Genomic DNA, 124,704 nt, shown 5'->3' on the forward strand with positions numbered 1-124,704 from the left:
GCTGGGAGAGCATGGGGAAAGCAGGTAGAGAGAATCAGAGGTAGCAGGGACAGATTGTAAATGGCCCCGAAGGCCATAATGGGGATTCAGGCTTTCACTCTCAGTGAGGTAAGGAAGCCAAAGGAGAATTTTGGCAGAGGAGCGACCTGATTTGACTTGCTTTTAAGGGATTGCGTCTTGCGGCAATGTTGAAAACAGATGACATGAGGCAAGGGTGGAGGCAGGGAGACCAGACAGAAGGCCATCAAAATATGTCGCTAGGAAATAATGGTGGTTTGGATTGGGCTGTCGGCAGTTTGAAAGGTAAGAAGTGGTTGGATATTTTAAAGGAAAAGCCTACAGAAATTGCTGATAGACAAAACATGGCCTGTGAGAAAAATTATATGTGCGTATACCGGGCACTATGTAAAATCTTTTCTAGGCAATATCACTAAAATTTCACAATAATCATATAAATGAGGTTCTATTATTATATGCCACTTTACAGATTAGGCAACTGACACTTAAAGAGGCTAAGTAACTTGAAAAATCTCATGGCTAGCAAGTGGTGAATCTGGTATTTAAACCCAATCTTCCACTGAAAGACCCTGAGCTCTTAGCAGCTACACTGTAAAAGTCTCATCCATTGCACAGCTACTCTGCATCAGACACTGGGCTAGATGTTAGGGATGCAAAAATGAGTGAGAGACAGTTCTTGACCTTGAAGAACATATAGTTTGGAGGAGGAGACGGATATGAATAGAAATAACAACTAGAGAGGTGTGCAGAATCCTAAGCCCTCAGAGGGTGGGTAACTGCCCTGGGGGAAGAGGTAAGAAAGACACCTCAGAGGAGGTGATGTGTAGGCTGCATCTGGAGACTGAGTAGGTCTCTGCCTGAAGAATAGGGAATGGAAAAACATTCCTGGCTGAGGAAACGGTGTGGAAGGGGGTCTGGTGCACTCAGAGGACTGTGTGTACAGTGCCTCGGTTTGGGAGGAGTGTAAGGAGGCCTGGAAGGACAGAAGTGAGTGGGATTAGTTAGCAGGGCAGTCATGCAGGGCTGGGAAAGAGCTTAGCCTGAGGACAAGGGGACATCACTGCAGGTTTCCAAGGGGGAGAGAAGCCATCAGATCTATTTTTCCAAAGATCTCTTCATGTGACTGATAGACCCCAGGGAGAAGAAGGCATAGTTTTCCTTGTTTCAGGATGACGCTACCTGGAAATTGGGTAAGACATGAGAACGGGCACATGTTTCCAGAAAACAAACAGTACTTTTCAGTGTGTGGTATCTCTGCGTATGTATCTATAAATATACTCATACACAATGCTTGGCTGGAGTCTTACCCAAGGCCGTGACAGCTCTTGCCACTTTTCTTGAGCTGCTGCCACTGCCTCCTCTCCTCCTGGTGAGGCTTAGCCCCATAAAGCACCTGATTTCACCACCTAGCAGGCAGGATCTGGCCTCTGTCTTATCATTATTCCCTTAGGACAGTAAAGCAAGTGTCTACAGTGCAACACAAAGGGTGTAAGTTTGGCCAAAGGAGGAAATATGGAAACTGTTAAATACGAGGTGAGCATGAACTGACTCCCTAGTGGGGTTAGAAGAGGGAGTTTATTTGAAAACCTCACCCACATCTTATGGTTCAAGGACCATCCTGGTCAGAGGCAGTGAATGAATGAGACCACCCTCGTCCCCATCCAGTTCTGTGATCCTTTAAGTCAAAGTAGTGGAGAGAGATGAGACAGAGAAAGACAGAATATATATTAGGTATATGTATATATACATGTATATGTATATTTATATATACATATACACACATGTATGTGTGTATGTGTGTCTATATATATATACATACATGTATGTGTGTCTATATATATATATATATATAGACAAAGATCAACAAGAAACAGAGACAGAGACAGACTAACAGACAGAGACAGACAGGGAAAGTGTGGGCTTTAACTATGATATTCTTCAAGGCCACAGCTGGGGCAGACCTGCTAAAAATAGCACACACAATTAAATGCTGATATGCATGGAGTCCAAACCAGTTTCCCTTCCACGTCCCAGCTCAGAAATTTGTACCAGTTTCTCCCCTTCTTGTCAGACCTGGAGAAAAACACAAAAATAGAGAGACAGTGAAATGGGGAAAACCAGACTCAAAGGGATGAGCACAGAGGGAAGTCCCCTCCCTGAGGCTTATTAACTCCTTCTGTGCCCCACGGAGAGTGAAAGAGGTTTCTGGCAGCTCTTCCAAAGGCCGAACCCTGTCCCAGCTGTCAGGGCCTGGGTGCGGAAGGGCACTGGGCACCCACCTGCCCTCTGTAGTATGAAGACGTGGCGTGTCTCACTGGGAGGTAAGCTGAGCCAGCATTCCAGGCAAGATACCCTCCTTAGCCATCCAGCTCAGCAAGGGCTGGCAGGGACTTCGCTGCCTTGGGAGAGAGCTGAATCCTGTTCTCCATGTGACTGTAGAGCGAGGGATATGGGATATGGTTCCTTCCCTCTTGGGCCCCAGTTTCCTTATCTGAGAAATGGGAATAAAAACATCTGCTACTATGTGATCTCACTTATATGTGGAATCTAAAAGAAAGAAAAAACCCCTAAAAATCAGTGTCGTAGATATAGGGAACGGATTGGCGATTGCCAGAGATTGGGGGCGGGGGTGGGCAAAATGGGTGAAGGTGGTCAAAAGGTACAAAATTCCAGTTATAAAATAAATCCAGAAATGTAATGTACAGCACAATGTCTATAGTATATAATACTGTACTGCATATTTAAAAGTTGTTAACAAAGTAAATCTTATAAGTCCTCATCATGAGAAAAAAAATTTTTGTTACTGTGATGATGGATTTATTGTGGTGCTCATTTTGCTATATGTACAAATATTAAATCATTATATTGTATACCTGAAACTAATATTATATGTAGTTATACCTCAATAAAAAATTAAAATTAAGAAGATCTACTCACTTATTTTATAGCTGATGGAGCTAAGACACAGAGAGCTGGATAATTGGCCCAAGTCACTGTCTCACCCAGGATTTGGACCCAGGCAGCCTGGCTCTGGAGCCTGTGCCTTTAACCACATTTCTTTGCTGCCTCTAAATCACCAGCATCAGTGAAGGGCTGCCACAGTGTGGTGGTGAAAGCTTTTGCTCAAAAATGTGAGACTCCAATACTGAATAGGATGATTCACTTTAATTCTAAGCTTAAATTCCAATTATTTCATTTCCATTGACTTTGAGTTGAAAGACAGTGTCCTCCATGCTAAACTTGGTGTAAATCTTTCCGTTACCCAAATGTTCAAGTTCAGGGTCTGTATCACGGTATAGACTCCCCTTCCCTAAGCATTGCACCCGTGAGAACAAATGCAGCAAAACTCACAGCAATTGAGATGGTTGAATAAAATCTAAATTTGGCAGATTTTTAATTAAATGTTCAAGATAGAAATCATTATACATTTAGTACTTTTCAGAAAAACCCTTTGACACTTGTGATTTAAAGTATTAATGCAAGTTTCTGAAATGCACTCCCCAACCCAAACAAAACAAAATAAAACAAAACACCAGTTGTGTTTACCCCCCAGAATTGCTATGAACAGGGATTAGGGTGATAGCTCTGAAAAGACTTTGTAAACTGTCGTGGGTACCTCAAGCACAGGGGGGCATCATTGTCCTGTCTGCTCTGGGCTGGTGCCTGCTTCCATGGCCCCCAGCAGATTCCATGGAAGGGAATCAGGCTTGAGTGTCTTTCTTGGAGCTTGTGTTTAAATTGGGTATCACTGAGAAGACCTGCTTCAGGCCTGCCTGGCTCTTTCAGAGATTTGTGTGGGGTGAGGAGTGTGGGGTGGGGGTAGAGGGAGCGGGCCATTGGGGAGAAGAAAGGCTCTTCAGAAAATCCTCAATTTCCTGCCCAACCAGGCTACTCACAGCCTTTTCTTCACCTACCACCCCTAAATCGCTCCACTTCTTGGGAGACCCTCAGGCTTTCAGGCTAGAAACACTCCGGGGGGTGTTGGAGAGCAGACCATGCTTCAGGCAGCCTTTTCACTCTCCCTTTTCCTCAGCCATCACACTCTGCCTGGAGTGGACACTTGAAAAGGGGGACCAGCAGAATCTCAGACACTGACCTGAGGGAGGGCACAGGAGGAGAGGGACACAAGAAGATCTGGTTCAAATTGTCCTCAGGAAACCTCCCCCGTCTCCATGTTGGTTAAGTTGATCTTCACCACTCATGGGCTCTAACAGAAATCCCTTGTTAAAGTCTTCTCATTAGTACATCCTAATTACATCACAGTTATACCGACAAGATCTCTAAATTTGAAGCTTATAAAACCTGCATCACCCTCACAATGACAAAACAGTTACCATTTATCAAGTCCTCCACATGCTGGGCAAGACATCAGACATCTTACAAATTTGAAGTCTAATCCTCCCAACAGCCCTAGGGATGGCTGTGCCCAACTGAGGAAACTGGGGTCCCATGAAGGGAACTCACACGGCCGAGATCACACACAGTGGGAAGGGCAGGGCCAGGCTGTCATTCAAGTCTTCAACTTGGAAGCCTACAGTTTTGGATAATGACCCCTCGGAGGAGAGCGTGTGCTTGAGGGAAGTGAGGTGCAGTGTCTTTGAATCTCTTTGAAAAACAGAGACTCTCTCCATCAAGTTGAGTGATGAGCATCCTCAGGAGAAGGATATCACCTAAAAAAGTTGTAGCCCAGTGACTTATTCAGACATCTGACTATGTGGAGAGACACTGTGTAAGAGAAAGGCTCAGAAGAATGGCAAGAATTTGTGATGGATCAAGCGCTGAGTAGGCAAGGAAGACCTGCTTCCAGTGGGCAGCTGCTGCAAATGTACCTCTGTAGGGACAGGGAAGCTGCTAGCCACCCCAAACAGCAAGAGCTATTTGATTTTATGTCATCGTACATGCATCGTCTCTTATGTTCCTCCCAGCATTTCTAGGTTGTTCTATGATTAGTTCCATGTAGCAGATGAAGAAGCTGAGGGGTAAGTACCTTGACCGGGACACACTGTCAAGTGCCAGTGGAGCTAAGATTCTAACGCCAGTCAGCCCAGAGCCCCCTTTCCCTGGTGCTTTCTGGCATGCCATGCATCTCTCATCCACTCTGACAGATGACCGGTCCTCCAAGCTGGGCTCGTTTCTTTCTCTCAGGCCTGCATTTGTGGGCACCCCCGGGAGAGAATGGATGGTTCCAGCAGATTCCCAACACTTTGTCATTAATGACAAAGTCACACTCCCTGTAAATGAACATATTGGCATTCTGTTTGCCCATCTGCCTCCTGTGCATTTAGTTGGTGTGAGCCAGGCCTCCAGATGTTAAACAACTCTAGTAATCTGAAAAATAAGAACAAAAACAAGTTCCGGACCTGTCAAACAAAGACAAGGCCTAAAGAACCAGTTCAGGCTTGGGACATGGGATCAGAGATTCTTGCTTTGTGTCCCTGGGTAAGTTACTTAACTTCTCTGAGCTTCATTGTCTGATTTACCTCACAGAGTAAAGGCATGTGAAAGAATCCTGTAAACTAAAATGCTTTGTGGTCTGCCCTGAGTTATCGCCACCACTATGGCTGCCAATGTGTGCCTGCCTGGCCCACTGGTCCTGAATTCCTTTGCCTAGACAATTTTTGTGCTTCCTTCGGTCTCTGGAAGGCAGGCCTCTGTAAGCCAGCGCTCCTGGCTCCTGTCCCCAGTTAGGAGACTTCTTCAGGACTTGTCACTCTGTGGTGACTGTCCAGCACCCTTCCTGCTCTGTAAGCTCCTTGTCTGACTCCCAGCTTGGGAAAGATGGTCACATGGGGCCTTCGGTAACCGTTTAAAAGGAGGCCTCTGGCCAGTCAGGAAGCAACAAGAGAGCCGCTGACTAGGCAGGCGAAAGGGCCCTGCACTTGGTCTACTTCACAGTTTGAGTTCATCTTCTCTGTCACGTCCGGCTGCAGGCCCCTCTCCAACCAGCCTGACTCATCCTCGGAGGAATAGCAACTCTGCTGTGGTTTCCAGAGGAGAAGACATAACCTCCCCCTCAGTCCAGGAGTTCGGGGACAGAGGCCATGCTTTCCCACCTACCCCCATCAGACTGGCTCCCACCTGGGCAAGGTCCATTTTTGGGACTCAGTAGGTGACAGAGCCCAGGCCGGCTGATATGACTCAGAGCAATTACTTGCCTTTGGGTAAGACAGTGACCCTGCTGAGCTTTTGTTTTGTTTTTTGTTTTGTTTTGTTTTGCCTTCTCCTCCAACAACCTAAGGGCTGTTCTGCAACCTCTTGGCCCCCTTCCTCTGGCCAGAGAGGGAAGGGAGACTTCCTTTCTCCTGGGCCCACACTGACCTGGGGAGCACAGAGAGGGGTTGCTGCAGGGGACACTGGGTGGGGCTGCCTCCAGCGGTGATACAGCTTCTTTTTGGGCTGAACACAGAGGTGAGTAGTTCTGGACCTTTCCACAGCACCAGCAACACCCTCTGCCAGCATAGAATATGTTCCGCCTGGTAGCTGGAGGAGAAGCCCCTCCCACCAGTGGGGACAAAGCCCAGAGGGAAACACAAGCATCTCCTGTACTTGGACATCACACGTGGCCTCGAGTACTTCCATCTACACACCCCCAGAGGAAGTCGGATAGTGAGAAATGGTTACTGTTTTAAATAAAGACAACCAGTAATTTAGGCCTCTAGAGACTGGGTATCTTTTCTGAGCTGCAAGAGACATCTTGCCTGGAGCAAATCTGTTGAGGCCAGACTTTCCCAATTCTCAATCCAGCTCTCTTGCAGCCAGGGCAGCTCAAGGACCAAGATGGAGGCCTGGCTCCCCCTGCTGGGAAGCCTGAGCACCCACACCAGGTTGAGTGATCTCAAACATGCCTGGGTAACACCTCTCTGTATTGGATCCTCTCTGGATACAGAGACCCACAAGAACAGTTCACTTCTCTCTCTCTCCCCTTTCTTCCAGGGAACCAGAGAGATTTACTTCAATTCATTCTCCCAAAGGCAGGATTCACCTCCTTGTAGTATGGAAGGAAAGATGACGCTGGAAGAGTTTAAGAGACTCTCCCAGGATCACACAGCAAGTTGGGGCCTCCTTTTCTGCGGAACCAATAGGATCATCTGCCCCACTAACTGTCACTAGGATCACTGGACCCCCACAGTGAGGGAAACTTCACTGTGTCTTCTCATTTCTATCGGCCAAGGCCTCCCCTTACCATGTTCTTCCATTCTTGTATTCCGGGCTAAAAGAATTGCTAATGTTTAACAGGTACACAGCTAGAGAGGCACAGTGGGGCAGGTGGGCTGGTACCTAGAGGGTGAGGCTCCTGGTGTAGGAACTGGGGCATCCAAGAGAAGAGGCCTGCAATGGCCCCCCACTGGGGAGTTCCCACTCATGGAGGAGACAAGCCCGATGAGACTACCAAGAAGTCACATTCTTGCTCCAGCAGGGAGCAGCACTGAATTCATAGATGGAGGTTAAGTGGCCCCAAGGGTGAAGGTTGGAGGACTCCTGAAGCTGAGGCCAGGCTGGGTATCTCTGACAGAGAGCAAGTGCCTCAGCCTAGATCATGGCTTCTTTGTCAGGAGCCTCCTATATCGCCCTTCCCTCCATGCTTAGCAACTACAGGATTATAAAAGGTGCTTGCTTGTCTTTCTAGTATGATTACTGTTGGAGTGATATGAAATCCGGCGTGGAGGGGGCCTTGGATTTTCTCCCTGATGCAGTAAAGAATGATAGGTCAGCAAGATTTAGAAAAAATAAGATTTATTGAAAATACATTTTTAGAAGGAGATGAAGCCCTGTGGAATTTGGGAGGTGAAAAGATAAAAGATAAAAGACAGAGAACACTTCAAGGGAGGAGAAGGTTTTCAGCGAAGAGAGCTGTAACCATGCAGAAGTGGGAAGGTCTGTTTATATTTGGGCTATGATGGGAAGGTACAAGGGCCTGGTACTAGATGATTGGCATGTGAGGTCACCTTTACCAACAGTTGGCTGCTATATATCCCTTTGCCTACTGTGCATGTGGTTACTCAGAATTCAGTCTGTTATAATTAGATTCATGAACTTCTGGGCATGATATTATAATGATGGTATAATGAGGCATGGGCAGGTCATGCATTTGTGGCTGGTTTAAGCCCGCAGCCTTTATGGCCTTTGTACCCTAGGATTTGGGATAATTTAGAACAATAAAAGGAGTGTTTTAAGGAAGTTTTAAGGAGGTCTTTAAGGAAGGTCTTCAAGGGAGGTTTCTACGTTACAGAGGTGGGCTTTCGCTCCTGTCACTCATGACTACCTAACTACCTCTCCCGGAGAATGTTGAAACAGTGTCCACGTCCTACTTTTCTTGGGATCTGACTACATTAGTCTCACTTCTCCTGGTCATCCCTGGACTTCAGGCTAAAATGAATCCCAATGACTAATTGTAGCTCACAAAGGAACTTTTTCTTTACAGAATTGTTGGCCAGGGGCCAGGGGGCTCTCCCCGCTCCTACTTGGTCCTGGCTCTCTGCTTTTGAGGCCAGGGTAAAATGAGAAGGAATAAGTGGATAAGTCCCAAGGTGGTCTTGGGCTATTAGTCATAGCACCTCTCTAGCCTCTAGGCATCTTGCTCGGTTGATTTGGTGGTAAGTACTGGAATCGGTGGCCCTCAGTCCCCAAAGTTCAGTCCCCTCATCTAGGAGAGGGTTTCCTCCATGGTATTGCCCTCCTCACTGATTCTTCTATGTGGCCAGGATCCCTTAGCAGCCGCTTCCATCACTAAGCAGTAGATAAATACCTCATAAAAAGAATCCTCTATTTGCTATAAAATAATGATTACAGGATAAGAATCTGGTGCCAGAAGGACCAGGATCTGAATCCCAGTTCAACCAGTCACTCTCTGCACTACCTTGGGCAATCTGTATAACCTCTCTGAACCTCAGTTTCCAAAACCGTCACTTAGAATAATAGTTTGTATAGCATGGAGTTATGCAGGAATAAAAGGAGATAATGCAGTGAATCTAAGTGGTTTAAACAAGAACAGGTGAAGCTAAAGGTAGCACGTGTGCTTTGCTGGAATATTAATATTACTAGAAAAATTTAGAAAAATATATTTTGAGGTGAACTACCAAAATGTGAATTTTAAATTTTAAAGAAGAAAGAAAAAAACTGAAAGGAATGTTTTTAATTATGGTCACTTCCCTTGGGTTATATTCTAAACCTGGGAGTCAGGGAGTGCCTGGTTAAAGGTCACTCTCTCTACTTTGGGGAGTATTTTGATAGAAGAATCTAAACCTGATGTATGTGGAGCTAGTTCCCGACTGGTGTACAGCAGGCCCTTTTCAGTAGAGTGTTTAGCTTTTTCACAGGCTTTTGTACATCTGAGTTATTTTCCTGACTCTCCTGGGCTTCGGTCACCAGCTCCACGACAAGAATCAGGCCTAGGGCTCCAGTGAGGGCCTGGGGCAGGTGTTCTCTCATGCAATTTACTAGCAGTATCAGAAAGATGGGCAGAAAATGTCTCTTTTCAGACTCCAGGGTGGTAAGCGTAGCGTAAGGCAAGGTACTGTGACTTATTCGAGTTCTCTGAAGCCTGGATCAGATGCTTGAGCAAATTTCAGGCTGACTCTGGGAGTTTAGTTGGGGACAGCACTCAGACACTGGCTGCAGGAGCTGAAGCCACATTTGAGAAGATAAGAGCTACCATTGCACATTCCAGAATCCTGGGAACTGAGAGGAGGTAAAAGGGAGATAGTGCATAGTATATTCCAGGATCTGGGCTAGATCATTTGCATATGAGGTTTTAGTTAATATAACGATTTGCATATGGTAAGATATCTCCATGCCTGGAGAGATCATGAGACTAGCCCCAAATCACACACCTAATGTGATAGAAGATTCTGGTTGTTCCCCAATAACTTTCTACTATTTTGTCACAGAAAAGTTTTAGGTGGAAAACATGGCTGCATAGAATGAAGACTACATTTCCCAGCTGCTTGTGTGGTCATGTGACTGAATTCTGGCCAGTAAGAAGTAAATGAAATGTCATGTGGCAGTTTTCAGGAAACTCTCTTTTAAGTCACAGCTTTTATTAGTACTCTCGATCTATTTTGCTATTTGGTAGTCAGATGCCACCTCGAGCCATAAGGATGAGGGCTACGCACTAAGAACAGCAGAACAGTCAACTAGAAGTAGACTGTGGCATCATACCAGCCCTGGACTCCTACGTGTAAGCTTTTATGAGAAAAATAAATTCTACCTTGTTAAAGTTACTGTTGTTGTGAGTTTTCTGTTATCCTCCCTTGTGCCTCATCCTGAGATGCCTAGTAAGTGATGGAGTAGGGGATGTGAACGCAAGTCAGTGAGATTTTAAACCCACCCCATTCCCACCATAGTGTGATGTTTCTAGGGCCCCTCTATAGTGCTCCTAATGCACCTCCATCAGCTCTTAGGTATGAGGTATTACTTAGAACTATGATGGGGCAGGAGATGGAAGGGGAGGAGATTGTCTAATGCAACTCTTCATACTCATTCATTCCAAGTATACTCAGGGGCCTTTCGTGCATCCTGAGGCACCTTGGAGGCCAAAGCCCAGGATCCTAAGAGGGTGATGGAAATGACACTTCCCCCAAGAGTCAGGGAACTGTAATCTTCTGCCACAGGACTTGCTACACTGCTGTCCCTGTGGCAGGTGTTGAGCAGAAAGGCAGCTGAATTTTCTTGGTTATCACTGGTTTTATGTTTCTGATGAGAAAATTTCAGTCATGACATATATCCACCAACAGAGGGATCCATTTTCATACAGATAAGTGCTTTTCCTCTGCTAATCTGACCCAGGTGTCCTCAAGGCAGCCCAGGTTGGTAGGGAAAAGCAGTTACATGGCAGAGCAGGACTAAGAAAGTGCATTAAATTCAGCACAGACAATAGGAGAGGAAAGAACAGAGAGAAACACTGAGTCAAGCTGGTGGGAAAGCTTCTTGAAAGGCGAGGCTTGAGCTGGGCACTCAGGAACCTATGGAGTGAAGGGTAATAGTGCTCCTGGAGGAAGCCACGACTCTAGGCTGGGTGATCAGGGCTTGGGCAGAGCAACACTTCGAGGGTGGTTAAAGGAAGGTATGAAGGACACCAAAGAGGGGAACAGGATTATGATTTCAGCCGAGGGGTCTTAGAAGAACACTCAGCCCGCTGACACAGGGGCAGAAGTCAGGAGGAACACTGACAGCACTTTCTCCAGTTGGTTTGACTGCCCTATTATGGCTTCATCTGCAGTGACGTCGCCCTACATAGTACCTTCCCAACGAGCCATAATTCTGCAGGATTCCTGCTCTGTGTAGATTCCAGTAACCAGTACAATATTCAGAGATGTTAACAGCATCAAGATTCCATTGAGTTTTTTTTCATTCTGAGTAGAGAAGTCAAGAAATGGTTTCTCTTGCCTCTGATCCAGGAGAGAGAAATCACACAGTGATCTGAACAGGGAAGGTTTGATATAAGAATTATTAACTATTATTAAGGAATTAACTACACAGTAGGAATAAAGAGGAATGTTAAAAATCTCCTAGGACTGATGGGCAGTACACAAAGAACATGCTTGAAAAGGGAAAGGGCACCCCAAGGCTGGGGTTCAGTCCTAGGAGGTGTGGTTGCAGCGCACTGGATGGCCGTGAACTTCCCTGGGTCCACAGTTAGAGAGCCAAGGCTGGTGGGTGGAGAATTGCAGGCCTGGGCAATGGGCTACAGAATGGAAGCTTCTTGCTGGGTGCCCACATAATTCCCCAGGAAGGTGCTTTTGAGGCATGCTGCTGAACTCATGGTGAAGCCACTTAGGACTTCCCCAGAACTCACTGAGAAACTGCCCTAGGAGAGTGCTGCATGCTGGGCATTTCAGGAAAGCAGCTGAGTCACACCCCCAGCCCCAACTCTATATCAGGAATCCACCTAAGAGCAGCCAGCTGAGCTTGCAAAACCAGGTAGGACACTCACAGAACTATCCATGAAGATGCCAGCAGGAGTGCTACTGAAACTTGCTGGGGGTGAGCTCCGCTAGAGTTCAAAGTCCTGGGACCAAGTAGGAGGGAAAGTGCAATGGAGCCAGGAAAAGGCTTCTCTTCTGCCTGTCCCTCCAGTGACTTCTACTGACCAAGCTTAGCATGTGCCATCTGGCAAGGGAGAGATTTTCCAGGGATCTAATAAAGGGTGGATTTCGAGCCGAAAGACAATAAAACGATACCAGTACAAGATATTGGTGCACTTCACTGGAGGTGGGTGGGTAAGAGGGCTCTTCCATAAAACATTTTTGAAAATACTACTTCAGGGATGTCAGCGCTGAGCTGACTGAGGTTTCGGTGGTGAGAAGCCCAGCCGAAAGAACACACGAGGGGCTGACGTGAGAATGAAACGGCAGACACCTACTTTATTGCGGGGAGCGCGCTTCTGTGCTAGGGGACCGCATGGGTTCCACATATATCGAGAACAATAGCGGCATTCTACCACACATGCGTGATACAATAAGCTGAATCATGCTTACATGAGCTGGGCGCAGGCGCCCTACTACATTAATGTAACATTCTAAATTCGGGGTCTTATTCCTAGCTGAGAGCCTGAGTCACAGCCAGACCCGGGACCAGCCAGGCCTGGGGCCTACAAGGAAGTATTTCTGCCAACTGAGAAATAAATCAAAATGACACAAAAAACTAATTATAAAAGAAAAGGCAAAAAAGAATTAAACCAATAGAACTAAATAAAACTATATAAACTAAATAATTATAATTAATATAATATGGAACTCAAGCAAAATAGAGAAAAATGATTCTTACAGTTACATAAATAAAGATTTTCATAATTATAAACTGGAGTTTTTATATCACAATTTGACAAAAACTGGGAAGTAGGAAGGTTAAAATTTTCATCTAACATAGGAGACATCAATAGCTATGGTTTTATTCTTGATGTTAATAAATTTAAGTTAAAATATTTAAAAAAAATTATCCATCCATTGGTAGAATGAAAGTTGAATGGAAATTTTTAAGTAACTAGAGAGGAAAATAAAACAAGGAAAAACACAGCAAAACCAAAAAAATAAAAAGGGACAAAAAATATAAATTATAAAAGGTTATAGTAGCAAATCGTACTAGCAATCATAGTAAATGTGAATGCTTTTATAAGATGTTATTAAAGCAAAATGTTCCTGGGTGGTTAAAAATATGGGGATAGGCAAAGATAATGAAGTAAGTGAAAAAAAAAAAAAGCCAGAGAAAGCAGTTTTTAGGGCAAAAAAAGCAATCACTGGGAAATAGAAGTCACAAAAATATTTATTATATGCATTTAACAGTCATAAACTTTAAGGCTTTAAGTAATATTACAGTCATGTGCAGCATAACTACATTTCCATCAATGACAGACTACATATAAGAAGGTGGTCCCATAAAATTATAATGGAGCTGAAAAATACCTATTGCCTAGCGATGACATAGCCATCATTACATCGAAGTGTAACTCAGTACTCACATGTCTGTATTGGTGCTGTTGCAAACGAACTTGTGGTGCCAGTCATATAATAGTATAGCACACACAATTATGTTCAGTACATAATACTTGACAATGACAATAAACAACTATGTTACTGATTTATGTATTTAATATACTTTTTAAATTATTTTAGAGTGTACTTTTATTTATAAAAAAAGTTTGTTATAAAACAGTATGCAGTGCTACCTACGCTGGCAGCAGCCTCATACATCTCATATTTACTGCATGTCTTGATTGAATCATTTTCTCTTGTGCTTGATTTATTCTCATGTTGTTTTGTTCATCATGCAAAATCCACTGCTACTATTGCCAGTAAGAGGTCATGTTGAATGATTAACCTGGAAACAAAATTAAAAATGTTTAAGGTCCACAAAGATGGAAAATCAACGATGGTTATTACTCATTAGTCAGACATGTTCCATTCCACCATAGCTATGATACTGAAGAACAAGAACCAAGTGACGGAAGCTGTTAAAGGATCTGCTTCATTGAAAGTAGTGAGACTAAAAAAAATTTGAGATGGGCCTATATCAGACATGGAGAAACATCTATTGACCTGGATTGAAGAACAGACACGTTAGAGATCCCTCTCAGCACTGAAACAATCAGAGCCAAAGCAAAAAGTTTCTTTGTGATGTGGAAAGAAAAGGCTGGGCCCAACTACAATGCTGGATCTACTGCTTTCAATGATTCAAGAATCGTTATTTATCACATAATGTAAACGTGAATGGTGAGTCTGTAAGTGCTGATGTGAAGGCAGCTGAAGAATTTTTGAAAACTCTAGATAAACTGATTGAGGAGGAAAATTATTTGGCAGAGAAAATATTTGATATGGATGAATGCTCTCCATGCTAGAAATGAATGTCTAAAGGTACTTCATCCAATAAGAAGACCAAGTCAATGTCAGGTTTCAAGGGTTTTAACCCATTTCTTATTAAAAAAAAATGCAGATTGCTGGCAGTATTAATTTAATTTTACATAAACACATTCTTTGAGGCTGAAGCAAATCTGACTTGTTTTCAATGTGAAAATAAAATATAAAAAATGTTCTTGGAGTTATTTCTAAACAAAACTGGCCTCTAATACTAATGTAACAGAAATGTATACATAAATCAAATTCATCGAATGTTCGAGCACAATGCTAACATCACACGTAGGGTTGTTATGTTTTCTAGGATTTGACATTTCAGCAATTGAGAATTACTAAACCTTGTAAATGGAAATACTACTACCCAAAACAGAATGCTATAGATAGAATGATGTTATTTATTTCCAAAGACTATCGATATACTAGAGTGGTGAGAAAATAATAATTAAAACGAGATATTCTGTGGCAGACTTTGGTGTAAGGTTAGAACTGTAGTCCGTGAGTTATTTCAGGGCAAATGGGAAATAGGTTAAGGACAGGATAAATAGTCTTGTGTAGGGGCAATGTTGCAGGCTACAGACTGAAATCCATTATGATCTGGCACAGTGAGGACCCCCGGAACTTCAAACTTATCAGTTATCACAAACTGCCAGTAGGCTATAGGAGCAATAAAAAGTCATGAATGATCCAAGATGCCCTCCTGAATTGCTATACCAGTGAAATGGAGAAACACTATTTGGACAATAACATGCCTTTCAAGATTTTGCTGTTGATATAAGTAGGCTACTAACGCCCCCTACTACTATTGTATTGCTGTCACTGTTTTTCTTTCATGTCCGTTATTGACCCCTTTATGATTATATAATGCCCTCTTTTGTCTCTTTTTACAGTGTTTGTTTTGAAGTCTACTTTGTCTGATATAAGTATTGCTACTCCAGCTTTCTTTTTGTTTTTACTTGCGTGGGATATCTTTTTCCATCCCTTTATATTTAGTTTCTCAGTGACTTTTGATCTGAAGTGAGTCTTGTAGGCAGTATGTAGGCAACATTTAGATGGATCTTTTTTTTTAATTCATGTAGTCACTCTATGTCTGTTGATAGGGCCATTTACTCCATTTACATTTAAAGTATAGTAATGGATATATACTAATTGCCATTTTGTTAATTGTTTTTGGTTGTGTTTTGTAGTTCTCTCTTTTTTCTTTTCTTGATCTCTTTCCTTTTCATTAGTTGGTGTTCTTTAATGTTTTTCTTTCTTTTACCCACTTTGAGTTTTGTTTATTTCTTTCTCTTTATTTATTCTTTTATGTCTATTTTTGTAGGTTTTTGGTTTTTGGTTACCATGAGATTCATATAGATCCATGTATATTTATAAAATTATATTTTAAGTCAATGGGCATTTAAGTTTCAAACATTCTAAAAGCACTACATTTTTACTCCCCCTTCCTGTTTTATTTTTTTGGGGGGGCAGAATTTTATGATTTAATGGTTTTATTGACACAAATACAATGTTCACACCAGCTGTCCACTCATTTTCTTCAATGAGCAGCCTGCTATTGGGATTTGTGACTCTGATGGCCAACTGGGCTGCTCTTTCCACAACGGCTTTGTGGTTCTGTGAGAAGATGTTGTGAACAATCTCAGCACAGTAAGATTTTTTGCACATCAGCAGCATTTCAAGCTCCTTGATGTTGTAAACCAGGAACTTCCAAAAGCCACTGGGCAGTATATGCTTTTTGCCTGGTTGCTCCCATAACTAATGTTGGACATCAAAATCTGGCCCTCAAATCTTCTGCACATCCTATTGTCAATGCCTCTGGGTTTCTGCCAGTTACACTTAATATTGACATATTGGTTTGACTGGTGGTAGACAAACTTCTTGGTCCTCTTTTTTTTGACAATCTCGGGCTCCAGGAGAAGCCCTTCATGGTCTGAGGGCAGCCATGATGCCAAGTAGGAGATGGCTGTCACCTCTGTAGGCAGTGCCAAACTGCTTTATGTTTTTCATGTCATATTTAATATTTTTTGTTTTGTGTATCCCCTCAGTATTTATTGCAATTATAGTTAATTTTGCTACTTTTGTTTTTTTAACCTTCATACTATGCAGCTTTTTATGCAGCTGATTTACTGTGTTAATTCTATATTTGCCTTCCCCTGTGATTTTTTCATGTATTTTCTTATATCTGATATGATCTTTTCTGCACAAAGAAGATCCTTAAACATTTCTTGTAATGTTGGTTTAGTGGTGACTAAACTCAGTTTTTGCTTGTCTGGGAAGTTCTTCATCTTTCATTTAATTCTGAATAATAACCTTGCTGGATAGTGTATTCTTGGTTATAGATTTTTTCCCTTTCATCACTTTCGATTGATTGTGCCATAACCTTCTGGCCTGCAAAATTTCTTCTGAGAAATAAGATGATAGCTTATGATGTTTTCCTTGTAGGTGACTTTTTGTTTTCTTCTTGGTTGCTTAAAAATTGTCTTTTTATCCTTAATTTTTCCATTTTAATTACAATATGTCTTGGCATGGGTCTCTTTGGGTTCATTTTATTTGGAACTCTCTGTGCTTTCTGGACCTGAATGTCTGTTTCCTGCTTCAGATTAGAAAAGTTTTCAGCCATATTTCTTTGAATACACTTTCTGCCCTTTTATCTCTCTCTCTCCACCTTCTGGGATCCCTATACTGCAAATGTTAGTACACTTGGTGTTGTCCTAGGAGTCCCTTATACTGTCTTCGATTTTTAAAATTCTTTTTTCTTTTTGCTATTCTGATTGGGTGATTTCCATTATTCTGTCTTCAAGGTCACTAATCTGCTTCTCTGTATTGACTAATTTGATGTTGATTCCTTATAGTGTACTTCTAAATTTTAAGTGACTGTATTCTTCAGCTCTGATTGGTTCTTTTTTTCTCCCTGCTTTATTGAAAAATAATAGACAATTAGTTGCTCATATTTACATTGTACAATACAATGAGTTTTTTTTTCAATTATATTTGGCATACAATAATATACCAGTTTCAGTTGTACAGCACAGTGATCAGAGATTCACATAACTCATGAAGCATACACCTCATTAAATCTAGTACCCATCTTTCCCCTGGCATATTTATTACGACACTAATTACCATCTTCCCTATGCTACACTCTACATGTCCATGTCTATTCTGCACCTATCCATTTGTACCTCTTAATCCCTTTGTCTTTTTTTTGCTGTCCCCCTCAACCCGCCTCCCATCTAGTATCCCTCAAAATATTCTCCGTATCTCTGAGTTGTTGTTGTTGTTGTTTATTTTGTTCTTTAGATTTCACATGTTCATGAAATCATGTGGTATTTGTCTTTCTCTATCCAACCATTTCATTCAGCGAAATACCCTCTAGGTCCATCAAGGCAATATCTTTTTCTATCCCCTTCCTTTTAGTCTCTGTGTGTCTTTTAATCTGAAGTGAGTCTCTTGTAGGCAGCATATGAGAGGTCTTGTTTTCTGATCCATTCAGACACTCTATCTTTTGGTTGGAGCACTTAATTCTTTTCCATTTGAGGTACTTGTTGATAGGAATGTAGTTATTAGCATTTTTTATTCCTGTTTTTGATACATAATTTTTCTTCTTAAAGAAGTCCCTCCAACATTTCCTGTAATACTGGCTTGGTGTTGATGAATTCTTTTCACTTATTTTTGTCTGATAAGTGCTTTATCTGTCCTTCAACTCTAAATGATAGCTTTGCTGGGTAAAGTATTCCTGGTTGTAGATCCTGCGTTTCATCATTTTGTATATTTTGTGCCAAACCCTTCTGTGCTGCGTAGTTTCTTTTGAGAAATCAGCTGCCAGTCTTATGGGTGCTCCCTTGTAGGTAACTAACTGCTTTTCTCTTGCTGCTTTTAAGATTTTCTCTTTGTATTTAACCTTTGGCGTTTTAATTGTGATGTGTCTTGGTGTGATCCTCTTTGGATTAATCTTTTTTGAAACTTTCAGAGCTTCCTAGGGTTGTATGTCTATTTCCTTTACGAAATGAGGGAAGTTTTCCAACATCATTTCTTCAAATAGCTCTTCAATGTCTTGTTTTCCTTTAGGTACCCCTATGACATGGATATTTTTACATTTAATGGTGTCTCATAGGCTTCTTAAATTATTATAGTCTTGGCTTCCCTTTTCTTGCCATTCTGATTGTGTCCTTAGCTTCCCCATCCTCTATATCTGTGGTTCGATCCTCTTCTTTATCCACTTTTTTTTCCCATCTAATATGCTCTTCATCTCAGATAATGTGTTCTTCATTTCTGACTGGTTCTCTTTTATAGTTTCCATTTTTATGTTTCTTATCTCTTTGTTAAAGTTCTCATTGAGTTCATCTACACTTCCTCTGAGTTATTTGAACATCTTTATAACCAATGTTTTGAACTCTGCATCTATTAGATTGCTTGACTCCATTATTCTTGGATTTCTGTTCTGTTCTCTCATATGATTTCTGCTTCTTCATCTTCCTATTTTGGCTGCCTTTTTGTATCTGTTTTTATTTACAAAGCAAAGCTCCCAAGTCTCCTGGTCTTATTAGTGTGGCTTTGTGTAGTAGGTGTCCAGTGGCATAGTCCTGAGAGAGGTTCAACTGCAGGCCAAGTTTAGCTCCAGACTGTGTCCCTCTGGGCCCACCTGTTAAGATTCAGCAAGCAATCCACAGATGCTGTGCTTATAGTTACCTCAAGAAACAACACCAGAAACCAAAGTCAGCTGCCACCAGCATGAGTCCTGGTGCTGCTCAGCAAGGAGCACCTGACTCTCTGAGGACACACCTGAATGTGGCTTGGGTGGGCCGTGAGTTGGGGGAGGCAGAGTTCCAGGGAATCCTCTGGGCAGAGCAACCTCTGTTATCCAGTTGGGTAACATCTCAGTTATGGTGTTGCTGCATCTGCACATTTGAGGAGGGAGATCTCAACGGAATAACAATGAATACTGCTGGCACTTCTGCCTGGGAGAGAGCCTTGCCCCAGCCCTCACTTTGACAACTCAGTGTCCCCCTGTAAGTCGCTGGTGCCCCGCACTCAGCTGACCCGGTCCTGGTGCTCAGAGCGAGCAGGTCCGTCACTGTGAAAGTCCGCTCGCCGACATGACCTCTGTAAGAGGCGTCTGCAGCTGCCGGTTGCCACAGCCGCAGCCTCAGCCTCCGTCCCACTCAGCTTCTTGGGACCAGGCAGCCTCGCATCCTCGTCCTGTCCTATCTCCTCCCATTACAGGGTAATTTCTTGTTTCTCTCCCTAATTGTAGGGCCTCTGTTCATATAGATCCCAGGTGACTTTCCCTGCTGTTTGCTCCTTGTTTCTGTCAAAACTTTGATTTGGTTGCCAGAGGGATGAACAGAGCCTCTATCATCTACACCATTCCCACCCTCACCCCCGTGATTGGTTCTTTATTACATTTTCTAACTCTTTATTGAAGTTGTCTCTGAGTTCCTCTATTCTAATTTAAAGTTTGGTGAGCATTATTATAACTGTCTCTTTGAATTCTTTATCAGGCAAATTACTTATCTCTGTTTCATTTTTTTTCCTGTTTTTTTTTTTCTTGTTCCTTCATTTGGAACATTTTCCTGTCTTCTAATTTTGTTTGACTTTCTGTGTTTGTTCCTACAAATGAGATGAAATATCTATCTCTCCAACCTTTAAAAAGTGGTCTTGTGTAGAAACAGCCTCTGTATAGTCTATATGCTGTGTGATTTTTGCAGGCGTGTTGGAGTTGGGGCAGGCACATATGGTGCCTGGGGTGCCACCTGGCTAGAAGGAGTTGGTTCCGGGCATGGTATCCTGGTGTGCACACACTACCAGTAGCTTCCTATTGTTCCAGATGTCCACAGCAAAACAGAGTTGGTGCAGGGCAGCTTTGTGTGCTCATACTTCAGTACCTTGGTGGTCTGGGTGGGGTGGCCCTGTGGGTTGCCTGATGTGCATGCAGAGTTCATTGTTGATCTGGTTGTCCATGACTAGAATGATGTCTGGCCAGGGCAGCCCAGCAGATGCATGTAGCAATGGCGTGGTGCACATGTGCCTCAGCACACTATTGTATCCACTAGATCAAGCCCCAGATTGTGAGGGGGGCTGTGCATGCACATTATAGCAACTTGTTGCTCTTGCTGGAGGTAGCTCCAGGATGGGTGACAAGAAGGTGTTATGGTGGTCTTAGAGGTTGACTACAGCACCTGGATAGAGCTCTCACTTGCACTATCTAAGTGGAGGAGGAAAGTAAACAATGGCCCTGGGTCATCTCTCAGGAGGAATTGCTCTAGAGGTGTACATTCAGTGTATTCATAGGAGGAGGTATCTCCTATGCAACTATCTTTGACTCGCCTCCTGTTCTCATTTTTAATTAAGAATTAATTTTTGTTCCCTGGCTTTAAACTAGTTCATTGCATTGGTTTTTATTCTGCCTAGTTTGGTAGTGTAGAAGAGCAAGAGCAAAAACTTTGGGTGGCCCTAGCTCTGGGGAGTCCTCGTCTTCACCATTATCTCCCTTTAACTCCCTGGTCTCTGGTCTCCCTCAACCTCCCCAGCACTCACCTTACTGTCTACCCATCTTTGAAGTGTAGACCTCAGATATTAAACTCTGTTCTCCTTCAGCCGCGCCTTTATCTCTTCCTGGCCTTTTATTGTTTGCATTTTTTCCAGACTGATTCAGTTCCAGGAATGTTCCTTTTGGAGTTGCTTCATCAGGGCTGTGCCAACCTCATATGGAGAATCTACTTTGGTGAAGGAGAAACAATTATCGGCCCCAGTGCATCCTGTACTCACTTTTTATTTCTTATATACCAGCTCATCTCTTAGTGTCCATTTACATCTTTGTCTCCCACTTGATTGTGAGCAACTAGAAGCATTGTGAGCACATTGTAGGTACATAATAGATGTTAGTTGAAAGGAAAGTGACTTTTCTAATTAGAGGAGATGACAGATACCAGCATTTATTTTAAAAGAATGTTCAGAGCAGTATTATTCGTGAGCCCCATATCAAAACAAAATCAAACAAAATTTAAAAAATTGACAAAAGGCAATCTTTTCCTCTATCTCGACTGTAAAATGGTTAACTTATTATGAGTAATATAATATATATAATATTAGGAATATATATATAGTGTACATATACACTATATATATAATATACACATACATATATGTATATTATATATATATTATGTATATATATTAGGAATTCAGGGCTGGCCTCTCCAAAATGTAGTACTTTGACATGTGAATTACTTTGAGCTGAAGGCAAGACCTGGCATGTGCTTTTCTTATCCTGCAGTGACCTTCCTCCTCTCTGAGGCCCCAAGGCACCTTACCACATCCTTAGCTCAGACTCATTTTCTCTTTCTGTCTTCGAATCTTCATGTATGTGGGGTCTCTAACTCTCATGTGTGTGGGGTCCCCATACGTATGTGTGTAATTAAACTTGGTCATTTTTTTTGTTAATCTGTCTCATGTCTATTTGACTAGCCAGAAGAATCTTGAGGGTAGAGGAAAGTTCTTTCCTCCTCCACAATATACATATACAACTATATATGCATGTATATATACATATACATATATACATATATACATATATTTTAAATGCTTAGAATGATGCTTGGCATACAGCCAATACTCAGTAAATATTAAACATTGTAGATTAATACTTTATGGTTGGTGAACTCTTCTCTCTTGCTAATGAACTACTTGACAGATTACAATAAAGGAAATTCTTATGATTATATCCAGATAAAATCCAATGAGGCTTTAAAATACTTTTTTATAAATATAAATCTTTTTGCAGTAATAACTAGAAAAAGAGGTAAGTTCTTTATTTAGTATTCTTTTTCTTTTTTAGATTAATTAATTTATTTTTATTTATGGTGACATTGGTTAACAAAATCCAGTAATTTTCAGCTGTACACTTTAACAGTAAGACATATATATGTGTATATGTATATTTATACTGTGTGTTTACTCTCATAGTTAGATTTCTTTCTGTCACCACGTATTTGACCCACGACACCCCATCTATCACCCTCCTCCCATCTCCCCCCTCCCCTCTGGTAACCACTAATCTATTGTCCATGTCTATTGTCTCTGATTGTTTGTCCTGCTCATTTGTTGCTTTTAGGTTTCTATCCCACATATAAGTGATATCATGTGATTTTCAACTTTTTCTGTCTGGCTTATTTCTCTTAGCATGATTATCTCGAGGTCCATCCACGTTGTCGCAAATGGCAGTAATTCATCTCTTGTTATGGCTCAGTAATATTCCATCATATATATGTATCACAGCTTCTTTATCCAATCATCTATCTTAGGATACTTTGGTTGCTTCCATGTTCTGGCCACCGTGAATAATGTTGCTATGAACATCGGTGTGCAAAAACTTTTCAGATATGAATTTTCAAGTCTTTGGGGTAAATGCCCAGTAGAGAGATTGCTGGATCGTGTGGTAGATCAATTCTTACGTTACTGTATTCAGTTTGTTAGTATCTTATTTAAGATGTTTGCATCTGTGTTCATAAGAGATATTGGTCTGTAGTTTTCTTTTTTTGTGTTATCTTTACCAGGTTTTGGTATTAGAGTAATATTGGCCTCATAAAATGAGTTAGGAAGTATTTCCCCTTCTTGGATTCTTTGGAAGAGTGTGAGGAGAATAGGTATTAAATTTTCTTTGAATGTTTGGTGGAATTCACTGGTGAAACCATCTGGTCCTGGACTTTCACTTTTTGGTAGGTTTTTGACGATTGTTTCAATTTCCATACTGGCGATCAGTCTATTTAGATTTTTCAGCTCTTCTTGATTCAGTCTAGGAAGGTTGTATTTTTCTAAGTACTGGTCCATTTCCTCTAGGTTATTAAATTTGGTGTTATACCCCTTTTCACAGTATTCTTGTACGATCCTTCGTATTTCTGCAGTGTCTGTTGTAATTTCCCCTCTTTCATTCCTGATTTTATTTATTTGTGTCCTTTCTCTTTTTTCTTTAGTGAGTCTAGCCAGAGCTTTGTCAATTTTATTAATTTTCTCAAAGAACCAGCTCTTTGTTGTATTTATTTTTTCTATTGTTTGTTGTTGTTGTTGTTGTTGTTTTAAATTTTATTTATTTTGCTCTAATTTTGATGATTTCTTTCCTTCTCCTGACTTTAGGCTTCATTTGTTATTCCTTTTCTAGGTTTCTTTTTTTTTTTTTAGATGAAACGTTAGGTTATTTATTTGGGCTCATTCTTGTTTTTGGAAATAGGTCTATAATGATACAAACTTTCCTCTTATGTCCAGTTTTGCCATGTCTCAAAAGTTTTGCTATGTTGTGTTATCATTATCATTCATTTCTGTGCATATCTTAATCTCTCTTTTTATTTCTTCTCTGACCCAGTTATTCTTCAGCATGTTGTTTTTTGCCATGTATTTGTGGTTCTTCTTGCTTTCTTTTTACAGTCGATCTCTAGTTTCAAAGCATTATGATCAGAGAATATGGTTGGTATGATTTCAACCCTCTTATATTTGTTGAGGCTATCTCTGTGTCCCAGTGTGTGGTCAATCCTTGAGAATATTCCATATGCACTAGAGAAGAATATATAAGCAGCTGTTTTGGGGTGGAAGGCTCTGTAAATGTCAATTGTGTCCAGTTGGACTAATATGTCATTTAAGGATGTTATTATTGATTTTCTGTCCATATCTGACAGTGGGATATTTAGGTCCCCGACTATGATAGTATTTTGGTCTACTTCTCTCTTTAGTTCTGTTAGTAATTGCTTTACATATTTTGGGGCTCTCTGATTGGGAGCATAGATATTAAGAAGTGTTATGTCTTCCTGGTGCATGATTCCCTTTATCATTATGAAGTGTCCCTCAGTATCTTTCTTTACATTTTTTATTTTGAAGTCTATTTCATCTGATATTAGTACTGCTGCTCCTGCTTTTCTCCTAATGCCATTTGCTCGAAATATCATTTTCTACCCTTTCACTTTGAGTCTATATTTGTCTTTGAAGCTGAGCTGTGTCTCCTGGGGGCAGCATATGGTTGGGTTTTGTTTTTTGATCCATTCTGCAACTCTGTGCCTTTTTATTGGTGAGTTCAGTTTATTTACATTTAGGGTGATTATTGAAATATGAGATCTTCTTATAGCCATTTTATCTTTTGCTTTCTGGTAGCTTGGTGTTTCCATTGCTTCTTTGTCCTTGTGTTTCTGTTTTCTTTATTTTGGTTGGTTTTTGTGGGTTTTCCCTCTGGTCCTTCTTATTTTATGTTATTTACTTTGGTTCTGAATCTTTGGCATGTGATTACCATTACAAATATGTAAAGAATAATTATATATATACAGTCGTCCCTTTTCTTCTGTGTGTGCCTTATCTCCATTCTCTTTTGCGAATTTGGATTTTTGAATCCTCCCCTTTTCAGTCATTGTAGTCTCGGTTTATCTCTATGTATGCTGAACATTCATTACTATCTTGCTATAGCAAATCTCTTCTTATTTTTAAGCTTATAATGCCATGTTCCTAGTAAAGGTAGCACTCTTCTGTTTCTATCAGCCTGCTAGTCAACTTACTCTCAATTATGTTTTTTTTTTTTTTTTTGTCATTTTGTTTTAGGCAAGCTGACCCCTTTCAGTATTTTCTGTAGTGCAGGTCTTGTAGTGGAGAATTCCCTCAATTTTTGTATGTCTGGAAAGGTCTTTATTTCTCCTTCTGATTTATTTCTAGATTTCTGTCTTCGATATCACTGATCGTTTCTTCCATTTGGTCGACTCTATTTCCCAAACTTGCTATTTCATTTTTCAACTCTTGCAGTGTTTTTGGTGTTGTTGTCATTGTTGTTTAATCTCCAGAAGATCTATTCTGTTCTTTCTGAGGGTTTCAATGTACTTGCTAAAGAATTCATTCTGCTCATCTGGTTGTTTTTTCAGTTCCTGAAATTGTTCATATTACTTGTTTCAGAACTCACTGAGTTTTTTCTGAAATACCATCCTGAATTCTCTGTCATTTAAGTTGCACATTTCTATGTCTGCAAGCTTATTTTCTGGAGATTTTCCTCCTTTTTTCTGAGATGCCTTGTTCATGGTGTTTAAAGAACTATTTTTCTGCCTGGGCATTATTGGAAGTGTATTCTGATTTTTTTTTTCCCAGAAAGAAGATTTATTATATAATGGTTCCTAGCCTATTGCAAACAGCATGTTTTTCTTTTGGTTTCCAGTAAGTTGCCAGTCTTATGGGTGCTCCCTTGTAGGTAACTAACTGCTTTTTCTCTTGCCGTTTTTAAGATTCCCTCTTTGTCTTTAACCTTTGGCATTTTAATTATGATTGTCTTGGTGTGAGCCTGTTAGGGTTCATCTTGTTTGGGACTCTCTACACTGTCTGGATTTGAATGTCTATTTCCCTCACCAGGTTAGGGAAGTTTCTTGTCATTATTTCCTCAAATAGGTTTTCAATTCATTGCTCTGTCTCTTCTCCTTCTGGTACCCCTATGATGCAAATGTTGTTACTCTTGATGTTATCTCAGAGGCCCCTTAAACTATCCTCATTTTTTGGATTAATTTTTCTTGTTGTTGTTTTGATTGGGTGTTTTCTGTTACCTTATCTTCTAAACCACTGGTTCAGTCCTGTGCTGCATCTAATCTATTTTTGATTCACTTTAAAGTAGTTTCCATTTCAGTTTTTATATTCTTCATTCTGACTGGTTCTTCTTTATATTTTTTATCTCCACTTTAATGGTTTTTATCTCTTTGTTAAAGTTCTCACTGACTTCATCTACTCTTCCTCTAAGTTCATTGAACATCCTCATAACCAATGTTTTGAACTCTATATCTAGTAGATTGCTTGTTTCCATTTTGTTTAGTTTTTTTTTGAGTTTCATTCTGGTTTTTCATAGGGGACATGTTTCTTTGTCTCTTCATTTTGGCTGCCTCTTTGAGTTTGTTCCTATATATTAGGTAGGGCTCCTAAGTCTCCCGGTTTTAGTAGAGTGGCTTTGCATAGTAGGTCTTGTGGGGCCTAGTGGCACTGTGTTTTTGGTCACCTGAGCTGGGTACCCAAGGTGTGTCCCTTGTCTGGGTGTGTGTGCCCTCCTGTTGTAGTTGTGCTTTGGTTGCTGTTTGCATGTCAGTGGAAGAGATTGATTTGAGGGCTGATTGGTTGTGAAGATTTCTGGTGAGGGACTGAGCCTATGGAGTGGGATTCACTTTAGCAGGGTTCTGGTGCCTGCCCAGTCTGCTCTTTGGGTATGTCCTTCTCAGATGCAGCCCTCAATTGTGCTCCAGCTCAACCGAATCTGGCCACCAGGCATGCCAGTCCAAGAGCCTCTTGAAAGGGGCTTAGCCACAGGCCAAGTCCAGCCACAGCCTGTTCCCTGCCTAGGTCCACCTGATGAGTCACCAGGCAATCTGCAGATGGCCACCACTTGCACTGGGCTTATAGGTGCCTTGAGAGGCCAAGCCATGAGATGAGGCTGGCTGCCGCTAGTGCTGGGCTTAGGGCTACTGAGCAGGAGGTACAAGACATGCTGAGGTTAGAGGCTGCTTGTTTGGGTTTTGTGAACCTTTGAGAGATTTTAGGAAAGTTCACAACATGAATCAAGACTGGCCATTTGTATGGAAAAACAAAAAACAAAACACTGGAGGCTTGGATGGGCCCACAAGTTGAGAAGGGCAAGTTCTCAGGGAATCACATGAGTGGGGCAACCAGCATTAGCCAGGTTGATGGAGACTCCAATATGGCAGCTTCCTGCATCCAATAGTCCAGGAGGGGAGGGCCTCTACCAGCAGTTCTGTCTGGGAGAACGCTACCCATCTAGCCTTTGCCCTGAAGCCAGATATTTCACTTCTTCCCCATCTGTCTCTGGTGACGTTCAAGCTGCTGCCCTAGCTCTGGAACTCAGAAAGATTGAGTCCATCAGGGAGTAAGTCTTTGTGCTGGCTCTTTAGGAGGAATGTCTGCAACTCCAACAGCCTCCATCTTACTCAGCCACAATCTCCACTAGTTTCCATATCCAGAGGTTGTGGAAACTTCTTTTCCTGGCACTGGAACCCTGGGCTGGGGAGCCTGATGTGGGGCTGGGAACCTTTGCTCCTCTGGGGGTACCTCTGCAGCCAAGATAACCCTCCCGATTCTCAACCACCATACATGGTTGTGAGACCAGCCTGTTTTCATGTCTCCGCCCCTTCTACTGGTCTCTTCTGTATGTCCCCAGTTGTAGGACTTCTGTTTAGCCAGACCTCAGGTGACTCCCAATGATGGTTGTTCTGTAATTTAGTTGTAATTTTTATGTGGTCATGAGAGGAGGCAAATAGTATCTACTTACTATGCCATCTTGACCAGAAGTCCAAAGCATCTTTAAAATTTGTCTACCAAAACATAAACAGAGATGGCTTGCAGTTGTTCTTTTCCTCTCCTATGGATTAAATAAGAGGAAAAGGGGTCATGCTCTACTGACAGGCTGTAGTCCCCACCAGGAGGTTCTAGCTCAAGGTGTCTTGTCTCCTTGGGTGCCAATTATCTCCAATTGTGTGATGAACATTGTTTATCAAAATTTTTTTTGTAGGAAAAATTGAGGCCTAAGAATGATATTTTCTTCTAAAGATGATCTTTGCTTTGGCTGGGTACTCATTGGCACTAGCAATCTTGGTGCTTAATCTAATTTCAATGGAGTAAACACCTTAATCTAGTTTTGGGGTTTGAGATTTTCTTATCTATACAGATGACATAAAGCTGGAGAAGGCTTGTTTGCCCTTTCTCCTCGGGTAAGCCTTTAGGGTCCAGGTCAATAGGATATGTGATTTATGCATTTCCTAATCTTGGTGGCCTTGGATACCAAGTTTGTCCCTCCAGTCCCAAGAAGCTGTCAAAAACAGTGGTTAGCTTTCCAGCCTCCTCTTTTAGATAAGCAAACATCTCCAAGACAGTATTGGAAACAGAAGTCCTCTTATCTCTGCTGTCTCTGATAACCAGCTTTCCTTTTCCAGTTCCATCCTACCACCTAAGTCTAACTTATCATCATCTCTCTCGGACCTCTCTCCTGTATAGCCTTCTAAGGAGTTTGACTGCTTCCAACCTTGACCCTCTAAATCAGTTTCTCATACTGCAACCAATGAAATTTTAGAAGCACAATTATTTCTGATCCAGCCACACTGATTTTAATTTTTTTAGGTTCTCTTACCATGCCTGGGGCCTTTGTACAGGCTCTGCCTTCTGATTAGGAGAAGGCTTTCACTCTCCTCCCTTCTTGTAAATAGCTTCTACTCCTCTTTAGATCTCAGCTCAGTTTCACTGCTTTGAATAAGCCTACCTGATCCTAGCAACCCCCTGCCTCCGTTATAGGTTATCATAGCACCATGCGTTTTTCTTTCATTGTAGTCATCACTGCTACAGTGTTATTTGAAGAATAATTTGATTGTTGGCCTCTAAAAAGAAAACTTTTTCTCTCTCTCTAGTATACCAACTAAAGGAAAACTGTTTCCTTTTTACTCACGACCAACAATTCTGATACCAAATGTGTGGGGTTTTTATTCCCCCACACCAACAAATTCTCCAGCCCAAGCTGGGTGTCCTACAATACGATTAAATTCTGACACCACTTACTTAGCATTAGTGTCAGATTCCACAGGTTAAGGGCTCAGTCCCACAATATGTTTCCAATTCAGAGTACAATCGCAAGTCTGGGCCTTCTGTACTTCTGACTGACCCACTATATATAAACCGAAGGTTCTCACAACCCCTCCTTGGGTTTGGTCATTTGCTAGAATGGCTCACATAACTCAGGAAAAACAGTTTACTTACTAGATAACTAATTTATTATAAAAGGATACATCTCAGAAACAGCCAAATGGAAGAGATGGACCAGGCAAAGTATGTACTTTCACTTTAATAAAACTTGCCCTTTCCTGCTTGCTGTTTGTTGTGCCCTTGAATTCTTTCTCATTGCATAAGACAAGAATCTGGTCACCAGAGTTCTAGGTCAGGGTCTCTCTTTGGACTCCTGCCCTATTGAGCATTCTGGTATCACTTTATTATGAAAGGTGACTTCCTGCCCAATCAAGCTGGTGGTTTTCTTTGCCTGCTGCTTGAGCTCATGAAGTGAAAGCTCCTTCTGCATCTGGTTGTGAGAAAGAACTTAAGTGTCCAGACTTCATTCTTATCCCTGGGCTCAATATTGTCACTGTCACTGGTTAAAAAAAAAAAAAAAAAAGTGGATGGGGGGAAGTAATTCCAATTATTTTACCATTTGAATTGTCTCAGAGGAGAGAGGGGGTAAGAGGATGAACAAAAGCATTCTGAAGCTCTCAGGCACCACTCTCTCCCCTCCCAATCTTCACCCACTCTGAAGCTTCCCCACCCTTAAGCTGCCCTCTCTGAAGGAAAGTAATCTTTTCCTCTGATCATGATGAGGGGTTTCCTCCCTCCTTCCCACCCCATTCTCACCCAGAGTAGGCACTTTCTATCCTTTTCCACTGCACCTCCAACATGCAGGTCTCAGACTTTCCCTTCAGCCCTTCGTGGTGGGTAGCACCTCTTTTTATCTCACTGAATGTTTATTTAAAACTTCCACTCCATTATGTAGTACATATTTTCTCATTAAAAAATGGTTGGAAAATGAAGACAAGTAGAAGAAAACCAAACCACCTAAGACTACACCCCCTCAAAAACCATCTCAAATTTTTACATATTTTCTTCTAAGTTTTTCCATGCATAGGTATTTTAAAAACACAGTTGTAATTATACAGCACATTACAATTTACCTTTTACTTTTTAAACTTGTGATGTTGTAAGGAAAGAAAAATAATCTTCCTTCGACCTTTCTATGTTCTGTGGCTGAGACCCTCCTGTAATAAAAATTAACAAGAGAAAACCCAACGGAAATTTAATAACATGTATACCTTGTTATACCTTGATGTTTCTTGTTGGCATAAGAAACATCAAGCCTGTAAAGAATTTTTTTTAAAGAATTTTTATAAGTTTTTATTTGAGCCAAACTGATGATGTATGCCAGGGAGCAGGATCTCAAATGCTTCTCAGAACAAGTTTGCAGTTTCTTTTATGCATTTGAAATTGAGGAAACATAATGAAGACTTACATGAAAGTGGGAGAAAGCAAGATGGAGATCAGATTACAGGATAGCTAAGGTTATGAGCTCTCTTGCATGCTTTAGAAGGAGGGGCCTGAAAAGGGGCTTTTCAAAGGTGTGGTAATCTAGATGCACAGAAACAATGGATAGGGCTTGATTAAGGCAAAGATAAACCTTTTAGTAAAGAAGTTATATACCTGGGGTGTGACCTGCCCAGTTAGGAATTTATGATCAGATCATTCTGTAAGGTTACTTCCCACAGAACATCTTTCTCATCCATAGCCTCTTGTACATGTGGAGATACCCAGTGTTGATGTAAGAATATTCAAATCTATAGAAAAAAATTATAAAAATTTATTTGAGCCAAATTTTTAAGGACATGCCTGGAAGCAAGGTCTCAAGGGATTGAGAAAAATGCTCTGGAGAATGGCAGTTTTGCAGTTTATTTTATATATTTACAATCAAAGGAGAAAATGTAAGGAAGATTACATGAAATCCGTAGGTGGTAGATTAAGCAGGCAGGAAAAAGCAAAGCAAGGAAATCTTTAGGATTGGATAAAAAGCAAAATCGAGAAAGATATGCCTCTTTTACATTGATGGGTACAGGACAGTTAACATTTAAAATTTCTAGTAAATAGACATGATATGTTTTAGGTTTGCCAAAAGGGGAACACACAAGGCCGAAGGGGTTAAGCAAGATTTATTGTAGCAGAGTGACAGCTGGGCTGAGCCGAAGATGCGAGAGCACCTGAAACTTATATGGGGCTTGAGGCCTGCTATTTAGGTGAAAATATTTCTGGCAGGTAAATTGGTAGGGAAGGGAAGAGAGTCTAGTGAAGTGTGAAGTGAGCATGTAGAGTTGCCAACTCAAATGCAAGGTCCTGTTTCCACACAAAGGTAAGTGAGGAGTCTGGTTTCCACACTATGGTGGGTAGGGATAGTGCCTCCTGGAGCTAACATTCCAGCTTTTTTCTTTTATGGAATAGGGACGGTGACTTGATCTTCTGTAGCTGCTCCCTGCTGAATATGGGTGGCAGGATCCGTTGAAAGGGGGCTTGGTAGTGGACAGTTGACTGGAATGTGGTGTTGACTGGTAGGTTCTGCTGGCAGGAGGGCTTGATAGTGTGGTACAAAGTGAAGTAGCATGACGTCTGCCATAGACTGGTTGGTAAATGCACAAAAAACAGTCCTGGAGGAGGGAAGAAATCTGACACGGTATGCAAAGCCCAAATGAAGGTTAGAGGCCCTATGAAGGGTAAGAGCCAGGTCACCCAGTAGCCAGGTGTCCCAAGAATTTGCTTGGTGCTCTCTTATCTTATTGATTTTGTCCTTTAGACTTTAACTGCATCTCTTACTAGTCCTGATTGGTTAACATAAAAGCAACATTCTTCTTCTAGAAAGAGGCAGAGATTTCCTTTTTCAGCTGTCAGTAAATCTAGCCTTTGTCTGTTCTGTAAAGTGATGGCTGCTAGGGAGTCAATGTGATCCTGTAATTGAACTATACTTTTTGCAATCTCATCTAGGCTTTCTTGGAGATCATTGGACAATGCTTCAAAATAGGATAGAGAGGTGGCAAGTCTCCCTATGCCTGTGCCTAGTCCAGTAGTGAGCCCCAGTGTAACTAACAATGGGATGCCCTGAATAACCCTTTTATGTTTTATATTGTGTGTGATGGGAATTGGTAAGGATTGGTTATTGAGGGCTATATCTATATTTGGAGAGAGATAGACTAGAGTACAAGTTCCAGTCCAGTTAGTGGGAAGGTAGAGATAAGTGCTAGTTCTTCATAGAAAGAAGACCCCTTTGTCAGGTATACAAGTGGAAACATGTATGGAGAATAAAAGAGTAAGAAGATAGATTGTTCCAGTGTGTCCTCTCTGAGGCTTGGAACGTCAGGCCATAAGAGTTATAGCTATAGCAGCTCCAATCAAGGGGGATAGATGAGAAGGGTGATTAGTAGGTGTTCAATGAAAGTGTTGGGGACCTTCAGAGATAGTCGTAATCCAAGAAAAGAAGGAGGGGGCGTTATGGAACAGCTGTAAGAAGTTGCAAGGACCGTAGGGTAACCTGTGAAGTGGATGGGTTGTAGAAAGAGGCCATTATCCTCTGGAGAGACTTGGTAGTCTATTCGTTGAGTCCAGTGTCCGTTGGGTAGTTGGAATGTGACTGATTAGGTAGACTGAAGGGTAGGTGTCCTACAAATATGTTGCTACCAGTTCTTGTGAAACAAAAGGGAGTCTTGGAAATCAAAGAGGTATGAAGGATAGTGGGTCCTATTACTGGTAGGCTACCTTTGCGAGGGATTGGGTATAGGTGTGGAAGAGATTAGAACCTTGATTAGCCTGTGCTGTGGAGTAACTTCTAAGGAAAGTATCTGCACTATCAAGGAAAATGGAGCCCTTTTCTTTTTGATATGAAAGAGTCGTTTGTATGTGGTTCTATTTGGCAAGGGAATGAGGAGTGCAGAGTATGCTGAGGAAGAGAGCGAAGGGCAGAGCCAGCAGTCCTTGGCTAATGTAGGGCTGGACTTGTTGAGGAGAGTGTTGGGTGAGGGAACTGACAAACAAAATGGATGCAGTCAGGCTCACTCCCAGCGAGCGGAGCAGTTTCCGGGCAGCCTTAGCTACAGCGTCCCAGGCGACCTTAGATATGGCGTCCTATACATTCTGTAGAATGCATGCGCACTGTGATTGATTATGATTGATTATAGTAGCTGGCCTTAAGCCACTATTGTGTACCTTGTTTTAAGAGCAGCCCCACCTGAGCTGGAGCTGTGCTGGTGCCCTGCTGTGTTTTGCTATGCCTGAATAAAGCTATGTCACATATTCTGCCAGAACCACGTGCTCCAAGCTTTGTTACCCCAAACCTGCAGTACAGAGAGAGCAGGTGAGATTGAGAGAATGTTCAAGATCAGTGGTAGTAAGAAAGCTCTATAGGGAAGCAAAAGAGGAAGTAGGTGACTGGTGGGAGATATAAGTAAGTAGAATTAATAGGGTAGAAATGGAAGTTGTTCTTGATCTACGTAATAAGGAACCTTGCCCCATGGGTCTACTTGGTGAGTGATACTGGTCCATGAGAAATCAAAGTGTCCCGGTAAAAGTGAGTGCTACAAAAAGAGTTAAAATCTTGAGATGGAGAAGAAGGGAAGACTGTGCTAAGCCTGAAAGAATTTGTTGGAGTACTGGTGGTGTCTGCTGTGGAAGAAGGGGAAAGTCTGAACCAGAACAGAAGAGACAGGGACAATAAAAGTTATTCATTTGTCCTCTTCTTCAAGAATGCAGATTAGCCGAAGCATTGTAGGTCTGATGGAATAGCTGTGGTATTTTGGGGGGTCCTGCCATATTTTGTCCCTTGTTGAACTATTGGAGACTTGTTTTAGCCTGGAAAGATGGAACCAGGTTGGGTGTCCAGTAATCTGAGCAACAGTTGGGGTGGTTAAAGTACCTGATAAGGGTCTTGCCATCTAGGTTTAAGATTATCTGAGTGGAGATTCTTAAGTAGGACCCAATCACCAGGAATTACAGCAGCAGGTGGAAGATCTCCTGTGAGTGGCTTTGGTAGGACTTGGTCTGCATGTTCTCTTAGTATTTGTCTAACTAGATTTAGTATGGGTATGTAATCTCCTAAGGCGGGTGTTGTGGTTGGGAAGTTCTGTAGAAGGGAAGGCCTTCGGTACATGAGTTCAAAGGGACTGAGGAAAGAGGGGGCCTGAGGGGAAGCCTTAATGCGCATGAGGGCAAGGGGTAAAGGTGAAGTCCAAGGTTCCTTAATCTCTAGACTAAGCTTAGTTAACTGGGTTTTTGTTAAAGAGTTAGCTTTCTCAACTTTTCCTGAGGACTGAGGTTGATAAGGAGTGTGTAGGTTCCATTGAATACCTGAGGTGGAGCTGACTTCTTGTGTTATTTGAGATATGAAGTCTAGACCAATATCTGACTAATGAGGCAAGTAATCCAAAACAAGGAATAATGTCTTTGAGCAGGGCCTGGGTAACTTCAGAAGACTTCTCAGAGGTAGTAGGGAAACTACAAGGTTTATTAAGTATTGGGTTTTCCTAATGGAGGGCATGTGTGTAAAGTCAATATGCCAATCCTGTCCAGGGATGCTGCCCCTAGACTGATGGGTGGGAAAGGAAGGAGGGCATATATACCCTTGGGGAGAGACTGTGAAGCAGGTAGAGCAATTTTTCATAATATTGCAAAAGAGAATATTAAAGTTATTGCAGGTAAAGAGGGGTTTAAGGAGTTGTAAAAGCAGTTTAAATCCAATGTGTAAGGAGTTATGAATATCTTTGCAGAATATTTTGAGCTTAGCCCTGTGGTAAGCTATACCTTCCTTGCATCTTTAGCCGAGGGTCTTCCTTATCTGCTCCAAGCCTGGGGAAACACGGATACTCTTTAGGAGAGTACTGTGGCATGAAATGAGGAATAGCTAAGAGTCAGGAGGCAGGGGGTGGTTGCTGCGCTGCCCTTTTGGCCTCTGCATCTGCCTTATTATTGCTCTGTATGATGAGGTCATTTCCTGCCTGGTGCCCCTTATAGTGAACTACTCCTGCTGCCTTGGGAAGATGAGCAGCCTGAAGAAGTTAAAGAGGACATTGGTAATAAGAGAGTCTTTTGTAGTGAGACATCCTCTTTCTCCCCAAGTTAAGGCATGTGAGTGGAGAATATAGAAGGCTTATTTGGAATCTGTATAGATGTTAACCTATTGTCCAGATGCTAAGGTTAACACTCTGGTGAGGGCAATTAATTCTGCCTTTTGAGAGATAGTTTCTACAGGAACAGGACTAGATTCTATGACGTCTGTGAGAGAGACTATTGCATAGCCTGCCAACCTTTTCTAGTCCTGGGAGAAAGAACTATCATCAATAAACCAAGTATGTGAGACATTGGATAAAGAGGAGTCTCTTATACTTGGGAAATATGGAGTCTTAAGGTTGAGGATTTCTATTCAGGAGTGTGAAGTATCTTTGCTGGGGATGGGTAAAAGAGTGGTGGAATTGAGTGGAGGGCATTTAGCTAGGGTAACATGGGGAGATTCAATAAAGATTATGTGAAAAGTTTGTATTCTGGAGGGAGGGATATTTTGGGTAGCTTTGTGTATTATGATGTCAGAGATATTATGTGAAGAATAAACCATGATGGGCTGTCTGAATGTGAATTTCTGACTTTCAAGAGTTAGAAGAGTGGCTGCTGCCAGGGCTCTTAGCAGTCCGGCCAACCCCTGACTGCAGTATCTAATTGTTTTGCTAGATAGGCCATTACCTGAGTGTCGAGTCCTTGGACTTGTCCTAAGAGTCCAAGCGCCATTCCTTCCTTTTCCGTAGTGTAAAGTGTAAATGGTTTGGAGATGTTGGGACTGGAAAGAGCTGGGGTGATATAAAGGCCTGCTGTAACTTCCAGGAGTAAGGGCTAATATTAATAGTGGGATCTAGCGGTTCAGTCAAAGGACATTTAGAGGCCAGGTATAAAGGATGGGCTAGAATGCTGAAGTTAGGGACCCAGAGAAACACTGCTAAACTGAGGAAAGATAGAAGCTCTTGTTTTGAGGTGAGAGGTGAGAGGAAGGTGATGAGGTCTTTTTGTCTAAAGTAATGGCACGATGTTGTGGGGTAATAGAGGGACTGAGATAAATAACGAGGGGAATAAAGCTGGGCCTTCTTGGGAGAGACTCACTATCCGTTTTTAGCCAAATGATTTAGGAGACTAGCTGTGTGTTCATGAGAGAGAATAAGATGGGCTACAAAGGAGGAGATCATCTACATATTGGAGACGAGTGCTGGGATGGAGATCTAGTTTTGCTAGATCTGATGCTAAGGCTTGTCCAAAGAAGTGGGGACTATCCCAGAAACCTTGGGGAAGGACAGGCCAGGTAAGTTGTTGGGACTAATGGGTGACAGGGTCTGTCCAGGTAAAAGCAAAGAGATTTTGGGAGTCTGCGTGTAGAGGAATGATAAAGAATGCATCTTTTGGGTCAATTACAATGAAATGGGAAGTGTCTGGGGTATTAAGGGGTAGGAAGGTCTAGGGGTTGGGTACTACCAGATGGGGTGGGAGAACTGCCTGGTTTATGATGCAGAGGTCCTGGACTAAGAGATATGAGCCATTTGGCTTCTTTACAGGCAGGATTGGGGTGTTCAATGGAGAGTGCATGGGTCTCAGGAAATTTTGGGATAGAAGGTGTTGTGTAATGGGTTGGAGGCCTTGTCTGCTTTCTGAAGATAAGGGATATTTGGGGTTGACAGGGGCATATTGAAAGATCTTTTCGTTTTATGTGGATAGGAGAATGGTGTTGCGCTATAGAAGGGGTAGAGAGATATCCCAAACCTTGGGCGTGACTAGAGAGGTTGAGTGGGAGAATTTATCTGGTTCAGGTTTAGTGAGAAGGAGAAGGAGGGATGTATCTGAATTAGAGATTGGAGAGAACAGCGTAAGAGAAGCTCTGAATTTTGGTAAAACATCTCCACCAAGGATTGGGATTGGGCATTTAGGAAGGACTAGGAACTGAGTGACTGAAAGGTGTTCCAAGTAAGAGACAATTTAAGGAGGGTGTGGCTGAAGGCTTGGAGATTAGACCATCAACCTCCACAATGGAGAATTGAGAGGGGCAGATAGGACCTGTAAATTCAGGTAAGGCAGAGTAAGTGGCCCCCGTATCAATAAGAAAGGTGATTGGTTTACCTGCTACTAGCAGAGTTACTGAAAGAGTGATAGGTGTGGGGCCTGTGGGGCCTGTGGGGCCTGTGGGGCCCGGGCACCCTCAGTCTTCAGTGGCAAGGCCTAGAAGGCTGGGCAGGCTGAGGTCCAGTTGTTCCAACTTTTTGGAGGGAAGAGATGTGACCTTCCTTTGAGGGGGTAGGTCACAGTCGACTTTCCAGTGACCTTTATTGCCACATTGTAGACAAGGGCCTGGATTAGGGCGACTTTTGGCCCAGTGTCCCTCCTTGGCACATTTAAAGCAGGGGCCCGGAGGAGCCTTGAGGGTTCTGCACTTTAGGGGTTTGCTTATTTCTGTGGGAGCCCTGGATAGCTGCTACTAGCATCTGGCATTTGGCCTGATCCCTTTTAAGTTGTTCATTTTTTTGTTTCCTCATCTCTATTATAGAAAATTTTAAAGGCAGCATTTAAATGGTCCCTTTGTGGGGTTTGAGGGCTGTCCTCCAGCCTTTGTAATTTACATCTAATGTCAGGGGCCAATTGAGAAATGAAATGAGTATGTAGGAAGAGGAGGCCTTCCTCGGAGGAAGGGTCTAGTTTAGTGTATTTTTGGAAAGCCTCTGTTAGGCGAGAGAAAAAAGGCAGGAGTTTTGTCTGGACGTTGGCTGATCTCTTTGAGTTTTTCATAGTTAATTGCCTTGTGTACTGCTTTTTGAAGCCCTGCTATGAGGCAAATTACTATATGGTTCTGGTGAATCTATCTGATAGTTCTAGTTGGGATTCGGATGGCTACTGCTCCCACTGGCTGTTGATTATCTTGCTGGTGGAGGATATCAGCCTGACCCTGAGTGGCTAGCCAGACTCTCTCTTTTTCTTCAGGGGAAAGTGTGGAGGAAAGGATTATGTAGAGGTCATGCCAGGTAAGATCATAGGATTGAGTCAGGTATTCAAATTCCTTGATATAAGTGGTGGGGTCAGTGGAGAAGGACCCCAACTTTTTCTCAGTTTGAGAGAGATCAGCCAGAGAGAAGGGGACATGAATGCGGACTATAGCGCCGACTCCTGAAACTTCCTTTAAAGGGAAAATAGTAGCAGGCTCCAGGGGACGTCTGAGAACAGTGTGTGAGAGGGCAAGAAAGAGGGTTCTGAGAGATCTGAGCTGAACTCATTGGGAGCTGAGGGGTTAAAGGAGGAAGGAGTAGGGGAGTTGTGAACTGAAGGGTTAAGAGGGGAGAGAGTGGGGGAGTTGTGAGCTGAAGAGGTTGAGGGGAGGAAGAGTGGGGGAGTCATCTAGGAGGGGCATATGGGGGTGAGGTCCTAGGGGGTGGTGGTCTGTGGTCAGTGGGATCAAAAGAGGAATTGTCAGTTTCAGAGTCAAGGGAAGTAGACTTTTTGGAGTAAAGAAATAAAATCTGATAAGTAGAGCAGGGTTTACAGAGAGAGGGTCTGGAGCATAAAGTAAAGAAGGTTTGGACATAGGGAACTTCAGACCACTTTCCATTGTGGTGACAGAAGTAGTCAAGGTCTGCTAATGTGTTATAATCAAAGGTGCCATTCTCAGGCCATTGAGATCCATTATCTAATTTATATTGCGGCCAAGCAGTGTTACAATAGAAAATGAGATGCTTAGGTCTGATATCACCCTTTAGGCTGAGATAGTCTAGGTTCATTAAAAGGCAGCCAAGGAGGGTGATTTTGAAGGGTGTAGAGGGTGTGTTCCCCATGATGAAGAGGGTGAGAACATCAGAGAAAGTGAGGAGGGTGAGTAGCAAACCACAAGGGAGAAAGTGGCTCTTCTGACCTAGTGCTAGGATTTGTCAGAGGATGAGAGAGACAGAAGACCCGAGGAGGTGGGTAACCTCTCATCCGAAAATTAAGTGACTGATGTGGACTGGCAGCTCAGCAATGAAAAGATGAAGCTCCCGCCCGGTACGGCTGCTTCCCTGGCTGGGTTTGGGAAGGATTTGGGAGGTTAGAGTTAATCCTCTTTAGAGCCTGAGGAAAAGGTAGGATCCTGAGGTTCCTACCTGGGCTAGCTGCAGGTTGCAAACCAACAACCTTGGGGCTCAGAGGAGTGGCCACTGAACCTGCACCAAACCCTCCCGGGTTTTCTGCACCAGATGTTATGTTGACTGAAGGAGGAACGCACAGGCCAAAGGGGTTAAGCAAGATTTATTGTAGCACAGTGACAGCTGGGCTGAGCCGAAGATGCGAGGACACCTGAAACTTATATGGGGCTTGAGGCCAGCTCTTTTGGTGGGAATATTTCTGGCAGGTAAATTGGCGGGGAAGGGAGGAGAGTCCAGTGAAGTGGGAGGTGAGTATGTAGCATTGCCTACCCAAATGCAAGGTCCAGTTCCCACACAAAGGTAAGCGAGGAGTCTGGTTTCCACACTACAGTGGGTAAGGCCCTCCTAGACATAGCAGTATGTGGGCAACAAGGTAACAATGAAGAGTTTCATGTTTTTGTGCTCTGGTGCCAGTGGTGGTGCCTTTAAGTGGTCTGAAAAAGAAAATTACTTTGACATTTCAAAGGTATGTTACCCTAGATGCATAAGAACAGAGGACAAAGTAATGTGGGGAGGGGGCAAGAGAACTCAAATATTAAATCAAGCTATAGTCAGAGACTGCAACAGGCTGATCAGCCCTACAGCCAGGCCTGAAGGAAATCTGCAAAACAAAGTAAGATTTCTACTGTTATCAGGGTGAAAAAAGGAGCCCATCTCCCTGAGGGCATCTAAGCCAAAGAAAATATACTGGCAAGTTTTGCAGCAGAGAAAGTTTTATTAGAGAGTTGCAAGATTTGGAGACACAGGCAAGCTATTGCTCAAAGGCCTGGCTCCCTGGGTGTCTCGGGAGTACAGATTATATAGGGAAAAATCAGTAGTCATGCAAACTAAGAGAGTTGGGATTGTGGGTGTTACTAATTGGTCAGGGCTAGGGTAAGAGACAGCTGATCATTATATCAGGTCCTGATGTCAGTCATGGCATTGTTCTGTCTGGTTTTGATGGAGGACAGGAAAAAATGTCCCCAAGTTAGTGGGGTGGAGGGAGACTAAGCCCTACATCAAGAGAAGAAGAAGGTCCTTTGGCAGAGAGTGTAGAAAGAGTTCAACACACACACCAAAGTTAAGAGAGTGAGAGGGACAGTGAGAGGGACAGTGAGAGGGATGTGGAAAGATAGTGAGTAGGGGGCTGAGTGTTCAGGGACTTCACTTTATGTGTCATTCATTAGTTCCTATGAGTTATAGTTTAGAAGACTTTGTTAATCCATTTCCTTTGATACAGACATACAATGAGGAAGGGGAAGAGTATGTAGCATGAAAAGGTAAGAATATGTAGAGTGAAAGACCTGCTGGCAGTTCCCAGCCTTTAACCCACAGGTTCCCCATGATTTTAGTCATGGGGAATGACTCTGTTGGTTGCTGTTTCCCCTTCACAGGTACAGAGAATAAGTTATTAGTAATCTCAGTAGAAATCTTCCTCTGTTCTGCAAGTGTGGTTCTGGCCTGGCTGCAGGGCTGATCAGCATATTGCAGTCTCTGATTATGTCTTGATTAACATTTTTAATTCTCTTGCCTCACCTTTACATTACTTCATGGGCGATATCTGTTCCTGTAACCAAGCAGCACACCTTGCTCTCATCTGTCTGAGAAGGCGGCTGCTCTCCCAATGAGATAACCCCTTTCTCTGCCTGTGGACATAAAACACTCTGCTTGTACTTGGTCAGCAGCAGTTTTTCTTCCTGCAGCTCTGACCTGCTGCTGTTAAAGCTTCCCTGCCTGATGAGTAATAAGTGGCATTTCTCACCCTGGTGGTTCTTCCAGAATATCCAAACCCAGGTGCAAGTTCCAGGCGGGGATCCTGCGTTACACCTTCTATATTAAATTCTTTTAGGCTTAATGGAGAGGTCAAAGCTTCTTCCTGAGCCTTCTGGGCCTCAAACATAAATAGCTTAAAATAATCAATATCCCAAAGAGTTATATTTTGGGGTGGCAAACTCTGCTCCTCTTCAGAAGTACATTTTTAATAAACTATCCCTTCCCTAAGCATCATGTACCATATATACATTACAGTTTTTAAAAATAAAAGTTATATACTATAAGTCTCAACTAGGCAATGTCAAAATTACATCTATTTCTTTGCTTTCTTTGTGATCATACCCTTTGGAGGTGTTACAGGTCTTGTGGCATTTGGCTTCTTTTGCTTTGCAGCCTTTAAAATCCGAAAAGAACACATTAGTGATTTGTCCACATTCATCATGTCAAACTCTCCACAATAATTGGGTACAGAAAACAGAGTGACCAATTGCCTACTCACAAAAAATTTATATCCATCTTCAACCTCCTGATGGCCTCTACTTTTAGATCCAAATCATGCTTATGGAGAAATTTTGCAACCACTATGCACCAAATGTGAAGGACACTTCTCTCTCATTTTCACCCCAGCCTAAGACATCTTTATCTGACAGACCACAAAAGATTGCAAAGAAGACCTTAACCAGTACATCAGTTGGTCATATAATTTGCTGAATCTGTTCCATAGATTGACGATCTGGTGATAAACCCCATGACAGCAAAATATTTTCTCATCTACAATGGCTGCTATAATTCAATGTTATATCTTCTTTTACATTTATCATATACTCCATAAATTCTATTGAAGCTTGCACATTTATGTTTTCCTCTGAGGAGAAAAAAATTCTCAGATATTTCATTTTCTATGACAGTAACAGTCAGATAATCTCCAATAACTGCTTCCCCTGTCCACATAGTCCCCAAGAAACAGGTAGTTGCTTTCAGGTGGTAAACCACTGTACTCAAAAAGTCGAAGCAAATCATAGTATTGTCCATGGATATCAGCACACATTTTGAGTGACGCTTCAAGTTCTAGTAGGATAGGCTGACTGAAAAAGCTTTGGGGACTTTAAGCACAATCCTCTGATTTCATTCTCCTGTAGTTGGACATTCTTACCAGGCTTGTACTCTCCCGCTTCCAGCAGATGTTGGATGATGCTTTTGATGATGAGTTTATTTATATTCACCATCACCTTCCCACCACCAGTCCTCCTGTAGAGGTGCCACTGGTGGCTCGTGCCCGGGCCTCACCCTCCTCTCCCAAGCCATGAGCACAGCAGCAGTGGTGGTGGTGGTGGTGGCAGTAGCCACGGTGGGTCTCCACCCAACCGCCTGGCTCCCTGCTTCCTCTTTCTCCCCGCACTGGAACCATGAGCTCTGCCCCTTACTTCTGAAAAAGATAATTGATATATCAGGACCTACAAAATGGAGGCCACCCTAGTGGCCCGACCCATGTCACAAATATAAACCTAAGTCAGCCTGCAGATACAGGAAATAACTGTTAAGGAAACCTCACACACACCAATCACAGTCCTCTAACTGGGCTCTAACTAGCTCACCTTGACCTAGAAAACTGGCCCTGCTGGCATTATGAAAAATCCCCAACCTCTTAGCCAATCCTGCCCTATTTCCTTGTTCCCTTTTTTAATGCTCTATAAAACTCACTCTTGCCCCAAATCACTCTGGTAGAGGGCTCTACTGCTTATGAGGCACTGTGTTCCCCCAGTCCATGGATTGTTTTTCCATGAATAGAGGACATCAAATTAAATTGTTTTCATTTTGTCATTTGACACTTCATGCCCCCAGACCTAGGACATCATATCTGTTTCTAATATTTCCATTCAAGATATGTGTCCAGGAACATACTGAAAGCAACTCTTTTCATCCTCAGGTTTTTAATTTCATTTTAAAAAGAAGGAAAAGTCCATGGGGACAGGAACGACATCTGAGTTATTTTCCAGACTGACCTAGCAGAGATTCTCAACAAATATTGGTTGAGTGTATTAAGTGACTTTAAAGGTTTGCAAGTGACCACACCCTGACTCCAATCTTTTGTCATAAATTTGAAATGTGTCTTCAGGCTCAGTTTCTCCATTGAGATGGACTCCTATACAGGCCCAAGGCCTGGGCTTCTCACTTGCAGCACAAGAGTGTAAATGAAACTGTGGCAGTGGTCCTTGTCTTTGGGTCAGGCACACTTCTCAGTTTCCATCCATCCAAATCCAATCTTTGACCTGGCTTCTCCATCCTTGTGTACTTTGAATCTCAAGTCCTGTAGATCCATGCCTGACTCCCTGAGTGTTAGGAATCTGTGGTCAGGCCTGCTGTGACTGCCTATGGAAGTAGTTCATAAGGGGCCAATTTCAAGGCATCAGAGCATGACTGACCAAACTCAGTGCAGGCCAGGCATGTAGTTAATGAGTATAAAGCCATTTCTGGCTGCTTTACCTGCTTCTGCTGGGAATACCTGCTGTTCCTACATTTTTGCCCTCTTGACAACTAGACCCTTCATATATTCCTGACTTCCAAGCCCTGGGATGGAACATCATTCATTTGTGTGACACTGCACTTACATTTCAACAGAGACACTTATAAGCCCCTTGCTTGGGGTTGGTCGATAAATTTACAGTCACATTTCCAGGATGACACAGTCACATATCCTGGGTTTGAGGAGATTTCTCAGCAGTGAGTAGCATTAGGAACTCATATCTGAAGGAGCATAAAAGATAGTTATTTTGGAAGGAAGTCGATGTTCTTCATTCTTCCTTGATATTTCTGGTCATGTCAGTGAATTCTTGAGACTATTTTCTTTGGGGTGAGACAGGAGGGAACACACTGCTGTTCAGATGGCATTCGCATACACAAATAGTCAAGGTGTGTGTCTGATGATGTGGGCAGTGGGTAGGGTGTTTCCACCTGTTGAGCAGACATAAGAACACAGAGCACTGAAGGTAGGCAGGGCTCTGGATCCCCCACAACTGACCCCTTAATCCCAGACACTCTTTATTGCCAAGGTTATTCAATCCAAGCCTCCTGCTGTGCTTGCTGCCACTGATTTAATCATTCTGACTTTAGGAAAACTATTCCTTAAGGTTAACCCACATTTATCATGTTGAATGTTTAATGAGCTGAGCTTTCCTTTCAATAACCCAACAGAATCAACCTTTCTTATTACTAGGCAAATTGCTTTACCAATCCTCATCTTTTCTGATTTGGTTGGGAGGGGAGACAGGAGGTTTCTGCCAAGTATGATCTGTGAAGGAATAAACTTTAAATCTTACAACCTTAGTAGTTAGTCTTGGGAAAGTGTGCAAATCAGATGTAACATAGCTAGACCACAGAAAAGAAAAGGAAATCTCGTTTACTGGTGGCTCAGAGCAAGCTGGAGTCTCCTTCACAACCATCCCTTCTCTCCAAGCACAGCCTCACCATGACCTTTTCTCTATTCATGGCCTCAGTTAGGATTCTGATGATTTTTCCTATCATCCCTACCTAGAGCCTCTTTCCTACTCTGTTCCCATTTGACTCCTAAGACACAATTCTCTTGTATTCTCTATATTCTTGTGTAATCCTAAGCAAAGGGAATGGAGACATCCTGAGGATCTTTTAATACCAGGCCGAGGAACATGAGATCCCTGGGGCCAAAGAAATTTTAAGATAAGCTTGAATTAGGAAAAGTAATGAGACAACTAAGGTGAAGCTCAGCTCTAATGCTTCTTACCTTTGGTGGGTATTTGTACCGTGGAATAAAGCATCTTTGCTGAATTTTCCTCTGGAATAGTTTTCTATTTAAAAAAAAAAAAATCATCATCCACCCGCTAGGTCACATAGACAAGGCCAAAGAGACACCTGGAATCCAGAGAAAAGAAAGTAGAGATGGGAGGAGTTGGCAAGGTAGGTAGAGGGTTCTGGAACAGAAATGGGTATTGGGAATTTTTCTTTCCATGGCTGTTATTATAATTATTAGTAACTTTTTTCAAGAAACAATTGGCACTATCTTAAAACTGTGTTGTGTTGAAATTAATTTAAAAAAATATATAAGATATATAAGTCCCATGAGCTATGAGCCTTCTAAATTAATTAAAGGATCATATTGCTAATGTTGCAAATAAACCTTTCCATCAGTCAAAAGGGCCCTTGGAGCAAACCAGTAAGGATGACTGATGGGATAGACAAAACAAAACAAAACAAAACGAAACAATAATAATAGCAATAACAAATCTTCTTGGCTGGAGAAAAATATCCTGGGTTGAAAAAGTTTTTTCTGAACATCCAGGACAGTCCTGTGGTCTCCTGGAATATATCTTGAGCAGAAAAAGAGGAAGCAGAAAGTGGTCAATTTGGACAGAAGCCAGGCTGAGTGGAGCACAGAGCAGTCTCTCTGCAGGAAGGAAAGAGCCCTCAGGACACTAACAGCTTTGAAGAGGAAACGTAATGTCTCCTCTTAGAAAAGTTATAGGTAAGAGTAGGAAGACACAATCCAATTGGGAGACCCAAAAGCTGGAGTAAAACTGGAATTTTGAGGCGCCATAGTGTTCTTATTTCTTCATTAAATGAGCCAATGCGGAAAAGCAGTATGATCTCTAAAGAGCTAGTCTAGCATGGGCTACAATGATTTCTCTGGGTGGACTTTTGAAGTTGTCTACATAGTTCATGTCTCCAAAGTATCTCTTGTCATTTGCATTTCTTTAAGCTTTATTTTTATACTTTTCTTTTCAAAGAGTTTCCTTTGCATTAACCTTGTATTCATTCACTTAAGTTTAGTGACCTACACTTGGGTAGCCTTGAGTATGGGCCCAGAGCCACCATGGGCCCTCTGAGTCCTCTCCTAATGACTTCTTGAGTTGCCTTAGAGAATTCTAGTGCTAGTCAACCGACACCATAACTCAAACATCATATCAAAGGCACATTTCTCTATCTGTTGTCCTGTGCAAAAAGAATCAGGCCTGTTCAATGGCTATTGTGAATTGTGGAGGGCAGGTGCATTGGGTTTCAAGAGCTATGTATCTTCATCTCTCATGTTGTCCAAATCCATGAGAAAATCTTAAGAAAAGAAGAAAGGCTTCAGAGAGGAGAATTAGCCCCAGGAGAGATGGGAATGGACTCACATTAAGGTTAGAAATTGTGTCATACTCTGAGGTCTCCCCAGAAGAGGGGTAGTAGTTAAGAACTTCCTGATGATTATCCATTCTCTTCTTTTCTCCAGTGGACTCTGCAACCAATTCAGAGAATCAGAGCTAGCCCCTCCTTCCACTCACCACCTGTTGGCCCAACACGTCATCTGACAACCTACTCAGGGTGACCAACCATTCTGGTTTCCCTGTAACTAAAGAGTTTTCTGGGACTTGGGATGTTCAGTGGAAAACCCAGGAAAGTTCTAGGATGAACTGGTTACCCTCATCACTCTACTTCCCAATTTCTGGACCAGGGCAGCCAAAAGAGAAAGCAGAGTAGGTCATAAATGCTTTCAAGAGGAAAGGGAATCTGCAGTTCATACCCAACCAAAGTTTAGATTTCTCCCCAGCACTCTATATGGACAGTAGCATTGGGAACACGAGAAGACAAATCAGCAGGGGTTAGGGACACAGCATGGGGTACAGCATAAAGAGAAATGGAGACAGAGACAGGCTTCTCCAGGAGGAATGTGTCTAGACAGGTGGGGAAGTAAAGAGAGGTCTCTGGAATTGATCCAATGAAGAGGACTGAGACTGATCTGGGGTCTCTGACAGGGATGGGGATTGGAAGGACTGAATAAAAGGCACTGGTCTACAGAATCTCAGGGTTGGAAGCCATTATTTCCCAGGCCAGGAGAGCAGAGTCAGCAGTGGTGGGACCTGTGCCAATAGGATGGCCTCATCAGTAAGTCCCTCTGGTAGAAGGAAAGAGGTGGGCGCTGGAGAAGGAACTGGAAGGACCTTGGCCTTAGGAGAGAAGTTAAGGACTCGAGCACTCTCTCTACCCCAGAACTAAGGAGAGGAGACAAATGATGCTTTCCTTGAGGACTAAGATTATGGCCTCTTCATTTCTGTATCCTTAGTGCCTAGCACCAAGCCTGGCACACAGTTAACATATGCTTGTTGGATAAATGAGGGAGAAGTATTCATGAATGAAGGTGAACACAAAAAATAGTACATACTCTACCTTTTTCTCTTTCTCTCCTCATAATCAAAGTAAATGCCACCAGTACAAGGACACTGAGCAGGAGGAACAGCAACAGGAAGTTCAGGACCATGATGGAATCTGGTTTACCAGCAGCACCTTTAAAGAAAGAATAGACGGAGGCACAGGGGAGGAAGAAGAGTCAGCTAGGGAAAATGACCCAACTTTTGAAGCAACTGCCACCTTCCTCCAGGTCTGGTGAGTTCCTGGGGGTCTCCAGTTTTCACACAGGGCTATTTACATGGTGACCAGGAGCTGAAAAAGGTATAGGTCCTGAGATCAGAGGCTCCTGGAGAAAGAAGAGAGAGAGTCACCTTCACAGAGCTTCCAGGCAAAGATGGGGTTTGAAGAGTTGCTGCTAATGGGGTTCCTGGCCATGCAGATGAAAATCATGTTCTTTTCCCCCAGCTTCCAGGATATTGGAAAAATGGAGCCATTATGGAACTCATTGGTTGCCTGCCCCAGGGACTTCCAGCTGTAAGTCACATCCTCTCCTCCTTGTTCCACAGAGCATGTCAGATTGGTCACACAGGTGCCATTCTTATTGTTCTGCAGACCCATGGTAACTTTGGGCTTTGATAGGTGCTCTGTAAAAGAGAAACAAACAACTGAAGCTAGAAACTATGCCCACAGCTTGCTCACGCTCTCTCTCTCTCTCTCTCTCTCTCATTCTTTTTCTGAATTATTCTTGTAAATCTTGGTCCTAATCTCTTCAAAGTGCAATAGAATGGAGAATAAGCAGCAATTCAGAGCAGAATTCTCATTCTTATTTGGAAAAGAGAATTATCTGGCTCTGCTTGCCTACAGCTTTATAACAATAATAATAAAAATAATAACAATCCAACAAGTATGCAGCTGCCATTTACTAAGCATACCCATATAGCAAGTGCTGTGTTAAATGCATTTTAGATATTGGCTAATTTTAGATATTGGCTAATTTTTTTTAGAGGTTCCCTATTCCCTTATCTTTAGGCTTCCTTTAAGAGACTTTCACTTTTCTTGAGAAATAACACTTCTAGTCCCCACCTCCTCTCTACCTTGTGAGCACTCATCTCTCTCAGAGGATGAGCAATTGGTTCATTGCTGGGATGGTGAGAGTCTGACATCTATCATCTACATTTTTCTACTTGTGGGTTTGATAAATGTGGTTTGCCCTTTTTACTCTCCCCTAGCTAGTTTGCTCACAGAATCATCTCGTTTGTTATATATATATATATATATATATATATATATATATATATATATATATATATATATATATATATATATAGGACACACCCTGGATCAAGGTGAATAGTCTACCTCCTTCAATCAAACCTAGAGACCCATGTCCTGGTGACCATGACATTGCAGCTCAGTGAGTAAGGCAACTATTCTTATAGCTGGTCGAATGTTTGTTTTATAAGGTCATCTTCCTTGAATGGGCTGTAATGTCTAGACTTGGGGAAAAAAATATTTCTGCTATCTAGCTTTACCAGAAAAAAATAACGCTATTTTTATCTTCCTTTTGATTCTCGTGTCTATTTCTCAATTGGTTGGAATCTATAAGGGAAGAGGTATGATTGATGTTTATATCCAATAATCTTTCTAAGATAGATATATCGCTTTCCTCCCCATTACAGCTATGGAAACTAAGTTTCAAAGAGATTAAGTAAGGTTGCTGCCAGAGAACTGGAGACAGTCTAGCTGTGGCTACAGCTCTTGCAGCCGCCTGACGATGTCGTCTCATGTAGCAGAGCAGCCGCTGCCCCTGCACAACAACTACAAGGAAGGGGAACAGCCTTTTCCACCACCAGCTGGATTCAACAGTTCCTCAGTGGAGCTACCCATGAATAGCACCAATGACAATGGTAATGGCAATGGGAAAAAGGGGGGGCTGGAACACGATCCTTCCTCATCCACCATCCACAATGGAGGCATGGAGAAGATCTTTTTGGATGCACAACATGAATTGAGACAAAGTAGTTCAAGAGGCAGTTCTAACTGTGCCGCCTTTCCCCACAGAAGATGGGCAACTTATGTTTGATGTGGAAATGCACACCAGCAGGAACCATGGCTCTCAGAATAAGTTGTAGAAGAAGAGAAAGAAGTTGATGCTTTGAAGAAAAGTATAGATTGGGTGTCTGCCTGGTTTGGGAGGCCTGAAAACATTCCACCTAAGGAGTTCTACTTCAGACACCTTGACTGTTCTGTTTCTTTAAGCATGAAGAAAAATGGAGCCATGAAGAAAGGCAGTATTTTCCCTGCCGAAATTCTTAAGGTATTCATTCCATCTCTCTTCCTTTCTCATGTTTTGGCTTTGGAGCTAGGCATCCATGTTGGAAAACAAATGAGCACACTTTCTGTCAGCACCTACTGAAGGAAAGAAAGCCCCTGGAAAAGCACGTGGCCTGTGAAGTGGTGTATTGTCACAGTAGTTTATTTGAACTTGAGACCATTGTAAATATGACCCAAGCCACAACCTTATCTTTACATATCCAAGCTCCAGTAACGCTCAAATTCAGTATTTTATTCAAACTATGTTGAGGCATTTTACTAACCTTATTCCCTTTTTTGCCTGTAAGTCATTTTAGAATTTCCTAACAGAGTTTACTGTTGTTTAGAAATTTGCAAGGGCTTCCTTTCCGCAAATGCTACCAGCAGATGATAATTTTGTCAACAATGCTATTATCTCCTTTTATTACCACCAGACTTAGACCAGCATCATTCATGGTATAAATTTTACTCTTACAGAATAACTACCATTTCTCTCTTAAAACAAGATCCATTTAGCAAATGGTATAAAAACTTCATTGTTTTGTTTTATTTTTCAAGACAAAGGTAAGCTTTCCTAAGTTTGAATTTATGATTATTAAAAAAGGAACCAAAAAAAAAAAAACCACATGCCACACACACACACACACAAATATCCTGAGCAATAAAAATTATTTAGAGAGAAAAGACAGAGAGAGAGAGAGAGCGAGCGAGAGAGATTAAGTAACTTGGTTAAGGCCATGAACTAGTAAATAGAGTAGCCAACATTTGACTTGTGTCATTTCCCCTTCCCATTTTGCCCATCTGCTGTTCCACACTGCCTCTTACGGAATCTCTGCATAGGACAGGACCTCGGGGGTCAGCTATATCTACTTCATCCATGCAGGAATTCCCTCTTCCACATTCTTGCCAAGTGTTTATCCTGCCTTTGCTTGAACATCTCCAATATTAGAGAGTTTACCACTTTACCAAGGCAGTCATCCACCTTTGGAACTGATTCTACTCACCGTAGACACGCAGCTCATATTCCTGGATGAAGGGACCCTGGGAGAGTGAGCTGTATATTTCCACACGATAGGCACCTGAGTCACTCTTATTCAGTTTGCTGAGCTTCAGAGAGTAGTTTCCATGTGAAAAGTCCACCCTTTTCTTGTTATGATTTTGAATCACTATGACATTATCTTGTTTGTCTGCCATTTTTGGCTGTATGGTGACAAGAGTAGTTGTATTAAACATCCAGACGATGCTGTCAATCTGATTTACTGAGTGTGTCAGAGGGAAGGTCACAGACCCACCAAGGATACCAGTTAGCTCCTTCAGAGCTCCAGAGGCTGCAGACAGAGAAAACCATAAAATAAATGTGAGTTCCTGCCCTTTCCACCAATTATTCACCTCCTGTGGGTTCTGGGAAGGTCCCCCCAAATCCTCTCATTCCAACCCTGGGAAGCCCTTTGGAAGCTCGCTCACATGAAAGCGTTGAGGTCAGAACTCTTTCCTGAAAGTGGTGACTGCAGGTGAACCCACCCCATTCCCAGAGACCTCTGACTTAAAAGACCAAGCTCTGAGGTAGACCACAGCTCCATCCTTGACAAATTCCTGCAGGGGGACAAGTGGGAAAGTTCCTGTCCAAACTCTTCTTAAGACACCCCTTACTCCCATTGCTTCTTGGGGAGCTAATTTTGATGCAGAGGACAGAGCAGCCTGCCTGACATATTACATATATTACATATATTACATATGATATAAAAGGGCAGTGGTTCTCGAGCACTGATCAGGACATTGGGAGGTATGATGTAAGTTTATAATGGTAGCTTAGAAGTTTGAAGATAATTTATCTTTCTATTTTATGATAGGGTGAATTCAAGTATTCTGATTTCCCCTTTATGTTCTTTAGTGATCTTTCCCTCAAGCATAAGCTGATCTCCCAGTGCTCCAGAGTAAGAAAATCTGATGCTACCAAATGTTGACCTAGTTCCTTGATTAGAGGTCTGGGATCCTGACCAACTTTTTTGCTAACTTTATCTCCAAAAGTACTGATTTCTCTCCACAGGCAAATGTCTTTTAGGAGCTGATTCATTTTAAAACATTTTTTCCCTATAATTTATCACTCAGTGCATGTATTCTTTGGATCCCTCAGACCTTTATCAAATCAACCTGTTAAGTAAGCTGAGTTTTCAAAAAACTGTACCCCCTGCTCTCCTAATACTAAGGCAGGATGGTTTTTTGGTTATTCTCTCTTTGATCATCTCAAGGAGTGTCAAAAGAGTTCCAGTAAATGTTACAGACAAAATCAGTTTTATTTAGAATTTTTGATGGTCAGTTAATGCATTTATTTGTTCACTTACAAAACAGAGAGGGGAGGAGTTAATATTTTGCAGTCAAATAAAGACTGAGTATCACTTTGCCTTCAAGTAGGTGTAATTTCAGGACTTAGGACATCTTTGAGTAATTTCGTCTTCACATGAGGTTTTGGAGAGATGTTTAAGTTGGGGAGGTGACAAAATTGCAAAAATGTGGCTTTGGTGCTTTAGCATGTGTGCACACATTTAAGCTACAATTATCCTTTTCACGTCACAATGCTTTGTTATATCCTTAAGGTAAATGTCAAAAGATGTAAATTGTGTGGTGATATAAGAAAATGCCTCCAAATTTATAGTTCTTGTTAGAATGAAATTGGAGGATAACACAGTACAAATTGCCAACATGAGCCTCGATGGAATATATCGTTCTATCTTAACTGTATTTTCAGAGTGGAAAAAGGAGTAATGAAAGAAGAAATTAGCTCCATGCCTCTCTAAATGTGAGTTCTCAGGATGGGAGCAGGGTTGGTGGGTCCCAACCAGTTTTGTTTCCTCTTCCCAATTGACTGAGAAGGGATCCAGAAACTAGAGACTTCTCAGCTGTCCAAAGATGAACTGAATCTCCCCTTTCTGTGATGGCTTCTCCACCTGCAGGTTTGACCCTATAGAGTTTTACCCTGTATAGATAAGTCACGCTTTTCCCATTCAGTCATTCCTTCCTTCAACAAGAATTTATTTAGTTCCATATTTGTGCCAGGCATTGTTCAGGAGCTATGTTAAAGATATTAACTGGGGAGCAAGACAGTCATGATCCTTGCACTCATGGGGTTGGGAAATTGTGATTAAATAAGTAACTACATGTGATACAAAAGGAGGAGTAACAGGTACTTGGGGAACATACAATGGGGAACTTAACATGATCTGTGGGATCAGATGACTAGAGAATGAGTGGATACTAACACTTATCTATAAGACCTGGGAGGATCTGGCTTCATGAGACTCAACTACCATCACATCAAGATCAGTGTGGTGAATGGTGTAACTTGCCTCCTCTGCATGCTTTTCACTCCTTCCTCATTTTGTAGTGGCCAGGTAGTTTTGGTAAGCATCCAGTTCAGGTGGTAACCTTCGTCTGGCATAGTAATTAGTTCAGGGGTATGGCATGACCTAGGTTGATTGTTTCTGAGAGAAGCCCAACACTTTTGCTCTAAGGCCAGGATGACCATACAATGCTGTGAAAATAGAAGAAGCCTGGAACTGCCACCCACTTACTGCCACCAGACAAGCAGCCAGTTCCCTTCCCTTGCTTGATCCCATTTACTTTCTACTTCATAAGCTTTTGTTTGTGCTTTATCCTTCACTCTGCTCATCTAAATTTTATTCAAAACCTATAAAGCCTAGTTCAAAGCCTTTCCCTGAAGAAGTCTCCAACTCTTTCTCATACACACACTCTGAATATCCACTGGTAATTTATTTTCCACTTTAAATGATTGAGAAGAAATTTTTCCCCTGGATGCTAATTGGACATACCATTTTGCTGTGAATTAGCCACTGTCTATAGGTGTTAGGTTCAAAATGACCTGGTGACAGGGTCTCGGTTTTCACCCAAGGAGGGGTAGAGAGGGTCTCTCCCCCTAGGCAGCATGGAGTGGTGTGAAAGATTTAGAGCTCTGGCCTAACTTGGAGTCAGGAGAGCTAGGTTTTCACTCTAGTTCCTCCATAATAATAACTCCAGCAACAAACACTGCTAATCACTCTGTAGTTCATAATCTAGTTCAATGGGCATTATCTTTCTTGCTCCTCAAAGCAACTCCATGAGATAGAGGTTAAGCTCCATACATAGGTGAGGACACGGGCTCCAAGATGCTGAGTGGCTTTTCCAAGGTCCCAAACTGGGAAGTAGCAGAGTGATATGAGAAGCTAGTTAGTTCCTCTGTGTCAGAGGTCTGTGTTTTTTCCACTACTGCCTTACTATTTACTACTTTGAGTTTTACTGTTCTCAATGCTCATAAGAGAAAAATAACAACCTTTATTTAGCAGGATTTGGGAGAGGATGAAGGGTGAATACAGATTTGAAAGCATTTTGAGAAGTACAGAGCAGCCTGCTACATGGTGGGAGGTGGGAGGGAGGGCTGGGAGCAGTGTTTTAGGAACAGATCTTGAGAAAGCTTACTATTTTTTTTAGTTTTCTTTTCACAAGGATGGCTAAAAGTGAGAAACAGAGATTTCCCAAAACTTTTTTGAATGGCTCTTTGGCAAGGTGAGCTTCTCAGAAGGTGGTCTGGAACCAAATGCCTATAGACCAGTCACTGGCTACTTCATAGCAAAATAGTAGGTCTGATCACCATGCAGGGAGATATCTCTTGCAGCAAACATTCCCCACCAACTTGCCTTTGGAGATTAAGGGAGCTGGGGCAGAAGACCCTTCTTCTCTGGCCAGGACAGAGATATGTTTGGTATCAGGAGAGTCAGCTTTAAGATGCCTTCTACAACAGGAAGGGACAACAGCACCTCCCATTTGCCACCTCCCTTTACTCTGGATTATCATCTCCACCCCTTAACCTGTTCACCCAAGGTTGAGGAGTTAATAGAGTCAAATAGGAGGAAGGAGAGTCATAAGTACACCTGATATCAACGGATGGTACCCAAGGAGAAAAACTTCAGGCTAGGGGAGGGTGTAAAGCCCTCCTCCTGCTTGCCAGCCCAGTCCCCAAGCACCTTTCCCAGTACTCGGTGCCTCCATCAGAATGCACCAGCATGTCATGGCACCCTTCTCATGGAAACCAAGGACCAGAATATCTCAGAGCTGGGAAGAATCTTAGGAATTAGTCCAATCTCACTTTGCAAATGAGGAGACCAATGCTTTGAGGTTTTCAGCGACATGTCCCAAGTCAGTGGAAGGCTAAGATTATGAATCAGGGCTCCTAAGGCAAGGTTTCCCAAGCTGTGCCTCCTGTCATCTTTAAGGTCTGTGGCAGTGCCTCAGTGTATTTCTGAGAAGCTTAGAGGAAGGACTAGGAGGTGGAGGGTAGAGCAAGTGGTGGTGGGCAGAATCTGTGGAACTCCCCTCCATCAGGGGACTTCAGCTCTATGCATTAGAGTCATTTACTTGTTCGTTTCTGTGTAAGATTTCATTTCATAAAAGGTAACCGCTGCTTTAAAAAGAAAAAAAAAAAGGTTTTGGAAACTACTGCTCTTTACCCAACTTCTTAACAAATGTACCCTGGAAAAAGCATTCTTTTTATCTATCTATCTATCTATCTATCTATCTATCTATCTATCTATCTATCTATCTATCTATCTTTACTTAATTTTTTTTAAAAGATTGGGGTAACATTGGTTAATACACTTACATAATTTTCAGGTGTACATTATAATTTGACATCTGTATATTCTATTGTGTGTTTACTACCCAAAGTCCAGTTTCCTTCAGCTACCATATATTTGATCCCCTTTACCCACTTCACCTTCCCCCTACTCTCCTATATTTGACCCCCTTTACCCTGTCTACCTCCCCCCTCCTTGGAAAAATCATTTTAAATCAGTGCCAAAACTTATGGTGGGTTTATCAGAACATAATCCTATCACACAAGTTGATGAGCATCTGTACATGGCACTGATTTAACTACTGAACATCAGTGCTTAGCCTTGCCTACCTCAAATGTGCTCAGAACACTTACATTAGCCTACAGTTGGGCAAATAGCTTGAGTTCCATCTCAAGATATTTCATCTCAATAATAATTGCCTTTCTCATCTTCTTCTCACCAGAAGCAGGACACAGGTGGGTGTTTTTTAGAATTGATGGGATACAAAAACACAAAATTCAATATCCAAAAAATGCTGGCAATACAGTAAGTACAATTGCTGGCAATACAGTAAGTACAGTATCTGTCCTTGACCCTCCGGATAGCATGGCTGACTGGTAGCTGCAGCTCGCTGCCACTGCCCAGCATCATGAGAGAGTATCATACTAAGTATCACTAGCCTGGGAAAGAACCAAAATTCAAAATTTGAAGTACAGTTTCTATTGATGCACACCATCGTAACTTCGAAAAACAACACGTTGAGCCATTGTAAGTAGAGGACCATCTGTATATGGAGCATATACAGATGCTACATATACATCTTTCAAATCTTCCAATTCACTTTATACCTTTGCCACCCCTCCAACTCTAACCTGCAATGTTCACATTCAAGCTCCCTACTTGCCCTTCACTCATCTCCTGCCCGCTTTTTCTTGTCTCTTCTGGTCACCCACTTTTTCTGTTTTCCTTTTGTTACTTGTCTCCTCAAGACTCCTGTATCATTTATTCATTACAAAATCTGCGAGGGGGACCGGTCATGGTGCCCATTTTCCAGCTGAGAATACTGAGGCTGCACAGCTGTGTCTTAGTCCCTCTGAACTTGGCCAGGTTGTATCCCTGTGGGTGCATTTACATTCTGGAAACGGATTTACCTGCTCTTCTTGGGCGTTTCCAGTCCCTACCTTGGCCTCGTATACCTGGAGGGGGAAGAAATCACAACTAGCTTTCCTAGGAAAAGTCAGCTCAAATATGCATTTACTGAGCACTTCTCTGGAGCCAGCTATAGTGTTACGCAGATTGGTGTGATGAAAACAGCACCAACTTTGGGAACTCAATCCCTGCTCTCCCTTTTATTAGCTGTATAGTCTTACCCAAGACACTTGACCTCTCTGAGCTTAAGTTTCATCATCTGTAAATCAGGGATATCTATCTTATAGATTTGTGAGGAGATCGTATGAAAAACGCCTTGGAAGTAAGAGGAGCTTAACAAATGGTGATTATTATTATAATTATTTTGCATTTGATATTTTATTTAAAGCACCACAATAATTCTGCAAGTTAGGTTTCATTTTCTGTTGTGTGAAGACCACAGTTCAGAGACTGCATAACTTACCCACAGAATATAGCTACTAAGTGAAACCCAGGAATCCTTGTCCAGGGCCTACACTGCTTCCATGGTCCTGCCCACTGGAGGCTCTAGAACAATCTCGGACTCCTTTCAGCCTTTGGGAGCATGGCACACACTTGTACCCTGCTGCCCACATGTTTTGGGTGAACATCTGCCATGTCCTCCCCCACCTCACCTTCCCCAAATTCCACTTCTAATTGTCATTTCCGTTTAGAGAAATGGTTTTCAAAGTGAGAGCCTATTTTAGGACCATATGCTTAAAACCAGTGCTTCCTAAAACTGAAAACTTCTAACGAACTCAACAAGGGTGAGAGTCTGCTGATGCTGAACACTTGGTGAGGCCAGGTGTTGGGAAAGAAAGGACTGGGAGTGCTGACTGACTGCATGGTCTTGGGCAGATCACTTTAGGCAGTCCTAGGACACATATAAATAAACAAGCTATGCCAAATCCTCAGAGGGAGACCTCATAGAAGTACCCCACAAGTTTGATGACCAGAGATATATCTTAACTTATGGAGCTCCTGATCCTTTCTGGGAGCCCTGAAGATAGTAAAAGTTTCAAAGACTACAATACCTGTGACAGGTGAAAAAATCCCCTAGTCACTCATGCCATTAAACATAAAGTGCCTACAATATGAGTTGGTTTTCTATGTAGAGACCGATTGGATTGCTTAGGTTAAGAGATGAAATTCAAATGTTTCCTTTCATCAATATAATTGTTATGCATAACCATTTAAAATATATTTCTAAATATAAATATATAAGTATGTTATAAATATATTTGAATGAAACATTTTGATATATATTTATGAAAAAATAAACATATACTTGTACCATCTCATTTTGCTTTTAAATTTACCCTCGAAGGGAGAGAGGGCTAAGGTTTAGGGAAAATAACATTCTTCATCTAATTTGTGGCAGAATCTGCATTAGAACACAGGTCTTCCTGATACCCAACACATCTTTCAGGCTTTCCTTTCTTAGGACAGTCAGAAGAACCATTAGTCCCCAGAGTCATTCCTCTCTTCTCTTTCCAATCTCTTTCTGCCCTCTGTGATTCAGAGACCACAGGATGTAAAAAGGCAGTATTAGACAAGAGAGCGGAGCCTCCAGAGTTGAGCCAGAGTCCCAGAGTGAATCCAGGACCTGGAGCTATACCTCATGGTGGGGAAGGCAGTCAGAAGAGCAGGACTGGACTCACCTGTGAGCTGGCAGAGGAGAAAGATGAGAATGAAGCAAGCTGGGGAACCAGGCATATTGTTCTCTGGATGTCAGTCACTAAATTGAACCCACTTCCTTCTTGTACTGCTCACGTTTCTTCCATAACTGGGTTTGAAGAAGTAGAAGGGGTCATGAGACTAACAAGTGAGAATGAGTCATGCGGTAAATTAATGTTCAGGGTTTTTTTTTTTTTTTTAAAAGAAACTGCCAAGTTATTATCTAGAATGTGATTCCTTATCTGTAACATGATGTTTCCATCATCTTTGGGATTCAATTCATTTTTCTCTCTCTTATTTACACTACTTAGATACTAGCCACTGATAAGGATAGAGGAAATTAGACATGATTATGGCTGTAACATTTTACATTCTCCTTAGCAATTTATGAGAGATCCAATTCCTTTGAATCCTCATTAGCATTTAATGTTGTCACTATTTTTAATTCTAGCTGTTTTAATAGATATGTAGTGATATCTTATTGTGGTCTTAATTTGCATTTTCCTAAAAGCTAATGATATTGAACATATTTTCATGTGCTAATTTGCCATCTACATATCTTCATGAAATGTCTGTTCATGTCTTCTGCCCATTTAATAACCAGATTCTTTATTTAGTTACTGCTGAGTTTTAAGAGTTTTTATATATTCTAGATACAGTCCATTGTCATATAAGTGGTTTGCAAAGGTTTCTTCTACTCTGTGGCTTGTCTTTATATCTTATTAATAGGTTTTCTGCAGAGCAAAAAATTTTAAATTTTGGTGAAGTCCAATTTATTAATTTTTTTCTTTTATAAATCATGTTTTGGTGTCATGTTTAAACACCTTTCACCTAGTCCTGAGTCCCACAGTTTTTTTCCTGAAAGTTTTATGGTTTTATGTTTTATGTTTAAATCTCCGATCTATTTTGAGTTAATTTCGATTTAAGGTGCGAAGTTTAGATTAAAGTTTATTTTTTAAAATTTATTTATTTAAATTACTTTCAAGTATACAGTACACTGGTTAGACACCAATATAGTTCATAAAATGATCCCCCCAATTACTCCCTCCCTCCATGACCCTTCACCTAGCCATTATATTAATGCTAATTGCATTCCTTATGCTGTGTTCCCCTTTTCCATGGCCTATCAACTACTAATTTGTACTTCTTTATCCCTTCGCATCATTCCCCGAAGCCCCCAATCCCCCCGCATCCATCACGAAATTGTCCACTATATTATGAGTCTGCTTTCAATTAGTTTGTTCTTTTTGTTCCTTAGGTGTCACAAATAAGTGGAATCATATGGTATTTATCTTTCTCTGCCTGACTTATTTCACTCAGCATAATAACCTCTAGGTCCATCCACGTCATTGCAAATAATAGGATTTCATTTTTTTTAATGGCTGAGTAATAGTCCATTGTATATATAAACCATAATTTCTTTATTCAATCATCTGTTGATGGGCATTTAGGTTGCTTCCATATCTTAGCTCTTGCAAATTGTGCTGCCTTAAATATTGTGGTGCATAGATCTTTATGAATTCTTGCTTTGGTTTTCTTTGGATAAATACCCAGAAGTGCAATTGCTGGGTCAAAAGACCTATCCATTTTTAATTTATCGAGACACCTCCATACAGTTTTCCATAGCGGCTGTACCAATTTGCAATTCCACCACAGTATATGAGGGTTCCCTTTCTCCAGATTCTCGCCAACACTTGTTTTTTGATTAATTGATGATAGCCATTCTGACGGGTGTGAGGTGATATCTCATTGTGGTTTTAATCTGCATTTCTCTGATGGTTAGCGACCCACGAGCTTCTTTTCATATGTCCGTTACCCACCTGTATTTCCTCTTTGGAGAAGTATCTATTCAGGTCTTCTGCCCATTTTTTAATTAGATTGTTTGTTTGTTTTTTGTTGTTGTTGTTGAGTTGTATAAGTTCTTTATATATTTTGTATGTTAACCCCTTATCAGATGTATCATTAGCAAATATCTTCTCCCAAAGAGTCGGTTGTCTTTTTGTTTTGTTGATGGTTTCCTTTGCTGTACAAAAACTTTTTACTTTGGTGAAGTCCCATTTATTTTTTCTTTAATTTCCCTGGCCCGAGGAGTAATATCAGAGAGGTTCCTGCCTATTTTTATTTCTAGAAGTTTTACGGTTTCAGGTCTTACATTTAAGTCTTTAATCCAATTTGAGTCTATTCTTGTATACGATGTAAGAAGGTAGTCCAGCTTCTTCTTCTTTTTTGCGTGTATCTGTACAATTTTTCCAACACCATTTATTGAAGAGACTGTCTTTACCCCATTGTACATTCTTGCCTCCTTTGTCATGTATTAAGTGAGCGTATATGCGTGGATTTATTTCTGGGCTCTCCATTCTGTTCCATTGATCAATGTATCTGTTTTTATGCCAGTGCCATGCTGTTTTGATCATTGTAGCTTTGTAGTATAGTTTGATATCAGGCAGTGTGATGCCTCCAACTTTGTTCTTCTTTCTCAAGATTGCCGTGGCTCCTCGGGGTTTTTTATGGCTCCATAAAAATTTAAGATTATTTGTTCTTAGCTCTCTGAAAAATGCCACTGGGTTTGTTTTTTTTTTTATAGGGGTTGCATTGAATCTATAGATTGCTTTGGGTACTATGGCCATTTTAACAATGTTGATTCTTCCTACCCATGAACAGCGTATATGCTTCCATCTATTTGTATCATCTTCAATTTCTTTTTTCAATGACTTATAATTTTCTGAAAACAGGTCTTTTACCTCCAGGTTTATTTGATTCTCAGGTATTTTATAGTTTTCGACGCAATTGTAAAAGAGATTGTTTTCTTAATTTCTCTTTCTGAAAGTTCATCATTGGTGTATAAAAATGCCACTGACTTCTGAATATTTATTTGGTAACCTGCTACTTTACTGAATTCATTGATCAGTTCTAACAGTTTTTTGGTGGAATCTTTAGGGTTCTCTATTTACAGTATCATGTCATCAGCAAATAACGAAAGTTTTACTTCTTCCTTTCAAATTCGGATGCCTTTTACTTCTTTTTCTTGTCTTATTGCTGTGGCCAAGACTTCCAACACAATGTTGAAGAGGAGTGGTGAAAGCGGGCATCTTTGTCTTGTTCCTGATCTTAAGGAAAATGCTTTTAGCTTTTCCCCCTTGAGTATGATGTTGTTAGCTGTAGGTTTGTCATATGTGGCCATTATTATGTCGAGGTATGTTCCCTCTATTCCCACTTTGCTGAGCATTTTTATCATAAATGGATTCTGGATTTTGTCGAATGCTTTTTCCGCATCTATTGATATGATCGTATGGTTTTTTCAATTTGTTAATGTAGTGTATCACATTAATTGATTTGCGGATATTGTACCAACCTGCATCCCAGGAATAAATCCAACTTGGTCACGGTGTATGATATTTTTAATGTATTGCTGAATTCGGTTTGCTAATATTTTATTGAGGATTTTGCATCAATGTTCATAAGAAGTATCAGCCTATAGTTTTCTATTTTTGTAATGTCTTTGTCTGGTTCTGGAATCAAGGCAATGGTGGCCTCATAAAAAGAGTTAGAGAGCCTTCCCTCTCTTTTAATTTTTTGGAATAGTTTGAGAAGAATAGGTGATAATTCTTCTTCGAATGTTTGGTAAAATTCACCTATGAAGTCATCTGGTCCAGGACTTTTGTTTATTGGGAGGTTTTTGATCACTGATTCTATTTCATTGGTGGTAATCAATTAATTCAGATTTTCTGTTTCTTTTTGACTTAGTCTTGGGAGATTGTATGTTTCTAGGAATGTGTCCATTTCTTCCAGATTGTCCAATTTGTTGGCATATAATTGCTTGTAGTATTTCCTTATGATCCAATGTATTTCTGTGGAGTCCGTAGTTATTTCTCCTCTTTCATTTCTGATTTTATTTATTTGAGTCCTCTCTCTCTTTCTGTTTTTGATGAGTCTGGCTAAGGGTCCATCAGTTTTCTTCATTATTGCAAAGAACTAGCTCTTGGTTTCATTAATCTTTTGTATTGTTTTTCCAGAAGCTATTTCATTTATTTCTACTCTCATCTTTATTATTTCCTTCCTTCTGTTCACTTTGGGCTTTGTTTGCTGTTCTTTTTCTCGTTGTTTTTTTTTTTTTATTTGTAATGTTAGATTTTTTTTTTTCAGCTTGTTCTTGTTTCTTGAGGTAGGCCTGTATTGCTATGAATTTCCCTCTTAGTACTGCTTTCTCTGTGTCTCATATATTTTGAGTCGTTGTGTTTTCATTTTCATTTGTCTCTAGGTATCTTTTGATTTCTTCCTCGATCTCATTAATAACCCATTCATTGTTTAGTAGCATGTCATTTAGCCTCCATGTATTTGTGTATTTTCCAGTGATTTTCTGTTGTCGCCAAGCTTTTATTGTTGTTGATTTCTATTTTCATACCATTATGATCAGAGAAGACAATTGATATGATTTCTATCTTCTTAAATTTATTGAGACTTGATTTGTGTCCTATCATGTGGTCTATCCTGATAAATGTTCCATGTGCACTTGAGGAGAATGTATACTTTGCTGCTTTGGGGTAAAATGCTCTGAAAATATCTATTAAATCCATCTGTTCTAGTGTGTCTTTTAGACCCATTGTTTCCTTGTTGATTCTTTGCCTAGAAGATCTGTCCATTGGTGTCAATGGGGTGTTAAAGTCTCCTACTATGAGTGTCTTATTGTTGATCTCTCCTTTTATGTCAGTCAATAATATCTTTAGGTATTTAGGTGCTCCTATGTTTGCTGTGTATGTGTTTACTAGTGTTATGTCCTCTTGATTTATCGATCCCTCTGTCATTATGTAATGCCCTTTTTTGTCTCTTATTATAGCTTTTGTTTTAAAGTTATTTTATCTGGTATAAGTATCACTACCCTGGCTTTTTTTTTTTTTCATTTCCATTTGCGTGAAATATCTTTTTTCCATCCCTTTACTTTCAGTCCGTGAGTGTCGTTCGATCTGAAGTGGGTCTCTTGTAGAGAGCACATGCATGGTCTTGTTTTCTTATCCATTTGGCTACCCTATATCTTTTGATTGGAGCATTTAATCCATTTACATTTAAAGTGATTACTGATAGGTACATTGTTACTGCCATTTTATTATTCATATTTGTTATTCCTATTTTCTTTTTTACCTCTTCTCTTTTTACAGAAGACCCTTAACATTTCTTGTAATGCTGACTTGTTGGTGATAAATTCCTTAAGCTTTTTCCTGTCTAGGAAGCTCCTATCTCACCTTCCATTTTAATCGAAAACCTTGCTGGGTAGAGTATTCACGGTTGTAGATTCTTATTTTACATAACTTTGACTATTTCTTGCCATTGCTTTCTGGCCTGCAAAGTTTCCATTGAAAAGTCAGCAGACATTCTTATGGGGGTACCCTTGTAAGTAACTAGCTGCCTCTCTCTGGCTGCTTTTAAGATTCTCTCGTTGTCTTTGACCTTTGGCATTTTCATTATGATGGGTCTTGGTGTGGATCTGTATGAATTCCTCTTGTTTGGGACTCTTTGTGCTTCCTGATCTTGTATGTCTAATTCCTTTGCCAGGTTAGGGAAGTTTTCTGTCATTATTTCTTCAAATGGATTCTCAATCCCTTGCTCTCTCTCTTCTCCTTCAGGTATGCCTATGATCCGGATATTGTTACGTTTCATGTTATCCCAGAGGTCTCTTAAACTATCCTCATTTTTTTCAAATTCTTTTTTTTCTTTGTTGTTATTCTTATTGGCTGTATTCTGCTACCTTGTCTTCCAGTTCACTGATTTAATCTTCTGCTTCATCCAATCTACTGTTGAATCCTTCTGGTGTATTTTTCATTTCAGTTAGTGTATTCTTAATTTTTGTCTGGTTCTTTTTTATGTTTCTATGTCCTTTTTTATGGTGTTGAGGTTCTCATTGTGCTCATCCATTCTCCCCATAAGTTCATTGAGCATCCTTATAACCATTATTTTGAACTCTGTCTCTGGTAGGTTGCTTGCCTCCATTTCATTTAGTTTATTTTCTAGAGTTTTCTCCTTTTGTTTAATCTGTGGCATATTTCTTTGTTTTCTCATTTTATTAGCCTCTCTGTGTACATTTGTTTGTGTCGGGAATATTTGTTTCGTCTCTCAGCCTTGTCCAGATGGCCTAATTTGGAAGGTGTCCTGTGTGGCCCAGTGGTGCACTATCTCTGATCCGCTCTGCCAGGAGCTCTGGACGTGATCTTCGTGTGGGTTGTGTGTGATCTTGTGTTGTCACCAAGCCTTTTGTTGTTAGGATATGAGTGGACAGAATTAATGCTCAGGCTGGTTAATTGTGGGAACTGGCTGCACCCGCAGAGTAAGAGTTGCTGTGGGGGCTCACCTCAGTCAGTCTAATTTGCCCTAGCAGGCTTGTGTACTTGTTGCAACTAATCTTTACGTGGGTCACTAATGGGACTAGTCAGGAGTTGCTTCGTTTTGGTCTGGTGCCAGCCTCCAGATGTGTTGGTTTTGTGACCCCTTGGGAGGGGATTCCCCATAGGTCAAGGTCAGCCATTGCTTTTAATTGCTCAGGGCTACACGGTGAAAACTATGAAGCGATCAGCAGATGGTTGTTGCCTATGCTGGATCTATAGGTAAGTGGTAGAGATAATGCCGTAGGCAGGATAAGTGTTGCTGCGAGGGCTGACCCTACTGAGTGGGATTTGCTCTAGCAGGGTTGTGTACTTGTTGCAACCACCGTTGTGTGTACTGCTAATTGGGCTAGTCTAGACTTGCTCCGTTGTGGTCTGGTGCCAGCCTCCAGATACTTTGGTTTTGTGGCCTCTCTGGGGAGGATCCCCAGTAGGCCTTGGTCAGCCACCGCTTTTGATTGCTCAGCGCAACCTGGAGGGAACTACAAAGCAATCTGCAGATGGTTGTTGCCTATACTGGATCTAGAGTTAAGTGGAAGAGACCACGTTGTAGGCTGCAGTCCAGTTATCCTCAGTCTCTAATCTAGGCAGTTTAGCAGAGGGCCCAGTGCTCCTCCAGGTCAGACACTGCCTGTCAATTGCTCATAAGTCTCTGAAATTGAACGAGTCTCTGGCGATACACATGTTGTGTGGTGCAGAGATCCCAGGAGCCTCCTGCATTTATTGAGTAAATTTCCCCTTGCCACTGCAGTGTCAGTTTACATGCCAAAGCTGTCTCTGTGGTTCCCTGTACAGTTTCCAATTGTAGCAAGGTCAGCTGCTGCCCACCTTAGGCCTGAATGTGCCACCGCAGGGCAGGGGCAGCTGCTTATCAAAGTATGGCGGGCACTTTGTGTATTGGATGGGGCAGGAGCTCAGGGAGATAAAGACCATCAGGCTAATACAGACCCCTGCAATCTCCTCAAGAGATATTGCAGTTCACACAGGCAGCAATGATCTGCTCACAGCTGTTTTCTCTGAAATGTGCTCAGTGCGCTAGCCCAGGTCTTTGCCTGTGCTGACTGAACAACCCTAGATCCAAGCAAGACAGGGGAGGCTGCCTGTCAATGGCCGGCAGGCACTCTGTGGCTTGGGTGAAGTGGGATCTCAGAGAGACAAGGTCTGTCAGGCCAATACAGCTTCAGTTTTGCTGCAACTTCTGTGCCTGGCCATTCCTGCTATAGTCACAGATCACAGTGAGACCAGCAGCCATTGGGTGGTCCCACAGACCCCTGCACTCCCCAGACACAGTATTGTAACTCTTGCAGTCAGCAGAGGTTTGCCTGCTGCTGATTTCCATGAAGTGCTCACCCTGTGCTAGCCAAAGTTTGTGGATTAGTGGGGGAGGGCAGGGCAGTGGCAGTCCACTGTGAATGGGCCACCTGGGGCAATTTTTGGGTAGGGTGGGGCGGGGTCTCAGGGAGACAATGGCAGTCAGATCAATATAGCCTCTGTCTTGCTTCAATAACCATTCACCTGTTCCCGCAGAAGTCCCAGATCACAGCAAGACCAGCTGTCTGGGACTTGTCCACAGATTCTTGATATCTGCCCAAGTTCATGTTGGCAGCAGTGATCTGCCTGAAACTATCTCAGAAATTCCCACTCACAGTGCTGGCTACCAGCTGCAAATACTTGGCCCTGAATCCATGCAGGGCATGACAGCCCTCCAGCAACAAATGCCCAGGGCAATCTGTAGGTTGGCTAGGTGGGGGTGGGGGGAGGGTAGCGCTGATCTGTTCAGGCCAGCAGCTTCCTAATGGTCCTGTGGGAGGAGTCTGCACAGGGAATCTGGCTGGTCTGTAGATTGCCCTGTAGGGGGCTGGACTAAAGTATAGTGGTGGCTGCCCTTCCAGCTGAGGTTTTTTTTTTTTTGACTGTGCATGACCAATTGTTCCAGCACCATTAATTGGAAAAGGTTGTCTTTCCTATATTGAATTACTTTTGCACCTTTGTCAAAAATCAATTGATCATACTTGTGTGAGTATATTCTAGGGTTATCTATTCCATTTCATTGATTTATATAATAAAATTATTGACATACTAAGGCTTAAGTCTGGTTTTGTTTTTGATGCTGTTGTTGTTCCTCTATTTTACTTTCCTACCTATTCTGAAGGTTACTTGAATAATTTTTATAATTCTATTTTGATTTATCTATAGTGTATCTTGAGTGTATCTCTTTGCATAGATTTGTTAAATGGCTGCTCTAGCCATTACATTATACATACATAACTTATGGTCTACTGGTTTTGGTATTTTACCAGTTCAACAAAAGTATGGAAACCATATCTGTACTAAATTCTTTTACAATTCCTCTTTAATAACTTGTCTTAAATGTATCCTCTACATACATTGAGGGTAATGTTATAGATAATCAGGTAATGTTATAATTTTTCCTTCAATTGTCAAAAATAATTTAGAATACTCAAGAGAAGAATAGTCTATTATATTTACCCATATTTTTATTCTTTCCATTGTTCTTTCTTCACTCCTAATTTTCCATGTTTCCTTCTTTTATCATTTCTTTCTGTTTTAAGGTATTCCTTTAGCCATAGGATAGGTCTGCCAGTGACAAATTCTGTTAGTTTTCCTTCACCTGATAAGGTTTTGATTTTATCTTCATTTCATGAGTATAGAATTCTAGGTTGAGAGTTCTCTTCTTTCAGCACTTAAAAAATGTTATGCAACTCTTGTCCTCAGTGGTATCTAATGAGAAATCAGCACTCATTCAAGTTGTTTTCCCCTCTAGTTAACATGTTGTTTCTCTCTAGCTGTTTTCAAGATTTTTTCTATATTGTTGTTTTCAGCTGGTTGATTATGTTTCTTGGTATATATTTATTTGAGTTTCTCTTATTTGGGATCCACTTAGTTTCTTAAATCTGTAGTTTTACGCCTTTTGCCAATCTGGGAAAATTTTAGTACTTTTTTGAATACTTTTCTTTTTATAGTCCTACATTCTTACTTTTTCTCCTCTCCTTCTGGAACTCTGATGACACAAATATTAGATCTCTTGTTATCGTCCCATAGAGCTCTAGTCTCTGTTAACTTTTTAAAGTTGATTTGCTCTCTGTTATTCAGATTGGGCATTTTGTATTGTCTATCTTCAAGTACATTGATTTTTTTCTTTACCATCTCCATTTGGCCATTAAACCTATTAAAGTGAATTTTAAATTTCAATTATTGCATTACCTAGTTCTAAATTCTCTTTGGTTCTTCTTTATATTTCCATGCTTTTGCTAAGACTTTCCAGTGTTTTTTGTGTTGTTGTTTCCAATGTGTTCATAATTACTTATTGAAGCATTTTCATGACGGCTGTTTTAAAATCCTCATCAGATTATTCTACCATCTCTCATCTTGGCTTTGGTGGCTATTGATTGCCTTTTTTCCATTCAAGACAGTCTTTTCCTGCTATTTCATATGACAAGTGATTTTGACACTTGATGTGGGGATGGATGACCTTATTTCCACTGGGTGGTTGTGAAAACCCAGACCTTCCACTTGACCTTCCCCAATTTCACCCCAAAAAAGAAGGGAAGTAGTGCCTCATTACTTTCTGGGGAAGGTGAGAGTTTAGTCTTCCCACTCAACCTCTTTTAATGTCACCACAGTGGGGAGGGGGAGGGAATCCTTCTTGCTGTTGAGAGAGAGTGAAGTCTAGGCTTTCCACCTGACCTCTGCTGATGAGGTGGGGCTCCACATTTTTCCAATGGGATTCGGTTGAAATAGGCTGGTTATTGTGTAAAGGCTTCTGTCATTCTAGGCTCCCTCTTTTTCAGTCTTTTGCCAAGACAGAGAAGGCTTTTGGGGGGGTAGTATTTCTGGGTTACAATCTGTCTAACATGCAGCCCAGGTTATATAAGTGATAAATAGGAAATGCAAGGAACTAATTTCCCTGTCATTTCTCAGATCTAGAGATCCATAGACAACCTTTCTTCTTTCCACCTTTTAGTGTCTTCTTATTTTTGTGTTTTATACATTATGTTCAGGATTTTTATCTGTACTTACTGAGAAAAATGTAGAAAAATATGCCTACTTATCTTCTCTGGAATTAGAAGTCTGATCATATGTTTTTATATCCTCTCTTCCTTCTGACTCCATTGAAATAATGGTGAAATCTTAAAAAAAGACTTCTTTTTAATTGGTAAAATGAATCCAACATGGATACTTCCTTTACTTGACTTGAAAAACACAGTAATGATAGATAAAACATTTTAAATGTATTAAATTATATAAACTTGCTCAAAAATAAAATGACAATTTCTGTGAACGAGAAAATGGTGCAGAAACCCAAAATACATGAATAGAAGAGAGTGTATATACATCTAAAGGAACCTGGATACCAAAATCATTCAAAAACAGGAAAAGAAAATTAAAGACCAGTATTACTTATGAACATAGTTGCAAAGATCCTAAATGAAACATTAACAAGTCAAATCCATCCATGTATTAAAAATCCATCATAACCAAATGTCATATCCCAGGATTATGAGAATGGGCCAGCATTATAAAAATTTAGCACATTGACTAAAGGCAAAATAACATATGATCATATCAGAAGTTATAATAAAAACTGATAAAATTCAATACTCACTCATCATTTCAAAAATTTGTAGGAAACTACAGCAAACTTCATACTTAAATGCTGAGACTTTAGAGGCAAAATTATCAAAGTCAGGACAAGTCAAAAATTTCTCCAGTCACTGCCACTATTCATTAAGTAATCAGGGTCCTGGCCAGAGCAATGAAGTGAAAGAATAACTAAGATGTATATGGATTAGAAAAGGAGAGACAAATTACTATTATTTTAATATCATATCACTGTTGACACAGGACATTTAAAGGAATCTGCAGACAACTTAGAAGAACTAATAAAAAAGTGATCAAAGACTCCAGCAAAAACCTGTAATCGTACACAGATATTTTTCTAACTTGGCTCACAGGTTGACATTTGTTTACTAATCCTAACCTAGTTCAATTAAGAACTAGAGGGCTATTTTCCCCAAGGTTACACATTTTGTAAAAACTGACCCAGAGGTGGTTTTGGAGCACATGTTTCATTCTAATTCAAACAATTTTACTTTTGTGCTTCATGCAATGGTTTTTTTTGTCCTAGAAATGACCATGCCATGATTTCTGGGAAGATAATGAAGAGAAGCTGTCTTGACATAGTAAGGGGCCTAGATGGGGTGGAATGAGATCAGCAAAAAGTCCTGAGGGCACCCACCCAGACATCTGAAAAGAGGAACTGAAAACAAAAAGCTTATTTTGAAACAAAAAGTAATTTACCTTTGAAAACTAAAACTTAGCAGCAGCATTTGCTAGTTATTTTCTCTTTCTGGAGATATTTTGGTCCATAGGACTCCATTACCTCTTGGTTCTTCCTACCCATGTCTTCTCATTCTCCTTTGCTCAGTGTTGGAAAATCTCTCCCATCTATAAATATTGAAAGGTCTCTGGGTTCAATTCTTAGACTTACTCATTTCTTTATCCCAATTCCTTAGTCTTTTGGTTTGAAATACCCAATTTTATTTCCAATTCTGACCTCTTTCCTAAATTCCAGTCTTATATATCTAACCACCTACTTAGCATCTTCCTTTGAATATTTAACAAGCATCTAAAACTTCACATGTGCCAAATCAAACTCTTGCTTTCCTATCTTCTACCTCCTCCACCTATTTCTTTATCTCAGTAAATTATAGCTCTAGTCATTAATTTTTTCATGCCAGAAAATTACAATTATCTTTGACTTCACTTTCTCATATCATATATCCATCCATAAGAAAATTCTATTGGCTCTTCTTTGGAAAATGCCCCAAAACTGATCGCTTCTTATCACCTTTACCAACCTTTGCATTACCATCCCTTGCCTGTGCTATTACAACAGCTACCTAACTAGTCTCCTTGCCCCAGTAATGTATATAATCTGTTCCTCACAGGCGACTAGAGTAATACTTTTAATACATAAATCAGATTATGTTATTCCTCTGCTTTCCAGTTGTTTCCCCTAGCACTTATGATAAAATGAAAAGTTCTTTACAGGGCCACCAAAACCCTACATGATAGCTCTTGGCTACCTTGTTGATACCATCTCCTAGTTCTTTCCTCCTAGCCTGTTCCACTTCTGTCATACTAACCTCCTCACTGTTCCTGAATAGTCCAAGCACACTCCCACCTGAAGGCCTTTGCACTAGAGAAAAGCTCTTCCCCCAGATATCCATATAGCTATCTCTTCCTTAAGATTTATTCGATGTTACCTGTTAGCGATGACTTCCTTGTCCCTTCAATAAAACCACTCTATGATCTTTTATTCTCTATCCTCTTACCCTGCTTTACTATTATTATTTTTTTCATGGGGTCTACCATAATAAAACCTAAGGATTATAGGAGAGGGACTTTGTCTGTTTGCTCACTACTCTATTCTGAGCAACTAGAACAGTGCCTGGTACATAGTAGATCCTCAATATGTGTGTTGAATGAATGAATGGATGAGTATCTTGAGCAATAAAACTTGAGTAATTATAAATGATACCCAGCATTTCTTTCTTTCTATTTGGAGAGGAAAGTTGGGAGCAGAAAAGGAGCGAGATTTCTCAGGACTTCAGGACTCCGTGTTCTGCAAGATTGGTACAGTGGCAGAGCAGAATGTGAGGGAAGATTCAGCAGCAATATGGGAGTGAGAGAAAATGAATAGAATGCTTGTATATTTCCAGGAGAAAATCTGTGTCATCTCAAAATGAGAAACAGTTGTTGCTTTAAAGCAGGACAGTACTGTTACAACTCATCTAATTTTAAAAATAGCTTTTTCAGTAGGTATTTTTTTCAAAAACCTATATTTAGAGTATATTATGCAAAAATGGGCATATAGCAAGCATAGCAGTCATGTTTTCTTATGTGATTTTACACTCAATTGTCATTTAAATTTTTCTTCGTAAAATAATGAAGCATGAGATTAAAGTATGAAATAGAGAACATTAAATTTCAAGCTAAAAAAAAACCTAGAAACATTTCGATGCTTTTCTTACTAATATATTTTAACCACAATTTGACCAAAGTTTTGGACATCTTCAATAAAATGCTTCTTTCAATTTACTCTGAAATGTTTATATTAGTGTTAAAATGTCCCTGGGAATGCACATGACTGGTTACCCTCTTGCCCATTCACGAGATTGGACTCTGCTGATTGTCATTTCCTGTTACATTATGTGGGTCTAGGGCTAGGCTTTCTCGAAACTGCCCAGTTTCTACAAGTCACTTCTAAGTGGGCACAGATGAGAGAATCACTATAAGACCGCACATTGCTATAGTACATTCCAGTTTCTATGATCTTTCACTCACATTCTTTCTCTGGGTCCTACCATTCACATAGCATGTCCTTTGGGGAAGGGGACTCTGAGAAGGCTATTTACCCCATTTTTGTGCCCAGGACAGTGCCTGGTGTGACTAGATCCCCACACGCTGACCCCAAGCATCCAAAGACCTACTTCAAGGACTGTGGTGGAGGGCCCAGAATCAAAACCCCTGTGCTCCTCATTTGTCATTAACACAATTTGTATCACCCACTATATTGTTGAAAATATAGTTAAAAGACATTTGTCTGCCTTTAGCTGAACCATGCTCTATTAGGGAAATATGCACACAAGGCAACAATTACAATGCAAAGAGCAAGGACTGCAATGGATAAAGTCTAAGAGGTTATTTGAGCACAGAGTAGTTCTAATGTAGGGTCTGCCACTACAAGTCATCTTGCTTCTATGATTCATAGTTTATTCACCTGTAAAATTAGAATAAAACTGCCTTCTCTTGCCTATAGCAAAGGTTGTTGTGAGAGAAAAACTACAGAATAGGTGTGAAAGCACTTTGTAACTCTGAAGGGCTATTCTAGAGTGACTATAGGAATATGGGGTGATAACTGAGGGGATGGTCCTGTGACAGCTGTCCTGTGTGATGCTCCTGCATGTTTCATTGGGTTTAGACATTTATCCAGATGTCTAGAACTCAGAGCTGATCCTGGCCCAGTTTCACAACTTCTGAAATGTAAAAAGCAGAATAGAAGAAAGGAGAGCAGAAGAGCCCTGGGTAGCCCAGGCCTTGTGACCACAGCAGTGAAACCTGCATCAATCCCAATGAACTGGAAAGTTGGGCCTTCGGCAAGGTGATTTTAATGTTTGATGCCTCAGTTTTCTAATCTGAGAAATAGAAATAACCACAGTTCTTAATCCATAAGACATAAGTATTAAATGTGATAATCCATATTAAAATAGCATAGGGATTACCTCCTAGTAAGTCCTCAGTAAACATTAGCTATTATTTTAATTAATTTCTTTAAAATGGCTTCTAATCACCTATAAGAGCCAGGCTTGGGCCTTAGGCATAAATAGATGGAGTCTCAGTTACAGTTCTCACATGAGAAAATTGGTGAGTCACGTGCCTGGGCTGTCTCTGCACTTGCCTTCTGTATTGATGTTCCAGCTCCCTCCCCACTAGAAAAAACACCTGCTTCCTCAGGCAGACCACAGCACTGATGCCTTGACTCAGATTCCCTGACTTTTTGCTGCCCTCTGCTGACCCAAGTGTGTCTCTGCCATGTGGCAAGGAGGGATGGGGGCTGGCTGGTGTGTGTGGGGTGACAGACATGGAGATGTCTGCTCTGTTTTCCTGAGGCTTGTATCATGTCAATCTTTCTCAAAAAAAAAAAAAAAAAAAAAAATAGGTGGGGGAACTTGGTAGAAGCTCGACATTTGTCAGTTGCTTAGCAGCTCTGCAAATTAGTATAATTGACCCCCCAGAGGGCCCAAGCTCTCAACCAGTTTCCTTGCTGGTCCTTTGGGGAGGAGGACTACTTCCATCACAAAGGGTTCGTAGATTGAGGAGAGCAGTGTTTTTATTGGTTACCTCCATGTTGAGGATCAGAAATGTCTCCAAGTCAGAAATAGTTACAAATATGCCGTTATCAGGGACCATGGCTTGCCACAGTGCCCTGGCTGCACAAATAATTAATTTAGATTCAAGAAGGATGGGTCTGAAATTTCTTAGACCACAAAGATGGAGAATGCATTCTTTTGGGCCAAGTAATTCTGGTTTTCTAGTACTGTTCAGTGGATAGGACAAGGTAAAGATTCAAGCGGTGATTTACCAAAAGAGAAAAAGAGCCTGGGGGTGGGGCTAAAAGAGTGGGAGGTGTAGCACTAAGGCTGTAAGTCTGATTTCTGGGACTTTCTGCTCTGAAAGAGACCTACCCACATGAGACTCACTGACTTGACTTAAAGTTGGCTCAGGCTAGAAATCCACTGAAGGCTTGAGTGGGTACCTGCTAATTTTAACCTCTGGATTAATCAGCATGATTTCTTCCTGGGCACTGATACTTCTGAGAATCTAACAGGAGCTATGAATTCTCTCCCTAGAAAACAGAACCAATGCATATTTAAAAAAAAAAAAAACGGTTTCTTCATTTCCGTGGTGCTCTCAGAAAAAAAAAAAATCTATAGGCCTTCCTGTTTCTGGTCTCCGGGCTCCACCCATGAACTTCTGTGTGGAGAGAAAAAGCTCAGTGGAAATTTTTCTCTAACCCAGGGCCACGAACTCAAGAGCACTAGAGCCCTCAGTCTCTTTCTAGCCTGCTTCTTGCCTGGTTCCAGCCTTCCTGGAAAGCTCTGAAGAGTAGCATGTACTCCAAAAGGGTGAAGTGGCAACAGGCTCTGGAAATTCTTCTGCTGCTTCATTTGTTCCTGGAGACCAGCATTCAAGGTATTTTCCATAAGTTGTCTATCTGTGACTATGCACTGAAGGCATGGTCACACGGAAAAGAGGATATAGGATGTGGCTCAACCCTGGAGGTATAGTCTCCAGACCACAGGTACTTCCATCCTGGTAACAGGGTGGTGGCAATTTGGGGAGCTTTCCTTAGCCTTGGAAAATTGAGCTCCATCTCTTGTCCCAGGGGGATATGACAAAAACAGGATCCTGGGGAGATGGAGAAGTAGGACCCTCATATTTAGTGTATGGTTTGTGCAAGTATTTTTTGCATTTCGAATAAGAGGAAGTTCCACACTAATAGCTGCCACATTTTTATGCTCAGGCATACTTTGCTACTCCCTGAGGTATTCTTTGAGATTTCTGTCTATGTAAGGAGGTGTATCTTGAGCCAAGGTAAATGTCATTGTCATTGTCCCAAAGAGAGATCAAAATTGTAGGAAAGAAAACTTGGAAAGGAGAAAAAAATGGCGTAGGTAATACATGTTCTATTCATCTCTCTGGCAACCAAATCAAAGTTATGACAGAAACAGGGAGCAAACAGCAAGGAAAATTGCCTGGGATCTAGATGAACAAGCCATGCAACTAGGGAGAGAACTAAGAAATCACCCTCCAATGGCAGAAGGTAGGACCGGGTGAGGACACAAGTGTGCCCAATCTTGAGTAGCTCAGTGGGATGGAGGCTGTGGCAGCTGCAGCTACAGACGCCTCTTCAAGGGGCTGTGTCCGCAAGCAGACTTTCGTGGTGACGAACCTGTTCTCTCTGAGCACCAGCTCTAGTTCGGTTGCACAGGGGGCACCAGGGACTTACAGGGGGACACTGAGTTGTTGGAGTGAGGGCTGGGGCGAGACTTGCTCTGTACAGAAGTGCCTGTGGTATCCATTGTTCCTCTGTTGAGAGTGCAAAATCCTAACCACTAAACCACCAGGGAACGTTAATTGTTCCTCTGTTGAGACCTCCCCACTCCCAGTGTGTGGATTCAGTGCCACCATAGCAGAGAGGTTATCAAACTGGATAACGGAGGTCACTCAACCCAGAGTTTGGGGTCATTCCCTCAAACTCCGCCTCCCCCAACTTGCAGCCCCACAAAACCACATCCAAGTGTGTTCTCTCTTAGTCAGATGCTCTTTGCTAAACAGCTACAAGACTCACACTCGTGACAACTGGCCTCGGTTTCTGATGTGGACTTTGAGGCAACTATAAGCACAGCATCTGTGGATTGCTTGCTGAATCTTAACAGGTAGCACCAGAGAGGCACAGGCTGAGGCTAAACTTGGCCCACAGCTGAACCCCTCTCAGGGCTGTACCACTGGACACATACCACACAAAGCCATGCTAATAAGATCGAGAGACTTAGGAGCTTTGCTTAATATATAGAAACAGACACAGAAAGGCAGCCAAATGGGAAGACAAAGAAGAAGTAACCGTACGAGAGAACAGAATAGAGATCCAGGAATAACAGAGTTGAGCAATCTAACAGATGCAGAGTTCAAAACACTGGTTATAAAGATTCTCAGTGAACTTAGGGAAAGTATAGATGAACTCAATGAGAATTTTAACAAAGAGATAAAAAACATAAAAATGGAAATAGAAATTATAAAAAAGAACCAGTCAGAAATGAAAAACACATTATCTGAGATGAAGAGTATATTAAATGGAATAAACAGAGTGAATAAAGAAGAGGAGCAAATGGCCTATATAGAAAATGGGAAAGCCAATGACACTCAATCAGAATGGCAAGAAAAAAGAAGCCAAGACTATAATAATAATTTAAGGAGCCTATGGGACACCATTAAATGAAAAAATATCCATGTCATAGAGCTACCGGAAGGAAAACAAGATGTTGAAGAGCTATTTGAAGAAATAATGATGGAAAACTTCCCTAACCTGATGAAAGAAATAGACATAAAACCCCAGGAAGCTCAGAGAGTCCCAAAAAATATGAATCCAAGGTGGCCCACAGCAAGACACATCATAATTAAAATGCCAAAGATTAAATACAATGAGAGAATCTTAAAAGCAGCAAGAGAAAAGCAGCTAGTTACCTACAAGGGAACACCCATAAGACTAGCAGCTGATTTCTCAAAAGAATTTTGCCGGACAGAAGGGTTTGGCACAAAATAGTCGATATGATGAAGAGCCAAGATGTATAACCAGGAGTTCTTTATCCAGCAAAGCTGTCATTTAGAGTTGAACAGATAAAGAGCTTCCCAGACAAAAATAAGCTAAAGGAATTCATCAACACCAAGCCAGTATTACAGGAAATATTGGAGGGACTTTTTTAAGATGAAAAAACATGATTCAAAAACATGAATAAAGAATGGTAATAACTACATTCCTATCAACAAGTACCTCAAATGGAAAAGAATTAAGTGCTCCAATCAAAAGATAGAGTGGCTGAATGGATCAGAAAACAAGATCCCTCATATGCTGCCTACAAGAGACTCACTTCAGATTAAAAGACACACAGAGACTAAAAGGAAGGGGATGGAAAAAGATATTGCCTTGATGGATCTAGAGGGCATTGAGCTCAATGAGTCAGATAGAGAAAGACAAATATTGCATGATTTCACGTATTTGTGGAATCTAAAGAACAAAATCAACAACAACAAAAGCGGAAATAAACTCATAGATACAGAGACTATTTAGAGGGATACTAGATGGGAGGCGGGTCAGGAGGCGGGAAAGGCAAAGAGATTAAGAGGTACAAATGGATAGATGCAGAATAGACATGGACATGTAGAATGTAGCATGGGATGATGGTTAATAATGTTGTAATAAATATGTAAAGGGTAGGAGGGGTACTAGATTTAGTGGGGTGATCACTTTGCGAGTTATGTGGATCTCTGATCACTCTACTGTACAACTGAAACTGGTATATTATTGTCTGCCAACTACAATTGAAAAACTCATTGATTTGTACAATGTAAATACAAACAACTAATTATTATATTTCAGTAAAGATGGGGGGAAAAAAAGAAAACTCAGAAAAGACTGCTCTTTCTACGTCTCTGAATGAGAGTCGAGCATAGGCCTGAAGTGCCTCAGTATAAAAGGCAGCCCAAACACCTTAAGCATTAAGGTTCATTCCCTAGGCACAGGCTTGTTCTGGCCACCTCATGTGCTCAGAGACTGAGCTAACTTTATTTTTCCTGCTATAGCTGCCCAACCCTCCAGTACCTGTCTTCCCAGGCCAGCTGAGAAGCGAGAGTTAAACTATTGCCTTTCTCACCATTCTCATAATAAAAGCTTTTTCATGTAAAGAGCTTTAATACATACCACTATAAGAAAAATGAGTAAAAGTGAACAAAAATGAGGAAATTACAACAGTATGTAACTTTTAGAGAGATGGGGTAGACATGCTCGGAGGAAACCCTACCAACCACTCAAGCAAGGCCTTTCAGAGTGATAATACTTTGGATCTGGTTCATGACTGTGTAAGGCTAGAGACATGATGTCATGGCTTTATGTACTCCACGGGACTGATTCAACTCATAGGACACTGATATGGCCTTGAGAGTTGGGGCCGATGTGAAATAGTAATCCAACTGTTGGGAAAGATAGAGCTGCCAAGAGAACTGGAATATTTCAGGACTTTTTCTAGAAAGTTCAAGGTTCCTAAACTTTTTCATGCATAGATTATGCCTACAGATGGTCATCTTCTCCCCAATTTGTGACTTCCATTAACCACATTCCACTAACCACATGCCATCTAAATTGAACTTTTTTTTTTGTCTTGAGGAGGTGCTTTCTCTCTTGCCACTAAGGCCTATGTAGTACGTGCCTTTCCTTCTGCCTAGGATTCTCAGTGCCTGCCTCTTTCCCCCTCCCTCCCTTACCTTCCATTTTCATATGACTGCCTCCTGGAAACTTCAGGCTTCAGATTATAGTTGGTGAACTTCTTGTTTGATTGTCTGTTTCCTTCAGCTCTGTAAAGACAAGGATCATGTACAGTGAACTTAGCACAGTGCCTGGAACATAGCCTGGCCTCAGTAAATAATAGTTGATTATATGAATAAATGACTTCAAAGAACTTCTTTTTGGCTATACATTCAGATTTCCTGGAAATACAGTAGTTGTCTCCTCCATGGTAAGAAATACTTTTGTGAAAAAATTTGAGAAACGCTTTTAAATTTTCTCCTTCATCTCTCCTCAGACTTGAGTTCTCAGATCACTGATTTCAGGGCACAGGCATGTTCCCCATCTCTCCACAGCACTTGGAAGAATGAAGTGGAATAAGTATGTACCAGGAATCAGAAGACCCATGTTTTCTCTGAGTTCCACACCATGGGATTTTCCATAAGTTACAAAAGCTTCCTGAGCCTTAGCTTTCTCAATTCTATAATGGGTAAAATATTATGTTCTCCATTTCTTCAAGGAGTTATTATTAAGATCAAATCAAATAAAGATCGTGAAATTGCCTTGCAATTGTGACACACACAATCTGAGACTGACAAGAGCCTGGGAAGAGCATAAGTGAACTCCGAAGCCCTGAGCCCCAGATATGAGTTTCTAACTGTTTTTTAAACATCTCCAAACTCTCCAAACACATATCCAAAATCTAACTCATCATCTCTGTTCTGGCTATCTGTTTTCTGTGTCGCAAGCCACCACAACCCGTGGTTTGAAATAATAACCATTTATTTTTATTCACAAATCTGGGGGTGGAATGTGCTCAGCACCTCGGGGTGTCGCATAAGCTTGCAACCAGATCATTGTGGGGTCTGGGTTCATCTCTAAGGCTTCATTATTCACATGGCTGGTGCCTAGGCTGAGTGAGACTAAACCCAAGAGAAACAGGCAAATGTGTCTGATCTTTTCCAATCTAGCTTTGTAAGTTACTCCTCTGCTGTATTCTATTTCATTGAGACAGTCATCGAGGGGAGAGGACATAGACCCCACTTTCTGATTAGAAGAGTGTCAAAAAATGTGCAGACTTAAAAAAATTATTATAACCTGCTTTCCTCCACTGTTTCCTATCTCAGTAAATAGCATCTCTATGTCCAGCTGCTCAAGCCAGGTTTTTAAGAGTCATCTCAATTCATTTCTTTCCCTTGACTCATGTCCAGTGAATAAATCCTTTTAATTCTACCTTCAAAAATATCTCTCAAATATATATAAATTCATTCACTCCACTGACAGATTAAACCACCTATCCCAGATCAATACACCATTTTCTCTTATCCAATTATTGCGACAGTCTTCTATCCTAGCTGCGCTTTTTACTCTGTTCTTCTATCTGTTCTCCATGCTGCTGTTAGTATAAATTTTCTAAAATAGTTATCTACTTATTTTACTTTTCTTTTAAAAACTCTTCAATAGCCACCATGGCAAAGGACAGAGAGTACAGCAGAAACCGTGCATAAAGCACTCAAAGGAAGCTGTAACTAGTCAGAGGAAGCAACTAGTAAAGACAGGATTTTGTTCATTGGCCTTATCACAGATTTGCCTGCATTTAGCTTTAAAACAACAACAACAACAAAAGAGCTAATTGTTAAGGCACCTCTCCCTTTACTGGAATTGTTCTTTCACTAATTGATTTTGTTTTGTTCATTTAAATAGAGTAAGTGCCAATCATGGCCCTGTCCCTTTTCATCTCCGATTCTCCTTCAATTTATTTTCTCTGCTCTCTGTCACCCTAAACTGAATCATTTTCTCCTTCAATCTCTGCTTCCTGTTTTCTCTGCCTACCCTCAACACTCTTCCTTTTCCATGTCTAAATTTCAGTGAGATTGATTTTATAATTTCCTGACATCTGTAGGTTTAACCCCAGTGATTTATAAAGTAAGCTCAGCAATTCTAGAATGAGATGACATTCATGCATTTTACATTATTTTTGATTGTGGAAGTGGGGAAGGCTAGATATGTCTCAAGTAGGACATTAATTTTGTTTTTTGTTTTTTAGTAGTTAATGGTTTTCATTTTAGCACTGCTATTATATGCTAAAAGACCTGTGTTTGATGTAGGGACCTACTATTAATGAGGCCCAAATTAGGAGTTTGATCTGTATATGAAACATCTGGGAAAGAGAGACTCTCAATTGCCATCGTTACTATCATCGTTTATTTTAATATGGGCCTTCTGTCAACACAGCTCATAGATTCAGCAAAGGGCAGTGGTGATCAAATCTGACTACTTAGACTCTAAGGGAGCTTAGAAAAATACTTGTGCTAGTCCCACTTGAGACCAATTAAATTCAAATCTCCAGAAATAGGGCCAGAATTTTGGCATTTTAAAAAGTACTCCAAAATATGCCATAATGGAAATATTGGATGTATTAGGAGAATCCCTGAATTAGCAATATTTGGATATGAGAAATCTGCTATTTTGGGACCAAGTGGATATTCTAATGAGCAATTTTACATATCTTTAAAATTCTGGAATCATATGATATGTAATCTTTCTTTAAATAAATGTTGTCAAACTGGATAAGATTAATGGTGAAGGGCTGTGCGGAGGGGCAGATAATTTTGTATCACTTGTTGCCAATGTTGAAAAATCAGCATAAAGAATACCACATACAGTAGAATTGTATTTAATTTAGTCATACATCGACAAATATTTACTGAGGGTCTGCTATGTATCAGGTACAAGGTTTAGAAAAGTGAACAAAATACTAATACATTCTGCCCCTATTAAGTTTAGATCCTTGAGGAAGATGCCACATAGCAGCCAACATACTCTCATACAGTTGGTCAAACACAGCTCCTATTCCCCCCACCCTTCTCCACCCCCTGCCTCAGTATTGGAACAGTAGAGGCTGAGATGAGTATCTTGCTTGGAGTTAAAAGTCCACTTCTATTAAGACACATATTTTATAACACTGGAATCCTTTTCTGCATATAAAGAAGTGGATACTGTGAGAGGCAGGAAGTGACAATATGAAGGGAATAGCAGGTTCATATTTGTCATCTCACATGCGTGTTCAATTAAATCTAAAAGCAGGCAAACTGCCGACATAATTCTAATTCACTCCCTTTTCTGGTTTTTGAACCTACACGGTTGATTTGATATAATTTAAATACTTATCTGATACGTCTTCACATCTTCATTATATATTATTATTGCTGTAAAACTGCAAGGTATTATAGACACAAAAGCTCTGAGTTCAAAAAGACCTGGTTCGTTTCTCAACTCTCTCTCCTATGGTGTATAAGTTGCCTGAAACTTTTTTAAGCTGTTATTTACTCAGCCATACAGCTGAAAATCATATTCACGTTATAGTTTTATTCAGGTTTGACATATGTGGAGCCCTTAGCCCAGTACTTGGTATATACAGAAGCTTAGTAAACAAAAATGTTGTATTATGGAAGGAGGAGCAATTTTTATTTAATACTTAAAATTGAGACATAGAAATTGTAAGAACTTCAATATGCCACAACTGAAGACATGTCAGACATAATTTATGTAAATCCTTTATTCTAAGATTTAATGTTTTTTTAAAAATTTATTTATTTAAATTAGTTTCAAGTATACAGTGCATTGGTTAGACATCTATATAGTTCATAAAATGATCCCCCCAGTTACTCCCTCCATCTCCTGGCCCTCCACCTAGCCATCATATTAATGCTAACTGCATTCCATCTGCTGTGCCCCCATCCCTATGACCAAATACCAACTACTAATTTGTACTTCTTTAACCCTTCACCCCATTCTTCCAACTCCTCAAACCCCCTCCCCTCTGTCACCAAATTGTCCACTATATTTGTGAGCCTGTTTTTGATTAGTTTGTTCTTTTTGTTCCTTAGATGTCACATATAAGTGGAATCATATGGTATTTATCTTTCTCTGCCTGACTTATTTCACTCAGCATAATAACCTCTAGGTCCATCCATGTCATTGCAAATAGTAGGATTTCATTTTTTTTAATGGCTGAGTAATAGTCCATTGTATATATAAACCATAATTTCTTTATTCAATCATCTGTTGATGGGCATTTAGGTTGCTTCCATATCTTAGCTCTTGCAAATTGTGCTGCCTTAAATATTGTGGTGCATAGATCTTTATGAATTCTTGCTTTGGTTTTCTTTGGATAAATACCCAGAAGTGCAATTGCTGGGTCAAAAGACCTATCCATTTTTAATTTATCGAGACACCTCCATACAGTTTTCCATAGCGGCTGTACCAATTTGCAATTCCACCACAGTATATGAGGGTTCCCTTTCTCCAGATTCTCGCCAACACTTGTTTTTTGATTAATTGATGATAGCCATTCTGACGGGTGTGAGGTGATATCTCATTGTGGTTTTAATTTGCATTTCTCTGATGGTTAGCGACCCACAAGCTTCTTTTCATATGTCCGTTACCTACCTGTATTTCCTCTTTGGAGAAGTATCTATTCAGGTCTTCTGCCCATTTTTTAATTAGATTGTTTGTTTGTTTTTTTGTTGTTGTTGAGTTGTATAAGTTCTTTATATATTTTGTATGTTAACCCCTTATCAGATGTATCATTAGCGAATATCTTCTCCCAAAGAGTCGGTTGTCTTTTTGTTTTGTTGATGGTTTCCTTTGCTGTACAAAAACTTTTTACTTTGGTGAAGTCCCATTTATTTTTTCTTTAATTTCCCTGGCCCGAGGAGTAATATCAGAGAGGTTCCTGCCTATTTTTATTTCTAGAAGTTTTACGGTTTCAGGTCTTACATTTAAGTCTTTAATCCAATTTGAGTCTATTCTTGTATACGATGTAAGAAGGTAGTCCAGCTTCTTCTTCTTTTTTGCGTGTATCTGTACAATTTTTCCAACACCATTTATTGAAGAGACTGTCTTTACCCCATTGTACATTCTTGCCTCCTTTGTCATGTATTAAGTGAGCGTATATGCGTGGATTTATTTCTGGGCTCTCCATTCTGTTCCATTGATCAATGTATCTGTTTTTATGCCAGTGCCATGCTGTTTTGATCATTGTAGCTTTGTAGTATAGTTTGATATCAGGCAGTGTGATGCCTCCAACTTTGTTCTTCTTTCTCAAGATTGCCGTGGCTCCTCGGGGTTTTTTATGGCTCCATAAAAATTTAAGATTATTTGTTCTTAGCTCTCTGAAAAATGCCACTGGGTTTGTTTTTTTTTTTATAGGGGTTGCATTGAATCTATAGATTGCTTTGGGTACTATGGCCATTTTAACAATGTTGATTCTTCCTACCCATGAACAGCGTATATGCTTCCATCTATTTGTATCATCTTCAATTTCTTTTTTCAATGACTTATAATTTTCTGAAAACAGGTCTTTTACCTCCAGGTTTATTTGATTCTCAGGTATTTTATAGTTTTCGACGCAATTGTAAAAGAGATTGTTTTCTTAATTTCTCTTTCTGAAAGTTCATCATTGGTGTATAAAAATGCCACTGACTTCTGAATATTTATTTGGTAACCTGCTACTTTACTGAATTCATTGATCAGTTCTAACAGTTTTTTGGTGGAATCTTTAGGGTTCTCTATTTACAGTATCATGTCATCAGCAAATAACGAAAGTTTTACTTCTTCCTTTCAAATTCGGATGCCTTTTACTTCTTTTTCTTGTCTTATTGCTGTGGCCAAGACTTCCAACACAATGTTGAAGAGGAGTGGTGAAAGCGGGCATCTTTGTCTTGTTCCTGATCTTAAGGAAAATGCTTTTAGCTTTTCCCCCTTGAGTATGATGTTGTTAGCTGTAGGTTTGTCATATGTGGCCATTATTATGTCGAGGTATGTTCCCTCTATTCCCACTTTGCTGAGCATTTTTATCATAAATGGATTCTGGATTTTGTCGAATGCTTTTTCCGCATCTATTGATATGATCGTATGGTTTTTTCAATTTGTTAATGTAGTGTATCACATTAATTGATTTGCGGATATTGTACCAACCTGCATCCCAGGAATAAATCCAACTTGGTCACGGTGTATGATATTTTTAATGTATTGCTGAATTCGGTTTGCTAATATTTTATTGAGGATTTTGCATCAATGTTCATAAGAAGTTCAGCCTCTAGTTTTCTTTTTATGTAATGTCTTTGTCTGGTTCTGGAATCAAGGTAATGGTGGCCTCATAAAAGGAGTTAGAGAGCCTTCCCTCTCTTAATTTTTTGGAATAGTTTGAGAAGAATAGGTGATAATTCTTCTTCGAATGTTTGGTAAAATTCACCTATGTAGTCATCTGGTCCAGGACTTTTGTTTATTGGGAGGTTTTTGATCACTGATTCTATTTCATTGGTGGTAATCAATTAATTCAGATTTTCTGTTTCTTTTTGACTTAGTCTTGGGAGATTGTATGTTTCTAGGAATGTGTCCATTTCTTCCAGATTGTCCAATTTGTTGGCATATAATTGCTTGTAGTATTTCCTTATGATCCAATGTATTTCTGTGGAGTCTGTAGTTATTTCTCCTCTTTCATTTCTGATTTTATTTATTTGAGTCCTCTCTCTCTTTCTGTTTTTGATGAGTCTGGCTAAGGGTCCATCAGTTTTCTTCATTATTGCAAAGAACTAGCTCTTGGTTTCATTAATCTTTTGTATTGTTTTTCCAGAAGCTATTTCATTTATTTCTACTCTCATCTTTATTATTTCCTTCCTTCTGTTCACTTTGGGCTTTGTTTGCTGTTCTTTTTCTCGTTGTTTTTTTTTTTTTATTTGTAATGTTAGATTTTTTTTTTTCAGCTTGTTCTTGTTTCTTGAGGTAGGCCTGTATTGCTATGAATTTCCCTCTTAGTACTGCTTTCTCTGTGTCTCATATATTTTGAGTCGTTGTGTTTTCATTTTCATTTGTCTCTAGGTATCTTTTGATTTCTTCCTCGATCTCATTAATAACCCATTCATTGTTTAGTAGCATGTCATTTAGCCTCCATGTATTTGTGTATTTTCCAGTGATTTTCTGTTGTCGCCAAGCTTTTATTGTTGTTGATTTCTATTTTCATACCATTATGATCAGAGAAGACAATTGATATGATTTCTATCTTCTTAAATTTATTGAGACTTGATTTGTGTCCTATCATGTGGTCTATCCTGATAAATGTTCCATGTGCACTTGAGGAGAATGTATACTTTGCTGCTTTGGGGTAAAATGCTCTGAAAATATCTATTAAATCCATCTGTTCTAGTGTGTCTTTTAGACCCATTGTTTCCTTGTTGATTCTTTGCCTAGAAGATCTGTCCATTGGTGTCAATGGGGTGTTAAAGTCTCCTACTATGAGTGTCTTATTGTTGATCTCTCCTTTTATGTCAGTCAATAATATCTTTAGGTATTTAGGTGCTCCTATGTTTGCTGTGTATGTGTTTACTAGTGTTATGTCCTCTTGATTTATCGATCCCTCTGTCATTATGTAATGCCCTTTTTTGTCTCTTATTATAGCTTTTGTTTTAAAGTTATTTTATCTGGTATAAGTATCACTACCCTGGCTTTTTTTTTTTTTCATTTCCATTTGCGTGAAATATCTTTTTTCCATCCCTTTACTTTCAGTCCGTGAGTGTCGTTCGATCTGAAGTGGGTCTCTTGTAGAGAGCACATGCATGGTCTTGTTTTCTTATCCATTTGGCTACCCTATATCTTTTGATTGGAGCATTTAATCCATTTACATTTAAAGTGATTACTGATAGGTACATTGTTACTGCCATTTTATTATTCATATTTGTTATTCCTATTTTCTTTTTTACCTCTTCTCTTTTTACAGAAGACCCTTAACATTTCTTGTAATGCTGACTTGTTGGTGATAAATTCCTTAAGCTTTTTCCTGTCTAGGAAGCTCTTATCTCACCTTCCATTTTAATCGAAAACCTTGCTGGGTAGAGTATTCACGGTTGTAGATTCTTATTTTACATAACTTTGACTATTTCTTGCCATTGCTTTCTGGCCTGCAAAGTTTCCATTGAAAAGTCAGCAGACATTCTTATGGGGGTACCCTTGTAAGTAACTAGCTGCCTCTCTCTGGCTGTTTTTAAGATTCTCTCGTTGTCTTTGACCTTTGGCATTTTCATTATGATGGGTCTTGGTGTGGGTCTGTATGAATTCCTCTTGTTTGGGACTCTTTGTGCTTCCTGATCTTGTATGTCTAATTCCTTTGCCAGGTTAGGGAAGTTTTCTGTCATCATTTCTTCAAATGGATTCTCAATCCCTTGCTCTCTCTCTTCTCCTTCAGGTATGCCTATGATCCGGATATTGTTACGTTTCATGTTATCCCAGAGGTCTCTTAAACTATCCTCATTTTTTTCAAATTCTTTTTTTTCTTTGTTGTTATTCTTATTGGCTGTATTCTGCTACCTTGTCTTCCAGTTCACTGATTTAATCTTCTGCTTCATCCAATCTACTGTTGAATCCTTCTGGTGTATTTTTCATTTCAGTTAGTGTATTCTTAATTTTTGTCTGGTTCTTTTTTATGTTTCTATGTCCTTTTTTATGGTGTTGAGGTTCTCATTGTGCTCATCCATTCTCCCCATAAGTTCATTGAGCATCCTTATAACCATTATTTTGAACTCTGTCTCTGGTAAGTTGCTTGCCTCCATTTCATTTAGTTTATTTTCTAGAGTTTTCTCCTTTTGTTTAATCTGTGGCATATTTCTTTGTTTTCTCATTTTATTAGCCTCTCTGTGTACATTTGTTTGTGTCGGGAATATTTGTTTCGTCTCTCAGCCTTGTCCAGATGGCCTAATTTGGAAGGTGTCCTGTGTGGCCCAGTGGTGCACTATCTCTGATCCGCTCTGCCAGGAGCTCTGGACGTGATCTTCGTGTGGGTTGTGTGTGATCTTGTGTTGTCACCAAGCCTTTTGTTGTTAGGATATGAGTGGACAGAATTAATGCTCAGGCTGGTTAATTGTGGGAACTGGCTGCACCCGCAGAGTAAGAGTTGCTGTGGGGGCTCACCTCAGTCAGTCTAATTTGCCCTAGCAGGCTTGTGTACTTGTTGCAACTAATCTTTACGTGGGTCACTAATGGGACTAGTCAGGAGTTGCTTCGTTTTGGTCTGGTGCCAGCCTCCAGATGTGTTGGTTTTGTGACCCCTTGGGAGGGGATTCCCCATAGGTCAAGGTCAGCCATTGCTTTTAATTGCTCAGGGCTACACGGTGAAAACTATGAAGCGATCAGCAGATGGTTGTTGCCTATGCTGGATCTATAGGTAAGTGGTAGAGATAATGCTGTAGGCAGTGGTTGGTTATCCCCCATCCCTGACCTATGGCAATTTCGCAGAGGGACCAGTTCTCCTCAAGGCCTACCTAACACTGCCTGTCAGTTGCTGTAAGTCTCTGAAACTAGATTAGCCTCTGGGTGATATACATGTTGGGTGGCGCGTGGACCCTGGGAGTCTCCTGGATCTATTGTATAAATTTCCCCCTGCCACTGCAGTGTCAGTTTACATGCCAATGCTGTGTCTGTGGTTTCCTGTACAAGTTTCCAGTCATAGCAAGGTCAACTGCTGCCCACCCTGGACCTAAATGTGCTACCCCTGGGCAGAGGCAACTGTCTATCAATGTGTAACAGGCACTTTGTGTATTAGATGGTGCAAGAGCTCAGGGAGTCAAGGGCCTTCAGGCCAATACAGACCCCTACATTCTCCTCAAGAGATATTGCAGCTCATACAGGCAGCAGTGGTCTGTCCACAACTGTTTTCCTTGAAACGTGCTTACTGCCCTAGCCAAGGTTTGTTTTGTGCGCTGACTGCACAACCTCAGAGCCAAGCAGGGCACAAGAGGCTGCTTGCCTATGTGCTGCAGGCACTTTGTGGCTCGGGTGAAGCGGGATCTCCGTTCGGCCAATACAGCCTCAGTCTTACTGCAACTTTGGTAACTGTTCGAAAGTTCCTGCAGAAGTCTCAGATCACAAGACCAGCTGCTGTCTGGGACTGGCCCACAGGAATCCAATATCCACCCAAGTTCATGTTGGCAGCAGTCATCTGCCTGACTCTATCTCGGAAAGCCAGCTCACAGAGCAGGTCGCCTGCTGGGAATGGAAATGTGGCTCACAGCGCTGCCTCCTGCTGGGAATGCTTGGCCCTGAAGCAAAGTAGAGCTTGGCAGCCATCCAGAAATAAATGTCCCAGGCAATCTGCAGGGCGGGGTGGGCTGATCCCCTCTGACCAGTGCTTCCTAATGGCTCTGTGGGAGAGGTCTGCACAGTCAAGCTGGTGCAGTCTATAGATTACCCTGTAGAGGAGCTGAACTAAGGCACAAAGATGGTGCAGACTCTCTCAGAATGAATCTCACGCAAGCCTCTGACCCACCAGCGGTGACCTGGTGAGCGTCCACAGGTCAGAAAACCTGTGTTCATGTCCTTCAAAGGGACATCTAGGGATTTAGTCTCTGTTCATCTCACTCAGACAGCCAGAATCCCTCTGGTTTTTACAATCAGAGTTATTGAACTCTCCTCTTCCCTGGGCTAAGACCTTGGGCTGGGGAGCCCCCAGATGAGAAAAGGACCACCCTCTCCTTCAGGAGAGCCTCTGCAGCCTCTCCCTCCCTCCCGGTGATCCTCCACAACCCACAGGTGTGGGTCCAGCCCAATTCGCGGCTTTGTCTCTCCTACCAGCTTCGATGTGGTTCCTTTATATTATCAGAGGTGTTATGATCAGCTGGACTTCAGGTGATTCTCCACGTTGATTATTTTATAATTTTGTTGTAATTTCAATGCAGACCTGAAAGGAGATGAACCTCGCTTTTACCTAGTCTGCTATCTTCCTCCTTCTCCCCAAGGTTTAACGTTTTAACTAAATCTGTTGTATAAGTGAAAAAGCTGGTCAGAGTGATAAATTACTTCCAGAAGCATGTAGGGTCCATTTCCTTTCTGTGCTTACCTTGGGCTTCTCTGTTTGACCCCTATACTAACAAGTTTTTTTAATGGTAAAAGTTAGTCCATCAGGTATACTCTGTGGAAAGGCTTATCTGTCTTTTACTCAAATAACTCATTTCTTGTGACTTATTTGGACATGGAGGATATCTCCTGGCTCAGTTCTTCCATGATGTTTGCAAAAAGATTCAAGGATTACTAGGAAAACACTCCTCTCAATGTCTTGAGATGTGAGTGACAGGTATTACAGTTCTAGCACTATTGATAGTTTGAGAGTTCTCAAGAATGGCACTTGCTTATTAAACTTGAGAAGGTTTAAAACCAATCTTATCAGGTTTTCTGTGTTCTTGATTTAACATAAACATTACAGAAGACCATTGTCTTGGAAAATACCCAATCCTGAAACTAGGAGAGGGAGCTGTTTTCCCTGTTCTAAAAGGTTAATATTAACAAGTTATATAACAAACTAATAAATACAGTCCCAACATGTCAAAACGCTATCAGCTGATGCTAGGCACACCATGGCTATTGCTTATGTTCAGTTGAGGTACTTGTAGCATGTGAAAGTAAAGGCTCTGTCAACCAAAATGATTTTAGGCTATAATAAAGAATAAATAGTATTTATCTGAGCAAAGGATTGCAATCTGAGAGATGCAAATACAGGTGGCAACCCAAACTGTTGTCCACTGAGACAAAAGAGAGGTGGTCTTTTATGGAGAAGGTTCCTCCCCGGGTTTCCATTCCGATTAGCTCACTTGTGTTGACCTGAAAATTTCGGACTGGTTGATTAAGACTGTGTTTCTGGGAGAGGCTGAAACAGCAATTAGGTCAGATGTAAAATCTAGGTTTGGTATCACAGTGACACCATTTGAGGCCTGTGGTTTTTCTCTTTAACACTACTCTCCTCTAGTCTTGCTCTAAGCAACTGAGCTGCTTTCACTTCCTCAAATGAATCTTGCTTCCCCTCCACCCCTTGTCCGGGGCACTTAATATTATTTTTTCTTTTCCTCTCTGGTTGGAACATTTATTGTTTTAATTTCATCTTTCTCTGGCTAATTTCTACTTATACTTATTCCTACTCACACTTTCCATAGAAGCCATTTCTGACCCCCAAATTCAAGTATGTGCTTGCTCTCTTTTGTGTTCTCCCTTAGTATTTCATATTTTCATTTTCCTAACACATCACTAATAGTAAAATTGTCTGATTAATTTTCTGGATCCACTGGAATAGAAGTTCCATAAGGGAAGGAGATCTATCTCATTGTATGCATGGTGCCTAGCACAGAGCCTAGTACATTGTGTTTACATTTATTAGATGAATAAATAAATTAATAAATTGATGTACATTTGTATATATGAATGGATCAATAGAGAGAGGGAGGAAATCATGAGTTATAGTTCAATCAAGCTGTAATCTTCGAGTAGCCTTACTAGCCCTGATAAATTCTCTCATTTCCCACAGTGGCTATTTCAAACTTTCACTCTTATCCTCAAGGCCTCTTACCTCAGTTCTCTGTCCTTTCAGCAAAGAACTTGCCTCCTACATCACTGAAAAAATGGGGCTAGAGATCGTTGGGCAGGAACCCCCTCAACTTCTTGCCCTCCACCTCCAAACTACTCTACATCATTGTCTTTTCCTCCTTTTTGCCCTCAGAACATGAGGTATCTCCTCTCCCAGCCAACATCTGTGCCTTCAACTCTGTTCTGAACGCTCTCTAGCCCAGTCCCATGAGGTACATTCTTTCTCTCCCATGTCTTCCCATCCACTGTTTCCCTCCCTTGATCTATCATAGTTTAATTATTTTGCCTCTTGAAAACTAAAAACCAACACCAAAAAACTTTCTTTACCTTTCATACCCTTTTGCATAATACCCTACTATTCTCCTTCCCATTCACATTAACATGTCTTAAAAGAATAGTTTACTTCTGTTTTCTCTTCTTCTTCATCTTCCTTTTAGTCCTTCATCCATTGCCCTTTGGTTTGTTAAACTCATTAGACTTCTAAGCTCAGGAAATGGTACTCTATTCATCTTGTCACCCATGACACAGATCTGGTGTCTTTATATCTACTCCCAAATTACTTCCTAAAAAAAAGATTTGTACAGGTTTGTTAAATAGGTGATCTCATCAGAATGCCCCCTGGAACTCCATATCAATATCTTAAAATGCACCTCTTTTCATCCTTAAGAGTTTTACTAGCAACAATATGACTTATTTTTAGAGTAATCAGAACTTTCTCTTTGGAACCTCTTTCTCTTTTCTGGGTAGACTCTTTGGTATAAAATTATGGCTTCTTTTAATCTGATTCCCCCCCCCCATTTTAATTTTGCTTTTCTACAGATAAGAACTATGAGTAAGGGCAGGAAATAGCTGCTTCATTTCTTATTATAAACTACAGGTAAACACAGTTACTTTATCCTAAGCATCCAGACACATATTCAACTACTTCTTCCTGTTAGAATTAAATCAAAATAGTGGCTTTCCTTAAGGTTACTTCCCCTACCTTCTAAAATACAGAATTGGTATGAAGTTAAATCAAGATTTTGTCAATTTACCTTAAAAGTTGAAAAATACACAAATATATTATACATTAAAAAAATCAATCTATCATCTGAATTTATCAGACCATCCTCTGTTAGCGAACTAAACTACACCTAAATACCCTCAAATCGTATGACAGTGTCTTTGCATTAATTTTGCAATCTCTATTAGTAAAATTAATCCATCTTTCTTCTTCAACTTGTGAATGGATTATAGAATTCTTTCAGATAAGTAGAGTACCTTTTTTCTTTCCTTTACGGCCAATCAAGCATTCTTTCTAGTGCTCTTCTCTATCTTCAGGGTTATGTTCCTTTTCCAGACCACTATTTCATTAAATATTTCATAACAAAGTTCACTCTTCCTTTGCTATTTTCAAGCATGTGTCTTAGTTCATCTGAGGATACTGGATTTATATTTCAATGTTTCCCTTAGCTTACTTGCATTGATTTACAGATATCTGAAAACTTGAGTACTATACTCAACACTCTTTTATGTTTTTTCTTTTGCTAATTCTTGGGTACCTCCTCCACTGCTGCTCTACTTTCCATGTCATATTGGTGACCTTTTATTCATTTATTTAGGATACAGCCATAAGACAGGGCTCCACTGGTCCAGGTTGGGTACATTATCATATTTAAAAAACAGTCATTGATTTTAAGTAATTAGACAGTAATTCAAATTTCTACTTGCAGCCTCTCAAAAAATGTTAAGGGGGATCTAATTTATAAACTATAGCAACACTTCCTACGAACACTTTTCCTGTCCTTTTCAGTCTTTTCAGAACATACCATCCATCTGCTGCTCAGAGATTCTTACTCTCTTGAGCCTTCATGCTGTAGCACCCTTATTTCCTAAACCAACCTGATTGGCCCTTATTTGTTTTCTCCTCTTTTTCTCCCTGCCAATTTAGTGCAAACTAATCTCAAGAAATAAGAAAGATGAAGAAACTAAGTGGGAAGTAAAAGCGTAAAATATTTTTTGACTAGTAGGAAGTCATGAAGAGGCAAAGATTGGGAACACATATGTATACATTTTTCCTGTCATTCATTTGTTTGTTCATCCATCCATTCTTCCATTCATTCTTTTATTCAATTTTAAGTCCCCACAGTACTTGGGGACACACTTTCAATTCACATTGTGTTTAGTGTAGAATGAAAATGTGTCCCCAAGTATTGTGGAGAATTAAAGTTGAGTAAGACATGGTCTTTGCCTTTGAGAAGCTCACCATCTTAGTGACTATGTGTTATAGTTTTTCCCTCCTACTCACATTTCAGTTTGAAGTTCTTTTGAGCATGTTGAGAACACCCTTGCCAAACAAGATCTCATTGTCCTTATAAAGTAGACTCCATTTTCACAAGGAGAAAAGATGCAAATTATAACTGGGTCTGGATTATGACTTCAGTCTATATGCTCTGTATTCTTCTTTTTTCATAGGACTCAACCTTATTCCTCTTTCTCCAAGGAATCTTCAGGAAAATTCTCTGGTCTTACAGTGGTGCTGGGCCTCTCTTTCTTATCATCACATGTACTAGGCCAGTTTTGTGTCTTGTGCATACTGATGTCTTTTACTTTTTGACCATTAGACTACAAGTGAAAGCTTCTTTAGAAGCTGCTATTATTTTTTAGATTTTAGACCCCTTCTATATTCTTCACTCTTTTATATTCACATATAGGCATTTATTTCTAAAAATTATATCATAAGCATAGTCCTTATTTTATTGCTGTTTTGACACAATACAAGAAGTTCAATAGGCAATTGCTAAACATTGCAATAATTTAGGCATAGTACTTGGCGTTATGGATACAAAAATAATACAGGTAATAATAAAACAACAATAATACATGACATTTATCAAATGCTTACTAATCTTCCAAGTATTATTCTAAGCACTTATTTGTATTAATTAAATTATATTCTAAGCATTTTTCTTGTGTAACTTTGTATTAGTTAGGGATCTTCAGAGAAACAGGACCAATAAGCTATATTTAAATATATAGAAAGATATTCATTATGCAAGATTGGCTCATGAAATTATGGCATAGTCATATTATGGTATATATGTATAACCTGTATTATGTACTTCTGTATGTAGAGAAGTCTCATGATCTGCCATCTGCAAGATGGTGGCCCAGGAAATCTGGTGGTGTAATTCCAGTACAAATCCATAGGCTTGAGATTTATGCGAGCCAATGATGTAAGACCCAATTCAAGTCTGAAGGCCTAAGAACTAGGAGTGCCGATATCCAAGGGTAGGAGAAGATGGATGTCCCAGTTCAAGCAGAGAGCAAATTCACCCTTCATTCACCTTTTTGTTCTATTTGGACCTTCAAAGGATTGGATAATGCTCACTCATATTGATCTTCTTTATTCAGTCTACCAATTCATGTGCTACTCTATTCCAGAAACATCCTCACAGATACATCCAGAAATAATGTTTACCAACTATCTAGGCAACCCTTAGCCCAGTCAAGTTGACACATAAAATTAGCTATCACAAACTCTGTGAGATAAGTACTAAAATAGAAACAGAGAGGATAGCTAACATGCTCATAGTTACAAAGCTGGCAAGTGACAGAACCAGGATTTTAACCAAGGCAGTCTGATTCCAGAGCCCATGCTATTAACCATCATACTATAATGGAAAATAAACTAGACTCATAGTACTCATTTTTAATTTTTTTTTTCGACCTTGGGACACTTATAGTTGGGTATAGAGGCAGGTAGTAGACATTAAACAGATCATTTCAATATAATGAATGCTAAGATATAGACATACACAGGATGTTGTATCTTTATTTCCTCCTTCCTTCACCACCTATGTGGTTGACTGTGACTTCGTTCTGAGAATAAAGAAGTGATTAATTATGGGTTGTGCCATTTTGCTGAGCATATGACAGACTTGTTGGAGAGTCTGCAAAGATGACCTAGGATAGTAGTTCTCAAACAGAATGCAGTAGGGGAGATTCCTCCTCGCCCTATCCCCAAAGGACATTTGACAGTGTCCGGAGACATTTTTGATTGTCATAACTGGAGAGATGCTAGTGGCATCTAGTGGGCAGCAGCCAGGGATGCTGCTGAACATCCTACAATGGACAAAGACAGCCCCCTACATCAAAGAATTATCTGGACCAAAATGTCAATAGTGCCAAGGTTGATAAACACTGATATAAGTTTTCTATTGTCACCACTTCTATCAATCCACATGGAAACAATTAACGGAAGGAGAACAGCTTTAGAATATATTTCTGATAGTTTTAAAATTCTGAAGAGAATGTCCTACTAGACTGTATTCTCCAAGAAGCCAGAGACTCTGTCTGCATTGCTGATGTCAGAACTAGCACAGTGCCAGGTACATAGTGGTTGTTCAAATACTGTTGCTTGGGCTGAATTGATTATGTCACAGAGGGTATAAAGTATGAAATGAACCAATCAAATCAGAAACACTGTGGAAACAAATGCCTAGGTGTGTCTGCATATGCCCCAAGCACAGGGTAAATGCTTAATAAATGTTTGTTGAATGAATAGATGAATAGTTGGAAGAATTAATGAATAGAAACTTGAAAGCCCTGGAACACAGGCATTTTTCTCTTTTAGCTATTGAGGAAAATGTCTGGAAATGATAGGTGCTTGAAAAGTGAACAGGTGGGTATATATACATGATGTTGAACAACATGACTCAGCTTTTGTGTAACAGTATATGAGACTGGAGTAACATAGGTAACATTCCCTCTTTCCTCTACTGTTAGCTTCTTTCTTGCTCTTTTTCAGCCTATACAGTCATATACCACTTAATGGTGGTGACACATGCTGAGAAATGTGCCATTAGGTAATTTCATCATTATACAAACATCATAGAGTGTACTTAAACATATCTAGATGGTTAGCCTACTACACACTTGGGTTATATGGTATCCTAGGCTACAAACCTGTTCAGCATGTTACTGTACTGAAGTATATCTAAACATAGAAAAAGTAGGTAAAAATATGGTATAAAAGGTAAAAAATTGGTAAATCTGTATAGGACACTTACGATGAATTGAGCTTGCAGAACTAGAAGTTGTTCTGAATGAGTCAGTGAGTGAATGGTGAGTGAATATGAAGACCTAGGACATTACTGTACACTACTGTAGACTTTATAGGCACTGTACACTTAGGCTATGCTAAATTTATAAAACAACATGAGATTAAATCAAGCATAAGAGATTATGATGCAATCAAGAGACACAGTAAAGCCTAAGAACAGGAAACAATAAAAGTATAGTATAATAAATATATAAACCAGTAACTTAGTTGTTTATTTTTTTCAATTTTATATTTAGATTCCTTATTCGTAATAGATAAATTAATATAAAGGAAAATGTTTTTTCTTTTTTTTTAATAATTTTTTATTTTTCAATTACAATCGACATACAAATTATATTAATTTCAGGCTTACAACATAGTGATTAGATATTTTTATAACTTACAAAGTGATTACTCCAATAAATCTTGTACCTATTTGATACACAGTTACATACACAGTTATTATAATATTACTGACTATGTTCCCCACAACTATTTTTTTCTAAGCTTTATTGAAGTATAATAGACAATTTAGTTGCTCATATTTACATTGGATGAGTTTTTTCAGTTATAGTCGGCATGCAATAATATATTAATTTCAGTTGTACAGCATAGTGATTAGAGATCTATATAACTCATGAAGTGGTCACCACACTAAATCCAGTACTCCTCTTCTCCCTTACATATTTTTTACATCATTGATTACTTTCCTTGTGCTACACTTTATATCTCCATGACTATTTAGTATTTATCCATTTGTACTTTTTATACCTTTGCCCTTTATCACTGTCCCCCCACCCGCTCCCATTTAGTAGCCCTCAAAATATTCTCTATATGTCCGAGTTTATTTCTGTTTTAGTTGTTGTTTATTTTGTTCTTAAGATTCCCCATGTACATGAAATTATGTGACATTTGTCTTTCTCTATCTGACTTATCTCATTCAGCACAATACTCTCTAAGTCCGTCAAGGCAATATCTTTCTCCACCTCCTTCCTTTTAGTCTGTGTGTCTTTTAATCTGAAGTGAGTCTCTCGTAGGCAGAGTATATAGGGGTCTTGTTTTCTGATCCATTCAGACACTCTATCTTTTAGCTGGAGCACTTAATTCTTTTCCATTTGAGGTACTTGTTGATAAGAATGTAGTTATTACCATACTTTATTCATGTTTTTGACACATGTTTTTCTTCTTAAAGAAATCCCTCCAACATTTTATGTAGTAGTGGCTTATTTTTGTCTGGGAAGCTCTTTATCTGTCCTTTGACTCTAAATGATAGCTTTGCTGGATAAAGTATTCTTAGTTGTAGATCCTTGGTTTTCTTCACATTGAAAATTTTGCGCCAAGCCCTTCTGTCCTGCAGTTTCTTTTGAGAAATCAGCTGCTAGTCTTGTAGGTGTTCTCTTGTAGGTTCCCTTGCTTTTCTCTTGCTGCTTTTAAGATTCTCTCTTTGTATTTAACTTTTGGCATTTTAACTATGATGTGTCTTGGTGTAGGCTTCCTTGGGTTCATATTTTTTGGAACTCTCTGGTCTTCCTGGGGTTTTATGTCTATTTCCTTCACCAGGTTAGGGAAGTTTTCCACTATTATTTCTTCAAATATATTTTCAACTTCTTGTTCTCCCTCTTCGGGTACCCTTATGACACAGATGTTACCCTTAATTTTGTCTCTTGAGCTTCTTAAATTATTATTATATTCTTGGTTACTTTTTTCTTGCCATTCTGATTGGGTGTCTTTGGCTTTCCCATCCTCATATATCAGTGGTTTGGTCCTCTTCTTTATCCACTCAGTTGATTCCCTCTAATATACTCTTCGTCTCAGATACTGTGTTCTTCATTTCTGACTGGTTCCTTTTTATAATTTCCATGTCAATTTCTATATTTTTTATCTCTTTGTTAAAATTCTCACTGAGTTCATCTACCTTCCCCTAATTTCATTGAGCATCTTTATAACCAGTGTTTTGAACTCTGCATCTGTGAGATTGCTTGACTCCAATATTCTTGGATCTCTGTTCTATTCTCTCATATGGTTTCTGCTTCTTTGTCTTCCCATTTTGGCTGCCTTTCTCTGTCTGTTTCTATGTACTAATCAAAGCTCTTAAGTGTCCTGGTCTTATTAGTGTGGTTTTATATAGTAGGTGTCCAGCAGCACAGTCCTGAGAGGGGTTCAGCTGCAGGCCAAATTAGCCCAGTCTGTGTCATCTGGGGCCACCTCTTAAGATTCAGTGAGCAATCCGTAGATGCTCTGCTTATAGGCGCCTTAAGATGCCACATCAGAAACTGCAGTCAGCTGCTACCAGTGTGAGTCTTGGCGCTGCTCAGCAGGTGGTGCAGGACTCACACCTAGATGTGGCTTGGGTGGGGCCAAGAATTGAGAGAGGCAAAGTTTCCAGGAATTCTCAATCTGTTATCTGGTTCAATGATGTCTCAGCTATGGGGGTACTGAGTCCACAACTGGGTCAGGGGAGGGCTCAACAGAGGAGCACTTTTGCCCGAGAGAAAGCCTTGCCTCTGGCCCTAACTCCAACAATTCGGTATCCCCCTGTAAGTCCCTCTGGTCCCCCAAGCAGCCAACCTGGCACTGGTGCTCAGAGCAAGCAAGTCTGTCACCGTGAAAGTCCAGTTGTGGGCATGGCCCCTTTAGGAGGAACGTCTACACCTGCCGGCTGCCATAGTTTCTGTCCCACTCAGCCCCTCAAGACAGGACTGGGTAGCTTAGTGTCTTTGCACCCTCCTACCTCCAACCCTTTCAGGGTGATTTCTTATTTCTCTCCCTAGTTGTAGGGCTTCTGTTCATCTAGACGCCAGGTGACTCTGCTTGCTGTTTACTCTGTTTCCGTCACAACTTTGATGTGGTTGCAAGAGGGGATGAACAAAGCTTCTATCATCTATGCCATTTTCCCCAGTCTTCCCCATAGTTGTTTATTATTATTGAGTATTATGTATTATACACAATTGTATATGTGCTATACTTTTATATGAGTGACAGTGCAGTCACATAAAAAGCTTTTTTACACCAGCATCACTACAAACATGTAAGTAACATGTAAGTACAACATTAAGATTGCTACAATGTCACTAGTTGATAGAAATTTTTCAGCTTCATTATAATCTTATGGGACTACTGTTGTATACACAGTCCATCATTGATGGAAGTACCGGTATGTGGCACATAAATGTGTGTATATATATAGTTAGTTCTTCCTATCCACAAAAAGGAGTCGACAAGCCTCCCCCTTCATCTCGCATCTTCTAACTATCATCTTTTTTTCTCTTTCCTTAACCAAACCTAGTTTTTTAGAGCTGAGGCTTATATAATTTGGGGTACCTTGATGAAAGAAATAAGAGAACTGTAAATACAAATAAAAACAAAAATGAATTTAGTTAGAATGAGAAAAGAAATCCCATGTGTCACAGTTTTAAAAAGATGACAAATACAAATATTACTAAAGCCAGAAAAATAACTTAATTTTTTTCTTAATTAAATGTCTTCAACTTCTATAATACTTTGCCACTAAATAACTCTGGCTCCCATTCACTTCAAACCTTGTTTCTCTTCTACTCCTCACCTACTGCTGGAAAACTAAATTGAACCAGTAGAAAACACAAGCCCAGAGAGGGGACATGATTTGTCATTATTTTATTTGAAAATCTACTGGGCCAGCCTCAGTGTCCTTTTTCTTTATCATCTGAGGTAGAACTAGATGAATTATAAGCAACATTCCCTGCCCCCATGACCACTTTTCAATCTCCAACTTTCACTGAATTACTGATTAGGAGGCCAGGCCCTCTGATAAAGACCATAGTCACTCCTCTCAAGCAGAAATCTCTTCCTTCTTCCCTGTTCCAGCAGCCTAGGCCAAAGCCTGGGCTACAGGGCATCTCTGCCTCCTTTAAGATAGGTATCACTCTGACTCTTGTTGGCAGGTTGTTCAGAACAGCTGGTTGTGGTCTCTGGGAGCAATGTGAGTCTTCAAATCTGCAATTTGCCTGATAAATACAAAAAACTCACCTGGTTTTACACTGACATCCAGAAGATTGTAGAATGGGAGTCCAACACGCCTAAGCCTCGCTACTTCAAGTCTAAATTTAAGGACAGAGTCACATTCGATCATCAAAATGGCACACTCCACATCTATAAGGTCCAAAAAGAAGACAGCAGCACCTACCTCCTGAAGATATTAAAGGAGGCTGGGACTGAAGAGGAACGAAAGATCTTCCTGAAAGTGTTTGGTGAGTTTGGGGAATCAAAAGGCAAGTTTCCACTCTATGGTCCTGGGTGGACTAGCAGGAAGCTGCTTGGGGATCATGGAGATCATGGGGGCTCTCTCTGGGAAGAGGAGAGAAAAATCCCAGGACTGCCTTTATTCAATTCTCCTTGAGCCAGTTTCACTTGGGAGTGAGCCTGGGCTAGCATAACCTGAATCGATAGCCTTGGGACATTTAAAAACTCTTCTGTTAATGAGTCTAAGATTTAAAGAGAAGGAAAACAAAAAAAGATGGTTTCCTCTCTATTCTCTTCATGCTCTGCTGTAATCAATCCAGATCAATTCTAAGCTCATCTTAATAATATATCTGAACAAAGACTTTATCACACTAAAGGAAAAAGATAGAAAAGATAAAGATGGAGCAGGAGCTATTAAGGAAGGTTTTTCACCTTTCAGAATGGGCGAAACAAAAACTTACCCTAATAGTTGCAGCCTAACCAGTATATATGGAATAAGGACTAGGACATTATACTTGGAATCAGACAGACTTGGATTAAAAACTCTGGTCATTCACTTGGCTATATGACCTTGGAGAACGATCTTAACATCTCTGTGCCCATATTAGGTAAGTTTCCTTACTATGGCAAGGAAACTTACCTATGTAGCTTTAGCAAAAAAAGGAGAATTTAAGAAACTAGGACTATTTAGAGCTATTCAAGGAGCTTAGAAGATTCAGGAAGGGCTAAAGGGGAAGAAGAGTGAGAACTAGGGCATTCCTAGAGTCCTCAGCCTCAGAAATCTGTAGACTGTGTCTATGGATCCTTGCCATTAACGTGACTTATCTCTCAAAGTCTAGACTTTAGTATCTCAGTTGAAATTCTCAAGAGAGAGAAACTGATTAACCCAACTTGGTTCAGGTATGTGTACCAGATCGAAACATTTATGGCCAAAGGGGTCAGGTTATAAAGCAGAAACGTGGTTCCTGGGGAGGTCTTTCTGGGTTGAAGAAAACAATTGTTAGAGAAAAGGGGCTGGACAAACATCCAATAGAGTCTCAGAGTCTTGTGTTCCTCATCGTATTATGAGGCTAATTATATCTATCTTATAGGATGTTATGAGAATCAAAGAAGATAATTTTTAAAATGCTAAAACAGTGCATATGAAAAGTGTTGCATATATTCAGGTCCAACCAGCCAAGTAGTCTCTGTTCTGAGAGGCCTGAGTCCCCTTCTTACTCACTTACCCAACGTCATATGGCCTGAAAATTCAGGAGGTCCTGGGAACAGGAAAGGATCAAAGTCTCTTACAGTGGTGTTTAAAAGAAAAAAAAAATCCCCAAATTTGTATTAGTTACCAATTTATGTGGTAAATACTCCCATCACAGCCAATTCTAAGCTACTAATGGTTTCACAATCAGCTTGCAAAATTTCTGATTCTTTTAAAATCCACAAACTGGTTTGGCTTCAGCACATCTGCTTGTAGGTAAGACTCTCAGGATGTGATTAGCAGAAAAATCATCCTTTAGTCCAGCCCAGAAATTTCTGATAGCTCAAAGAGGGCATCTTGAAATCCAGACTATACCCACTGCTTCAATAAATCCCACCCACAAAGTGCTCAGCGCTGTGCTGCTCACTGTGGGGAATGCGGAACCTATGTAAGACATGAGGCTAGATCACAGGAAATGGTGGGAAAAAAACAGTATAAAAATTACTCAGATAAAGTATGTAAGGGAAATTGAGCAATCTGAGAGGGTTTTACAGAGTAGATGAGTCTACATTTTAGGACACCAGCCCAGTAGAGCTCTTATTGCCCCTCCACACACACATGTAACCCGGAGGAAAGCTCTTATCTGGTTAATTCTCTGCCACATTTTAATCCTGTGATGTCTGAGCTGCACTGGTGCTGCAGATGGTTTACCCTTGACCAGAATGAAAAGACCCCAAGGGATTTCAGGTAAAGTGACCCTAGCAAAGAAAGGAGTAGACACTGGGATTACTTTTCCTCCCATCTGTCAGCAGGATTACAGCAGTGATGATGATGTGACCTCTAACACACTCTACCTAAAGCACTTCCTCATAGATAATGTCGTTTTGTATTACTGACATTGTGCTATAGGTACAGTCATTTTACAAATGAGAAGGAAATTCAAGGGGTTAATTATCTTACCTAATATAACTCCACCAGAACTAAATCCAAGATTTAGGCTGGTCTCAATTCAGCTAGTGTTTTGTCCTTTCTATCTCATAACTTCTCCATCCATTCATCTAACCATTCATCAGATATTTATGTGGCAGGCACTACTTTAGACACTGAGATACCAAAGTTAACAGATGCAGTGCTATTGGTAATTGCCAGGATGGGCTAGGGTTTACATGAGATTCTCTGTAGCTCTGCCAGAATCCAGGAGAGGGCTTTGCCATGTGCAGAGAGGTACCTCTTACCCCAGTACTCTTGCTGAATCTGATTCCAAGAGCCCTTGAAGGACAGAAGGGCCAAGGTGCCAACTACAAGCTATTGCTAGAGAAGGAGCCTTAAGCAGCTGAGACAGTTGAGATACTAAGTCTGACCCTAGCCTATCTCTTTGCCAACACATTCCTCTTCTTTCTGGCCTACAGATAGTCATAAACATATTCTGTTTCTGGGTACATGACTCTCCCTCTTGGATCCAGCTTACCTTCACCCCAAGGAGTAGCTCTTTCAGTTCTAAGCCTCAGGGAGGGCAAAACTACTCCCTCTCTCCCTCTGTAGGACTTTTTTCTCCATAACTCTGCTTCCAGAAACACTCAGCCCCTCCCTAGCTTCCTCTGTGCTTTGTAGGCTAAACCCTCATAGCATAAATGCCTCATAAATGCATAAATCCATTGTCTCATCTTTTATTATCCTCCTTATCTTCAGATCCTGTATCTAAACCTGTCATAAATATTACGAAGATAAAGGAAGTGAACAACAGCTGTTATTTGAACCTGTCGTGTGTGGCCTGGGGCCAGTCTCTCAACTACACCTGGTATAGGGACTCAGGGCCCTTTCCAAAAGAGCTCTGGAGTAGTAAGCTTGTGATCAATGTTGAGCCACAAAACTACTCCAAATTTTACATCTGCCAAGTCAGCAATCCTGTGAGCAACAAGAATCGCACAGTCTACTTCACTTCAGCCTGTGAACAGGGTAAGAAATATTACCAAGGTTGCTGATGAGGGCACGGGGTAACTAGTTTTCTCCTGAATGAAGAAAGGTGTGGGGATCCTATTCAGCCTCCTGGCACAGAACTTAGTGAAAAATCACAAAGGCATGTGGGAGACTCATGTTCTTCTCCTAACTCACCTCCCAGTGAGCTCACCTCACCTTTGTGGAGCTCAGTGTCCTAAACTGCGAAGGGCAGTTGCACAGGATATCCCCTCACTTTGCCCGTTCTAACAATGCATGGTCCTGGAATGTAAGGCCAGTGTAATTGTAAGGCAATCTGAGATATCAGGGTGAGCAGAGAGAAAAAGGGCAAGCAGGAGAGCAAGCCACACATTGTTGAGCAGGTACATAGAGGGGTTTCTGGTAGATAGCCTAAATCAGTGAAAGAAGGAGGACCAAGGAGATGAGCATGGGTGTGAACAAAGTAGACAGGAATGAGAGCTTTATCCTAAGGTAGAGACTCTCTGCTCTTTCCCAGATGTGTGCTCCTTAATGAATTTAGACAGGCATGTCCCTCTTAAACAGACAAAATAAAAGTGCTTATCTCATGCTATTGTAAGGATTGGATGAGACAATACGGACAACCTAGCAGAGTGCCTGACAAGTCTCCAAAGAAGGATAGCTAAATCAGTCGCAGTCAACCTTCAATTCAGGAAACACTAGGGTTTTTGAGACCCTCCCCCCTACCTCCTAAATTTGGATCACTATTTCCAGCATTCTGGACTTTGTTACTCTCCATACCCATGAAATCTCATCCTGAGCCCTGGTGTACATATCCTTCTAGAATAACTCATACCTGTGATGCCAACATTTTCCTGAGATCCCTGTCATGCCCAGTCATCAGGGACCATGGCCCCCAAGGACATTGCTATTTCATGGTCTTCCTGGACTCAGTCTAGTCTCTCACTTATGCTGATTACTTCTGCAGTAACATGTGGATTATGGAACCTGTATGCTCTTCTTTCTGGTCATGTCTCTTCTACTCTCTCCTGTTATTCCTTGCTTTTCTAGTACCTCAGACTCAATATGACAGTTTGGCATCTGACCTTGAGACCACAAGTTGACTGGGCAGTTCCAACTCTGCCTTTATATCAACACCACATCCTGCAATTGAGGAAAAGGAAGACACACAATCTCTGTCCTTTACAAAATGAGGATCGCTGCTCATTTGTAGAGAGAATGAAAACAATATCAATGTTTTACTGATGGGCAAAACCTGTCTTGTCATTTTTTAGCCAATCCAGTTATCCTAGAAAAACATCCCTAATTTCCCTTTCTTATTTGATCATTCATTTTCTCCTCCTGTTATTTTGCACTTCTTCTCCTCTGCCCCTTTCTCCTCTACTTGGATCTGCTCTCTTCTCCTGTTTTTATTCTCTTTTCTTCCCTTTCCTCCCTATGTCTCTTTTCCCTCCCCTTTTTTCCTCCTAGTTGGTACATATGGCCAGCGGAATGGAGAAACAGAAAGGGGAAGTAGTTCTTTCTTCCCTAAGGTCAGCTGTGCATAGCATTATATGGCATAGTCTACACCTGAAGCTCTGCCCTAACCTCATTGCTGTCCAGTGAAGGAGAGTGATTTTCCCCCAGGCCCATAAACATGCAAGGGAATCTGCAAGCACAGGACTCAGTTGAGACAATGATAGTTAAGGGATTTCTTCATTCTTTATGCTTCACTTCTGAGGAGATTGAGTCACTCTTGGAAAAAGATGTCTCAGGTACACCAGGACTGGATTCATGGAGGAAACACTCTCTCCTGTTCCCATGACAATGTCCATGCCCCCACCCCTTATCAACCCATTAATCAAGACACCTAGGTGTTTGCTCTTTCAGCCCCAGCCTCTGGAGTAGCTTGGATTGCAACATGGCTAGTGGTCATGGTACTCACTGCTCTTGGGTTCCTATTGACCTGAGATGAGCTCTCTTAACTCAAGAGTGAAACTCCAAGACTGCAAGATCTTGCCTTCATCAGCAACCATGCTCTTAACCTGGACAGAAGCTCCGGCTCTATGGATGGAGGAAGACTGTCATTGAGGCATCTATAAGGATCTTCAAATAAACTTTTTAAAAAGCATGGCTAATGTTTTATATCTCTCAGTTGTTTTCTAATACAAGTGTATAGATACACATGATTCTTCCCAAGAAAAAGTGTGATCGATGTTGTCTTGCTTAAATAAATATTTGATTTAATGGTCAAGGTGGATTCCTGAAGTTGCCCCACATCTGTCAGACAATGCCAGCTCCATCAGCCTGGACAAACGAGCATCGAGATACTAATGGGAAGAAGGTGGGACTGGAGGCTCCTGTGTGTCAGTATGGCTAAGGAATTAATTTGTGCCGTCTCGGACTCTTGCTCCCATGTCCATGCCAGTCCTCCTTGGGTTCCAGCACTCCTAAATTCCCTCTTCACCAAGTTCTGGCCTCCATCCCTGTGGTTTGCTTTTTTCTGGCCCCTCTGAGAAATATACTTTTTAGATCTCCTGGGAATGTGGGGTCAGGCTTACTCCCCCAGAACTGATTATGCAGCTTCACCACATATGAGGGTCCCTCTCAAACTTTTCAAGGGAAGCTGAGTTCCCCCTCCTCTTTTCATCATTCTTGCTGTGTGGGCAGCTTTTCAAGTCTGAGTTGTGCCATGAAATCTAATAAAACTATTAAATCGACAAAATGTTCTCACCAGGGTCTTCCTTTATATGAAGGTAGGAGGCCCACCACTGAGATCACACCTGGAATTTTTTCATATGTTTTTTTCTTCCAAGGCTCCTCATTGGCCTGGAGCTGAGAGGGTCGCTAAAGGGTAGGCTCTCCCTTCAAGGAACTGCCCCACCACACACCACTTTCCCTTTATACCAAACTAGCCTTCCCTACATCCAGTCCTCTGTGGCAGAGCAATGCTGTGTCTTCACCAAACCCTTTCATTTTCTTCCAGGGCTGTGATAGTTCATTTCAAGTGTCAACTTGACTGGGCCATGGGGGTGCCCAGACATTTAGTCAAACATTATTCTGTGTGTGTTTGTGAGAATGCTGCTGTGTGAGATTAGCATTTGAATCAGTAGACTGAAAAAAGGAGATTACCCTCTCCAATGTGGATGGGCCTCATCCAATCAGTTGTTGGCCTGAATAGAACAAAAGGTCTCACCTTCCTACAAGTATGGGGTAACTCCTGCTTGACTGCCTTCATGTTGAGGCATTTGGTTTTTCCTGCCTTTGGACTCGGCCTGGAACTACACTGTCAGCAATCCTAGGTCTCTAATTTGTTGACTCAGATCTTGGGACTTGTAAGCCTCCATAATTAGATGAGCCAATTCCTTATAATAAATCTCTTGTGTGTGTGTGTGTGTGTGTGTGTGTGTGTGTGTGTGTGTGTGTCCTGTTGGTCTGTTTCTCGGCAGAAGTCTGACTAATACATGGGCCAATAGCAAAACTCTTTTTCCTAGTTCCCTTTCATCTAGCTGGAGCCATGTGCCTTGTTTTAGCCAATAGAATATAGGTGGCAGGAAGTGAGGGACTCAGAAGTGAAGCTACATAATGCAAGGAGCCTGGGTCAAAGCCATTGCTTAGCTGCCTGGTCTATAGTGGACATGTATGATAAGATAGTTTTGGTTTTGTTTTTAACCACAAAATAGCCTGGGCTTTCTAAGAAACCCACCCTCTCCCTCAGCCCAACCTTACCTCTAATCAGCTTCCATCCTCCGATCAGACTATCTAGGTTCCCTTTCTATACGCAGTGTCCTTCCCTTTTCCCTCACTTTTTCTTGGCAGAAGAGGGAGTTTCAGGGAAATACACACACACACACACACACACACACACACACTTACACACACACACACAACAAAAGAGCATTTCTGGGGGACTCAGTAAGAGGAAAGAAATGTCACTGCATATCTCAAGTCAACATGTCCCTCAGTTGCCAAGGAGCAGGTACACTTCTCCAGGCAGCATATTTCTATTGGTTCCTTGCTTGGAAACCTGAGACCAGTCCCACCTCAGACAACAACTGTCCCCTGCCTCTTCCATTCCACAAGGTGGTGCCAGATAGACAATTTGTGGGGCTCAGTGAGAAATGAAAATGTGAGATCCCTTGTTTAAAAAGCAGTAAATAAGTGTCATTAAATGTACTAAAATAAAACTTTTCTCTTTCTTCTACAACCTTACTCTACTTGGGATGATTTTTTAATTTGCTGTTTAATGTTGTTCTACAGAAAAAGAAATTAAAATTCTATATCATATTATGAATTTTACTGTTTATATAGGGCAATGTCAGTTTTGAATGAAATATAAGAACATTTAATTTGTATGTGGAATTATTGAAAGTACTCAATTTATATTTTGTAGCTATATGCATATATATTTTGTTCTTACCAAAACAATGGAAATACTGCAAAACACTAACTTAACTGTTTTTATTTTACTTCTTGATGCACACACATTCTGCTAACATTGTATAGAATAGAGTGGCTAACATAACACAATTTATTTGTACTTGCTTTGAGTCTCATTCAATTCCTATATACCATGGGTTCACTGGATTCTGTACTCATGGGTGTATCATGAATGCTACATGTGAATGGAGCAACAAGGAACAGTAGTTGACATGCATACTGCCACATCTTTGCTCATGAGCATGCTCCGTTGTTTCAGAGGAGTTTAAAATACAAGTTAAAAGATAAAATTATTAAGAATTTCAAGATGATGAAAGCAGAGTATTAAACAAAGTACAACATCCCTCTGAGCACAGGGCCCTGTTTGATAGCACAGCTCACATGCTGTTGAATTCAAGTTTGCCTCAAGGACACCTGATACCCTAAGCCAAGACAATTACTTGTCTGGGAGTTCTAGTATAGATCAAGCCTGAGTATCATGCGCTCCCCTTCCCCTTATATATTTTCCCGCACATCAAACTTAGTGGGCAATTCAGTGAACTCAAGCCATTTGTCTTTGTAAAGAAGATATTCCAGCATTTGCCCAAAGTTCTCACCATGAACTGGTCTGAGGACAAATTGTTCATGTGGTCCCTTGGCATGGTCTGGCCAACCTGCAGCACTGCCCTCTGCTGGCTCTCACTGTAGCACATTTAAGTAAAACTTAAAGCCTTGGATTAAATCAGTGCTTCTCAAACTTTCATTTTAATTGCAGCAAATCACCTAGGGGTCTTGTTAAATGAAGATTTTAAGTGAGGACCAAGGTTCTGCATTTCTAATGAGTTACCAGGAGACTCAGATGCAGCTGGCCACGTACTACTGTTCGAGCAGCAAGGCACACGACCGCTCCAGGCTTCCTGCTGTTCCATTAGCTTGTAGTTCCAGGTCTGCCCACGGGACTTCGTTCTTTCCTCAACTTCCTCCCCTGCTTGGCTCCTGAATATCACTCTCCTTCCCTTCTCAAGTTAAAATTTCCAGTGATCTTTCTCAGGTTCCCATGGTCCCCAGGTGTACTGGCTATATTTCCAGGGACCAACTTGTGTCAACAGGCAGCAGCACTAGGTGACACATGGAAGGTTTGCAAGGCCAGGAGCACCTGTGAACTGAGAGACTGCAGCCTTCATATCTGGCACTGCACAAAGAAACAGCTTGAATTGAGATCTGGAACGAGACCAGGTAGGGGCCCACATAAATTAGACCTGGACCCTTAGATAATGAATTAGTTCATTCCTTACCTATATTTACTGAGTGCCTGGTCATGCTGTGCTAGGAGATACTTAATGAGAACTATCATTGACGGAGCCCGTCTATGTGTCCGGCTCTGCGCTGAGCTCTTTACCCAAAAGCTCTCCTTTAAAGAGTGGGGCCTGGTATTGGGAGAGAAAGTCTTGTCAAAATTCTTCTTTGGGAATTTCAATCTTAAATGGCTTCCTTGACTGTGTTTATTCTATACAATTCTTGCTGAGACCGAAGAAGTCTTACAAAGGTTCGATCTTTTAGACTCACTTCTTGTCCATGAATAACAGGATCCACCACCTTCAGTACTTTTGGGCTATGTTCAAGTGCATTTGTTGAAGTGGCAGACCCTGAACATGGAGAGGTGTGCTCTCCCCTACCCCGACCTCCTCCTCCTCTCTCTCTCACCACCTTCTCAGGAGGAGGGGGAGGGGACAGATTTAGTCCAGAGCCACCTGCACCAGCTGGAATGTGGTAACCACAGGCCCTTGTTCTCTTTCACTAGCTGCTCTGCCCAGCCCCCCGTGCTCCAGCATGGCAAGCTATAGCTAAGTTCTTCTGCCCAGTCTCCTTCCCCTGACCTCTTAGTCTTTCCTCCTCTCTCATTCACCATCTTCTCTCTTTCCAAATTTCTGTCATTCTCATTTTCTGTTTCCATCATCTTCTTGTATCTTATTCTTTCTTTCGTCTGTTTCACCACACCCAGCTGATACATTGTTTTCATCACTCCTCCTTTACACTGAGCCCTTGCTTGGTTCTGCCGCTGATGTTTCATCTACCTATGAGGGTATCACAGACCCTGATAGTGCGTTGGTTGGTTTTTTCCTTCCTTAGTGAAATAGAAAATATGTTCCCCTCAATGAATGCTTCCCAGCCCAGTGACCTCTGTGCCTGGTAGCCTAGCTTGGGCAGAGGCTTCCTATGGAGAAGACAGCACAACAAACGCATTGGTTCATTGTCTCAACAGATGTCTGCAAAAGTCTTGATGGGACTTTTCCCAGTGCTTCAAACTTAGATCTAGGACAAAGAGATTTCGTATTCTAAAAGAGCTACAAATAAACCAGGGATAGTACTACCTCTAGGCTTAGTAAGGGGTGACCAAACTGATTTTGCTACCCCAGCGCTCTTCGCGCCCATTCTATATAAACAGATGACCAGGGAGAGAGGAGAAAATCATCAGGATAAAAATTTTTGGTATGGCAAGGATTTAGGAGTTTTCACAGAGGACACTATGGATAGTAGCCAGTCTTCAGTTGTCTTGCCACCCGGCCACCAGGTAGGCCAATCCCAGCAACACTCTTTAGTCAAGAGCTCCCCACCCCCACCAACCTTACTGTGGCCCCCAAGACACACATGAAGGAGCGAACATTCAGATGTCTGTCAGAGAAGGCATTCACAGCGTATCAGTATTAGAGAAGCAGAGAAAACCAACAGCACCCAGGTCACTGAGAAATAGTTTGGCCCTCTCTGCTCTGCCCTAAACCACTCGAGAAGCTGGAACTAGATGAGGTAAAATAGGAGGGGAGATTAGACCATAACTCCCTCCCTATAATAAATTTTAGAGCCATGAGACAAACTTGAGTTAAAGGGAAGTTTTACATTTAACTGTACAGTCAAATTACTAGAAGTGATAATAATGAAACTGAGGGATTTTCCCAAAACATCCTCAAGTGATGGAAGGCAGATGTGACATAGTCCTGATGTGAATGAGGGGAAAAGAGCATTCTTTGATGTTAGTTCCCACCCAAACAAGTTCATACTGTTTGAAAAACTGTTTACATGTATTTATTAAGCAGCTGCTATGAGTTAAACACCATTCTAGATTCAGCACTGATAAAAACAAACACAGTTCTTGCCTTCATGCAGATTGTATTGAAGTCTGGAAGCTAGCCCTAAAGAAAATAAGCAATTTAATTTCAATCATGACAATGCTACAAGTGTGAAATATGACAACTACTCCATAAAAGAGCTAGTGAGGACTGAGGGAATATAAATCAGGAAGATCTGATCTAGTTTTGAAGGTCAGAGAGAACTAACTTCCTTTTGGAATAAGAGATTGATTAGATAAGTCAGGGGAGTGTATGCGTGTGGAGGAACCTTCAAGAAAGAGGAAAGGAGGATGAAGCAGAGATGTTCTGGAAGAAAAAACAAGCTGGTTACTGAAGAGATGTAAATTAAAAAGTATCTAAAGAAAGTGACTGCAACATTTTCAGATGTCAGATAGAGAGCCATCTTGAGTGGTAGCTCTTGAAAAATAAACCAGTTCTCAAAGAATCAAATGTTTCTTATAATTCTTTAATCTTACAAGAGTCAGGGTCAGAGCAATGATTAAAAAAAATCTCTTTTCCCTACTATGACTGAGTCTTGTTTATTTCTTAGGAAAATAGTGAGAAATTCAGCAGCAAAATTTCACTAGTAGGGAGACTCAATTAGAGTGGAGTGGATCCATTTTCTCTATCACCCTTTAGACTAGAGTTTAGCTTTCCCCATACCAAAATCAACTTTGAGCAAAGGAGAATTCCAATCACATCGGGCCAGAGTCAGGACATTTGTATTTGCAAAAGATGAGAAAGGATTGAAAGGACGGAAACTGCCTCTTGTATCAGTTGGTTGTAGGCAAGTTACCCCTAACAGGAAAGGTGGGGGAGAATTTCACTGAAAGGTTTGGGAATAACTTTAGGAATAAAAAAAAAAAAAGCCGAACATTTGCATCGAGGCAGCAAGATTTAATAGGTAAATTGTTAGGCTTCTCCATCAGGAGGAATCATCTCCAGTTGTTCTTTAGACTTGTAACACTCTAAAAATTGTTAGCGCCTTTGTTGTTTTCCATACTTGAGACTTTATATGCAAATTCTTGTAACTGCTGATGCTCCTGGGATTTCGAGATCTACTGGACAATTTAGTAATAAACTTTATACACATTCTTGGCAGGGTTGGGTGTTCTTTTACTGAGGAAAACTGGAAAGGCATGAGTTACTCTGAAAAAGGCCAGTAACCCCTCTCCAATCCCTTGTAAGGGCTCTGGAGAGATAGATGAGGCTGGAGGAGAATAAGCCCAGCCTTTTATGAATTTCCAAATAGAGTCAAAGATAGTTATCGGGAGCATTGCACAGATCCCTGGGTCAGCACCTAAAGAGACACTGCCCCAATTCCCACACCCACCTCCTCCTACTTTGTACCAGCACCAAAGACACAGAACTGAATTCAGGAAACACTAATTCAGGAAAAGGAGAAAAAGCTTGCCATTCCTGAGATCCAGACTGAGAGAAGATCTGTGTGCCTAGAAAAGTTAGAGAAAACATGGCAGGAGATGAGACTGGTTGGGATCTCAGGGGCCATGTCATAAAGGGTACTGGGAATTTTATCCTAAGGACACTGGCAAAGCCAGTGATGGGCCTTCAGCAGGGAAGGTACATGGCCAAGTTGGTGTTGTGAAACATTGCTCTCACTGTTGTATGGAAACTTCCAAGGAAGTTACAGGTGTCGACAGAAGTGGTTCAATGTGAAATTTCTGCAGGATAAGGAGATGAGTTAGGAAATTATAAAATTTTAAATATCTCTTTGAAAAATTCTGGATATTAACTTGGTTGTATTTTATGAATTTTTTTCTAGATACAAGGTAATTAATGTAATGCAATATCAACGCTTTAAATGTAGATCCATGGGCCTCAGAAATGATTTTGGTAAATATACATACTAATATAAATTTTATGTGTTTATATATGATAGTAAGATAAATATAAATATATTTATATATTAAATAATTGCATATTTCTATATAAAGGAGAAAGAAAACATGTTCAAAGTGTTGTAGATAAAACTAGGGAAGAATTTGAAACAAAATCTTAAAAGCTGGTATTTTATCACGGCCACCTTTTATAATTCTTTTTTTTTTCAATTTTGAATTCTTTTATACAAATTACCAACAAAGTTGTGACCTAGGAACTGAAAATTAAATAACATCTCAGAATTTAAGACCAAGAAACAAGCTAAATCACACATATTTTGATCAAGAAACTAATATTGAAATATTACCCAAATAAAAATTACACACATGCACAATTATCACATTTTGTATTTCAGAGAAGAGAGATTAAGGATTCATGCCATAAGTTTATTTACAAACATATCTAGTATGTTGAGTTCAACAATTTGATCCATTTTTCAAAGGGACTGCACCTCTTAAAATGCTCTTCACATTTGTTTCATGGATTAACTAAAACATCCTTATTTCTTAAGCAGCTGGTGTCTTGCTATGAAGAAAGGTGCATCAAATCCAGATCCAAAATACAAAGTCATTATAGCTAGCAACCACCATTTATTTTCCACTGAAAATGGCAAATTCTTCCCTGGGCCCTCCTCATTCATAGTGGCTCCTACGGACCACTAAGTTTGTGAATCTCCGGATGCTCTGTCCCAACATGGCGCTGTTGGAAACCCAGCAGAAGGAGCAATGACCCAAAGCTGAGGAAATGGCAGTAGCATACCAAGTCCTCCTTTTTACAGGAACTTCTGTCATTATCTTTTTTTTATTAGAATATTGCATGTGTACTGAAAAGTGCATGGTAAATTTCTACAAAGTAAACATACCTCTATAATTAGCACCCAGATCAAGAAACTTATTATTAACTTTTAATAAATATGAGCAATGAGGTCTGTTGTGATATTGTTCTCAGAGAAAAGAAAATGAGCACATACATTGGTAGATGCCCTCTTAATTCTCCTTGACTGCCAAGCACATGTGCAGGCAAGCATACATACACATTCACCTTTTCTCCATACATATGATTACAAAGATGTCCCCTTTTACATGATCGAACCATTCTCTGAGTTGCAAAGACTCTTAATTGCTTAGTAAATAAATACTTATGTTCCTTTTTTCTCAAATTAACAAACCCTGATATTTAGTTGGACGTGTTATCCTTCATCTAAAGCCTGCATTTCCAAGGCCTTTACATATAGTTAAGTTTTAGCCATTGCTAATAAATAGAAATTGTGTGGGATTTCTGGGAGTGAATGGGTAGGTATTTTCCATTTCTTCCTTTATCCTGCTGCCTGAGACAAAAATGGATGGATGGAGCTTCAATAGACATTTTGGACCATGAGGACAAAGGCCACAAACTAAGAATGAGAGAACTACCATATCCTAGAGATATCTCAGATATCATAGAGAATCTGAGGAATCACCACACCAAACAAAATGGCCTACTTCTTGTCATGTTTTTAGTTGAGACAATAATAAACATCTATCTTGTTTAAGGCACTCTTTTCCAGATCTCTTAAACTCATCTCTTTCCAACTGATTTACCATGTGTAGCCTCAAATGGATTTACCTACTCCCCAATAGGTACCATCTAAAAGTTATAGCCAACTCTTACACATAGAAGTCATACCATGAATACAGTCCTCTGAGTTCAGTTGTCTAAAAGATGGCTTTTATTGTTTTAGTTCCCTGTACTACAGGCCAATCACACTTGAGGATCGAAATTGTAAATAAAATATTACCAAACCGAATTCATTAACATAATAAGATATACCATAGGGTTTATCCCAGAAATGCATTTAACTTTTAAAAATCTACTTATGTAATTAATTATATTGGCTACTTAAAGGGGGTAAAGCATATGATCACTTCGATAAATGAAGAAAAATGTAAAAAAAAAAATTATACAATTATTTTAATCAGCCTAATAGATAAGAATCCCCTTACCCTGACAGAGAATTACCACACACACACACACACACACACACACACACACACACACACACACACGATGTTTGCAAAAATGGCAGAGTAAGGACTTCCAAAAATTCTCTTACCCATAATAACAAAGAGAAAACTGTAAAAAACAAAATCAAAATCAACTTCTCCAGAATTCTAGAAATTAACCAAAAGCTTACAGCAGCTCAGGAGTGTTTATTCAAGAAGAACGTATGAATCCCAGTAAGAACAATGAGCTCTGTGGCATTTTATCTTGCTCTAGTTCCATTCCACTTTCTCTAGCCTCTCTCTGGCCCTTAAAACCAACAGCTCTCCATCATGGTGAAAACCAACAACCTAGCAGAAACTGGAGTGACAGAAAGGGGTTGGAGCGTCTTCAAAATCTCATTTTCAGAGAACTGTCTAGCTGGTGGTTCTTTAAAAAACCCCACTTGCCACTTGCAAGCCTGTCTTTATTGAGTCTGACTGGAAATCATACAGTGTGAAAGCCTTTTCCTTGGGAGGTATTTTCCAAAGACAATTATAGGCAATTGATTTACTTGGTAGCTTTCTGGGGTGGTGGATAACAGTTTTTTTAAATTATTTTTCTGTTGAATCAATCAAGAAGACAAGAAAGCTTCCATGAATAACTGATAAGTAGGGGTTATAAGTTGGCTGTGGCTCTGCAGGGTTCTGCCCCACAAATGTCTTTCCATTCCAGTTCCTAAGCAACAGGAGCACCTCCTTTCCCTGTTGTGCTGTTCTCTGGCAGAGGGCAGAAATACAGAGCAGAAGGGTCTTTTTCAAATACAAGTTTGTGACATTTCCATGCTCAGAATCTTCAAGGGTAGGCTCTTTAGAAGGCCTAAAGTCTACTACTGATCCCTACATGACTTAGCTTCTGTGGATTTCTCGTGCTTAATTTCTAGCCCGGCCCCTCCCTTGCAGCAAATGCTGAACTTGCTTACTCCTTGCAGTTCCCCAAACTCACCCAGTGCCTTTGATCGAGTTTTCACACTTCCTGGAATCTCTCTCCCCTCCCCTCCTTGTTTGCCTAACAAACTCATACTTATTTGCCAAGATCAAACCAATTATTGCTTCTCCAACTCCCCAAAACCACTTCTTAGGGATGAAACTCTCTCCCTTCCCTACACATCACCTCTTTCCATTCCATACGTGATAGAGATGATTATTACAGAGAATATTTGGAAATCATCAGCAGGAAAGCCCATAAAATTTGCATTTCCCGTATTTTCTTCAATCCTGGAAGACCAAGAGAAGGAAGTGACATGACAAAGGCCACGTAACAAGTTACCAGCAGAGTTCAAGCTGGAAGTCAAAGATGCTTTCTCCTTCTTTTGTGATTTGCTAATAGCCACTGGGCACTCCCTGAGGCTTTACCTATTACCCTCTTATGTTCATGAGAGTCGCCTAGATTCTCTCAAACCCCAAACCACTACATTTTGCATGGCCTGCTAAGATGGCAACATCATAGGGATTATTGGCAGGTAGAAAAAGCACTGAAACAAGAATATTTGGTCTCCAAGCTTATACCTAACACCTGGAACCACAATTTGAGCCTCTGGAAGGCTACATTCTTTAAGGGAAGGAGCATAACCTTTTGAGCCAGGCAGTCTAGGATTTGAATTTCAAACCCACCAATGACCAATTTTAGAAACTCAGGAAAATTAAACTTTCTAGTCTTAGTTTCTCCACATTAAAAAAAAGGATGATCTTTTCATCAGGATTAAATGAGATAGTCTTAGTAAATCATTCAGCACAAGGTCTGGCATATAGTAAGTGCTCGGTATGTGTTAGTTGCTTTCTTCTGTCTCATACTGTTCCCTCCACTCTCTCAGGCTCAGGAATAAAGACAAGACAAGATCTCTTAGCTTAAGCTTTTCCAAGTGTAAAATAAGAAGGAATTGATTATGTGACCTTTGTCTCAGACAATACCTTCTTTCTATTCTTCTTGCTTTAATTAATCTTCTCATTCAGGATCAGTAGACTCAGCACAAAACCTGAACCCTTGAGTGTTACATACACAAAAAGAAATTTTGCTCTCAGGAAGTAGAGTGGAAGATATCTGGGGAAATGCAAATTTGATGGCTAAATAAAACTTCCCTAAGTCAGATGATTTCCAAGATGAAGCTGAGATATTTCAGTGATGATGTAGAAAGGAGAGGCCAGTCCTGCCTCAAAGAATGGTTGTAATTAGTATGTTCATGACATAAACATTTTTAACACCTACTGTATGTCAGGCATTGTTACATTGGGGAAACATGAATATAAATAGAGCAAAATGAAAGTCAGTCAGAGGAAAGGTACACTAACCTAAACCCAAGAGACCTGGTTTCTGGTCATGGCTTTGCAAAAACTGGTCACATGGCCTCTGGCAAGTCCCTCAGAGGTGTTAATCTCTAAATCTCAGCTTTCTGAGGGTGAGATGAGAGAGTCAGAGAGGTGACTTCTAGGGTTTTTGCTGTTTTTTTTTTCCCCCTCCAGATTATAGTTCTTGTCTGAAATTCAACTCTTTATATTCAAGTACTCTTGGAAGTCTCCCTCTGGATGAATCATAAATATGTCAACTGAATACATCTCATGCCAACAAACTAATCATTTACCCTTGTTCCCAATTCTGTCTCAAAGTTATCTGTATCTCCTATTCTTCCTGTTAGAGAATGGCATTGCTGTATGCCTGGAGACTATACCATAAGGCTATTGTATACAAATCCTTCTCCTTCATAACTCACATCCAATCCATTAGCAAACCCTGACAAATTCACCTATAAATTTCCAATGGACCTCTTTCTTTCTTACCTCATTGCCATTTCCTTAGTGTGGACTATTATTTTTTCTTACCATCTCTCAGCCTCTACTTTTACCTAAAACTCTCCAACACTATGGCCAAAGCAATTCTTCTAAAACAGAAATATGATCAGATTACTCATTTGCTTAAAAATTTGAGTGGCTCCCATCAAGAAGATGAACAACTTTCCAAGGATGTGTTTAACTATTTGTATGTAAAAAGTTTTGATCAGGTGGGAGAAGAAACATGGACTCCTGTTAGAGGTCCAGGTTCAATAGGTCAAATATACTTAGGAATGAATGAAAGACAAAACAACAAGGAAACGAAAGGAGCTAGTAAGTAGTGCCCATGCTCTATCAGATACTGTACTTTATATACACTATGTTGCTTTAACACTCAAAAAATACATGAGATCTCTTAGGTCAGACTCTCCCTGAAATAGACTCTGAGATGAAGATGTGTGTGCAGGAATTTCACTGGGAAGTATTTGTGAAATCAACACCTGTGGAAAGTGAAGGGCATAGGACTGAGCAGAGGGAGAAGTTGAACTCACTATAGTTGTAACAAAGGCCTCAGCTAACTCCACAAAGAGCTGGGATACCCCTCAAAGGTTGCTCCCAGTTGAGGCAAGGAGACTGGAATTTATATCCTTTTATTGACCAATTGACCGGTTGTTTGTTAGATGTGGGTGGACCTCACGAAAAGAACTGGCTGAGGACAGCTACTGAAGTACTCAGCTGAGAGCTGTCAGCCAGCAATGCTTCCAGCAACTGAGGAGAGATTGCTTTGCTGCTCTGAGATCTGAGCTGCATCTCATAGCATCCACTACATGAGGTAACTTATAGTACACTATTTTACAGATAAGAAATTAAGTTTCACCAAAACTGACTTATCCTAGGTCATACAAGTAGTGAGTGAAACCTCTGCCATTCTAATTCATATTTTCCTGACTCCATGCTCCCTCAGCTACATGTACATCTGAAATTAGAAAAGAATTTCATTAGCATAAAGTCAAACTTGAACCTTCAGGTATTTGGGTGGCAGTATAAGTTATCACACATATTAATACTTACAGGACAAATTAGAGCTGAGCAATAGTGCAGCCAAGTATTTAAGGTCCTAGAAGAGATTTCTGAGAACAGACAGTGCAAGTATCAGGGCCTGTGAAACTTCAATCTGAAATTCAGGACACAAGGAGAGCAAGACCATGCTTATGGAAGGCCCAGGATGAATGTTTGTAGAAGACTGGCAGCTGAAAAAGCCAGCAAGATAGCAATCAGAGACCTGGCTGGGCCAGTGGTTAGAATTGCCCTGGTAGCTAGAGAGCTCAAAGGGCTGATGGGAGTGGGACAGAGGGAGGGAGAGAAAGAAAGGGTAAGGTCAAAATAGAGACACTTCCTAAGAAAAGGACAGGATACCAAAGAAGGAAGGAGTCATAGATACTTAATGATAAGTAGACTGAGATATGGGGCACAGAGCCCAAAAAGAATGGGATAGAATGAGCCCAATGGGCTACAGCTATTCTCTTCTCCAGGTCTCTCCTTCTTGCCCCTGGACATAAAGGGCTCTGATGATGGCTTTGCTAGGCACATATATCCCAGGCCAGTGTGGCAGGAGGAGGTAGAGCTTATATTCAAGTATTGCTTCTGCTACTTATTTACTGTATGACCTCTGGCAAATTATTTAACTCTCTACGCCTCAATATTTTTACCTGTGAATTGGAGATAATAATAGTAAGGTCTAGACCTGGTACAGAACTCATGGAAAAGACCTACTGTTTCTGTTGTAGAAATCTTATATTCTTCTCCACTCATGACGTAACATACCTATGTGGGCAAACCAAACTTAGAACCCAGGCTATTAAAGTCGATTCTTGGATTTTAAAGAGTTTACTAAGCAAAATAGGAAGCAACATGATTGTCTGTCTTTCTCCTAGTCCTCTATCCCAGTCTAGAAGTCTTCCCCAGATTGTAAGAGTAGACACTCTGGGACTCAGGGAGGACTTCTGAAGAAGCCCCTGATGAGGTTCTAGTTGGAAGAAAAGCTGAGAAAGATAGCTAAGTATCAGGGTGCAATCTGAGCATGCAAGATTTAATAACCCAGGCACTCGGGGTCCAGATGAGACCAAGGTTTATCATTTTAATGGCCTTTATCCTGGTTCTGTCATCAGAACTGGGATCTGTGAGCCATCCTTTTTAAAAACAATATAACAGAATTAGAGGCCTCCTCTTAACTGACTTATTAATTCCTAGAAAAATTTCTTAGGATGGGACCTGCTCTGTTATCTTACTTAACAAGGCAAAATTTAGAAACAGTAAAATGAAGGAGGAAGCCTTTGTCTCTGGGTATGGTCTATACTGGTTTTACTCCATAGAATGCCTTCTAAAACTTAACATTTTAAACTATCTCATGATCTGCCTTTGCTCTATTTTCAAGGCAAGATAATTAACACAATATTCTTTAAGAAATTTCTCCTCATAAAACTAAGCAATAGCATATAATAAATTATACATTTTTATGCATTATGTTAAATTTAAAAGAGCACGAAAGTGTGTGTACATCAGTCATTTTAGTTACAAATGTGCTTATGAAATGAGGAGCATTGCTTCCACAGCCTCCCCTTGGACACAAGCACCGTAACTATAATTATTATTGAAATTAGCCCCATCATCATGTCTGTACTTATGATACACAGAGGCATTTTTTGACTTAAAATTTTATAACACAGCAAAAGACTAAACTGTAGGGTGACCAAACTCACCCTACAGAATGAGAAACTTATAGGTATTTTATACAGTTACAGTTAAAATAAATAATCACTGCAATTGCTATACTGTGTGGTTTTCATATTAACCTCATACCCCTTCACGCGTGGATTCTGTGAAACTGAATCTGGTGTGGCTAAGGGTTCAGTTCATATTTACATTCTGTTTCACATTTTCTGCTTTGATTTGTATTTTATTTTATTGTTCTTGTTCTGTTTTATACACTGATATTTTTCTTTATAAAATATGATAGTCTGCGGAGAATTTTCAATTTCTTTATTACGAGGCTTTTAAATACTTATTGTAGAAAATTCACTTGTTTTCAATTGCTAACAGTTCTTAATGACCCATAATGTGCTTTGTCTCCAATTTGTGCTACAAAGCTACTGTTGCCTCTTATGGAGAAGCCCAGGAATGATGCTCATATCCAGGATACTTGAAGAATTCTGTTCTAGGTCTCCTAGGATTGTCCTTAATCTTGGCCACAAGGTGGTACTTCCTGTGCATCCCTAGATGCAGCTAAATAAAGTTCATTATTTAGTCACTCATGCCCACTTTCAGGACACCATAAAAATTACAGACACCAAATGCAAAATGGCTACCACATGCCAGGCACTGCACTAAACATCTTGTTTGCATTAATGTTATTTAGTTCTCTCAACGACTCTAAAAGATGGTTTCTCATCTTAACTATGTTACTGCTGAGGAAAGAAAAGCTTAGAGAGAATAAATGACTGGCCCAAGGTTGCAGGGTTGCATGATTTATAAATAGCAGACTAAGACTTGAACCCAGGTCTCTCTGACCATAGAACCAGAGTTCTGAATCAGTCTACTCTAGTGCCTTAAAAACAAAGATTTGGAGATGTGTAAACTTGAAAGTAGTTGTGACAAGATTAGAAAACTATGGAATATTTTTTCCCTTATTTTTAAAAAATTTCCTTCAATGCTGTATTACATTTGCAATTTTAAAAAGAGGAGACAAAACTCTTATTTAAAAATCTCATTTCCTGCTCTTAACTAGAAATGATACCTGAAAAGTCATTCACGTGGTTAGTTGATAATTAAGTGTATTAGCTCTTGTATGATAACATTATTAAAGGATATTTAGAGTCATATTTGACCCCAATGGAATGGTTTTCTCATGGTTAGTGCTGGGGTAGGCAAATGGATGAAGACTTCCTCCATGTGCTTCATCTGGGGCAACCCCTAAAATTCACTGCTCTCTCCAGTAATCCCAGCTGGAATTTTCCAATGAAGCTTTCTAGTCTATAGCTCAGTTTTCCAAACTGCTCAAGTGTCTTAGCTTTTCCCTTTCCCCTGGACTGGACTCACTTCAAATCAGTTCACCTCACTGGCTCGACTAAACAGGAATCCCTTTCTTTGGCTTCATACATGGCTCATGAGCATCTCAGAGGATTACTGAATGACCTCATGGAGCATGCAGCACCCACTTCCCTAGATGTCTCTATCTCTCAGGGAAGTAATGGTTGGTTAAGGACTAGAACTATTCAGAGATAAAGAAATGAATCCTGCTTTTCACCAGCCTTTGCAGGAAGAGTGCTCGGTGGATTTTCCAAAGAGCCTTCTAGAACTGCTGAAAAGAAGGCTTTAGTTTGAGTTTTGTTTGGAAGGAAGAACAAACTAACAGTAGTTATCCAGGATTTCTAAGGTACTTCACAAATTATTGTCATATTTATCACTCTGTCTAAGAAGGTAAATTGATGCCCTGGGAGGCAATGTTTGATGTGCAGAAAATGTTGAAGGCTGATGATTTAACAGCCACTGTAACTGGTTCCTAAACTCTGTTCCTTCTTAGAAAGAGTTGAATGGCATGAGCATTGCCCTCTCTCCAGCAGTTTATACCAATAGAAAGCAGGCAAGCAGACCACATGGTTGCCATGTAGGGTAACCTGAGGGATACTAGGAAGCACCCTCCTATCTTACCAAAAGTGCTTCTCAAAGAGCTGCGGTGATTGCAGGGACATGAGAAGTTTAGGACCAGTCTAGGGAAGATGCCTCAGACGGGGAGAGGTGCCCATTCATTGGCTCTGGGGTCAGGAAGGAAGGCAGAAACATCAGCAGAACTGACAAGAGTTAGGGGAGGAAGTCCTTGGATTATAGATGTCATGGATATCTCTTCTCAACCTTGAGACTCCAGTTCTCTGACTGGATCTGAACCCTGGAGGAGGCACTGAGATGGAAAACTTGGTGAAGGCCTTGGAGTGAACAGTCTCAGTACCATAGACTAAGTAAGGACCAAAAGGCACTGCCAGTAAGCATCTTCATAGGCCACACTTGGACATGTCCCCTGCTCCCCACTCTGGGCCTGGGCTACTCAACACATCTACATGTTCAGGAAGGTGACTGGCCAACATGAATACTCAGGGTAAAGATGTTGAATACAACCTGGTCCGAGGTCTGAGCTAGACCCACCTCATAGCCTAACTTCCTCTTCTGTCTTCCTTGAACCCCCACACAGGACTGTCTGGTCAACTGGTCTGCTCAGCCTCCATGTCAGACACCTGTCCCTGTGGACTTCCTCATCTCACCCAGCAGGGCCGACCCCAGGGTGTTTTTCCCAGTGCTTTCCCCAGACCAATTTTAGGCTCTGTGATCAGGTCTCTTAGGAGATGTTTCAGAGTTTGGGGAAATTTTGCATTTTCATTTTGTTTTTGTGGGTTTTTTCTTTGTTTTTGTTTTGTTGTTGTTGTTGTTTACTTATCCAGATAATTGTGCTCATCATGGGCTTTAAGTGGCCAGGTGGTCTGGCCTGCCCCTCAGTGAACCTTCCCTATGGGGCTGGCTCACATTATAGGGACCTCTGGTCAAAGGCTGTGATGAGGATGATCATTGACCAGAAAGCCAGGCACCTTCAGGCAAGTCACTTTGTTATCCCTTCCCATAAAGTGTCAGGAAAGAGAGCAGCAAGTCTTAGGGAAATGTTACACCTTCTTGTTTAAGCATAGATGGTTTTATTTTACAGTCCAACTGAGATTGTTCAGGGAGGGCTGTTTTCCACAAACATGTCCTTCCCAGTCTCAGGTGTGGGTCTCCACATAGCCATAGGGAAGGGAGTGGTTTTTGTTACAGATGATGGAGGTGAAGGGCAGAAAACAGTGCTCACCCAGAGTTCTCCTATTACCCATGCCTTCATCTGAGCCAGAGGGGATGTTTCATGGGTAGTGGGCTAATGGCCAACATGAGCCTGAAGATTAACTAAGGTTCTTGCCCAGTGTAATGGAAGTGGTACGGTGAGTGGATAGAGCATGGAGTCAAATAATGCAGGGTTTGAAGCCAATCCTTCCATTTTTTTGGCTTCGAGCCATTTAAAAAGTGATTTCGCAGCTCTTTACCTCAATTTGTAAAATAGTGATAATTAAGCCTGCCTTTTAGTCTTACAAAGATTAATGAAATAACGTATATGGAAGCTGTAGGCATCTAGGCAGTTCAATTAATGGGATTTTGTTCTTCCTTACCCTCTTGAGTATTCATGGGGATAATGAGTACACTCTAGGAAAAGAGAAAGAGGTCTTGACAGAATCAGGGTTCCCAAGTCTGGTCCAGGCTCTGACTTACATCACCATCAGCTTTGGCCCTTCATAAAGCTGTTGTAAAGACCAAATAAGATGGTGAATGTGAAGGCTTTTGAAAATGACCCTGTAAATACAAGGCATTATCACCTGTGTATCTTTTGTTGTTCGTCTGTCAAAGCCTGCTTTTTGTAGTTGATGGAAGCAGCTTTGTGTACCAGATATAATAACTGTAAACCTGGAGTTACTCACCTTGCCCCTTAGGTCCTATATTAGTTTCCTGTGGCTGCCATAACAAATTACCACATACTTTGCATAACCGTAAATTTTTGTAGATATTTTTTATCAAGTAAAGGATAGTTGGCTAAGAGGTTTTTTTTTTAATCAGAAATGAGTGTTCAATTTTGTCAAATGCTTTTTCTACATCTATTAATATGATCATATGATTCTTTTTCTTTAGCCTGTTGACACGATGGATTAATTGATTTTCAAATGTTGGACCACCCTTGCATAATTGAGATAAATCCCACTTAGCCATAGTGTATACTTCTTTTTATACATTGTTGGATTCAATTTGCTAGTATTATATTGAGGATTTTTGAATCTATGTTCCTAAGAGATATTGATTGGTGGCTTTCTTTTCTTGTAATGTCTTTGTCTGGTTCTGATATTAGAATGAATTAAAATATGGAATAGAAGGAGTTAGGGAGAATTCTCTCTACTTTTGTCTTCTGAAAGAAACTGTAGAAAATTGGTATAATTTCTTCCTTAAATGATTGGTAGAATTCACCCGTAAACCTATCTGATGCTTTCTGACTCAGAAGTTTATTAATTATTGATTCAATTTATTTAATAGATATATGCTTATTCAGATTATGTATGTCATATTATGTGAGTTTTGGAAGATTTGCCTCTCAAGGAATTGGTCCATTTCATCTAGATTATTAAATTTGTGGACTTAACATTGCTCATAGTATTCCTTAATTATCTTTTGAATGTCCACAGGCTTGGTAGTGATGCCTCCTCTTTCATTTTTGATATTAGTAATTTGTGTCCTCTGTCTTTTTTATAATTTAACCTGGCTAGAGACTTATCAACTGTGTTGATCTCAAATAACTGGCTTTTGTTTTTATTGATTTTCTCTATTGATTCTGTTTTCAATTTCATTGCTTTTTGCTCTAGTTTTTAGTAATTTTTTTTTCCTGCTTACTTTGGATTTAATTTGCTCTTCTTCTTCTAGTTTCCTAAAGTGGAAGCTTAGATTTTGATTTTCAGGTCTTTCTTTTTTTCTAATATATGCATTTAATGCTATAAATTTCCCTCTAAGCACTACTTTTGTTGCATCCCACACATTTTGATAAGTTGTGATTTCATTTTCATTTTGTTCAAAATATTTTAAAATTTCTCTTGGGATTTATTCTTTGACCCATGTGTTATTTAGAAGTGTGTTGTTCAATTTCCATATATTTTGCGGTTCCCGGTTATTTTTTTTGTTATTGATTTCTAGTTTAATTTCATTGTAATCTGAGAGCTGACATTGTATAATTTCTATTCTTTTAAGTCTGTTAAGGTGTATTTTATGGCC

General features: G+C 40.5%; 2 protein-coding genes and 3 pseudogenes across 4 annotated transcripts; 2 read left to right on the forward strand and 3 right to left on the reverse strand.

Moving 5' to 3' along the window:
- Positions 1-14,892: 14,892 nt before the first annotated feature.
- LOC120584258 (60S ribosomal protein L32-like) lies at positions 14,893-16,337 on the reverse strand (annotated as a pseudogene).
- Positions 16,338-39,217: 22,880 nt separating this feature from the next.
- Positions 39,218-42,127, reverse strand: LOC120584273 (serine/threonine-protein phosphatase PP1-gamma catalytic subunit-like; annotated as a pseudogene).
- SLAMF7 (SLAM family member 7) lies at positions 41,710-57,904 on the reverse strand. Its single transcript, XM_039839942.1, has 7 exons — positions 57,759-57,904; positions 50,332-50,655; positions 47,386-47,658; positions 47,054-47,170; positions 46,021-46,124; positions 44,634-44,697; positions 41,710-43,828 (listed from the first exon to the last, which is right to left on the reverse strand). The coding sequence occupies exons 1-7, from the start codon at positions 57,811-57,813 to the stop codon at positions 43,782-43,784; spliced, it is 984 nt and encodes a 327-aa protein (XP_039695876.1). The 5' UTR covers positions 57,814-57,904; the 3' UTR covers positions 41,710-43,781.
- On the forward strand, positions 48,789-49,499 carry LOC120584274 (BCL2/adenovirus E1B 19 kDa protein-interacting protein 3-like; annotated as a pseudogene).
- A 15,777-nt stretch (positions 57,905-73,681) lies between the features above and the next one.
- On the forward strand, positions 73,682-104,853 carry CD48 (CD48 molecule). Of its 3 annotated transcripts, XM_039839946.1 has the most exons (5): positions 73,773-73,925; positions 78,147-78,280; positions 99,199-99,504; positions 102,375-102,641; positions 104,474-104,853. In XM_039839946.1, the coding sequence occupies exons 2-5, from the start codon at positions 78,220-78,222 to the stop codon at positions 104,572-104,574; spliced, it is 735 nt and encodes a 244-aa protein (XP_039695880.1). In that variant the 5' UTR covers positions 73,773-73,925; positions 78,147-78,219; the 3' UTR covers positions 104,575-104,853. The 3 variants fall into 3 exon arrangements, with proteins under 3 accessions (XP_039695878.1, XP_039695879.1, XP_039695880.1); XM_039839944.1 differs by lacking the exon at positions 78,147-78,280 and having other exon boundaries at positions 73,682-73,925; XM_039839945.1 differs by lacking the exon at positions 78,147-78,280 and having other exon boundaries at positions 73,689-73,925; positions 104,490-104,853.
- Positions 104,854-124,704: the final 19,851 nt, after the last annotated feature.

The sequence above is a fragment of the Pteropus medius genome, unplaced genomic scaffold (assembly GCF_902729225.1).
Source record: "Pteropus medius unplaced genomic scaffold, Ma_sr-lr_union100, whole genome shotgun sequence".
NCBI classification, from domain to species: domain Eukaryota; kingdom Metazoa; phylum Chordata; class Mammalia; order Chiroptera; family Pteropodidae; genus Pteropus; species Pteropus medius.

Coding starts and splice junctions, on each gene's coding strand:
- SLAMF7 (XM_039839942.1), bottom strand. CDS start 57,813: ATGCCTGGTTCCCCAGCTTGCTTCATTCTCATCTTTCTCCTCTGCCAG. Junction 50,656..57,758: donor TCTCCTCTGCCAGCTCACAG/GTGAGTCCAGTC, acceptor CTCTGTCTGCAG/CCTCTGGAGCTCTGAAGGAG. Junction 46,125..47,053: donor GAGGAGAGAAAGAGAAAAAG/GTAGAGTATGTA, acceptor AATTGGTTGCAG/AGTCCACTGGAGAAAAGAAG.
- CD48 (XM_039839944.1), top strand. CDS start 73,844: ATGTACTCCAAAAGGGTGAAGTGGCAACAGGCTCTGGAAATTCTTCTG. Junction 73,926..99,198: donor CCTGGAGACCAGCATTCAAG/GTATTTTCCATA, acceptor TCTTGTTGGCAG/GTTGTTCAGAACAGCTGGTT. Junction 102,642..104,473: donor CACTTCAGCCTGTGAACAGG/GTAAGAAATATT, acceptor CAAGACACCTAG/GTGTTTGCTCTTTCAGCCCC.